At 43.3% G+C, this 144,179-nt stretch overlaps 10 protein-coding genes across 10 annotated transcripts in view; all 10 read left to right on the top strand.

Moving 5' to 3' along the window:
- Positions 1-10,391, top strand: part of LOC308286984 (putative chitinase 10) — a gene marked incomplete at its 3' end in the record, with an annotated part of 12,040 nt that extends 1,649 nt beyond the window's left edge. Inside the window, exons 4-19 of the mRNA XM_080728105.1 lie at positions 1-30; positions 225-375; positions 802-926; positions 1,059-1,179; positions 2,479-2,658; positions 3,539-3,658; positions 3,756-3,894; positions 4,036-4,275; positions 7,294-7,495; positions 7,845-7,995; positions 8,102-8,226; positions 8,544-8,664; positions 8,882-9,061; positions 9,531-9,650; positions 9,817-9,955; positions 10,084-10,391. The exon at positions 1-30 is cut by the window's left edge and continues 27 nt beyond it. Of these exons, the coding sequence (XP_080584231.1) occupies positions 1-30; positions 225-375; positions 802-926; positions 1,059-1,179; positions 2,479-2,658; positions 3,539-3,658; positions 3,756-3,894; positions 4,036-4,275; positions 7,294-7,495; positions 7,845-7,995; positions 8,102-8,226; positions 8,544-8,664; positions 8,882-9,061; positions 9,531-9,650; positions 9,817-9,955; positions 10,084-10,391 (2,452 nt within the window). The remainder of the gene's footprint in view (positions 31-224; positions 376-801; positions 927-1,058; positions 1,180-2,478; positions 2,659-3,538; positions 3,659-3,755; positions 3,895-4,035; positions 4,276-7,293; positions 7,496-7,844; positions 7,996-8,101; positions 8,227-8,543; positions 8,665-8,881; positions 9,062-9,530; positions 9,651-9,816; positions 9,956-10,083) is intronic.
- Positions 10,392-11,106: 715 nt separating this feature from the next.
- Positions 11,107-21,755, top strand: LOC308286982 (acidic mammalian chitinase-like; the record flags this gene model as incomplete). Its single annotated transcript, XM_080728103.1, has 9 exons — positions 11,107-11,131; positions 12,015-12,044; positions 12,143-12,344; positions 12,444-12,500; positions 12,587-12,737; positions 13,116-13,240; positions 13,375-13,495; positions 15,379-15,572; positions 21,584-21,755. The coding sequence occupies 9 exons, from the start codon at positions 11,107-11,109 to the stop codon at positions 21,753-21,755; spliced, it is 1,077 nt and encodes a 358-aa protein (XP_080584229.1).
- A 7,779-nt stretch (positions 21,756-29,534) lies between these two features.
- Positions 29,535-37,631, top strand: LOC308286981 (acidic mammalian chitinase-like; the record flags this gene model as incomplete). The annotated part of the gene is made up of 11 exons (XM_080728102.1): positions 29,535-29,568; positions 31,747-31,776; positions 31,868-32,072; positions 32,169-32,225; positions 32,308-32,458; positions 33,230-33,360; positions 33,487-33,607; positions 35,034-35,216; positions 36,851-36,976; positions 37,060-37,198; positions 37,327-37,631. Exons 1-11 carry the CDS (start codon positions 29,544-29,546, stop codon positions 37,629-37,631), a joined length of 1,473 nt encoding a protein of 490 aa, XP_080584228.1. The 5' UTR covers positions 29,535-29,543.
- A 4,381-nt stretch (positions 37,632-42,012) lies between these two features.
- On the top strand, positions 42,013-47,040 carry LOC308286980 (acidic mammalian chitinase-like; the record flags this gene model as incomplete). Its single annotated transcript, XM_080728101.1, has 10 exons — positions 42,013-42,037; positions 42,343-42,372; positions 42,463-42,664; positions 43,102-43,158; positions 43,253-43,403; positions 44,165-44,289; positions 45,138-45,201; positions 45,625-45,807; positions 46,226-46,351; positions 46,783-47,040. The coding sequence occupies 10 exons, from the start codon at positions 42,013-42,015 to the stop codon at positions 47,038-47,040; spliced, it is 1,221 nt and encodes a 406-aa protein (XP_080584227.1).
- A 5,099-nt stretch (positions 47,041-52,139) lies between these two features.
- Positions 52,140-58,584, top strand: LOC308286979 (acidic mammalian chitinase-like; the record flags this gene model as incomplete). Its single annotated transcript, XM_080728100.1, has 11 exons — positions 52,140-52,173; positions 52,841-52,870; positions 53,212-53,413; positions 53,539-53,595; positions 54,368-54,518; positions 55,222-55,346; positions 56,602-56,728; positions 56,834-57,016; positions 57,549-57,668; positions 58,058-58,196; positions 58,325-58,584. The coding sequence occupies exons 1-11, from the start codon at positions 52,149-52,151 to the stop codon at positions 58,582-58,584; spliced, it is 1,419 nt and encodes a 472-aa protein (XP_080584226.1). The 5' UTR covers positions 52,140-52,148.
- Positions 58,585-60,877: 2,293 nt separating this feature from the next.
- Positions 60,878-67,179, top strand: LOC308286548 (acidic mammalian chitinase-like). Its single transcript, XM_080727597.1, has 11 exons — positions 60,878-60,904; positions 61,250-61,279; positions 61,701-61,905; positions 64,073-64,129; positions 64,290-64,440; positions 64,534-64,658; positions 64,791-64,911; positions 65,033-65,215; positions 65,427-65,546; positions 66,471-66,612; positions 66,886-67,179. The coding sequence occupies exons 1-11, from the start codon at positions 60,880-60,882 to the stop codon at positions 67,155-67,157; spliced, it is 1,431 nt and encodes a 476-aa protein (XP_080583723.1). The 5' UTR covers positions 60,878-60,879; the 3' UTR covers positions 67,158-67,179.
- Positions 67,180-70,874: 3,695 nt separating this feature from the next.
- LOC308286977 (putative chitinase 10) lies at positions 70,875-93,511 on the top strand (the record flags this gene model as incomplete). Its single annotated transcript, XM_080728098.1, has 32 exons — positions 70,875-70,899; positions 71,947-71,976; positions 72,086-72,287; positions 72,376-72,432; positions 72,625-72,775; positions 73,612-73,736; positions 75,395-75,521; positions 75,636-75,818; positions 76,388-76,507; positions 76,870-77,008; positions 77,542-77,716; positions 79,359-79,390; positions 80,259-80,288; positions 80,375-80,576; positions 81,269-81,325; positions 81,938-82,088; positions 83,083-83,207; positions 83,290-83,416; positions 84,080-84,265; positions 84,603-84,722; positions 84,838-84,976; positions 85,908-86,153; positions 87,470-87,475; positions 89,160-89,189; positions 89,272-89,473; positions 90,353-90,503; positions 91,133-91,257; positions 91,400-91,526; positions 91,722-91,904; positions 92,288-92,407; positions 92,510-92,651; positions 93,300-93,511. 32 exons carry the CDS (start codon positions 70,875-70,877, stop codon positions 93,509-93,511), a joined length of 4,047 nt encoding a protein of 1,348 aa, XP_080584224.1.
- A 2,528-nt stretch (positions 93,512-96,039) lies between these two features.
- LOC308286976 (acidic mammalian chitinase-like) lies at positions 96,040-101,449 on the top strand (the record flags this gene model as incomplete). Its single annotated transcript, XM_080728097.1, has 11 exons — positions 96,040-96,061; positions 96,648-96,677; positions 96,769-96,970; positions 97,151-97,207; positions 97,996-98,146; positions 98,727-98,851; positions 98,989-99,115; positions 99,666-99,848; positions 100,256-100,375; positions 100,965-101,106; positions 101,235-101,449. 11 exons carry the CDS (start codon positions 96,040-96,042, stop codon positions 101,447-101,449), a joined length of 1,374 nt encoding a protein of 457 aa, XP_080584223.1.
- Positions 101,450-108,744: 7,295 nt separating this feature from the next.
- Positions 108,745-113,689, top strand: LOC308286975 (acidic mammalian chitinase-like; the record flags this gene model as incomplete). The annotated part of the gene is made up of 11 exons (XM_080728096.1): positions 108,745-108,766; positions 109,287-109,316; positions 109,417-109,618; positions 109,726-109,782; positions 110,171-110,321; positions 110,637-110,761; positions 111,171-111,297; positions 112,146-112,328; positions 112,747-112,866; positions 112,974-113,115; positions 113,475-113,689. 11 exons carry the CDS (start codon positions 108,745-108,747, stop codon positions 113,687-113,689), a joined length of 1,374 nt encoding a protein of 457 aa, XP_080584222.1.
- A 3,569-nt stretch (positions 113,690-117,258) lies between these two features.
- Positions 117,259-122,528, top strand: LOC308286558 (acidic mammalian chitinase-like; the record flags this gene model as incomplete). Its single annotated transcript, XM_080727608.1, has 11 exons — positions 117,259-117,292; positions 117,946-117,975; positions 118,060-118,261; positions 118,401-118,457; positions 118,571-118,736; positions 119,333-119,451; positions 119,649-119,772; positions 120,651-120,836; positions 121,250-121,369; positions 121,565-121,706; positions 122,290-122,528. Exons 1-11 carry the CDS (start codon positions 117,268-117,270, stop codon positions 122,526-122,528), a joined length of 1,410 nt encoding a protein of 469 aa, XP_080583734.1. The 5' UTR covers positions 117,259-117,267.
- Positions 122,529-144,179: the final 21,651 nt, after the last annotated feature.

The raw sequence follows: 144,179 nt of genomic DNA, 5'->3' as shown, positions 1-144,179 counted from the left end.
CATTGGTGGATGGGGCATGGGCACCTCACCGTGAGTATTAAACAGGAAGATCTGTTCTTGGGATTTATATACAGTAGTAGACTGATACCAGGTCATTGTTGACTTGGCATCCTATAGTGTCTATATCTTTGTATGACTCTCTCTCTCTCTCTCTCTCTCTCTCTCTCTCTCTCTCTCTCTCTCTCTCTCTCTCTCTCTCTCTCTCTCTCTGTCTCCGACTCCAGGTTCACAAACATGGTGGGCAGCGCTGCTACCCGTCAGACCTTCATCGACAGCGTGATCAAGTTCCTGCGTCAGTACGAGTTCGATGGTCTGGACATCGACTGGGAGTATCCATCTGGACCTACCAAGGAGCTCTTCACTGTCCTGTGTCAGGTCGGCCTTCTATCACGTTAAAAGCCTACAATAACTTGTCCCCTGCACAGCCTGGTATTCCGTATACAGTCAGACATTCCAACCGCGGGTGTCCGGGAGCGGACACTAATTCCCGGGAGACTCCCGGAACTTCCGGGATCGGTGCCATTAATACAAAATATTGTATTATTCTCTGAGGGATTTCCAGTACAGTATGCCTTACTGGGACTGTGCTGTATCTCAGATTCATCAATGCATCCAGATCCGTTTAGAACGTAACCGTATCCTAGACGTCTTGCTTGGTTGGAAATAAAAGTAGAAGCAACAAGAATGAAAGACCAAAGAATAGATGTTTCCAAATACAGTACACATTTCCTACTCCTTAGGAGTCTAATAAAGTGATGACACCCTCATCTTTCTCCATCACCACCTCCTCTCTCTCTGCAGGAGATGATGGCTGCCTTTGAGGCTGAAGGTAAGCAGACCAACCGTCCTCGTCTGATGCTCACCGCTGCTGTCGCCGGAGGAAAGCAAAACATTGACACGGCATACCAGATCCCCCAACTCGGAGCGTCAGTATATCTGCACACAAACATACATTAAACACCATGAAACACGTACAGGGAATAACATATACATGTATACAGGGGAGCACTTGAAATAGAGCACCAGAAACCTGACTCCTGATGTCCTTTCACCACCAGTATCCTGGACTACTTCCATGTGATGACCTACGACTACCAGAGTTCCACCACCAACACAGAGAACAGCCCTCTCTTCAAGAGCCCAGCTGATGTTGGTTGGATGCGTGAATACTACAATGTGGTGAGTGACGATATCCGATTTTCAATATCAGAAAATCAGATATCGTCAAAAAAGCCAATATCGAAACATCCCTAGTGATACCGTATAGCAAGGCGAGGCAGATTTATTTGTACAGTACATTTCAACAACATTTCAATGTGCTTTACACAGAACATCAAGCAAAGAAAACACAATTATACGATAAAATCACACCCAGTGCCTTTTATGAGTTTATTGCGACCGTCAGGTCACAGTTACTGTCAAAACCTCCACCAGCTGTGAGTCCGTCAGTCAGTCAGTCTGTCTGTCACACGTCACATGTCACACTTTTGCCCTGCTCATATCTCCGTAACCGTTAACCCGATCCATGCCAAATTTTGCACACATACTCCTTGCCTGCCAAATCACGACCTCCACCCATCAATTCACACATGACCCTCTTCTAGCGCCACCCTGAGGCCGATTCCTGCAAAACACATTTTTGGACACAGCACAGCTCCTACAATTTTTGGTCTAAAATCACGCAAATCGGTACACAGTATGTCTACACTCATGTCATCAACATGGATCTGTCCCATATAGCGCCACCTTCAGGACAATTTTTTAAAACACTTTTTTGGACACTGCTCCTACAGATTTTGCCCTAAAATCACGCAAATCGGTACACAGTATGTCTACACTCATGTCATCAACATGGATCTGTCTCATATAGCGCCACCATCAGGCCGATTTTTTCAAACACATTTTTGGACCCTGCTCCTAAACATTTTGCCTTAAAATCACGCGAATCGGTACACAGTGTGTCTACACTCATCTCATCAACATGGATCTGTCCCATATAGCGCCAACTTCAGGCCGATTTTTTCAAACACATTTTTGGACACTACTCCTACACATTTTGCCCTAAAATCACGCGAATCGGTACACAGTGTGTCTACACTCATCTCATCAATATGGATCTGTCCCATATAGTGCCACCAACAGGCCAATTTCTACTAACACATTTTTGGACACTACTCCTACACATTTTGCCCTAAAATCACGCTGCTATTAGGGAGTCTTACTGGTTTCATTAAGCACCAATGCCAAGCTCTGCGGCATGGACATACGCCATACGGGCATACATACCGGTACACACAAAGACAGATGTAGGATAACAGATTCTTTAGTTGTGTTTTAAAATAAATAAGCGTGGCAGCAGATCAGTAGTTTTCCGGGAGATACTGTATGTACTGCGTAAAAATCCTGTATGGATGAATGTCTGTAGCCTACTGCAAATAATCACTGTTGATGCCAGTATGTTTCCTTGTCCATATATAGGACTATGCTATGAACTACTGGAAGAGCTTGGGCGTCCCAGCTGAGAAGCTGCTGGTTGGCTTCGCCACCTACGGCCACAACTATTGGTCTGGCGGCCCCAGCACTATCGGTGCCTTCAACGGTGGAACTGGACCACCTGGACCCTACACTAAGCAGAGAGGATTCTGGTCCTACTATGAGGTAGGGTTGCGGGCCGTAGTGTGGACCTTTTGTCCACCAATTATTTAACTCCTAGCCTGACACTCAGCCTGAATTTACATTTCGTTTCACTCCATTATTCAGTCTGAAAGCCCTTCCAACTACTGTCGTTTCTGGGATGGGTGTTGCCAAAGATGCAGTCTTCTGTGATTGGTTCACCGCCTGACCAATCACAACAGTAGCAAAGCAGATGATGTAGTTGTTGGTGTTACGTGGCTGGCTGGCTAAACTGTTGCTACTTGCTAACCAAAGAAACAGGCAGAAGAGGAGCACTACGAACTAGTAATCAAACACAACAAAACATGTCTGCTACTGATGTTTCATAGCGAGATCGATACGATCGCATGTTACCGCGGCGGGCGACGCGATATTTATGTTTGGGAATGTACGGTGCGGCGCTGAGTTATTTGGAACCGCACATGAGTTCTGGGAAAAACCCCACCCACGCTGCTCACAAGCCCCGACTTCATCGAGTTGAAGCAACGCTGATTTGCCGTTTGGACTTTCAACTGAGCAAGCCTCTCCATTGAGAGTCACCAGACCCCTGAATCGCCTATTTTGAAAGGGGCGTGACTAGTGATTCAGGTGCTGGAACCAGGCTATTTAACTGCTGCATCTGATAAGTGATTGGTGCCTGCATACCACTTTATTTCACTTCGTGGGCCGTCTGATTTTAATAACCTTAATTAGCCTGTTGAAAGTCCAGACCCCGGATATTTGTTGCAAGTTTGGAGGCAGTTGGACCCCTGGTGCGCTGGAGGCAAATGCACACACGTACACACTACAGGCTGTATTGTAGGCTACACACATGTGACAGTAAAGCACCATGAACCTTGAATCTAAAATCTCTAACTTCTTTTAGATCTGTGACTTCATTACCAAGGGAGCCTCTCAGGGCTGGGACGCCCCCCAGGATGTGCCTTATGCTTACAACGGCCACTTATGGGTCGGATACGACAATCCCAAGAGCTACCAGATCAAGGTACAAAATTAATATCCATGACATATTGTTCAGATCTGTAGCCACTGTCTGCTATTTAAGTGTGTACTTAGAACTGTACCACTGGGTCCGTCTACAGGCCGAGTGGCTGAAGAAGAGTGGTTTCGGTGGAGGTTTTGTCTGGAGTCTGGACATGGATGACTTCAGCGGCACCTTCTGTAATGCTGGAAAATTCCCACTGATCAGCACCCTCAAGAAGGGCCTGGGAGCCGGAGCTGGTAACATGCACTCTAACCCACACATACACATACAGTACTACATACATATAAAACGACACACATGCTTTACAATTTATACACAGTACATCAGAGTTACATCTCTTGACATAGCCTACTCTTTGTCCTGTATCTCTAATGCAGGCTGCACATCTCGTCCACAACCTCTGCCACCATTTCCCAAGCCCCAGCCCCAGCCCCAGCCCCAGCCTCAGCCCCAGCCCCAGCCCAAACCCCAGCCGAAGCCCCAGCCCAAACCCCAGCCCCAGCCAAGTGGAGGTGGAGGTGGAAGCAATGGAGGATCTGGATTCTGCGCTGGCAAGACTAGCGGACTCTACCCAGACCCCACCAACAAGAACCACTACTACAACTGTGCCCAGGGACGTACCTACCAAGAGAGCTGCGCTGCTGGCCTCGTGTTCGATACCAGCTGCAACTGCTGTAACTGGGCTTGAACGAGGTCACGGTTTCTCACTTAATCTTTTCTTGTTCTTTAGGAGCATTAGAGCTGGATGTAAATAGCCTCTTTATCCTAGACGACCATGGTCTCTAGTGATCACTGATGGGAATAAAATCAAAACAACTGGGACTGTCTTATGTTATTTTTCCTATATGTCTTCCTCTCATCCTCTCAGTTACAGTATGTCTCCACACGAGTGTTAATCAATTCTGAAAAGAATCAAACTGTAAAACAAGTGTTTACTGTAGTAGAGCAGAATATCACAGATAGTAAATTATCATCATCATCCACATAATGATCTTACAATTTACAATTCAGGCCTTTAGCAGATGCTCTAAATCCAGAGCGATTAACAATAAGCAATGAAAGCATAATGTGATACATCAAATGTATATAAATAGCTAATCTAGGATCTTCGGTAAACCAAGAACCTATCATCAGTCTAACAGTAGAACAACAAAACACGCATAAACTCTATTGGCTGTGTATTCATCACAGCACATAGCGGAAGCATGTGGAGCTCAATGCTGAGCTTTTGATCAACAGGCCATTGTAAATAATGGTTTTCAGTGTGCAGCAGGGTTGTCATTCGTGCAAAAGGGCCATGAGAATATTCATCAGGAAATAAAGTAAGACTGTGTGTTACAAACAGCCTTCCATGGCTGCTGAGAAGAACCCCGTTATGAGAATGACCACATTATTCTGTGCTATTTTACTATGAAGTGCGGTTATTTTCTCAAAACTGATAATTGCAGTGTTGCTTAGGCCACAGCTACCTTGCAAAGTTTCTGCCAAAAAAACTATAAAACATATATTTGAATAGTCATCATGGTAATGTAGTTACATAGTTGCTTGGCATATATAGCCTAATTAGTGTGGTTGCCCCGCAGGACAAGAACACTATTGTTCTTGTCTATTTTACTCATCATCTGATATAACCCTTCACCCAATCAGACATCACGATACCTTGAAATCATGATGTCATCCTTTCCCCCCTCTCTGATTGGCTCCCCATTAGAGTCAACGGCAACCACACTTGCAATTTCCAATTGCATCTTTCTAGTTTAATTTGCTGTTATTTATTGTCTGTCAAAGTGTGGTTATCGTTGTGTTTATGTATTGATTTGAAAGGTCTGCATGGAAATAATCCCTGGATAAAAGAATCAATGTCCTCTCAACTGCTCAGTGGTGTTTAACCAATATTGATTCAATTATTCAGGTGAGATCAGTAACAGTAGGCTGAATTGTAGCCCATTTGTGGTGATATATGGTCCTCTAAGTTGAGTATACAGTAGGTATAACCTCACTCTAATGAGTGAAATGAAAATGACCGTAGGCTATTTTAAACACAGCCAAAAATGAATATAAATCACAGGTATAAATATGTAATTTCATATCATATTTATTAAGAAAAAGCCTTGTTTGATACATGAGAAACATCACACATCACATACGCTGCATGGAAGCAGGCAACTTCCTGGAGCAGATCTAGGGTCCTCTATTTACAGATTTAATTACGTATTTTGAAAGCCAACACACGCAACACTTAAAAGTTATCAACAGAATTAGCAAAGCCAGTGGAAAATATCATGTAACTCCTGACCAAGCAAATAAATTGGGTGACTGTTGATTTATCAGAATAATGAAGCATGGTCAAACATGGTTTACTGATATGGAGAGGAATGGACCGTATATAAGAGGCTCCTGACTTTCAGTTAGTTGTACAGAGGCAACATGGGCAAGCTTCTCATCTGCGTTGGTAAGCTGAATTATTGTTTTGTTGAGAGCAAGCATGATTGCATTCAAACAAATTGGTTAACAATAATGTGATGCCTAAAGACTAATGTGTACTTGATCAACATTTTGTGTACTGTATGTGTCGGAAAGATTCATACTTTAAGATCGTTAAAATAGTATTAAATCAAGATCATAATCTTATATCAAGATTACATCTAAAAAATGAACAGCGAAAACAAGTCAGTGTATTACTAACATAATAATTGAATCCTCATTAAGACCTTAATAAGGGTAGAGCCCGATCACAGATTTTATTTCATGGTTGAATTTATCAAAACAAACAAACACTACAGTACACAAAAACAATAACTTACGGCAACCTTTATTTGACTTTAATCATCGGCACAACATAACATTGAATTGCACTTGAAGTGCAACTCCTGAGTCCTGACCACGCAAATGAATAAGGTTACTGCTGATTTATCAGAATAACAAAGCCAGATCAAACATTGTTTACTGATATGGAGAGGAATGGACCGTATAAGAGGCTTAATTCTGGTCTTCAGTTAGTTGTACAGAGGCAACATGGGAAAGCTTCTCATCTGCGTTGGTAAGCTGAGAAACTGTAGAGAATAAATTCTCTTTGCAGAAGAAATCAACTTGATGCATAAACTTAAATAATACACATTTGTTTGTACATACGGTATATAAATCCTTCTTACACTCTAGGAACTTTTTTAATGCATAGAATATTGAAACAGTCGGTATGGTACAACATGTTAATACAACAATAAGTAGTACTGTACACATCCATCAACCAATTTGACAATGGTGTCATGGAAGAACACTTACTTGTTGATGGGTAGTATTGTCTGAAGCTTAAGAACAACAATATCTCCCTTTGGCCAAGCAGGGAATCCATCTTACCAGAGTGGCATCAATTTAGTCTCCCATGTGGTAGGGTTCAAATCCCGGTATGGACATGAAATGTACAGAATACAGCTTTTCCTTACTGAACCAACTGACCACCTTTTCCCCTCTTCCTCTCTCTCTCTCTCTCTCTCTCTTTCTACTTTATGACTCTGTGTCCAGGACTGGCTCTCCTGCTGCATGTGCAGCTAGGTAAGAATTTGTCCACTTGGTGTGATACTCTCAAACGGAAGAATACAACAACAAGCCCTAACTGTGTCTCTCGTACCTGGTAGGATCCTCCTACATCCTCTCCTGTTACTTCACCAACTGGGGACAGCACCGTCCCGGTGCTGGGAAGTTCATGCCCGCCAACATCGACCCGTGTCTCTGTGACCACCTCATCTATGCCTTCGCTGGAATGAAAGACAACATGATCACGACCACAGAGAAGGACGATGAGCAGTTCTTTGCAGAGTTCCAGGCTTTCAAGAACCAGTGAGCAGACACACATGCATGCAGCGCACACACACGCACACGCACACACACACACGCACGCGCACACGCACACACGCACACGCACACACACACACACACGCACACACACACACACACACACACACACACACACACACACACACACACACACACACACAGACACACATCACAGTGTTTCTTTTCTGTTCTGCAGGAACAGTAACTTGAAGACCCTGCTAGCCATTGGTGGATGGGGCATGGGCGGCTGGCCGTGAGTATTAAACAAGAAGATCAAATCCAGGAGATTAAGAAATGGGTAAAAAGCGCTCTTATGACTCTTCTCGGTCTCTCCCTCTCCATCTCTCTCCAGGTTCACAGCCATGGTGACCAGTCCTGCTAACCGCCAGACCTTCATCGGCAGCGTGATTAAGTTCCTGCGTCAGTACCAGTTTGATGGTCTGGACATCGACTGGGAGTACCCCGACGGACCAACCAAGGAGCTCTTCACTGTCCTGTGTCAGGTCAGGCTTCTTTCACGTTAAAGCCTAAAAAAATATATTACATCATGTTGTTATGTCCCTATCCAACCTCATCTTTCTCCATCACCACCTCCATGTCTCTCTGCAGGAGATGGTGGCTGCCTTCGAGGCTGAAGGTAAGCAGACCAGCCGTCCTCGTCTGATGCTCACCGCTGCCGTCGCTGGTGGGAAGGATACCATCGACAGGGCTTACCAGATCCCCCAGCTCGGAGCGTCAGTATAGATAAAACAATTTAAGAAGACACAGGGATTAACATACAAACATACCCATATAGGGGGACAACTCTTTTGAAATGAACCAGCAAAACACTGACTCAGAGGCGTCAATTGGGTATGGCAAGCTATGGCAGGTGCCATACCTTGGCTACAGGGGGAAATAATAAAATGTACTTTTCATTGTGCCTGTTGTTAAGGTATGGCAACATGACTGGTGTCTTGCACGCGCGCGAGGGCGCCAGTCATGTTGCCATACCTTAGCTTTTTCTGAACTGACGCCACTGCACTGACTCCATGACGTCCTTTTTATCCAGTGTCCTGGATTACTTCCACGTGATGACCTACGACTTCGAGGCTTTCAACACCCTTACAGAGAACAGCCCCCTGTTCAAGGACCCAGTTGATGAGATTTGGATGCGTAAATATTACAATGTGGTGCGTGAGGAGGTTCCATATTTGTACATCATCCTCTGCCTGATGACCCAAAAGTCTGATAGCTCCCCCAATCAAGGGGGAATTCCCCTTTAGGCTAGTGGTTAAGATGTTGGCTTTCCACACTAGGGACCTAGGTTCGAATCCCAGGCATTACACGTGTACCGGTATGTCTGTTTAAAGCGTGGCTGTTGATGCCTGTATGTTTCCTTGTCCACAGGATTATGCTATGAACTACTGGAAGAGCCAGGGTGCCCCAGCTGAGAAGCTGCTGGTTGGTTTCGCCACCTATGGCCACACCTATTTGGTGGGTGCTGAAACTGCTATTGGTTCTCCCAACAAGGGATATGGAGGTCCTGGTCCCTATACCAAACAGACTGGATTCTGGTCGTACTATGAGGTAGGGCTGCCGTGGTGTGGATATTTTTCTAACAATGAATGAACTCAACACAACACCGGTGTGTACAGTAGTATCAGATGCAAGCGTATTATAGGCTTTTTTGATTCATTGAATGCTTTATTATTACGTTTGTTGACGGTACAGATAAAGTCAAAGGAGAGAGAAGAAGGATGAAAAGAACGGGAAGTTATGACTTAATTGTCTGTGCAATGAATTGACCAATATTAATCCCTCAACATTTTTAAAATCCACACCTGTAGAATGACTGGCTTCGAACATTGCTGGCCCACAATAACTCGGAGACGGAGACCTGTGCTCCAAGGAGCAAAGTTTTCTAGTTTACCTTACTTTTATTGAGACTTATTGCATTTTTACTTTATTTCAGTTTTTTTCCCCCACAAGATTTTTGCTGCCTGTCATGTTGCTACAGCACCTTGAACCTTGAACCTGAATCTTTACCTTATTTCAGATCTGTGACTTCATCAATAAAGGAGCCACTCAGGCCTGGGATGCCATCCAGGATGTGCCTTATGCCTACAACACCCAGACCTGGGTTGGATACGATAACGTCAAGAGCTACCAGATCAAGGTGTGACATTCGTTTTTAACATTAATTTTGTTCAGACTTGTAGCCACTATCTATTGTCTCCTGTCACACTTCTTTTCTTCGCGGGACTCTTAATGAAATTAACTCATAAATAGCACCGCTCACTTCACATTAGGTGTGTTTTTTTCACCTCTTGGTCTGTCTACAGGTTGACTGGCTGAAGAAGAGTGGTTTTGGTGGAGGTTTTGTCTGGAGTCTGGACATGGATGACTTCAGCGGCACCTTCTGTCACGCGGGAAGATTCCCACTGATCAGCACCCTCAAGAGTGGCCTGGGAGCCGGAGCTGGTAACATGCGCTCTAATGCACGCACACACAATCAATACTCCACGCATTCTTTGACATTTCTACACAGACTCCCATCAGTGTTCCATCTTTTGACATATTCTCCTCTTTGTCCTCTGTCTTTCATGCAGAATGCAAAGCTCGCCCACAGCCTCTGCCCCCAGTCACCCCCACAAAGCAGCCAGCTCCCCAGCCACAGCCCAAACCCCAGCCCAAACCCCAGCCGAAGCCCCAGCCCAAACCCCAGCCCCAGCCAAGTGGAGGTGGTGGTGGAAGCAGTGGAGGATCTGGATTCTGCGCTGGCAAGACTAGCGGACTCTATCCAGACCCCACCAACAAAAACCACTACTACAGCTGTGCCCAGGGACGTACCTACCAAGAGAGCTGCGCTGCTGGCCTTGTGTTTGATACCAGCTGCAACTGCTGTAACTGGGCTTGAACGAGGTCATGATTCCTCTGTCTTGATGATGAAAATAAAATAAATTGGTGAAATGATATTATAAGCAGCCAGGGCTGTCATTTTTCATATATGCCTTTCTCGCATCCCGTGGTTATGTCTCCACTTGACTGTTAATAATTTATAAAAAAAAAAAAAGAACAATCTTAACAATACAAAGAAGTTGTTTGTTGCAATAGAACAAAGGATCACAGATAGGAATCATCATCTTCTTACATTCTCACGTACACATCATACAGCTATGGACAGCCGTTGACATTAGATTATACAAAATACATACTTTAAGATAGTTAAATTAGTATTAAATCCCTATCAAGATTACATCACAAAAATTAACAGACATGTGCATACATACTGTACATTGCATAACATCGTTTTTGAAGGCATGTTTATATGGGGAAATGTATCAAAACAAACAAACACTAAACTTGAACTAAAACTAAAACGTATGACAACCTTTATTTGACTTCTAATTGTCAGCATCATAATCATATCATTATTGAAATGGCACTTGAAAGTTATCAGTACATTATTAAAGCCAGTGCAGAATAGAAAGTGCAATTCCTGACCAAGCAAAATGTGGTGACTGCTGATTTATCAGAATAACAAAGCCAGATCAAACATGGTTTACTGATATGGAGAGGAATGGACCGTATATAATAGGCTTCTGGTCTTCAGTTAGTTGTACAGAGGCAACATGGGCAAGCTTTTCATCTGCGTTGGTAAGCTGAGAAATTGTTGTTGAGTATACATTCTCCCTTTGTTTTTGCAGAGGAAACTAACTCCATAATTTAATAGATAGTTTTTGTATATTATGTAATATATTAATCCTTCTTAAAGCTACAATCTGGATTATTTTTTCAATGAATAAAACATTAAAACAGTCTTTATGGTACAACATGTTAATAATTGACGTGGGTAGGTATACTGGTATTCCTGAGGAGCAGCGTTTGTGTGTTCTTTGTGACCTGGGATTTAGTTTTTCTCCGTCCATTGTACCGTGATTTAAAAAATTCCTTATTTGAAAAAAAGTGCAAGACAAGAATCCAGAGTTTTTGTTTTAGCAAAATTCATGGCATGCCAGTTGCATTATAGAATGTTGTATCCATAACTCACAGCCTGGACAATCAATTATGTTTCTTTTGTATTCTGTTTTGGTGTATCTTGGTGTATGTACATTTTAGGTATATTTTGTGAGTGTCTTGTAAGACTGTGCAGGCTAGGAATCATGTAGTGCAGGACACTATAATATAAAGAAATCTATCTATCTATCTATAACTAGTACATCTGCAGTGGTTGGAGGTGGTCTATACAATTCAATTAACCAATTTAGACAATGGTGCCATGGAAGCACACTTACTCGTTGATGAGTAGTATTGTCTGAAGCTTGTGAACACAATATCTCCCTTTGGCCAATGGCCATGCATCTACCAGAGCAGCATCAATTTAGTCTCCCATGCAGTAGGGTTCAAATCCCGGTATGGACATGAAATGTACAGATTACAGCTGCCAGTCTAACAGCTTGGTTGGTCCTTACCCAACCAACTGACCACCCTTTCCCTCTTCCTCTCTCTCTCTCTTTCTGCTTTATGACTCTTTCTCCAGGACTGGCTCTCCTGCTGCACGTGCAGCTAGGTAAGAATGTGTCCCCTTGGTGTCATACTCTCAAACCACATAATAAAACAACGACAGCAGCAACAACAAGCCCTAACTGTGTCTCTCGTACCTGGTAGGATCCTCCTACATCCTCTCCTGTTACTTCACCAACTGGGGACAGTACCGTCTCGGTAGAGGCAGTATGACGCCCAAGGACATTGACCCATGTCTCTGTGACCACCTCATCTATGCCTTCGCTGGAATGAAAGACAACATGATCACGACCACTGAGAAGGACGATGAGCAGTTCTTTGCAGAGTTCCAGGCTTTCAAGAACCAGTGAGCAGACCTATGGGGCAGACACACACACACACACGCACACACACCGACACGCACACTGAGCATGAACTCAAGAGTGTTTTCTTTTCTGTTCCGTAGGAACAGTAACTTGAAGACCCTGCTGGCCATTGGTGGATGGGGCATGGGCACCTGGCCGTGAGTATTAACCAATTCCAGGAGATTGATACATGGGTAAAAGCACTATTATGACTCTCTCTCTCTCTCTCTCTCTCTCTCTCCAGTTTCACACAAATGGTGTCCAGTCCTGCCAACCGCCAGACCTTCATTGGCAGCGTGATCAAGTTCCTGCGTCAGTACGAGTTTGATGGTCTGGACATCGACTGGGAGTACCCCAACGGACCAACCAAGGAGCTCTTCACTGTTTTGTGTCAGGTCAGACCTCTATACACGTTAATGAAATAACATAATACTCCATGTTGTCAATCTTATGGTGTACATAGAACATGTAATTATTCTCTCAGTTACATTACACTTAGTGGGACTGTGTCTCAGTTTAATAAATGCAGATTTACAGAACTGACATTCTTTTCAGAACTGCATTTATCTTGCTGGAAATTGCTTTCCTGCTGTACTTGAAAAAAAAGAAGAAAAAAAAGAAAGACAAGTCACATGAGAATAGATTGCTAAATAGATATCCGATCTGAAATATTGCAACAATATACATTGAATAGAAGTAAGAGATAGATCATACTGACCAAAAGGCCATATATGCCTTCTCCATCTCCATCTCCATCTCCTGTCTCTCTGCAGGAGATGATGGCTGCCTTCGAGGCTGAAGGTAAGCAGACCAACCGTCCTCGTCTGATGCTCACTGCTGCTGTCTCTGGTGGGAAGGATACCATCGACAAGGCTTACCAGATCCCCCAGCTCGGAGCGTCAGTATAGATAAAACACAGACATTAAGAACATATACTGTACAGGGATTAACATACACATAACACACACATAGCCTAGGGAACACGTCTTAATAAACCAGCTAAACCATGACTCCCGATGTCCTTTATACCAGTGTCCTGGACTACTTCCACGTGATGACCTACGACTACGAGGCTTCCAACACCCTTACAGAGAACAGCCCCCTGTTCAAGGACCCAGTTGACATGGTTTGGATGCGTAAATATTACAATGTGGTGAGTGAGGACTGGAGGTTCCTTTGCCCTTTTACACTGCCCTTTTAGGTTAGTGGTTTGGATGTTGGCTTTTTCCACACAGGAGACCCAGCAGGCTCTGTATGAATCTGTTTACGTTAAAGAGTGGCCGTTGATGCCCGTATGTTTCCTTGTCCATATATAGGATTGTAGTAGCAATTATGAACCCTACTCCAGTACAGAATTTGAATTTCCACAATGTAGAGTGAATATGAAACAACATATTTATTAACAGGCCAGTCCCTTATTGTCTCCACCAGCCGAAGGCAGGGGGAGAGTATGTTTTCGCCCCTGTCCGTGCGTGCGTCTGTCCGCGTGTCCGTCCTCCGAGTTTGTTAACAGCTAATCTCCGGCGCCGTTGGCCCGGTCGCTGCCAAAATGAGCACACACACTCCCTGGATGCCAATTCAGAACCTCTGCCCCACATTTTTCAAATGGCCCTGTTCTAGCGCCACCATGAGGCCGATGTTTGCAAAACACATTTCTGTCCAAATATCACGCAAATCGGTAGACAGCATCTCTACAGTCATGTGATCGACACGGATCTGTCTGATTGTCCATATTCCATCCTGATTGGCTGATATTGGCTTTCAAAGTTTGTAAGATTGGTCCATTTTGAACAAAATGCCTCAAATCACAAATGCAGAGTGCTATTAACATGAAATCGCACACACACGTTCCCACTAGGCCGAGGAAGAAATGCCACTTCAAATTTTTGAAAACAGCCTCAGGTTGGCGCTATAACAGGCCGATTTGTGGTTTTACCTATAACTCCACCAATCAAAACTCAATTCAAACTTTGTAAGCGCACTCCCTGGATGCCAATTCAGAACCTCTGCCCCACATTTGTCACATGGGCCTGTTCTAGCGCCACCAGGAGGCCAATTTGTGCAAAACTACCTTTTGGCCAGTACTCCTACAGATTTTTTCCAAATATCACGCAAATCGGTAGACAGTATCTCTACAGTCATGTGATCGACATGGATCTGTCTGATTGTCCATATTACACTACAAAATGTTCAAATCAGCCTCATGGTGGCGCCATGAAAGGTCTAAGATTGGTGAAGAACACATGCCACCCTTTTTACATTGGCCTAGTATAGCACCACCAGGACGCGTGGCTGGTGGAGAGACTGGAGACCTGTGCTCGGAAGAGTACTTCTTCTAGTTTATATAGAAGAGTTAGCTGCATGGGTCGTTTATGGCACTTCCGTGACCACAAGAGCAAAGGTCCGTTTCTCAATATATTTGTCATCTAGGAGGGTTATTAAACAATTGGTGTATTTTTTTAAATGGCGGGGAAAATGTTTGACAGCTAGGGTAATTTTCAGTCTCATTCACTTACTATACACTATACTATAAAGGAAAAAGTGGGATGTGAGGGGTCAAACTAGGGGTTTTGAATTATTCTGAATCCATTGCAAGCATTTGTTTTGCATGAAAAACATTCCTTGGGCTAAAAAACGGCCAACAAAACTATGGTTTAGTGATGAGTCAAGAATTTTCAGTCTTTTGGGATCCGTTTTTAGCCCAAGGAATGTTTTTCATGCAAAACAAATGCTTGCAATGGATTCAGAATAATTAAAAACCCCTAGTATCGGATTCGCCCCAACTAAGTGTAACCAAAATAGCAAGAGGTGTGCTTATAATGAAAAGAGTCATACAGTACATGGCTCTACTTAGAAAACAGTTATCCTGACAAGCTACGAACAGGTAAGAACATGACTTGCCTACTTTTGTGAGATCTGCAGATTGGATAAAATCCTTCTAATAGAAATCTCATTTAAAACCATCATCATGGTTAGAAAGTGTAGTATTGTGTCATAGAGCACATATAATGACAGTATAAATCCCTGCCACCACAGGATTACGCTATGAACTACTGGAAGAGCCAGGGTGCCCCAGCTGAGAAGCTGCTGGTTGGTTTCGCCACCTATGGCCACACCTTTGGGGTGGGTTCTGACACTGCTATTGGCGCTGCCAACAACGGACCTGGACCTGCTGGTCCCTATACCAAACAGACTGGATTCTGGTCCTACTATGAGGTATGGGTGCCATGGTGTGGAGATTTTACTAACAATTTATGATGTTCCTAACAATTAATAATTTTCCTAACAATTAATGATTTAATGATTGATTGATTGATTGATTGATTGGTTGATTGATTGATTGATTGATTGATTGATTGAATACTTTATCAGTATAGTTCAGATACAAGTTCTACTAAAAGGATTTACAACACGAAAGCACAATGGCTTGTTTACATTGTCTTTTTGTACTCATTTCATAAAAGTGAACACATTACAATACCGGTGTTACCGGTAATATGCAGATTTGCACCCTATTATAAGCTTTTTTGATTGATGGATTGATAGAGTGAATACTCTATTAGCAGTTTTTTTTTTTACGGTACAGATACAGGCAAACTAAAGATTATGCTAAAAGACACAAAAAGGGAGTAGAGATCCTTCATGTTTTTTGGTAGCTATACTTTGGTAGCTTTTGTAGCTATACTGTATTCGTATTGTACATGCATGTACAGCACATTGAACCTTGAACCTGAATCTTTACCTTATTTCAGATCTGTGACTTCATCAATAAAGGAGCCACTCAAGCCTGCACTGTAAAATAATTCGCTGTAAATTTACAGTAAATTACTGGATACTAATTGCATTACTTTCACAGTAATTTTCACAGTAAATATTGAGCAGTAAATTACTGTAATTTCACAGCTGTGAAATGTTAGTAATTTACTGTGATTTAGCAGTATGTATTGCAGTTATTTACTGTAATATTACAGTAGTTGCCTGTATTTTTTACACTATTACTGTGAATGTAAGGCTGCTCAGTAGCCAGTAATTTACTGTAAATTTACAGTAAATTGTATCTAATACAGTAAAATATAGTAAATTTGAATTCATAGGCCCATTCCCACTGGGCCAGATAACAGATTAAAAAAAGCTCTTTCTCCAGATATTTTTCCATTCAAAGTGGATGGTAGATACAGATAAAAAATATCTGCCACAGATATTTCTTTTATCTGTGACAGATATTTTTTATCTGTATCTATCATCCACTTTGAATGGAAAAAATATCTGAAGAAAGAGATTTTTTTTTATCTGTTATCTGGCTCAGTGGGAATGGGCCTTAACTGTGATTTTACCATACATACACAAACATGCTAAAACAAAAACAAAGAAAATACAACTTCATTCATTTAAACTTTTTATTGTACAATTCCAACACAAAGTGCAACATTTCAAATGGACAAAGAAGAACCACACCAGTCTCTCTTAAAGCCTTTTACTCAGTAGAAGTGTTAAGTCTACAAACACTCCTGGAGTTTGGTCTGGTGTCTGGAGGCACTCTTTTTTAACCAGTTTGAAAACTGGTTGTCATAGACTTTAGTTATTTAGGAGACTGCAACACAGTTTTCCTGTGAAACTCCAGGAGTGATTTTGTGGACTAAAAAACTTCACCTGACTTTGTATCAGCATGGTGGTGAGTAGATACAACATTTTCCCTTTTGGGTGAACTGTTCCTTTAACTGCAAAATAACAGAATGTTATAAACAGCATGTTTAATCTACTCACCCTCATGCCAGTTGGAACAGAGGTGAAATGTGTCCATATAACACAAATGGAGGTTGCCTTCACAACTTGGGGAGAAATGGAGACTGGTTCTCTCTGGCAACCCTCCTGTGTGTTATATGAACACACTTCAGCAGGCACGAAGTATGTGAAGTACACCTCAACATTGCACTCAGTCACATAAGTCCTGAAGGTATAAGGCAACACAGCAGTGTTAAAAACAAAGCTACCTAATGATTACAGTATGCACCTTGCTAACATGCAGGCCGAGACAGAAGAGACAAAAGTGAAAGGGCATCGGCAAAGAATATTGGCAATTTTACATATCCAGATAAGAATAATGGCTGGTGGAGTTGGACAAACAAGAGTAGGGCATCTGAAACACGTATGAGTGTGTCTCATATTGGAGTCCTGAATGCCATCGACCATTCAAAGTCCACAAGTTTTCTCAAATGCGTATGAGTGTGTCTCATATTGGAGTCCTGAATACCATCGACCATTCAAAGTCCACAAGTTGTCTCAAAAGTGTGCTCACGTGTGGGTTGATACCGCCACGCTTCTTCGATTTGGAGCCTCTCTCCCACGAAGCACCTGTAAACAATAAGACAAGACAACAACTTTTAGTTTCACATAGATATATATTGCATCGTTTATACAAGGCACATGCAGCGGTTCCCCTTTCCCTTAAGTAAACGCTACACCAGGGGTTCCCAAACTTTTTTGTCTCAGGGTACCCCATAAATATCTTTTTAATCCGAAGCACCCCTACATTATAATTTTCACTCCCAGCACCTTATATTTATAGCATATCTACGTTGTCGGGTGGAAACCTTGTCCAAAACCGTTAGTTTTGTATTTATCATCCATAAAATGTACTAAACTAGTGAAAAGTGATTATGTTGAGAGGATAACGTTGCGATAATAGCCATTTTGGTTAGAGCTGTACTTAAATGATACTAAATATTTGCCCAAATAAATACATTCCAAATATTATCAAATGATCTCGCGGCACCCCTGGACTGCCGTCGCAGCACCCCAGGGTGCCCCGTTACCCACTTTGAAAACCCCTGCCCTACACACCACAGAAAGAAAGTAGTACTGAGAGTAAGTAACATTCAAGTATCAATGTTGCAAGCAATCCAGTATAATGTTTCAGTACACACCATCCTCAGGAGCAGATTGAAGTTGTAGTAGATCGCGAAAACCACAGCTATCCAATAATGATCCCATCGTGTTGTCCCATCACCACTTGTTCTTCAATGGACAGCATCCAGGCCATAGACTTCATTAAATCACCTGAACAGAGATACCCATTATGTGATATTGTAGAGGTGAAATGCTAATTGAACAAGAGTAGAATTTCAATGATCAGCAACATCACAAACTGTGACACAACTCACTTTATTTTGATTTAACGGGCATTTAGGACAATTCTCAAATTAGGGTCAGATTCAGCAATGTTTTTTTGTCTGGGATTTTGAAGGGTTTTTGAAGGTAAGACAGAAATATAAGCCAGATTTAGTCACTTTACTTACACTATTTTTACAACCAGGTTGATGAATCGTCTGGGGACCCCCAGGGGTCCTTGAGGGAGTTCTAGGGGGTCCCCAGCTAAATGATAATTAGGAACTAAATGGACCCTTATTGGGTATGTAACTCAGAACCAAATGGACCCTAACATGTCAATTTTGTTCCCATTTGTACACTCAGAATTAAATTAACATAGATTTTACAATATACTGTAGATTGGGGTCTCAGAGATTGATATGCTATTAAATGGGGGGTCTGTAGCCTAATCTTCTCTTATGGGGGTCCCTGGCATTGCTTTTCAAATGGGGTCTACTGGCTTGTCAATTCGGGGGTCCTTGACACGAAAAGGTTTGAGAACCACTGCTGTAGATCAAGACACTGATCAGCTTATGTGAAAAGTAGCTTATGATCATGTAGATTATAATATAAAATCCAGATATCAACAGTACCTTGAACAATCAAGCAGGGGGTGCTTGGTAATTTCTCTGTCCTCTGCACATCGGCGGCTGCGGCACACGCCTGTAAAATAAATAAGACAAGACAACAACCACCTCAATGACCATGCCCAAGAGATATCAAGCTGACACCAAACTCTCTCCAGGACGTCTAAAACCTTATCTAGAACCTCAATCAATTTGTCAATCACATTAGATCTACTTTGTATTATTCTATGCCAAATTCTATTAACAATGTTAAATTCAGTATAATTAATTTTCATTAGCCTATAAGTATAATACCTTTGGATAAACTCCAGAGTGCACGTGCCATCCTCAGGATACTGCAGACATACTTGTTCTTCAATGGACAGCATCCTTCCAGGCCCAAGGTTTCATTGTATCACCTGAACAGAGATACCCATCGTGTGATATTGTTAAGAGGTGAAATGCTAAATGCATTCCACAATCCACACACACACACACACACACACACACACACACACACACACACACACACACACACACACACACACACACACACACACACACACACACACACACACACAATTTATGTATGCCCACAGAGTGGTGTATCACTCTGTGGCATGTACTGTTTTGGTACATTAAAAAAAAAATCTTTCCAAAATGTTCAGTTTATTATTATTTTACTTTAATATTATTTGATGAAGATAAAAAATAAAATCTCTATTCAGACACATTCCAGTATTTTCTGACTTACATTATTTTCTAGGTATGCTTACATTATGATATTAAGGGGGGAAAAATCACCCTATGTCACCCTAATGACCATAATGTCTCACATGTGGAGAAAAGGGGAGGGGCGAGGAGATTCCAACAAAGTCAAAACAAAGTTTTAATGTAGGCAATTAAATATATAGATGTAATCCATGCATAAGGATTTAAGGACATTATACTTATGATGGGATTTCTGACAGAAATTGAATTTATTCTCCTACTGCAGTGGACAGCACAACGTCAGGTATGCTAATAATCAATCATTAATCTGATGGTGTCACCCGTCGAATATAGACCAACTACAGCAGTGGTTCTCAAACTTTTTCACGTCAACAAACCCCAATTTAACACTTATCTGCCAGTGGACGTCCATTTGAAAAGATATACACGCCAGGGACCCCCATAAGAGAAGATTTTTAAGGCTCTGTAGTGATTCCATTTTAATTTCAAGGACCCCCAGGACACCCATTTAATGGCATTTCTATCTCTGAGATGACATATGTTAATTTAACTCTCAGAATGTACAAATAGAACAAATGGACCTGTTATCATTTAGCCAGGGACCCTCTGGAACTCCCTGAAGGACTCCTGAGGGGTCCCGGACCCCACTTTGAAAACCAATGATCTACAGACTCCTGTGTCGTGACGCTTGGCTTGTGTTGTGGATCGGTTGCTTTTACAACAGCAACTTTTAGCCACACTGGAGCATAAAACCTCCCCCGCGGTGCAAATATTATCATTGATATAGTTGAGAACCAAATGGACCCGGCGTAACGCGTAAGGATACAACAACTGACACAAGGATTGTCTGTGGTTCTCAAAGTGGTGTCCGGTCATTATCGCGTCTGGGTGATGAAGTTCCAGGTGGTCCACAGCTAAATGATAGGAACCAAATGGACCCGCATTCTTCCCCGCGCGTCGGCTGTATTGAACCGGCGGGGCGAACGTTCCCTACCGCTAGTAAGCAGCCAACATATGACACTAAGCCCCGCTGACGTGAGCATGTGTCCACACAGAAACCACACAATGGACCCGCGTAACTCGTGCGTCGCGGGAGAGCTCCCCGCGCGTCGGTCGGCGAACATTGCGTAGCCGACTTACATAACACTAAAGCCCCATGGACGTGAGCCTGTGAGCGGCACAAACCACACACACACCGGCTTGGCTTACAAGCTCACAGCGCGGCACCGAGTGCCGCCGCTGTGAGCTTGTATATCTGTTATTTAGTTACTTATAACGGTGTGTGAGGGAAACACACATTTAAAATGTTATTACAGACATGAAAAACTTCGGCGGCAGTGCTGCACACAATTTGCTGGAGCAAGACTGATAGCACAACTATAAGGTGGAGGAGAGAAAACTGACTTACCTTAGCAGAGCACTGTTATGAACTTCACACGACTTCTGAAAGCTCCTTTGAATTGAAAATAATTTCATAATTCCATCTTCACCATCAGTTCACTGCTTCTCCCTCTCACAATGGATGAAAATTTGAAATGAAATCCCACAATGCAGCGCGGTTCAAGTCATTTGTTGTGATATCACAATAACATTCTGAACACAATATTTTATTGTGAGATATATTGTAAAGTGTTGTGTAATCCTGATAACAATTTAGAGTACAGTCATTCGTTGTGTTATCACAGAGGATGGTGTGATTACACAGTAATATTCAGAATACAGTATTATATTGTGAAATAATAATGTAAAGTATTGTGAGATCCTGGTAATAATTAACAGTGTGGGACGCCATCCAGGATGTGCCGCAGTGGAGGATCTGGATGGTGCTCTGGCAAGAGTGACGGACTCTACCCAGACCCCACCAACAAGAACCACTACTACAACTGCGCCCAGGGACGTACCTACCTAGAGAGCTGCGCTGCCAGCCTCGTGTTCGATACCAGCTGCAACTGCTGCAACTGGGCTTGAAGGAGGTCACGGTTCCACTTTGGCTTAGTTGTTCTTTAGGGTGTATTGGAGTTTGGTGTAAATAGTCTGTTAATCAAAGACCACGGTAACTCATGAAAATGGAAATAAAATACATTATGGGATTCAAAACGTATAGGTTCCGAACGGAACCATGTTTATTTAATACCGGAGGACAAGGTCCCCCATTGGGATAACAGCGCCATCTGGCGCTGCAACAGAGTAAAACTCATAAGCTCCCGTACGAGAAATATCATTTGTCGGAAGGGCTGTCAATCACAAACGAGGGCACCGCCCCCGAGTGTATATAAGCCCTGCGGGCTATCATAACTTCCTCTAAAGCCGCACCTCTGCGCCCGCAACTAGCGAACCGAGGGGCTTTATTCTGGGGGACCTTGTCCTCCGGTATTAAATAAACATGGTTCCGTTCGGAACCTATACGTTTATTGTCATACCTCCAGACAAGGTCCCCCATTGGGACTCATACACTCCCCGAGAAGCCATGAACCGACAAGACTGTCGTTCACACCGACCACACCCGGAAGGAGGTCCCGTCAACCGACGTGACCCCTTTCAGGACTGATCCGACCCAGGCCCACAGGGCCTGGGCGTGTTTAGACAGAAAAGAGACCCTGACAGACCGAGGCCTGCCATATGCACTAAGGGCAGACACAGATCCGCCTTATAATACTACAGTAATATAAGGGAAAAGACTCAGGGTCCCCCCCCAGGTATCCTAGAGACAGTAGCAAGCTGTCCCAGGAAGGGGAGAGAGCCGCCCCACTACATAGTAGGCGGGGCAGCAGCACCTAGAACCGTATGCGCCATAGCAGAAGGCGCAACGTCCAGGTGACAGTAGGTCGCAAAGGTGGACGGCGAAGACCAATTCGCCGCTGCACAAATCTCCTCAATGGAGACACCTTTGGACAAAACCCTAGAGGTAGACACACCCCTAGTACTGTGGGCCTCAAGTGCTTCCGGCACTTCAGACCCAGCCCGGGTGTAAGCCAACCTAACAGCATCCACAATCCATCTCGACAGAGTGGGTTTGGACACCGCTTTTCGCTGACGGGCATTCATGACCACGAAAAGCTGAGAAGTAGACCTGCTGACCACCGTCTTGTCACAGTAGGCCTTCAGGCCCTAACTGGACAAAGACAAAGAAGACGCCTATCCTCTTCCGATGCAAACGGAGGAGGATGGAAAGCCGTCAAAACAACAGGTTCCTTCGGGACCACTCGGTTCTTAGGAATAAAACTCAATTGAGGTTTAAGAAGAACCTTGGAGTCATTATTGAGAAACCTCATACAATCAGGGCTCACAGAGAGCGCAAGAAGGTCGCTCACACGCTTAGCCGTAGACAAGGCAAGCAAAAGAGCTGTCTTGAAACTTAAATGTTTCAAAGAGGTCCTCCCAATCGGTTCAAAGGGTGCCTTGCAAAGGCCCTCAAGAACCACTTGTAGATCCCAAGCAGGGAACAAAAAACCAGTCACAGGTCTTAAACGGTCGACACCGTGTATGAACTTGACCACCTCAGGGAATTTAGAAAGGCCCATGCCTGACACCCCCAGGTGACAGGCATCAAAAGCCGCTAAATAACCCCTAAGCGTAGAGAACGCCAGACCAAGGTCCAGGCGGTCCCGCAAGAAAACTAACGCCTTCTGGGCTGGAGCCAAGTGAGCCACCACAGGTGGCTCCTGTAGCTCACACCAGTCCAAGAAAACATTCCACCTTCCATCATACACCACCCTAGTGGAGGGGGCTTTAGCACTCTGAAAAGTAGCTACAACCGCCATTGAGAAGCCTGCGACTAGCAGGTTCTCCCTCTCACAGGCCAAAACCACAGGTCTAGGGCCTGGGGGTCGGGATGGAAGATATCGTCCCCCGCCTGGCGCAGCAGGTCCCTATGCAAGGGGAGCTGCCAGGGGGACCGGTAGAGCAGTGGGGTGATCAGAGACCTCCACACTCCCCTGGACGGTGCCACGAGAAGAACCTCCAGGTTGGAACTCCTGATCCTCTCCAGTGTGGGAAGGATCAGTTCCAGCGGTTGGAAGGCATAGAGACGGCCTTCCGGCCACTCGTGTGCGAACGCATCCACCCCCAGAGGCGAAGGTCCCCTCACTGAGAAGTAGAGGGGGCACTTCGCGTTCTCCTGGGAAGCAAAGAGATCGAACCGAGGTTGACCGAACCTGGAGAAGATCTGTCTCACCACCGCATGGTGGAGAGACCAATCCTCGTAGCGAGGCTCCCCCCTGGACAACAGATCGGCGCCGCCGTTCTGAAGGCCTGGAACATGGGAGGCTCTAAAGGACCTCAGGCGCGGTACGCACCAGAGAGTCATCTCGCGTGCCAGCTGATCCAGCGTGCGCGAGGAGAGGCCGCCTTGCTTTGTTGAGAAAGTACAAGGCTGCCATGTCGTCCGTCCTGACCAGGACATGACAACCCCGGAGAAACGGTTCGAAATACTTGAGAGCCAAGTAGATCGCCATTAACTCCAGATAACTGAAGTGGTACTCCAACGTGGCCGGGGTCCACAGACCCCTGGCTGAGCGCCCCTCGTGGGTGGCGTCCCAGCCCGAGCGGCTGGCGTCTGTGGTGATCACCTTGCGTGACACCACCACGCCTATGGAGACTCCACTCACTAACAACGCCTGGTCCCGCCATGGGACCAGCGCGTCCATGCAGGCCTGGCTGACCACCACTTCCCTGCACCCTTGCAGGGGAGGAATCCTGAGCGTCAGTGTCCACCGCCAGAACGGTCTCATATGAAACCTGCCCAGGCGAAGAAGTTGCACCGCTGAAACCATCAGCCCTGCCAACTTCATACACTCCTTGTAACTGACCACTTGGTCCAATTTGAAAGGAGCGAAGACACGTCAGGAACCTGTCCACCCCCTCCAGAGAGAGGCGGGTAGACATCGTGGTCGAATCCAGAGGGACCCCAAGAAGGAGATCTGCTGGGAAGGCGTCAACATACTTTTGCCAAAAAGACGTTGAAAACCCAAGGCCTTCAGGTGGGCCAACACCAAGTTGGTGTGATATCCCTAATCCAGAAGGGATGCAGCCCCCCCCCCCTTTTTTCCCGAACCAGGAAAAATTCGAGTCCAGAAACCAAGCTGGTTCAGGTCTCGTAAGAGCTCTACTACAGCACCATTGCATAGTACCGAGCTTATTTCCTCACTCAGAGCCCCTGCTTACAAGCGCGAGCTCGAGTGTAATTACCCCAGCTGGAAGCGGGGGTGGTTCAAGAAATGCAATCTAAGGCCACGTGTTACTGACGTAACACCCATTGCTCGGATTGCACAGTCTCCAATGTTTATCAGAATACCAACAAGGGTATTAAATAAACAAGGGTTCCGTTCGGAACCTAACCGTTTCACACAACGTGCTAACGTGCTGTGAAACGAGGGAGAAACCGTTAGGTTGCACGGGGGAGAAGGAACGTTGGGGATTAGCACTTCCGTATCCGGGAAGCTCCCCTCCTTATCCGGTGACGGCCGCGCCAACGGACGTGACGTCAACATGTTGAACGGTGGTGGAAAGAGAAACAGAAAGAGCATTCTGCGAAATACGGTTCGTTACGTAAAAACATTTACCCCAGCACGGGGAAGAACGTGTAAACGTTTAAACCAGATCTGAGGCCTTTAATAGTTCCTTGCAGGGAAAATTAGGCCAACTCATAATCCCACACACCGATAGTGAAACACTTCCTGTCCTGCACTAGAATCGACACTACAGTGCCGTTTAGTGTAGGCAGAGGAAAAATGCACATAGGAGAAACCGCACCACTGTGAACCGCAGTTAACATGGGTGGGAACCTCAGCATGTCTGCAACCCATTCTGATTGTAACCTGTCTGCATGACTGCAAGACTGGGAAATCTGTTATCGTGAGTGAGTAGAAAGCCCTGCATGGGCTTCATTACACTGAGCGGTTGCAAGCGATAAGAGGTTGTCCGTGCAAGTGTAGGAGTGAGCAGGCCACGCTCGCTCAAAACACTTTTTTTTTTTTTTTTTTTTAAACTTGGGGACAAGGGAGGCAGTAACCATTTTCATTATCCCTGCATGGAATAAGGAAAATAAATATTAGCGCCTGGGGAAAGGAGGTCCCTGTGTAGTCAGGGACCCCTGTACCCACAGTCCAAGGTCATTTACGCCACCTCATCCCACAGGTTCTGTGGGAGGAGTCCGGCTCGGCGTCCCTGAAGAGTGTTAAGATGCTGTACATAACACTCCATACTCCTGTTCTGAACTGAACTCGGCACGACAGTGCCGCTCAGTGGAGACAGAGGAGAAATAGCACAGAAGAGAAGCTTTGTTATTGTGACTAATAGCAAAACAGTGGAGCCCATTGCAAACCAGGGAAAACCTTTTAATTGTCACCAGTCTGCAGGACTGGGACAATAAGTAATCCATTGAGTGAATAAAGAACCCTGCATGGGTCTCTATACACTGACTGGCTGTAAGCAGAGAGGAGGGTCCTTTGTGCTAGGGACTGAGAGGTAGGTAAACAAAAGTTTTGTTTCGACTACCATACTCTTACTGATGACATGGGAAAAAGCTACTGGGCAACAGAGATTTTCATTCTCCCCTGCGTGGGACAGAACTCAAACGTCTGCATTCGGGGGGAGGAGGACCGTGTGCCGTCACGGAACCCAGACCCCGTGGAGGGCTAGGCCCTCAACCCTATGTCATCTAACACACCCACTTCCCACAAGCCTTGTGGGGAGAGCTGTGTTCAGTGCGCTTGGGCGCAAGTAAGCGGTCTCCTTGAGCCCCACCATGTGGAAAAAACCACAGTCCGGGTGCCGCAGACCCAGGCCCCCTTCCACTGGTACAGTGGAGGGGAGAGCGGGATATACTGGGGCGCCGCCGACCCATTCCACTCCTTCTGCATGGAGGAGGGGAGAGAGGGGGTAGAGGCGGAGGTGGGCGGAAGGATGCAGGGTCCTCGTGGAACCGAGGACTTGCAAGACTCACTTGTAGGAGGAATACTGGGAGAAGAGCCTTCAACCCAATTCCTTGCTGAGCAACGGAGAAGCCTTGGGGTTGTACCGCCTGAGCGGAACTACTGGGCCGGGAGGGAAAGGTTCCATATCCGGGCACGTATCCGTATCCGCCAGACGCCGGGCCGGAAGGCGCGGAGTCACCGGCGGAAAGAGCGTTTCCGTTTCCGGTACGCTTATTTCCGTATCCGGTGGGGGACGAACACGTGACCTCTGGGCCGGAAGGCGCGGAGTCACCGGCGGAAAGAGCGTTTCCGTTTCCGGTACGCTTATTTCCGTATCCGGTGGGGGACCCAAGAAGCCTCGCTTGTAAATAATACATGCGACACACAACGTGGAGCCCGGGGGACAGGGTTCATCGCATAAGTAACATAATCCCCGGCTCGGGGAATTGTATTTACGTTTATAACCTGTGCTAAGGCCTTTATATGCTTCCTTGCGGGAAGACAAGGCCGACCCTGGGTGATATGTGTTGGCTTCTTCCCTGACGCTAAGACGTAGGGCACCAGCGGCGCGCTGGAGCCCCCAATAGGCGTCGTGGCTGCAGGCGGGAACCGGAGCCGCCGCTAGTCGCCCCCGGCGTGGGAGCGGCCGGGCGGACTAGCAGGCTCTCCTCCCTGGAACGGCGGAGCCGAACCGGCGGGAGAGAGGGCGAGGGCCGGCGTGTGGTCCCGTGAAGTTGCAGAACGCCAGCCGTAGGGCCCCAGCGGCGCGCTGGAGCCCCCGATAGGCGTAGTGGCTGCAGGTTGCAGCCCGGGGCGGGAAGCAGCGCTGTGGCGTACAGCGCCGCGAGCCCCGGAGGCAGAAACAACGTGGCGTCGTGGCTGCAGGCGGGAAAACACCACGCCGCTAGCCGCCCCCGGCATGGGAGCGGCCGGGCGGGCTAGCAGGTTCTCCTCCCTGGGACGGCGGCCAGCCGTACCGGCGGGAGAGAGGGCGAGAACCAGCGAGTAGTCCCGTGACGTTGCAGCCGTCCGCCGTAGGGCACCAGCGGCGCGCTGGAGCCCCCTATAGGCGTAGTGGCTGCAGGCTGCGGCCCGGGGCGAGAAGCAGCGCTGTGGCGTACAGCGCCGCGAGCCCCGGAGGCAGCAGAGTCCGGTGGAGGGAAACCAGGCAGGCCACAAGGCTAGTGGAGGCTAAGTGAAGGAAGCACAAACAGCGGGCACCGCTGCGTGCCCACAAAACCTGCCAGGAGAGGCCCGTAGCCCTGGTCGGCGAGACCAGGGCGGCGGGAACAACACGAGAAACCACCGGACAAACATTGGAAAGTCCTAGCTCTAGTTGCAGGCAAGCAGAGGTGCGGAAGAGGGAGTTATGATAGCCCGCAGGGCTTATATACACTCGGGGGCGGTGCCCTCGTTTGTGATTGACAGCCCTTCCGACAAATGATATTTCTCGTACGGGAGCTTATGAGTTTTACTCTGTTGCAGCGCCAGATGGCGCTGTTATCCCAATGGGGGACCTTGTCTGGAGGTATGACAATAAACAACCTTTCTAAGATCTTTTTTTTTTCATCTGCATTTTTCTAATTCAGCCATTTTGACTGCACTTGAGTATTATTCAATTTTGAAAAGATCCAAGCGAGTGATCTAGGATAGGGTCACATGTGCAGGCTATTCAGGACGTAGGCTGCAGCTAATGTTTCGGCCCCCACCAGACATGTTTTCAGCCAGTCAGGCATGTCTAAGACATATTATTACTTGACAATTATTATTAAGATCATGTGATCATGTGACTCACTATATCCTATAAAAGGAAGACAGTGACTAATGATTACCACCTGATGAAGGCCAGCTGATGGCCGAAACGTCATCAAACTTTATGTTTTAACTTAATAAACACTGTGGCGCATCAGCTGTTGTGCGGACTTCTATTCTTTTTTAATCCAATGCCCTATGGAGGCCACATCGACCACATACCACACTAACAGAATCCATATAAGACAGATGGCCAAGACAGCCTGTGTGGCTGGTTCTACAGACAGGGATCTCCATGTATGGGCATAAAAGGGATTGTATGTTTGATGTCAGATGTCATAGACGTCATAGGACTTTCACATAACGAATAATTGAGTAAGCATGTTTGGGCTCTCACAGCATATCTCCATATACAGTACATGGATCTCCATATATGGGTACCAGGGGTTTCCATATGGGTAACTGGTCCGATATACATCACTGACCAGATGGCCAAGACATGGCGCGACCTCGTCCTTTGGGGCAAGGTCACTTGTCACCCTGAGCCGTCTTACTAGTAATAGGAGATTGTCCTCTATGGACTGGAGAAAATGAGAATAGGTAAACAAGTAAAAAATATAATAAAGCCATTACTGATAATTACTTATAATGTGCAATACTGTACATGTCGGAAGCTGGGACTAGATAAGTATTAATGTATGGTTATTTGCGTCCAGTACGGTATTATCCTTTAACCTCGAAAAGGTTAAATTAAAACTTCCACAAATGTCGTTTTTGAAGGCATGCAAAAGTGTTATCTTGTGGAATGTGTAACAATTGTTGATAATGATAACTTTTATTTGACTTCTATTTGTCTGAAAATCATATCATTATTGAATGACAGTTGAAAGTTATCAGCACAAGTAATGTGCAGTAGCAAAGCCAGTGGAAAATAGAAAGGGCAACTCCTGACCAAGCACATGAATGTGGTGACTCACTGACTGCTGATCTGACATTATAAGGAAGCCAGATCAAACATGGTTACTGATATGGAGAGGAATGGACCCTATATAAGAGGCTTCTGGCCTTCAGTTAGTTGTACAGAGGCAACATGGGCAAGCTTCTCATCTGCGTTGGTAAGCTGAGAATTTGCTTAGAGGAAATTAATGCTAACTTGAAACAGAATCTATTCTTCTGATCCAATGCATTGTTCAACATTATGATTCATATGATACATAAAGGCTAATCTATATTTGATATTAATACATATCTTTGGAAATGATTCTAATGAGTAAGATGTTATTTATTTATTAGTACATTGTGAAAAGATCTAGCCACTCTTCTATTAACACATTTAAACTGGAAAAGCATCTTTGTCCTTTTAGATTTTACCTATATATATTGTCACAACAAAAGTTCTTAAAAAAACTTTTCAGATTTAGAACAGTGGTTCTCAAAAATAGCAGATACAGTATATCACAGCGCATCACTTCGTGCCACGCTGCGAGCTTGTACATCTGCTATTTCTTTAAGGAGTACTGCCCCACTAAAGCTCAGTCAGAATCTCCCCTGCAGGGTTAGTGGTGTAAAGCAACTAAGTACATTTACTCAAGTACTGTACATTGACTGCTTTCAGTCATTGTACAGTGGCAAATATTGTACTTTTACTCCACTCCAATTATTTGAAAACTTTAGTTATTGGTTACTTTGTAGTTATAGATTTTGATTGTTATTACAAAACATATAATTAACCACTTTAGCCAGCCCTATATACCTTTAGGCCGATCTACAAGCTCACAATGCATCGCAATGCAATGCATTGTCAGCTTGTAGATCTGCTATTTTCAAAAGATGTATTTGTAAAAATGTGTGAAATGTGACATTATGCATAACTAGAAGCTGGGCGGCCCAGCGTCTAGTCGGCGACCTGGCCAACTCGGAACAATGTAAATAGGGAATGAATGCCCCGCCCTTTAATGCAAACCCCATTATACCTGTTGTCATAGGACCCGTTTTGACCATCTGTTTGCCTGTGTCCATTTATGCCCATATATGGAGATATCTGTTATCTGTCTGTCTGTCAGCGTCCATTTTATGTCCATATATGGAGATCACTGCAGATATAGTTCTGGGTCCATTTTATGCCCATATATGCCCATATATGGAGATATCTGTCTATTTGCGTCCATTTCACGCCCATATATGGAGATCTCTGAATCTGTCTGTCTGTGTCCCTTTATGCCCGTATATGGAGATCTTTGTGATTCTGCGTAAATTTTATGCCCATATATGCCATTTGCGTCCATTTTATGCCCATTTATGGAGATCTCTGTATCCGTCTGTCTGTGTGTCTGTCTGTGTCCCTTTATGCCCGTATATGGAGATCTTTGTGATTCTGCGTAAATTTTATGCCCATATATGCCATTTGCGTCCATATGGGTCCATTTTATGCCCATATATGCCCATATATGGAGATATCTGTCTATTTGCGTCCATTTCACGCCCATATATGGAGATCTCTGAATCTGTCTGTCTGTGTCCCTTTATCCATTTTATGCCCATATATGGGGGCATTCATTTTATGCCCATATATGGAGAACGCGCGTGCCCGTGGGACGAACGGTTCTCATATGGGGGCATTCATTTTATGCCCATATATGGAGAACGCGCGTGCCCGTGGGACGAACGGTTCTCGAGATACGCGGATTACCTACATACATACACACTCACAGAGATTTTTTGTTGACTCATGTGGCGTAGGCTACGTGATGTCAGAGCCTTTTATGAAGTGATGTCACAATGAGTCAGAGCTTTCGCCGATTTCCTCAGAAACAGCCTGATGTCAACAATCAACCCCGCATAAGGAGATTCCGAACGTTTCGCGCCGGTTCGGGAAAACCGCGCGTCGGGTCGGGTCGAGACCCGGCACTGCACTCCGTGCCGCGGCGGGGAACGCGCGTGCCGAATCTGAAGCCGGTGGGACGAACGGTTCTCGAGATACGCGGATTACAGACACACACACACGCAGAGACTTCTCGCATTTATAGATAGATGAGTACTTTCTACTTTTGTTACTTTAAGTACATTTTGATACCAATGCTTTTGTACTTTTACTCAAGTAAATGTAGATTTACAGACTTTTACTTGTAATACAGTATGTCTACATTGCAATACAAAACCACCATGGCCGAACAGGGATTCCATCTGGAAAGAGCGATATTACTTTGTGTTCACATGCTGGGTATGATATGAAAGCTACGGACCCCCTCTCTCTCTCCTTTATTGACTCTCTGCTTTTATCTCGCTTTCTACAGGGCTGGCTCTCCTGCTGCACGTGCAGCTAGGTAAGACTTTGTCCACTTGGTGTGTGATACTACTCTGCTCTCAAAAGGCAGAATGAGAAAGTAACATCTCATAACTGTGTCTCTTGTATAGGATCCTCCTACATCCTCTCATGTTACTTCACCAACTGGGGACAGCACCGTCCCGGTAGAGGCAGTATGACGCCCAAGGACATTGACCCGTGTCTCTGTGACCACCTCATCTATGCCTTCGCTGGAATGACAGCAGATCACCAGATCACCACCATCGAGAAGAACGACGTGGAGTTCTTTCAAGAGTTCCAGGCTCTCAAGAACCAGTGAGATACGCATGCACGCATGCACACATGCACGCACGCACGAACGCACACACGAAGGTGTGAGAACTCAGAGTGTTTGTTCTTTGTTTTTTTCAGGAACAGTAACCTGAAGACCATCTATGCCATTGGTGGATGGGGCATGGGCACCACACCGTGAGTATACAACAAATCAATTACTTAGGAAGCCTCAGAAATGGGTAAAAAAGCACTCATATGATTATCTCTCTCTCTAAAGGTTCGTGAACATGGTGGGCAGTGCCGCTACCCGTCAGACCTTCATCAACAGCGTAATCAAGTTCTTGCGTCAGTACGACTTTGATGGTTTGGATATCGACTGGGAGTACCCATCTGGAAATACCGTGGAGCTCTTCACTGTCCTGTGTCAGGTCAGCCTTAAGTGGAAGCAACAATGATGCCCTCTGCTTTGTCACAACTGTATGATAGTTATGAAAATATTTCTCAATGCAAGAATACGCTTAAAGAAGACAATAATTGAATGAGTCTCCAGTAGGATACTCGAAGAGTTTCCATTGAGTCTCCTACTGACCGATGACCCGGTCATCAAATGATTGGCTGAGGAATGCGACAAAATAAATAAATCATGGATGAATTGATAGAAAATACGTAATTTTTGAGGGGGTGGACTAATCTTATGGTTTAACTTAATGCAAAATATGTAATGATTATTTCAGGAATATACGGTACAGTACATTCAGATGAGACTGTATTCATCCTGCAGGAAACTCTTGAACTCCCAAATCAGAGTTGGGAAACAAAAAGAAAAAGAAAATACACAACAAGATACAAGTAGAACTAGAATTAAGCGCTTCACAGGGCACATATTATCTCCATCAGGTTGGGTTGCCTTGTCTCGTGAAAGAAGTGTGAATGTGATTTTGGACGTTCACTGTGTGTCCACAGTCAGTTTCTATGAGTTAACTTCCTGCCTTACCTGTGGGAATTAAGGCCATCCACCGGCCTTACTGTCTGGAAGAGTAAAAAAAAAAAACATATCAGATGCATGAGAGAATCTATATTGCTAAATAGAAATCCCTAAAAATTTGCAACAATAATACATAGAAGTCAGAGTGAAATAAATAAAGCCATCCTTGAGGATAATACTGACACTGTCACCATCCCTGTGTCTCACTCTGCAGGAGATGATGGCTGCCTTTGAGGCTGAAGGCACGCAGACCAGCCGTCCTCGTCTGATGCTCACCGCTGCCGTCGCTGGTGGAAGGATGAACATCGACTCTGCATACCAGGACCAGATTCCCAAGCTCGGAGCGTCAGTATAGATGACACACAAAAACACATATTAATCACTGAGCACATGATATGGGATTAAAGCACTAGCGGGACACTTCTTTAGCAACCTTAAAAACTTTACTCCTGATGTCCTTTCACCATGCAGCATCCTGGACTACATGCATGTGATGACCTACGACTACCAGAGTGGTGACACCCTTACAGAGAACAGCCCCCTGTTCAAGGACCCAGTTGACAAAGGATGGTACCGTGAATACTACAATGTGGTGAGTTAAAGTGCGGGTGCCATGATTTATTCCCCCTAGTATAAAACATGATTATCAACTTTTATGATTATACTAGGAGGAAGATTTTTTCCAAAAAAGTGTACAGAAAGAGTTAAAATTATGTTTGTATGTGGCCACACCCCCAGTTCATTAAGTATGCCTGGTTGTCATGGTGGGTGGTGACCCAGCTGAAGTTAGCTACACCCCAGCTAAAAACCCAAATAAAAAGAGAACGCATAATTGCTCTTAAGAACCACACCAGGGGGTCTAATGAAGTACTGTCAACCTCCTAGACACATGAAAACCAGAAAAAGTACAAAACTATGGCACCACCTCTTTAAGTTGTTCCTCTATACCAGAGGTTCTAACTTTTTTTTTTGGCTCAAGTCACCATCCATGGCACCCCTGAATTACATTGATACTAGCACCTTACATTCATGTCATATTACGGTACGTTAATATGTAAATCTTTCCCCCTGAGATACAGTGTGTCGCGAGGAAAACCTGAGACAGTATCCATTTCCATTTAGGACAGGTTGAAAAATAACTTGGTGAGACACTCTCCATAAATAGCAGCTCTACAAGCTCACCGGATTGCAGGCTTGTAGATCGGCTATTTTTGGTGAAGAGCTATAAACTCTTTTTGACTATTTTGAGAAACAGTTTGAAATATTTCAAATAGCTGATCTACAAGCTCACAACGTGTGGATGCAGATCAGCTATTTTAAAATGTTTTTCAAAATAGTCAAAAAAAGGCAAAGAAGTTTGGGGAAGGCATGGACAAAATGTAGATTAAAAAAAAATGCGCCAAGGAAAGTGCAACTTAAGTCTGTTTTACTCTGTAGGGTCTGAGTAACTGAAGTGATATTGATAAAGTCCAAATTCAAGTATGGACTTGAGAAACCCTGGTCCATACATTTGTATGGTTGCGGATGAATATCTGTATTGTATAGATAGACCACTTCAGTGGTCCGGGGACCACCAGTGGTCCTTGAGGGGGTTCCAGGTGGTCCCCAGCTAAATGATGGAGAGTAACCAAATGGACCCTTATAGATCTTTAACTCTTAAGAGCATAAAATGAAACCAAATAGACCCTTACAGGTCTAATTACAATTCATTTTGCACTCTCAAGAGTTAAATTATTGTTTAACATCTGCATTACTTAATTTACAAGAAGTCTACACAATTAGAGAATGTGTAGACATTTTTGGTAAATGTTTGCCTGTTATCTCTTCAATGGTACCAACATCAATACAGAAAGGAATCATGGACAGAATCGTGTCCAACGATTAAACAATATTTTAGGTCTGAGAGGCTAAATCAAATGGTGGTCTGTGGCTCAAATGCCAGATAAATAATGGACCTTGATATGAAAAAAGGTTGAAACCCATTGTTATAGAATGTAAAGAATGGTTGCTGTCCATAGGACTGGACTATGAACTACTGGAAGAGCATGGGCGCCCCAGCTGAGAAACTGCTGGTTGGATTCGCCACCTATGGTCACAACTTTGGTATTTCCGGGGGCCAAACTGCTATTGGTTCTTACGATGCTGGTCCTGGACCCCGTGGACCCTACACCCTGAACACTGGATTCTGGTCCTACTATGAGGTACTTATTTTGGGCTGATGTTCACCTATTTTCACAGATGGTTCGCCAATTATGAGAATGCCCACAAATCAATGCTACAGTATAGGGTTCAAGTGGCTAAGTGGTGTGTACGTGCGTGCATCCATACATGCGTGCGTGTGTGTTTGTGAATAAATGAATGAGACCCATCCCTTACGGGATTTTCTAAAACGGCTAGTTCCATTCCTTGATTCTGATTGGCTGGTTGCTGTGGTATATGAGACTACCAGTAAGACTCCCTAATCGGGAGATAAGCGACCGTTGGTCGCTTATCTCCTGTCACACTGCTGACATCAGTATGACATCACACCGTACACAAATGACCCTTATATAAGACCGGCATTATCTACCGACAGATTAGTAACAAGATGTCAAAATCGTTGAAGGTTGAATCTCCAGATATGGAGATAACCAACACTCCATACTATATGGAGATAACCGACGAATCTCACTAAGTCTGACCTCACAAGCCCCATATTTGGACACGAACAACATATCAACAACAGTATGACATCACACCGTACACAAATGACCCTTATATAAGACCGGCATTATCTACCGACAGATTAGATGCAAGCAGGATCTTGACTCTGACACAACTCATCGGCTCATAAGCTGGTTCTCCCTCCATATATGGAGATAACCGACGAATCTCACTAAGTCTGACCTCACAAGCCCCATATTTGGACACGAACAACATATAACTCCATATATAGAGACATAGCTGCTGACATCAGTATGACATCACACTGCTGACATCAGTATGACATCACACCGTACACAAATGACCCTGACGGCACACACCAAGCTGTGTGATGTCATACTGATGCGGAGATATGAGCAGGGCAAAGGTGTGACGTGTGACATGTGACCGACGGACGGACGGACGGACGGACGGCCGGTGGAGGTTTTGATACTAAACTGCGACCTGACGGTCGCAATAACCCACACCTTGAATCAGTTTATATCAAACCCAGGTGCGTTATTTCTTTCCACAGTGTTCCACAGTGCACCAATTATCTGCACCTGTGTTGTTTCTGCTGCCTGGCCGGGAACTACTTTCTTGCAGAGCAGACCTTATAGTGTATTATTAGTGAAATAGAACAGTTTTAATTGGTACATGTCTATGATTTTCATGTTGACATATTGTGACCGTTTTAGAAAAGCAATAAGCCACGTGAGGCTTGTGGTTACCGGGGTAGTATACACCGGCTGAGAGGGTTGGAAACACTCGACTGCGCCTCGTGTTTCCCAACGCCTCTCAGCCGGTGTATACTACCCCGGTAACCACTCGCCTCTTGTGGCTTATTGCTTTATTAAGGCACCGAAAACATCAATATACAATATCACATCCACTTCTTGGAAGTAGAAAACTGCACAAATGAATGAATGTTTGTTTAATACAGAAATAAATACATCACGTACAGTATATGTTTTCTTTGTGTTTCTAAGTATTATTCATACGAACATCTGTGTATATGAAGGATCTTGTTGAATTTCCTTATTTATATTCTGACTTACCTTCATTTTCTTCCTCACTGTTGAGGAAGCTCAAAATTCTTGCATTGCTAGGCTGTATTGTGCATGCATGTGACGATAAATCTAAATCTCTTCAGATTTGCGACTTCATTAACACTGGAGCCACTCAGGCCTGGGATGCCGTCCAGGATGTGCCTTATGCCTACAACCTCCAAAGCAGTATCTGGGTTGGATATGACAACCCCAAGAGCTACCAGATCAAGGTGCAACATTAGTATTGTTCAGATTGGTAGCCACTATCTACTGTTTCCGCGCCTTTTTTTTTAACCACTTGATCCGTCTACAGGCTGACTGGCTGAAGAAGAGTGGTTTTGGTGGAGGTTTTGTCTGGAGTCTGGACATGGATGACTTCAGCGGCACCTTCTGCAAAGCTGGAAGATTCCCACTGATTAGCACCCTGAAGACTGGCTTGGGAGCCGGAGCTGGTAACATGCATCTCACACTCACACACCTACAAAACCAAATGCATGTTTAATATTTCTACACAGACTCCATCAGAATTACATCTCCTGACTTACAGTATTATCCACGTTGTCCTCTATCTCTAATACAGGCTGCACATCTCGCCCACAACCTCTGCCACCATTCCCCAAGCCCCAGCCCCAGCCCCAGCCACAGCCACAGCCCAAACCTCAGCCCAAACCTCAGCCCCAGCCCCAGCCAAAGCCCCAGCCTAGTGGAGGTGGTGGTGGAAGCAGTGGAGGATCTGGATTCTGCGCTGGCAAGACTAGCGGACTCTACCCAGACCCCACCAACAAGAACCACTACTACCAGTGCTCACAGGGACGGACCTACCAGCAGAACTGCGCTGCTGGCCTTGTGTTCGACGCCAGCTGCAACTGCTGCAACTGGGCTTGAACAAGGTCATAGTTCTACATTGTCTAAATGCTGGGCAATCCCAAGACCATGCTGTCTCACGATTGCTGATAGAAATAAAATAAATGGTGGGATTCAAAACAACCAGGAACTCCTATAAGTAAATGTCTTATCTGCCTTTCCAATCATTATGTCTCCACTTGATTGTTGATACAATCTGAAAACTTTCAAACAGACAATGTTTTTGGAGCGGTGTGCAGCACGAGCTCCCTGTACGTGGCTTTGTGTGTCCAAGAGTGAAAAATTGTGTTGGTCAGCACGGCGGGATCTGCGCATGCGCGCCTTTTACCATGCGCACGCACGCACGCACGCATGCACGCACGCACGCACGCACGCACGCACGCACGCACACACACACACACACACTCACTTAGTCAAGAGATAGAGCAGCAGCAGCTCCACACAGACGCACGCAGTGAAGCCTATGTGTCGGCAGCACGTTCTCTCCAAGCCTGCATTCCTCCCTGCCCTGCCCCCCCCCCCCACACACACACACACATGGCTCGAACGACCGAACGAACACATCAACACATTGAGAGGAGAACGTAGTACTTCTACAAGCTCACAATGAGTCGCATGATCGCATCCCGGCCGAAACTATAGCGACATGATCACATCACAAGTCATGACACTTTATCATGAATGTATTTAGGTTCCCAAATCAAAATGAAAAATGGTTTGGTTTGTTGCAACAATGTCTAGTTATCTAAAGTATGGTAATAGTGTCAAGTAGTGTGAGGATTTATTTATGTCAGAGTGTTTGTGTTGGAGTGTCAGTGCTGCTGCAGATTTCATGTGCAACCTCTTCCAGACAAACTGCTGGACTTCCCAAATAACAATAATTGTTACAATTATTGTATAATAATATAATATACAATTACATTGTATAATATCCCATCATCTATTTAGTAGTCATATGTCTACAAAATTAACAATGTCGGTATCCCAATATTATTGTTTCAGTCACAGTAGGCTATTATTAATACTGTTTAGTGAACTCCCAAAATGTTCACTGGATCGTACTGCAGGCTACTGTAGATGTTGTTGTCTAGAACACATAGAATGTAAAAAATCGAACCTCTGTTCGAAGTGGAGCTGTGTGTGTGTGTGTGTGTGTGTGTGTGTGTGTGTGTGTGTGTGTGTGTGTGTGTGTGTGTGTGTGTGTGTGTGTGTGTGTGTGTGTGTGCAACAGCGCCCCTCCCTTAACATGTGTGGCCAGAAAAGGTTACTGCAGGCTACATACCCGGAGACAGACAGACAGACAAACAGACAAACAGACAGACAGACAGACAGACAGACCCACACACACGGCCACGTATAGGGAGCTCCACACAGCTCCAAAAATATAGATATATAACACATAGAATCATTCTAAAATATAGAACTAGAACACATATATTTTATAGATCTAGAAAACATAGAATTTATAGCCTATATATATAGAACACATAGAATTCATAGATCTAGAATACATAGAATCAAAAACGTAGATCTGGAACTGCTCAAATTCACCGCTCCACTTCGAACCGAGGTTTGATTTTTTTATTGCAGACAGTTTAACAGAGTATCACAAATGTAGGTCAGCCAGTGTTGCGCTATAGGATTTTAAACTGCTGGTCCCAATGTCCGGAATAATCAAAAATTACCGGACGTCTGATAAAAATAACGGACATAATCATTTTTTTAATGCATGAATGACAAGCAGGTGCACATACTGTTAAAGCATGAAAACGAATTGAATGTAAAGGAGTAGTAGGCTATACAAAAAATGTACAGCTTCATCTTGCATAAGGGAATTCATTACATTGGTCTACAATCACACAGGTTGGGTCTGTGGCTGCGTAATGGTTTCACAACAAAAGGTGTTGTTGCATCATGTTTCATTTCAACACGTCTTCAGAATAATGACAAATAGTCTTAAAGTTGGGTCTGCACTGATGTTTCATAAGGTTGATAGATTCATCTGGCCAGCAATGAATGAATAATAAGTCAACTCACTGGTAGGGTCTTATGGTGAGTGGTAACATAATACAGGCTATGTCAGGATCGAGTGCGTCCATCAGGCCCGGCGGCACGGGGGTGCAATCAGGGACGGGCCTCCACCTTGCACCTCCCCCGCACATCCGTGAAATCGGCAAGTATTCGAAAACAAAGGCGAAACACACATTTGCATAGTTGTCACAACCTTAAAGGGGAAGACCACCCATTTTCAACATTGAACTATATGTCATTAATATACCTTAGAGGAGTTGTGTGGAAATAAATAAATAAAAGTTCCCCTTTAAGCTCACAGACGGCCCCCTAAGCCATTGAGTCCTGCCGCCGGGGCTGGCGTCCATGCATCTGTTATGCAACTTTGGGCAAGTTGAATAAGCTTTAGTGGTGATCTTGTACAGTCTCCACTCCATCTCCTCATAAAGAACTTCAATCAAGTGTATAATGTTTGTTTATGGGTTGGTAGTTGGAACCGTGAGTGCATTCCATAATTTCTGGCTTAAGACGACTAACATTAAAAGCAAGCAGCGCTGAGTATTTTCCAGATAAACCTACTTTGGTCAGCCCGCCATTTCGGAGGGGCTTTTTCCAGTTCACCAACGTGGGCTCGGAATTATCCGAACAGTGTGTACTGAGGAAAATGTGAATTTTGAGAAAACATTTAAACTAGCTGTTGCAGGTGTAAAATCATAAAGATTTTGCAATTTCATGGCATATATTTACTGCTAAAAAAATCCTTTCAAAACAAGCTGTCATTTATTGGCATCCAACGTATCATTTTCTCACTCCTGTCAGAATCTATCTTCTCCCCCACACAAGCACACACACCCAGAGTCCCAGACACATAAGCACACACCGACACACGCCAGAGTGTGCAGTGCACGCTACTCGACCTGACACTGAAATGGACTGCTTTTGTTTCTGATGCTCCATCTTCAAATGCGCTTACGTATAATTTCTTGATTTGTGGTAAGACAGCTTTGTGTATTAATTTAATTATCTATCGATTACTCACCCCATGGAGACTTGAATTGGAGGGATATTCTTTTGGTTTTGTCACATTCCTAAGCTAATAATTTGATGATCACCAGAGTCGATTTTGACAGCAAATTTGATTTAGTCTTAGTCATGGTCTTTTGCAAAAATTTAATTTAGTCACATTTTAGTCATCTGATAAGTTTTAGTTTTAGTCTAGTTTTAGTCTACTAAATATCAGAAGATTTTAGGCGACTAATTATACAGTTGATTTTGCGACAAATTATTTTGGCGGGCCTTGATGGCGTCACAATCTCTGATTTTACTCTTGCTTGCACACTGAAAATATTGCCGATCTACAAGTTCACAACATGTCGCAGCGCGACACATGCACGCACGCACGCACGCACGCACGCACGCACGCACGCACACACACATAACAGAAACATGAAGAGCTAGCCCTGAATTTACCTGGTTAATAAACCAGACCGCACAACACCACCACCTGGCGGTAGTGAAGTGTGTGATAGAGGCTGGCACTGCCAGGCTAGCCCTGAATGGCCATAACAGGTTTGCAACTCAGAGTATACAAATGGAACCAAATAGACCATAGTCCATCACCAGAGTTATGGGGTCTTTGCAATTAAAACGTTTGAGAACCACTTTCCTAGTGGACTCTTAATTAATGTGTCATAAATCATAGTAAATCTGGGTCATATATGCTGAAGAAAACAACTTGACATTTAGTAATTGGGTCTTATGATCAAAATAAGAACATTATAATGGTGTTTAGAAAATCAAAAATTTGCCACAGACAAGGAAGTGTCTTTGCCACGGACACATTTGTCCGTGTACGGGCATGTTGATTTTGATGACCCCTGACTGAGAGGGAGGGGAGAAGAGAAGCGAAGACACACGCACACACACGGACGCACGCACGCACGCACGCACGCACATACAGCTGGCAGGCAGGCATTCAAAGCACACTATGTGCTGTGCTGTGCTGTGCTGCGCTGCGCTGCGCTGTGCTGTGCAGGTCAAGATCAAGTTCATTATGTCCCAAACTGGGACAGCAGATGCAGATAATAAAAACTGTAAAACACAGTAAACATACATAAACAAGAACATAGACTGACAACCGTTATTTGAAATGTAATTGTCAGCAAATCATTAGTGAATGACACTTGAAAGTTATCAGCACAATTAATGTAGCAAAGCCACGTGGACAATAGAAAGAAAGTGCAGCCACTGACCAAGCAAATTATTGAAGTGACTGCTGAATTATCAGAACAATGAAGCCAGATCAAACATAGTTTACAGATATGGAGCTGAATAGAATGTATATAAGATGTTTCTGGCCTGCAGTTACTTACTGTAGCTGTACAAAGGCAACATGGGAAAGCTTCTCATCTGCGTTGGTAAGCTGAGAAACTGGTGCTGGGAACAAATTATGCATGCTTTTGTCTTTGCAGAGGAAATTAACTGTAAAAGAAAGGAATATATTTGTGTGTATTTTTTTTTACATCCTGATTTGTATCATTAGTATAGAGTCTATATGTCTAGCGTCTATATGTTTCATAACACAAAATAAAATACTAATAGAGTCTTGTTTATTCTTGAGTGAATAGTTTGAGTCTTATAAATTAGCCTTATTTTATAATAGAAGGATTTTCCTTATTTAACCAACCAATCTCTCTCTCTCTGCTTGTAACTCTGTCTGTAGGACTGGCTCTCCTGCTGCACGTGCAGCTAGGTAAGACTTTGTCCACTTGCTGTGATACTCTCAAATGCTAGAACAAAACAATTAAAAAAGTCCTAACTGAATATCTTACATCTCATATAGGATCCTCCTACATCCTCTCCTGTTACTTCACCAACTGGGGACAGCACCGTCCCGGTAGAGGCAGTATGACGCCCAAGGACATTGACCCGTGTCTCTGTGACCACCTCATCTATGCCTTCGCTAAAATGGAAAATAACATGATCACGACCACCGAGAAGAACGACGTGCAGTTCTATGCAGAGTTCCAGGCTCTCAAGAAACAGTGAGCAGACACACACACACACACACACACACACACACACACACACACACACACACACACACACACACACACACACACACACACACACACACACACACACACACACACATGTCGTACACACAACTCAACTGCTGACAAAAGACAAGAGAAACAAAATGCTACATAGTAAGGTACAGTCCACAGATACACACTTAATTTGACGGCCAAGGTAAAAAATGTTTTTTTAATAATGATTTAAAAGCCTGTTGTGACTAGGCACTACAAATCTGTAGGGGCGAGCTATTCCATAGCCTAGGGGCAGCCGCACAAAGGACAAATTATTATTTTTGGGATGGCGCGTAATAGCAGATGTAGGCTACCATGGAAAAGCACAAACGCACACACGCACGCATGTGTGTGAGAACTCACAGTGTATTCTTTTTTTATTTGTTCTGCAGGAACGGTAACCTAAAGACCATCTTAGCCATTGGTGGATGGGGCATGGGTCCCGGACCGTGAGTATTAAACTGAGCGTCAATTACTCCAGTGACAGGAGCACCAAGAACGGGTAGAGTGTGATTCTCTGTCTCTCTGTCTCTCTCTCTCCAGGTTCGTGGACATGGTTGGCAGCGCTGCTACCCGTCAGACCTTCATCGACAGTGTGATCAAGTTCCTGCGTCAGTACGGGTTCGATGGTCTGGACATCGACTGGGAGTACCCAGCTGGACCTACCAAGCAGCTCTTCACTGTCCTGTGTCAGGTCAGCCTTGTGTCATGTTAACACATTTACCACCATTGACGTATCATGTCATATTAGAACGCCTGACTGCCATTGGTGTATGTAGAGCTACGTCATTTCCGTGTTTTCAGTGATTCCAATAGAGGGCGCTCTCTCGCAAACTGGGTGCGATCCCAGGACTCCAGAAGAACACAATCGAAAATTACGTCCTCTGAAAAGAGATCCAGCCCGGCGTCCGCTGCAATAATCAAATTTAGAAAAATCTGATCTCTGATTTCTTTATCCAGATTGCGTTTTTTGGTCCATAACTTTAGAACGGAAGATTGTGGTCACAATGTTATTTTTCCGGTGGAAAGATGAGAGACGCATTGGGAAAAGAAATCAGTGGATCTCGAAAGATAAGGTAAAATCTGTAAAAACGCTGGCAAATGTAGCGGTTATTAATTAATGTGTTATACTGTAGGTCAAAACATAAAGCAGCCTGGTAGCTTCTCACCCTCCCACCCTTCCTTCCGGTCTGGAAGAGATCATGAAAGATATGTCAAAACATAATGTCACACGAATAGATATTCCTAAATAGAAATTCCCCCAAAGTTACAACAATACAACCTCGCATCACCAGACATTCCACAGCAGAGGAAAGCATGCCATTGGTCCTACAGTTGCTGTTGGCATCGCATCGTTTTTGTTCCACGTAATGCGAATCAATGAAATAAATTAATCCATCCTTGAGGATAATACCCTCTCATCTTTCTCCATCTCCACCTCCTCTCTCTCTGCAGGAGATGATGGCTGCCTTCGAGGCTGAAGGTAAGCAGACCAACCGTCCTCGTCTGATGCTCACCGCTGCTGTCGCTGGTGGAAAGGAAAACATCGACCCTGGATACCAGATCCCCCAACTCGGAGCGTATGCATATAGTGGTTCCCTAGCGTCCAGTGGTGCTGCAGAATTCTTTGATAATATTTGTGTTAATATTATATTTATAATGATATTTTATTTATCAATATCACTCACAACTTAGACGCTCTATAAGACAGACCACCAAAACTCCTCGCCAAAAATAGCCGACCTACAAGCTCACAACGCATCACAACGTGACGTGTTGTGAGCTTGTAGATCTGCTATTTGGTAATCGAAACTACTATTCTCTGAAGCTGTGCTCATGACTCGTGACACATACTGTATCATACTGTGTATGAGATTTACATATTTACGTAGTGTATTATGACATAATGTGAGGTTCTATGAAGTAACAATGTACAGTAATTCAGGGGTTCCTTGGATGGAAAAGGTATTTACAGGGTTGACATGAGACAAAAAAGGTTTAAGGACCATAACACACAAACACACACTAAAGATGCTGTAAGTGATTTGTTTTGTACTTTGTTAAAAGGTTAAAGCTCTACTCTGTCCTGTTTGTAATCACTAACAGTTGTTCAGTAACACTGGTCTCCCCGTCTCTCCTAGTCTTTAGTAAATAAAATATGCATTTTCAGGTTGGTTGCCAATTTAATCAGGAACGCATTGATCCAATTGATTTTTTTATAGTTTCAGTTCCAATTTCGTCTACTCATATCTTTGCTTCATCACTTCCAATTTAAAATGTCAGAATCAGTAACACTACCTTTTAGCACCAAGCACATAAATTAACCTACCAACATACACACACGGGGGGAAAACTCTGATGTCTTTTCACCAGTGTCCTAGACTACTTTCATGTGATGACCTACGACTAAGAGTGGCGACACCCTTAGAGAGAACAGCCCCCTGTACAAGGACCCAGTTGACCATGGTTGGATGCGTGAATACTTCAATGTGGTGAGTGAAGAGGTTCCTCTCACTCACTCACTCACTCACTCACTCACTCACTCACTCACTCACTCACTCACTCACTAGAGGGCGTATCACTCACTCACTCACTAGAGTGCGTAGCACAGTAGGGTTTGGAAGCTGCAGCCACGCAGTCCATTCCTTTATGTTGTCCATCCTCAACTTTCTCTGCCTGCCTCTTCCTCGCCTTCCATCTACTGTCCCCTGTAGGATGGTCTTATGGATAGGGACGTATGTCTTGTGACCTGACCATACCGGGCCAGTTTACAACGTTTTACTGTTGAGAGTAGAGGCTCCTGTTCTCCAGCACGGGTGGTAACTACAGTAGCTGTCTAACGTGGTTCCTGGTATGAATGAATGCTTGTACTGAAAAGAGTGACTGTTGATGCCAGTATGTGCCCTTGTCCATAGGACTGGACTATGAACTACTGGAAGAGCCAGGGCGCCCCAGCTGAGAAGCTGCTGGTTGGGTTCGCCTCCTATGGTCACAACTTTGGTATTAATGGTGGCCAAACTGCTGTTGGTTCTTACAACGCTGGACCCGGACCCCGTGGACCCTACACCATGAATACTGGATTCTGGTCCTACTATGAGGTATGGGCTGCTGTGGTGGGAAAGTGGGGAGACTTCATCATGGTCCTTCACATGTTTATTAAAAGGTTTTAACTGAAAAATCTTGTTTTGGTCTCAATCTAAAATTGTGGAGAACATGACTTTATGGTATAGAAAAAAAGTATTTTGTTAAAACCTATAGGGCAGTCATAATCATAACATTTTATTTGATGATTAATTGTCGTACAAATAATTGCAATTAATGCATTTGTTTGGGGCATTAAACAACATAAAAATATTTTTTTTTTGCCTTTAGGCTTTGTAAACAAAACATCCTTCGACAAATTTGACAGGATTTCTAGACATGGCATCGTCTCTCTGTGTTCTAAGGCCTTTTCACCTTTTCATTCGTTCATTCGTTCGTTCGTTCGTTCGTTCGTTCGTTCGTTCAATCATTCAGATCTGTGACTTCATTAATACTGGAGCCACTCAGGCCTGGGATGCCGTCCAGGATGTGCCTTATGCCTACAACCTCCAAAGCAGTATCTGGGTTGGATACGACAACCCCAAGAGCTACCAGATCAAGGTGCAAAATGTATATTTCACATTCAGATTTGTAGCCATAGTCTACTGTTTCCTGTGATAGTTTCCTTTTTGTTTTCTACTTCTTCTTATCTTTAACTGCTTGGTCCGTCTACAGGCCGAATGGCTGAAGAGTGAAGAAGAGTGGTTTTGGTGGAGGTTTTGTCTGGAGTCTGGACATGGATGACTTAAGTGGCACCTTCTGTCACGCGGGAAGATTCCCACTGATCAGCCCCCTGAAGACCGGCCTGGGAGCCGGAGCTGGTAACATGCACTCTCACACTCACACACGTACAAAACCAAATGCATGCTTTAATATTTTGACACTGATTCCATCAGATTTACATCTCCTGACAAACAGTATTATACACTTTGTCCTCTATCTCTAATGCAGGCTGCACATCTCATCCTCAACCTCTGCCACCATTTCCCAAGCCCCAGCCCCAGCCCAAACCTCAGCCCAAACCTCAGCCCCAGCCCCAGCCCCAGCCAAAGCCCCAGCCAAAGCCTAGTGGAGGTGGAGGTGGAAGCAGTGGCGGATCTGGGTTCTGTGCTGGCAAGAGTAACGGACTCTACCCAGACCCCACCAACAAGAACCACTACTACCAGTGCTCACAGGGACGGACCTACCAGCAGAGCTGCGCTTCTGGCCTTGTGTTCGACACCAGCTGTAACTGCTGCAACTGGGCTTGAACAAGGAGGTCATAGTTCCACATTGTCTAAAAAATGTTCTTTAGGTGTATTAGAGCTGGGAGATCCTAAGATTGCTGATGGAAATAAAATAAATAGTGGGATTCCAAACAACCGGGACTGACAAAGTGCATTTCTTATCTGCCTTTCTCTTTATCGTTATGCCGTCATCATCAATCAATCATCATAATCATCATATTCTCACATACACATCACACAGTATCATGAATTAAACAATTGAATGAGAGGTTAAAGATAGTAAAAAGTTGTATTATGTTTTTTTTCTTTTCTTGATTCAGTATTTAGATATTTGATATTCATTTTAACAGACACTCCCCTTCCTATAGACGATTTGTCTATACAAACCCGTCTTCATCAAACTCCATTTTAATCATGTTAGATTCATTGAAAACACCCTGGTTCTGGTGACTAAACGAAATATCCCTTTAAACCCCTAGAAAGATCACAGAGCAAAAACAACATATTCAATATTATGTTTGGAATATGTATCATCATACAATTATGCAGTAAGGCTAAGCCATGCTATTTATGAGTTAATTTCATCAAGCTTCCTGCAAAGCTTGGCCAATGTGGGATGGGTGGGACATAGGTCTACATACGGACACAGGACATACAGTACGTACATACCAGCCCATTCGGCTCCCGGGGCTCATTGGCGCCTGAGACAGCATAGCTCCGTCGTTTATAGTGGCGTGAACGGTAGCATTGGGTGGCTGGTAAACCCTTCATAGCGGTATCAAATCTCACTTCGGGAACGACTTTTTTTTTTCTTTCTTCTTAGACCACTGGCCATACCCAATGCGTCCAACACTTGACACAGTAGGCATACCCAAAGTGTCCCCTCGTCCGACGCAGTACGGTACTTGACAGGGTGTCAGTTGTCTGATGCTTTGAAGGTGAGAATATGTAGCACATACAGACATGTAGAGCTATTGAGGGGAAACACAAAAACCTATCATCAACTACAAATATTTCCTTCCTATACACAATTAAAGACAACAACAGGCAAAACTGACATGCCTGTTTGTTTGGAAACATGTGTCCAACATAATACTTTCCTCCTGAGGTGTCAACATTTATCTAACATATAATTTAGCGAATGTCTGAGTGTCTGTCCCAGCGTTTCTCCTCGGTGGCTGGACCAATTGATCTGAAATCGCATCACCATCAGCATATGAACACACCTGACATAACTGTGAAGGCCGATTGTCACTTTCACAAATCGTATGCTGTATATTCGCATTTTTATGGTGGATCTATATCTATTTAGCCGACAGTACCTTTTGTGACCACACATGTTAAGGGAGGGGCGCTGTTGTTCAGGCCATGCACAATCACACACAAACCCACACACACACACGGGGGGGGGGGGGGGGGGGGGGGGGAGTGTGTGTGTGTGTGCGGGCGGGCGGGCCCTGTTACAGATGTTGTCCAAAAATCATGCAGATCGGTACACAGTATCTCTGGAGCCGTTAAATGGAACGGGTATTTCTTACATTGATGCTCCTACATATTATCATGCAAGCACCAGTTAAAGTTACTTTCCATCCCTCATATACTGTGTGCACATCCCATAACCCACCCACTGCACATCATTTCAGAGCTCATATCTTTGAACGGGTAAGGGCTAGTTTAAATAATTCAGGGAATTTAGACCATCTTCTTTTTTTTTTACACCCATGACACAAACACGTGAATGACACCTGAAAGTTATCAGCACAATTAATGTACAGTAGCAAAGCCAGGTCTGACCAAGCAAAATGTGGTGACTGCTGATTTTATCATAATAACATAGCCAGATCAAACATGGTTTACTGATATGGAGAGGAATGGACCGTATATAAGAGGCTTCTGGCCTTCAGTTAGTTACAAATAACAATTTAGGCATTTTGGCAGAGCTGTACTGAGGAACTATGGTCAAGCTTCTCATCTGCGTTGGTAAGCTGTCGTCCTTTTACTGTAATTACGTAACTGTAAATGGAATGGAGTATATTCGTGTTCAAACAAATTGTTTAACATCCTGATTCATATGATGAATAAAGGCAAATGTATGCTTGATAATAATATACATATACTTTGTATGCCATATAAATTTGCCTTAAAGCTGCAATCCGGTGCATACCGGTACTCACTTTTACGGGTGTGGAGAAGAGAGAGAGAAAGAGAGAGAGAGAGAGAGAGAGAGAGAGAGAGAGAGAGAGAGAGAGAGAGAGAGAGAGATAGAGAGAGAAAGTGTATTTGTGTGTGTCCATCATTCATAGTTTTCAAGTGAAAAGGGGGTGGGAGGGCAAAGGTAGGGGTAACGAGGCGAAACATGTCAATTATGTTAATGAATAATACATATTTTAAACCGTCTATATGGTAGAGTATGTTAACACAACAGAACAGAATATTATATAATAGTGTTTTTCCTTACTTTTGTCTCTCTTCACTATAGGACTGGCTCTCCTGCTGCACATGCAGCTAGGTAAGACGTTGTCCACTTGCTGTGATTCTTTCTCAACTCAAACAGCAGTATACAAACCACTCCCAGTGTGAAGTGAGCGGTGCTATTTATGAGTTAATTTCATTAAGCTTCCCGCGAAGCTTGGCCAATGTGACCCTGCAGGGCGTACATACAGACAAAGCCAGATGTTGGAGCGCCACTCAAAAACAACAACAACAACAAGCCTCTAACTGTATATATCTCATATCTTGTACAGGATCCTCCTACATCCTCTCCCAGCCCCAGCCCCAGCCTCATATCCAGCCGGGTCAGCCCCAGCCTCTTCCCCCCAAGCCTCAGCTCAACGCCCAACCCCTGCCCAGTGGAGGCGGTGCTGGACCCAGTGGAGGACCTGGGAATTTCTGCAAGTGCAAGCCCAACGGCCTCTACCCAGACCTCAGCGACAAGAGCCACTACTACCAGTGCTACCAGGAACGTACCTACCAGCAGAACTGCGCCGGTGGCCTCGTGTTCGACACCAGCTGCAAGTGCTGCAACTGGGCTTGAACCAAGGTCATGGTTCATGGTTCCACGTTGTCTAAGTTGTTCTTTAGGTGTGTTGGAGATGGGTAATCCAAGACCATGTTGTCTAATAGCGATCACTGATGGACATAACAAATAAATGATGGGATTCAAAACTATGCCGGTGCTGTCGTAAGTAATTTTGTCCTATCACAATTATTAACTATGGAAGCCAAAATAACAATTATGTCATTGTCTTTACAACTCATACAGCTTCCCCACATATTAACCAAAGGAAACTATGAACTTGGCCTCTCATGGTCCAACAATATACAATCTATAATGGAGACTATAGAAAGAATTATGCTCCTTGTGTGAGTATGGTGTAGAAAGAGATTAAACACAGCTGGCCAGACGAATATAAGACGAGCTCGAATCAAGCTCTGTTTGGGACTAATGTATTGTATGATGCATCCTGTAAAGTGTCTTTTTCACTGTCCCTCACTGCACTATTACAGTATTGGGGTGCAGTCACATATCTGTGTGTGTCTGCTGAAGTTCATAGGCATACATTTCACATGTTTTGCGGATTGTGGGCAGTGCTGCCTATCACTCAGAGCGGGCTCTGGAGAGGGTTTCTGGTGTGACTTATTCAATATTTGCGAGGTCAGCTCTCTGGAAAAACGTGCGACGTGAAAATAAAAAGAATAAATACTTATTTCGTATTTTCCCCCTGCGTTTTATTTGTCTGTCATTCTATGTTAATTGCGCGTCTCCACAGAAAGCACAGTGGTAGCAGGCGATGTATAAATAAAAAAATAAACACTTATTTGGTATTTTCCCCTTTTTTCCTGCATAGTACTGCGTTTTATTTATTTTATTATTTTATTTTTCTATGTTAAATGCGTGTCTCCGCAGAAAGCACGGTGGAAGTGGGCGACGTGTAAATAAAAAATAAAAAATAAAATTAAAACTTTTTGGTATATTATGAAAATGTTACACTCAAAACTCAATGTTTCCTGCCATGAAGGGGGCACCGCCAACCTTATCCAAAACCTCAGCCGATTTAGCTCCTGGCGTGCCCACTACCACACAACCATAGGGATGTACTGAAGACCAGGGGTTCTCAAAGTGGGTGCCGTGGCGCCCTAGGGTGCCGTGACACAAGTCCAGGGGGCGGCCGAAATACAATTTGAAATGTATCAATATGACTTAAGTTTAACCACTTAAATTCTCTATAATCAGTATGACGGACCACCAAATCCACACCGCCCTCTATAGATCTTGTCAGGAAATAGATCAGATTTTGCCTTCCAGTTTCTGAGTTTATACACTCTGCAACACCAAACACTACATTGATCACACAGTAACATCCACACTGACATAAACCCATGAAACCTTACTGTATGTAAACATTTTACGTTATTTCTGTTAATAAAGTATTGTTCTTTTTTGCACTACCATTGTGTCCTCCTCAATTTGTCATGGCCCCACGGGCTGGGTTGTGATAAATGTGATACAATTAATCAATCACATTGTTACTTTGTAGCACCATATATTATGCTACGTATGCTAAAATATGTAAATATGTCCCCCCAAGACACAGTTCGTTGTATGTCAAAAGGAAAACGAGAATATCAGTTTCCATTGGGACAGATGAAAATGAATTTATACTTGACTTTTAACCACTTGAACCCCAGCATCCCTCCCTATTCTGGGGGGAACTTTGACCAAAAATATTTTCGTTGAAGAGTATAGATTGAAAAAGAAAACATCAAGTAGCTTACAGTGCAACTCAGGTCCGTTGTGTTACAGTAAGTATAAGAGGTCTAAGGGGTTAAACTGATATCAAAGTATATCATCAAACCTTTTGAATGTGTGGAATATGTTACATAAAGGAATAAAAACACATAATGACAACCTTTATTTGACATCTAATTTTCAGCAAATCATATCATATTATTGAATGACACTTGAAAGTTATCAGCACAATTAATGTAGCAAAGCCATGCCTGACCAAGCAAATGAGGTGCTGCTGATTCATCAGAATAACAAAGCCAGATCAAACATGGTTTACTGATATGGAGAGGAATGGACCGTATATAAGAGGCTTCTGGTCTTCAGTTAGTTGTACAGAGGCAACATGGGCAAGCTTCTCATCTGCGTTGGTAAGCTGAGAAATTGTTGAGAATAAATTCTCCCTTTGTCTTTGCAGAGGAAATTAACTGTGTGAAACGGATTATATTCATGTTCAAACTAATTGTTTAATGTCCTGATTCATATGATGCAAAAATAGGCTAATTCATTTGTTATAATAATGTTGTGTATATCAGAAATTAGCCTTAAAGCTACATTCTGGAACCTTTTTTTTCATAGTTTTCAGCGGGTAAAGTGGTGTCCATTATGTTAAGGAAAACAACATGATTTGTTGTTTTCTATATCAGTGGTTTTCAACACTTTTCATATCAATGTCCATTATTTATTAATTTTTTGAGCCACGGACCAACATTTGTTGACATTTAGTTCTCAGACCCAAGACTTAGGATATTTTGTTATCAATGGATGGGATTTGCTGTATTGGTGCCTTAGGAGAGATAACGCTACAGGCAAACGTTGATCAAAAATAAAAATAAATATTCTGCATTCCCTAATTGTGTAGACTTCACATTGACTCCAATGAGTCGGTCGGTGTCAGCTTGCCACTGGTGTGTGAATGTGGGAAGTGAGGACGCTGGCATCTAACTCTAAAGCTACTAACTCTCTCTCTCTCTCTCTCTCTCTCTCTCTCTCTCTCTCTCTCTCTCTCTCTCTCTCTCTCTCTCTTTCTCTTTCTAGGACTGGCTCTCCTGCTGCACGTGCAGCTAGGTAAGACGTTGTCCTCTTTAGTGTGATACTCTCAACTCAAACAGCAGTAAAAAAAATCAAACTCAGTTTGAAGTGGAGCGTCGCATTTGAGCAGTTAATTTCATTAAGCTAAGCTACCTGTGTGTGTGTGTGTGTGTGTGTGTGTGCGTGTGCGTGTGCGTGTGCGTGTGTGTGTGTGTGTGTGCGCGTGTGCGTGTTTGCGTGCATGCGTGCGTGTGTGTGAGTGTGCAAGGCCTGCCACTGGTCACCCAGTGGTAAGTCAAACGTGGGAAGCGGTTAGCACCGCTCCAAAAATAACAAGTCCTAACTCACTGCATCTCTCATATCTCGAATACGTATAGGATCCTCCTTCATCCTCTCATGTTATTTCACCAACTGGGGACAGTACCGTCCCGGTCCGGCGAAGTACATGGTCAGCGACATCGACCCGTGCCTCTGTGACCACATCATCTACGCCTTCGCCACCATGGACAACAACATGATCAAGACCTACGAGTGGGACGACGTGAAGCTCTATGGAGAGGTCCAGGCTCTCAAGAAGCAGTGAGCGCGCACACACACACACACACACACGCAGCACACACGCACACACACACACACACACACACACACACACATGCTCACTCGCACACATAACAGCGTGTGAACTCTTATTTTCTGTTCATCAGGAACAGCAACCTGAAGACCATCCTGGCCATTGGAGGATGGAACTTTGGCACCGCAAAGTGAGTATTAAACATGATGCTCAATTCCGCTCATTCACGTGACGTCACTTCTCTTCTGGGTTGCACGTTAGTGGGGATGCGTGGATTTTCTCCATCAACTTAAAGGTGATACACCATGAAATTTCACTTTTCGGGAAAAAAAAAAACAGGATTTTTTTTTTGGGGGGGGGGGGGGGGGGGGGGGGTGGCGCAGTTCAGGCCAAAGGTGGTACTGCAGCTGAAATGCTCTGAGAGCCATTCAAAAATGAGAGATGCTCTCTATTCAGGAGTGGTAATTTAGCCTCAAACCTTTTGAAAAACTTTTTGGGACATAAACAATATGACATAAATACTTTTTAAATGCATGGTGTATCACCTTTAAAGGAGTAGTTCACCCCAAAAAGTTTTGTTTTTATCGCATTCCTAAGACAATCATTTGATTATAATAAATGTACTCCCATTGATTCCAGATGGTGACCCAAATGCATTTGGAATCAATGGGGCAACAAAGAGTCTCCTCAAACTATTGGCTTAGGAATGCGACAAAAACAAAATATTATTGAACTCTAGTCTCCATGGGGTGAGTAATCGATAGGAAAAAAAAGTCATTTGGGGGTGAACTACTCCTTTAACACAAGACAACAACAAAAATTCTGCGACCCATGAATGTGACGTTCCGACTTGGGCACTCTATTGCTCCAGCGACACGAAACCTTGGGAACATATAAACTCTTATAATTATTTTCTCTCTCTCCCTCCCCCTCTCTCTCTCTCTCTCTCTCTCTCTCTCCAGGTTCAATACTATGGTGTCCACCGCTGGTAACCGTCAGACCTTCATCAGCAGTGTGATCACGTTCCTGCGTCAGTACGGGTTTGATGGCCTGGACATCGACTGGGAGTACCCATCCGGTCCTAGCAAGGAGCTCTTCACCACCTTTAGTCAGGTCAGCCTTCTGTTATTAAAGCCACTTCTGAATGTCACTGCTGCCATATCTGTGTTTATTCTGTATATGCCAGGATATTTTTGCTTTGGCGTAGCCTATGATCAGGATGGAATTTGCACTGTTGTTTTTAAACAATTTTACTGTGCTGTACATGATGAAATGGACAGCATTCTCTTTTAGCTGGCTACAGAGGTGTAAAACAAAAAAAAGGTTCTTCTATTTCGCTCACACAAATCTGTACTCATTATATCTGATGTCACATTTCCAATAGTCTGTAACTGCCTTCCAAAATGTGTGGGCTCTGGGCAGACAACCCAGCCTGGCGGAGAACTTTTCTAGTTGAATCTGTGTCCATAGTTAAAATGTATAATTAGTGTAAGTAGCGTATGTTAAATTGCAATATTTAATTATTCTCTCAGGAATATACAGTATCAACTACTGGGTCTGTTCCTGATTTTAATAAATGCAGCTCTACTGTACTGATAGATTCAGATTTAAAGTGTAGGAAATTGCTTTACAAACACAAGAATGTATTGCTAAATAGATACCCCAGTTGCAACAACATACAGTACGTTGAATGGAAATAGACATACAGTATGATTCATACTGTATGAATAATAATGAAATGTATAAGATAAGGCCATCCTGGAGGATAATACTGACACCATCTCTCCATCACCTCCTCTTGTATCTCTCTATGCAGGAGGCCGTGGCTGCCTTCGAGGCTGAAGGGAAGCAGACCAACCGTCCTCGTCTGATGCTCACTGCTGCTGTGTCCGCTGGACAGGGAATCATTGAACCTGGATACCAGGTTCCTCAGCTTGGAGCGTCAGTATCTTACATTAAATGCGAGAAGTCTCTGCGTGCGTGTGTGTGTGTGTGTATGTAATCCACGTATCTTGAGAACCGTTCGTCCCACCGGCTTCAGATTCGGCACGCGCGTTCCCCGCCGCAGCGCGGAGCGGAGCGCAGTGCCGGGCCTCGACCCGACCCGATGCGCGGTTTTCCCGAAATGGCGCGAAACGTTCGGAATCTCCGTATGCGGAACTGATTGTTGACATCAGGCTGTTCTGGAGGAAATCGGCTCTGACATCACGTACGCCACATGAGTCAACAAAAAATTCCATGGTTACGTATTGAATGTCATCAGTATGATGTGTTCTGATGTTCATATACTGTATGGGCATAAATGGACACAGGCAAACATATGGTCAAAAGGGGTCTTATGACAACAGGTATAATAGGGTTTGCATTAAAGGGTAGGCCCGTAGGGCATTCACAGAGATCTCCATATATGGGCATAACATGGACGCCCGTATGCGGAGCTGATGTCTGACATCAGAGTTTTCCGGAACCGGCACTGTGTCTGCAGAGATCTCCATATATGGGCATAAGTGGACACAGGCAAACAGATGGTCAAAACGGGTCCTATGACAACAGGTATAATGGGGTTTGCATTAAAGGTCGGGGCATTCATTCCCTATTTCAAATTCGGCATGTGCGTTCCCCGCCGCAGCAGGTAGTGCAGTGCCCGTCCTCGACCAGACCCTATACGCAATTGTCCCGGAACCGGCACGAAAGTTTCGGATTCTGATGTCTGACATTAGGGTTTTCCGGAAACTGCACTGTGTCTGCAGAAATCTCCATATATGGGCATAAAATGGACGCAGACAGACAGATACAGATATCTCCATATATGGGCATAAAATGGACGCAGACAGACAGATAACTCCATATATGGGCATAAATGGACACAGGCAAACAGATGGTAAAAACGGGTCATACAGATATCTCCATATATGGGCATAAATGGACACAGTCAAACAGATGGTCAAAACGGATCCTATGACAACAGGTATAATGGGGTTTGCATTAAAGGGCGGGACATTCATTCCCTATTTACATCGTTCCCGAGTTGGCCAGGTTGCCGACTAGAAGGGCTGCCGAGCTTCTAGTATAGATAACACACAAACACACAATATGAACCATATGGGGATTAACTTACAAACATACAGTACACACACACAGGTGAGCATGTTAGGGGGAAAAAAACAGCAAAAACCCTGATTTATTTCCCCTGCAGTACCCTGGACTATTTCCATGTGATGACCTATGACTACCACGGTTCCTTCTCCAACGCACTGGGAGAGAACAGCCCCCTGTACAAGGGTCCTGCTGACACCAAATTCTGGCAGCAACAATTCAACGTGGTAAGTGAAATGGCTCCTCATTTCTACAATTGTGATACTTAAGGAACAAGGTCTGTGCTATAACAATGTGGCAGTTGATGCTATAGTATGTTTCAATGTTTATAGGACTGGACTATGAACTACTGGAAGAGCCAGGGTGCCCCAGCTGAGAAGCTGCTGGTTGGATTTGCCACCTACGGCCACACCTTCGTTCTGGCTTCTTCAGACACATCTGTTGGTGCCCCAGAAAGTGGACCTGGAGCTGCTGGGCCCTACACCCGTCAGGCTGGGACTCTGGCCTACTATGAGGTAGGGCAGGGTTTCTCAAAGTGGGTGCCTATGAGGTAGAAAGTGGGTGCCAGTTCGGGCGATTGCCACAGAATGCTTTGATTATATTTGGAATGTATCAATATCACTTCAGTTTAAAACACTTAAGACGCTATGTACTTACTACTTACACTGTTCTTTTTCAATCTACACCAATAAATCGCCAAAAATCACGAATGTTCTTCCCAGAATAGGAATGCTGGGGTTGAAGAGGTTAAACGTATAAAGTATAAAGTTATTTCCTAATGGAAACAGATTCTTCCCCTCATGGCATACTGTATTTTAGGGGGAAAGATGTACTGTACAGATGACATAAATGTATGTCTGTTTTACTATTTTTACTATTTTATTCCTATTAAATTCTGACCCATTGCATTTTATTTGTTTAACTTATAACACACTGGTTAGGGATCTGGGAGTACAACCAATTCACTGCCATGTTGCTATGGGCTGTATCGTACATGGATGATGTGACAATAAAGCATCTTGAACCTAAATCTCTACCTTCATTCAGATCTGTGACTTCCTGAAGCAAGGAGGCACTGAGGGCTGGGACGCCCCCCAGGAGGTGCCTTATGCCTACAACAGCAAGGAATGGATTGGGTACGACAACGCCAAGAGCTTCGCAATCAAGGTGCAAAATACATAGTATTTAACATCATTTGTTCAGATTTGTAGCCACTCTCTATAGAGTGACAATATAGACAAATATAATTTAAAATTATGTTTGTAAAGGTACAGGTGAGATGGTAATGGTAAAAATGGTAATTAATGCTATTCCGACGTGCATGCACTCACACTCATGCATATATACGTACGTATGTGGGACAGGTGCAAAAAGTATTGCAACTTGACCATTGGGAAAGAGATTTGAAGGCCCATGCTTTATATTGATTTTGCAGATAAGAAAATTGAGCTTACAGTAGCTGTTCCACTTTGATATCCCATATAACCTCCCTACTTGGGGGGACGAGACATAAAAGGTGTCCCCCTAAAGGTGTTTACCACTCTTTCCGTCTACAGGCTGACTGGCTGAAGAAGAGTGGTTTTGGTGGAGCTTTTGTCTGGACTATTGACATGGACGACTTCAGTGGCCAGTTCTGCGGCCAGGGAAGATACCCACTGATCGGCACCCTCAAGACTCACCTGGGAACCGGAGCTGGTAACGTGCACTCTAACATGACACACGCACACACATACAAAACCACTCGCACGCCTTTAATTTTTCTGCACAGACTCCACTAGATTTCCATGCTTGATGTCCTCTTTATCCTCTTATCTCTCACACAGGCTGCAAAGCTAGCCCACAGCCTCTTCCCCCAGCACCCCAGCCCCAACCCAAACCCCAACCCAAACCCCAGCCTAGTGGAGGAGGAGGTGGAAGCAGCAGTGGAGGATCTGGATTCTGCGCTGGCAAGACTAACGGATTCTTCCCAGACCCCACCAACAAGAACCACTACTACCAGTGCTCACAGGGACGGACCTACCAGCAGAGCTGCCCTGCTAGCCTTGTGTTCGATACCAGCTGCAACTGCTGCAACTGGGCTTGAAGGAGGCCATGGACGGTTCCACTTTGCCTTATAGATTTTCTTTAGCTTTATTGGAGCTAAAGCTTGGTGTAAATAGTATGTTAATCCAAGACGAGGGTGTCTAGCGATTACTGATGGAAATTAAATAAATGAGGGTATTCACAGCTGTCTTAAGTTATTTTTCTCCTCTGCCTTTTGCTCATCCATTATGTCGTTATGTCTCAACTTGAGTATTATTCAATTCTCAAAAGATCCAAATGGTTCAAAGACGTTGATTATTTCAGTGGAATACTGAGTGTCACAGATAGGGAACAGAGGAATCATCAGCAATGTCATCATCTCTAACGTCAGGGAGAAATTAGGACCCATTCGACTTAAGCCCTATTTACATTTTGACCATTTTAAAAGAGCTTGTAGATCTGCTATTTTCAAAAGATATTTTATTCATTTGAAAACTTGAAATGGGACATTCTGTATAAAACATTCTTTATAATACTTTTGTACTTTTATTTGAGTGCATTTTGAATTCTGGACTTTTACTTGTAACAGATTATTTCTATATTGCAATATTGATACTTTTACTTAAGTAAAAAATGTGAGTACTTTTTCCACCACTAGCGTTATAAGGTGCCTATTGTGGCACTCCAATGTAAAAAAAAAAGGTACGTTTCCGCAGAAAGATTAAATATCTTTCTAGTCGCTTGAATTTCTCTACTTAGGCTTGCTCTTTGATACAACAAACTTTTTATGCAACTCAAGTCATACAAACAAAAGAAAAAACGGCATTCCTGGATGTCAGCACTGGCCACGGTCCCTTACGACAACATGTGAAATAGGCGCAGGCTTGCATGTTGGGGGCCCTCTGCCCCACAAATGCAAGAAGTTGCAGCCTGTTTAATTGTACAAACTATTTCTGATCACATCCTGACAGCTGTACCCCACGACTGATAGCCCTTGGTAAGGAAACCCTGCCTGGTGGAGAAGGGACAGACTTTTTTTTTTTTTTAAATCATTTCAGATTCATTTAATTATAGTAACATTACATTACTCTTCTTTTGTCTTGAAGTATCTGCAGATAACACCTTGAAAATCAAATAGCTACTATACTGTGAACAGCAGGCCATATAATAACTGCAATAGTTTGAAAAGAACCATTGCTGTACCCTGAATAAAAACCTAATTGTGAGGAAAATGTGTTGTTCTAACCAGACCACCTGGACTGGTGTACAATTACAATATCAAACACACAAAGTGAGAGAGAGAGTTTATCTCTTATTCTCAACAACAGAAATAAAAATAAATAAATTATTGTTCATTTTAGTAACATCCTGTTTCATAAAGAAGTAATACTCTGGGGCGCCCGCTGGCCTGCATGGTGGTCAAGGCGCATACCACATACTAGGCTATTATGCCTGCTGGCGTCGCCGGTTCGATTCCCGATCTGGACGACCTTTGCCACATGTCATTCCCCATCTCTCTCCCCATTTCCTGTCAGTCTACTGTCCTATCAATAAAGGCATAAAAAGCCAGCAAAAAAAACAAATCTTAGAAGTAATACTCTCCTTTTGTTAACCAACTGATGATGAAATGAAACGTGTCAAGCAAAAGGGATGAACATAATGTTAAAGGACGACTGAATCTTCATATCATCGGTCCTCACTAACTAAGGTTTTCTATTCCTGGAAAGTTATCATGGTATAATATATGGCATTGTTCTCGCCTCAATAAAAAAATATATACATACAAAAAAATATAAATCTTGTCGGTGTAAAAATAAAAACACCCTGCCTAATGATGTCGTATTATCATGAGCATTAGCGAGGACCTATATGAAGATTATATGTGAAATCGGGCGAAGTCGTCCTTTAAAGGACAACTTTGTTTTTTACAACAAGGGTTCATATTTTAGAGAGTCATTAGAGGTACAAGGTACAATATGTGCACAGTCTACTCTGTGAACTCTCTACACATTCAGCCATGATTCAGTAACAGTATTATCATTTAACCCCTAAACAGTGAAATGTTTAGGGGTTAAACATTTTGATAGCTCTCATGATTGTGGTGGAAAGTGTAAACGTCAATCAAGTACTGTATAGCAGTATAGTCATAGCATTATTATTGAAAGACACTTCAAAGTTATCAGCGCAATTAGCAAAGCCAGTTCAGAATATAAAGTGCAACTCCTGACCAAACAAATGCATGCAGTGACTGCTGATTTAGCAAAAACAAGAGCCAGGTCAAACATGGTTTACTGATATGGAGAGGAATGGACCGTATAAGAGGCTTCTGGCCTTCAGTTAGTTGTACAGAGGCAACATGGGCAAGCTTCTCATCTGCGTTGGTAAGCTAAGGAATTGAAAACAACTTAGTATAGCTCCCTTTCTTTTTGTAGAGGAAATTAACTGTAGCTTTTGATTAACTTGAAATGTATGAAGGCTAATTTATGTATTTTGAGTGTATGTCATATAATTTAGATACTGGTTTTGACATAATTATGCTTGTTAATGGGGACAGGAGATCCTGTATGGGAGACCATATTATAGAGCAATAGTCCAGACAAGGGTTACCAAAACCAAACCATTCAGGCCACAGACGCCCAACATAACCATATTTGAACTGGGGACCTCCACCCTGACAAGCACTTGTCTCAATCTCTCCCTCTCCGCTTGTGTCTCTCTGTCTGCAGGACTGGCTCTCCTGCTGCACGTGCAGCTAGGTAAGATTTTGTCCACTTGCTGTGATACTGCAGATTGAGGCTCCTAATACTATTAAGTGCTTGAGAAGCAAAAGAGAGTCACGCACACACTCTTCACTTGCAGTAAAACAATGTATTTTTCATATTTTTATAGTATTGCATGGCCACATGATTAAAAAGGTTCCCACATTTACATGATATACAGAAATTATTTCACACATTGTAGTTAATAGTGCAAATGAATTAAGCTATGCACTTTTTAGACACAAATTAATTAAAAGTTGCAAATGAGTTACAGTGTATCTTTTGGCCATAGAATAGTACATGAATAGTACTTTTGAGCACTCAAACGTGGCCTCAATATAGTTTCTTTCTTTCTCTCCGGAGCTCTCTGTATGATACTGGTATAAAAATAACAACCAGCCTAAACTATTACTCGTAGGATCCTCCTACATCCTCTCCTGTTACTTCACCAACTGGGGACAGCACCGTCCCGGTAGAGGCAGTATGACGCCCAAGGACATTGACCCGTGTCTCTGTGACCACCTCATCTATGCCTTCGCTGGAATGACTGAAGATCACCAGATCACCACCACCGAGAAGAACGACGTGCAGTTCTTTCAAGAGTTCCAGGCTCTCAAGAACCAGTGAGCGGACAAACACAATTGCTTACGCACGGACATGCACTCACGCGCATATATTTTAGGTGAATGAATAGAATAGAACTTTATTGTCACATCACATGAATTACACGTAAAACAGTGGGTGAAAAACATTGCAGTGCAGCTTAAAACAACAGCAGCAGTTAGAAGTGATAAGTGAAAAATCTCGAGGAACGTTAATTTAAAATCGTAAAAATATAAAAGATATAAAAACTAAAATATACAATAATCAATAATCAAGTCCAGTGTGCCCAAAGAGTAAAACAAGTCCTTCACAACTGCTTATTTAGCAGTCTCACTACTGTGGGGAAAAAAATGTTGAGCATCCAGTTGGTGGTGCTTGGGATGCTTTTGTATTGTTTTCCGGGACGAGGGTTTCTACAGGCATTGAATATGTTATGGCTGGGGTGGTTAATGTCTTTTAAAATCCCTTTCGCTTTGGCTGCACAGCGTTTCTCAAACAGCCCTTGCAGGGATGGAAGTTCGCCACCTATAATGCGCTGGGCTGTTTTCACCACCCTCTGCAGGGCAGCCCGGTCCAGTACAGTGCAACTGCCATACCAGGCAGTGCAGCAGTACAGCAGGATGCTCTCCACTGTGCTGTACCCTGTAGTCCACGACCAGCTCCTTGGTCTTATTTGCGTTGAGGGTGAGATTGTCCTCCTGGCATCGCAGTGCCAGTTGGCTGATCTCCTCCCTGTAGGCAGTGTCATCATCGTTGACAATCATGCCTATGACTGTCGTGTCATCTGCGTACTTGATGATGATGTTGGAGCTGAGCTTGGCCTCGCAGTCGTGTGTGTACAGAGAATAGAGGAGGGGGCTCAGCACACAGCCCTGGGGGGCTCCAGTGTTCAGGGTCAGGGGGTCAGATGTAATATCACCATTCTCACCACTTGGCGGCGGTTGGTCCCGTATCCAGGTGCACAGTGCCGGATGCACTCCCAAGAGTTTGAGCTTTGCATCAAGCCTGGCAGGAACGATGGTGTTGAAGGCTGAAGAATAGACCACAAACAACATTCTAACACACCTGCTGCCCTTGTTCTTCACGTCCAGATGTTTTAGAACGGAGTGGAGAGCCAGTGCAATTGCATCGTCCGTCGATCTATTCTGACGATATGCAAATTGCCAGGGGTCCAGAGTAGGGGGCAGCCTCGCACAGATGTGGTCTCTCACCAGCCTCTCAAAACATTTGCATGCGATGGAGGTTAGTGCGACTGGTCTCCAGTCATTCAGCACTGCCGTCTTAGACTGCTTTGGGACCGGGACAATGTTGGACATCTTAAAGCTGTCAGGCACCACTCCCTGGGAAAGGGAGAGGTTAAAGATGTCCGTGTAAACGTCCGCTAGCTGGTCCGCACAAGACTTGAGGACACGGCCTGGTATGTTGTCCGGGCCCAAAGCCTTGCGGATATTCAGCCCTTTAAATGCCCTCCGCACGTCATGGACAGAGATGGTCAACTGGCAGTCGACTTGGGACGGGGGCGGTGCAGGTTGTGCAGTGTCCGTAGCCTCCAGCTCGAACCGGGTGAAAAAAGTGTTCAGCTCGTTGGGAAGGGAGGCAGGGGGATTCTCGATGTGCTTGGTTCCGCCCTTGTAGTTTGTGATGTTCTGTAGGTGTAGTAAAGGTACCGTAACATTCACAAACTCAAGCTATGTCCTCATGATACAACACACACATGTCACTCAGCACTCCATGGGCACAAGTATCGGCAGCAGAAACAGCACAATACAGCCATTCTGCCTCGTCTTTGGGCATCCCGAGTTGTCGAAACCCTCCCAACAACCAGTCTGTGGGTATGTCCTATAGGCCGGATCACCAGAGGAAACACAGTTCTTAGTCTTGCACTGCTGCTTGGTGCATGTTAAAGCGCTCTCTGTAGTTGTTCTCGTGGGCCTGGAAGGCCTATTGCCTTCCAGGTCTAGTGCCTCTCTTCCCGGTAGTTGTTCAAGGGAGGGGCCGTCAGGTAGCGTTGGCCGTTGGTAGATTCCACCGGTGAATAGTGCCTTCTTGTATGCAAGCTACATAGTAGTACACAGAAGTTGCAGGTGCATCCACTGCACCTACTACACTTATGATGGTAGTTACAACGCACAGACGCACACGTACAGTACACACACATGAACTCAAAGTGTACTTTTTGATCTGCAGGAACAGCAACCTGAAGACCATTATGGCCATTGGTGGATGGGGCATGGGCACCACACCGTGAGTATTAAACAAGACATCAATTACTCAGGAAGTCTCAGGAATGGGTGAAACTGCTGAAACACCCTCTCTCTATATATCTCCCTCTCTCTCTCTCTCTCTCTCTCTCTCTCTCTCTCTCTCTCTCTCTCTCTCTCTCTCTCTCTCTGTCTGTCTCCAGGTTCACAAACATGGTGGCCAGTGCTGCTAACCGCCAGATCTTCATCGGCAGCGTGATCAAGTTTCTGCGTCAGTACGAGTTTGATGGTCTGGACATCGACTGGGAGTACCCGATCGGAGAGTACAAGGAGCTCTTCACTGTCCTGTGTCAGGTCAGCCTTCTGTCATGATCAGCCTTCTTGTCACAGTCACAGTTGTACTGTATTATGATCTTTCTTCATCACCACCTCCATGTCTCTCTGCAGGAACTGATGGCTGCCTTTGTGGCTGAAGGTAAGCAGACCAACCGTCCTCGTCTGATGCTCACCGCTGCCGTCGCTGGTGGAAAGGAAAACATTGGCCCCGCGTACCAGATTCCCCAACTCGGAGCGTCAGTATCTGCACACAAATAGGCTACACATTAAACACTGAACATGCATTTGGATTAACATACAAACATACACAGGAACACTTCTTTAGAAATAAACCAGCAACATACTGACCCCTGATGTCTTTTCACCAGCATCCTGGACTACTTCCATGTGATGACCTACGACTACCAGAGTGGCGACACCCTCACAGAGAACAGCCCCCTGTACAAGATCTCCACGGACCACGGATGGGATCGTGAATACTACAATGTGGTGAGTGAGGAGGTTCCTCTCTACATTTGTATATTGTGATTCTGTCTGAATTCAATGGCAGTACTGTAAAGAGTGGCTGATGATGCCAGTATATGTATATATGTATGATCCTTATCCATAGGATTATGCTATGAACTTCTGGAAGAGCCAGGGTGCCCCAGCTGAGAAGCTGCTGGTTGGTTTCCCCAGCTACGGCCACACATTCCTTCCGTCCACTTCAGACACAAATGTTTGTGCTCCACAAGTTGGACCCGGACCCCCTGGACCGTATACACAGTATACAGGATTCTGGGCCTACTATGAGGTGGGGTTTCCGTGTGCTCCTATTTCAATAAAATGTAAAGTTGTTTATTTTGGGTGGCATATACACAGTTATACCTGACTGAAACAATTAGTTAATGAATTATTATACAATTTAGTTTACAACGCTATAACTAAGCTTTTGTTTTGTACATGCATGCAACATTAAAACACCTTGAACCTTGAACATAATGTAAATCTTCCATTTCTTTCAGATCTGCGACTTCATTAAGAAAGGAGCCACCCAGGCCTGGGACGCCCCCCAGGATGTGCCTTATGCCTACAACAGCCATGTCTGGGTCGGATACGACAATCCCAAGAGCTTCGGAATCAAGGTGCAAGATAACTATTCAACATGCTGTAGCCTTATATGTGATCAGTCAGTGGTCTTTCCAGTGGGCCCCAGTGCAGGCTATTTAACTCTCCTACTGCCAGATTATTTATTTATTTATTGGGTCTGGCGCCATCAAAAAGCGGCTTACCTTTGCGACGTTATAGTAGATAGACAGACAGACATTTATTTATTTATTTTTATTTTTTTTGGTTGTGCAATAGTGCACTTTGGTCTGCCAGGCAGCAGAGGGCGGCGTCATGCGAGAATGAATGTGAATTGTCCTGCTATGTGTTGCCGTACATTCAGAGCAGTCACTGGCTACAGAGCCTCCGGGCCAGAGGAAATCAACAAGGAAGTGAATTGTTCTCCGTTGATGTAACACATAATGGATTTTTTACACCATCACCGCGGAAAATGTGTTTACAGTAGACGGCCGCGCGACCCCTCATCAGCTTACAGTCATCAGACGAACGAACCGAACGAGCGCCGTATTGGCATCGACGTTCTGTAAAAAATGGGGCGAGCGTTAACGTTCAAAGCGTGGGGAGAGTTAAGATGCACATGTGGACTTCAGGACTTCACAAAATGCCTTCACAATAAGCTATTTAAAACCTTGTCACTTGCCACACACAAACATACTGGCAGTGGAGGAAAAGGTACACAATTTTTTACTTAAGTAAAAGTATCAATACTGTACTACAATGCAGACATACTCTTACAAGTAGAAGTCCTGAATTAAAAAACATGAATTGAGTAAAAGTACAAAAATATTGGTATCAAATGTACTTAAAGTACCAAAAGTAAAAGTACTCATTATGCAGAGTGTCCCATTTCAAGTTTTCAAAATGTAAAAATATCTTTTGAAAATAGCCGATCTACAAGCTCACCATGCGTTGCATTGCGTTTGTTAAACCATTCTCTACAGACCGAGTGGCTGAAGCAGAGTGGTTTTGGAGGAGGTTTCGTCTGGAGTCTGGACATGGATGACTTCAGCGGCACCTTCTGTGGCCAGGGGAAATTCCCTCTGATCAGCACCATCAAGACTGGCCTGCATGGAGCAGGATCTGGTAACATGAACTCTGCACGCTCACACACAACACATGCATTCTACCCAGATTCCATCAGAGTTCCAACTCTTCACACATATCCTTTTTGTCCTCTCTACAGCACTGTTTCCCAATACAGTGGGTTGCGATTGAATATCCCTTCATTGTTTATTGTCATTATTGTTATTTTAAAAGATTTTCTAAAGATTTAGATCTAGAGAATCTAGGCCCTGCCTCTCTAACATTGTGTCACAATGCACATGGAAGTATACATCTGGCATATCTGTCACACAGGCTGCTCCGCTCGGCCACAACCTCTGCCCCCGGTCACCCCAGCACCCCAGCCCAAGCCCAAGCCCCAGCCTAGTGGAGGAGGTGGAGGAAGCAGCAGTGGAGGTGGAAGCAGTGGAGTTTGGCAAGGATGCGCTGGCAAGAGTGACGGACTCTACCCAGACCCCACCAACAAGAACCATTACTATAACTGTGCCGGGGGACGTACCTACCAAGAGAGCTGCGCTGCTGGCCTCGTGTTTGATACCAGCTGCAACTGTTGCAACTGGCCTTGAATGAGGTCACGGTTCCACTTTGTCTTTAGGTTGTATTGGAGCTGGGTGTAAATATAGTCTGTTAATCCAATGCTGTTTAGCGATCACCGATGGAAATAAAAGTTAATTATGTCATTCAATGCAGCTGCAACTGTCTTAATTTATTTTTCTAATCCCAACCAGTTGTTATGTCTCCACTTGAGTGTGTTAATCGATTCTGAAAAGTTCCAAACAGTACAAAGACGTTGTTTATTGCAGTACTATCACAGATGCATGGGGCAGAGTCTGACGTTCCTACTTACCTTGCAGGGCAAATCCTTCTCAAATAACTTAACTTGCTCCACCTTTGTACGTGCCCTGCCTATAGGGGGTGCCATTGCATGCCTCTAAACTAAAACCTATTGCCTGATGAATTTAGGTAAATACTGCAGAACACAAGTTTCTTCAAATAATAGTTTTTATCTACAGTATATTACATCAATCAAACATACTTTTATTGTAGATACTAGATGAAAATTGGTTACAAATGGCAAATAACTTATTTGAGGCATTGGACAGGTAAAGGCAATATGGCAGAAACTGAACCTAACAAATCAATCAGTATGTGTGTGTGTGTGTGTGTGTGTGTGTGTGTGTGTGTGTGTGTGTGTGTGTGTGTGTGTGTGTGTGTGTGTGTGTGTGTGTGTGTGTGTGTGAGAGTGTTTATTTTGCAGCTATACACACTTACAACCATACCAAATTGAATGTAGCGAAAGCAAGGCAATGCGGCTAAACTTTCAAACTGTATCAGACAATGAATACTGTTTGTGTCTGTGTGTGCATCAGTGATTTGAAATGGTATGAGTCTTAGTCACTTTGAAGATAATTTCATCGTCACACGCGAGAGAAAGGCTCCAAGGTTTGGGGAATTATTGTCCAGTGTCCACTTCTATGGAGAGCTGGGTGTATGGCTTTATGTAAGACCTGGGTCTTCTTGATGTTTAAGGCCAGCCACAGGGCACTCTGCTTGACAAAGACATTCAGGGGCTTCTGCACCACAGTGTACATGCTGTGAGATAGCGTTGTTGTCTCTTAATTGAAGCTCCATGATAGTGTACAGTATACAGATTCATTTGAGGCATGTGATTTATTGTATTGGTGGTGGTATCGTCCCAACTCATTCAGTGCCAATGACGTCTCTTGACGTCTTTTTTTCATCTCAGAGAGATGCTTTTCTCTGTTTGTGTGTTGGCTCCCTCGTTTAGCTGATTGAGAAAATGTGTGAAAATGTGTGTCCATTTAAGTGGATGGACACTTTTTTTCATTCAAACAGCTCTATCTCTGGAACCATTTGTCCGATTGACAAAATTCTTTTTGCCACTGAATCACAACAACTGTTTTTTAAAAAAAAACTTTTTTTTTGATTGCGCAATAAAGAAAAACATACAAAACCGTGGCACAGCTACCTTGGAGCCATTTTGGCCCTTGGCACAGAATGAGTTAAGCCCAGTAGGAATTACGATATCCTTTTTTAACTTTCCAAATCTAAACAGTCTATGCAAAGAAAATATTCACACATACCGGTGCACTTAGTTCAGATGCAGGTCAGGTCAATCTGTTTTATATAAACAGACGTGACGTTTTTGGTTCCAGAGAGGGACCTAAACGTCATGATAATGTCATAAATGATGCAGTGGTCAAATTCACACTTTGTGCCCGCGTTGTCTAGATACAGGTGTGTCATTCGAGGTACTAGGGGATGACAATGGCCACCCACTAGCTTTCACATTTAACCAAAAATGCATATTTCCTTTGTGCCTTTGAAGATTTTTTGCAGATTAATCAGATTTTTAGTTGGACACTTATAGACACTTGTTTTCTTTCTGCACCCATACATTCATTAATCACTGTTAAACTTGCCTACCTATTATCAGCATGAGGTTGAGGTTACAGGCAAAATACATAAAATAAATAGGTTGTTGATCTATTCTTTTAGAAATTGAAGTGGTAATGTTTTTGCTACCCTTTAGTTATTATTAAATGACGCCTCTGTCTAGATACCGAATGTTCTTGTGCTGATTTAAGATCACAATGCTTAGCAGTGCGACACATTGTGAGCTTATAGACAATAAGACAATAAGACAATAAGATGAAACAACAGAGCTTCTGGCACCACACAGAGACAGACACACAGAGACACACAGACGTAGCATTTCATGTGAGAGTCAGTCAGCGACGTGCCATAGACCCATTATTGTGACCTGCCTTCATGGATGGAAGAGGAAGGAACTGAAGTTGATAACACATAATGTTGTATTAGTATGACACGCTCACTCTCTGACGGACTTGAGGTGGACTTTGATACTAACTGTGACCTGACGGTCACAATTATTTTCAGTGCAGTTCTATGGCAGCAGTTGCCCAACTGAGTATAATGAATGTCTTTCCACTCCAGGGACATGCTGGGCCCCTGATTCAGCCCGGGAAAAAGAGTTGGAGAGGCCCTCATTGCGCGCTATAGAGAGATCTCTCTCTATAGCGCTGCTGCTACTCAAAGATTTGCCATTTCATGACAAGTGACAAGCCAATTACATGAGTTATATTTTGTCGTTGTCAGGTGGAAACCTTGTACGTTCAAAACCGTTTGTTTTGTATTTATCATTTTAAAAATGATTTAAACTAGTGAAAACAGACGATCTACAAGCACACAACGCCTCGCACTGCAAGGCGTTGTGTGCTTGTAGATCTGCTGTTTTCACTACTTTTGTGCAACGGCCTTGTATGATGAAGCAGGGCTTTGCTTTGCAAAAATAATAATACATTTGAAACTTGGAGATACGAGGTTTCTGTCCGACAGTGACGATTTACTTTGTTGGCCGCCCAGCCCCCAAAATGGAATGAAGGCCAACATTTTATTAAAATTTTTTTGGACCGTCCGGGAATGAACCGGCCGTTCGGGAGTTGTCCCGCTTTTCCCAATGGCCAGCACGTCCCTGTTCCACTCATGCGCATTTTGGATAGCTCTATGAGAGACATCGATGCAGCTGATGTACCAAGATATCACAGATGTCTGTTAGACACATGAGACATTGATTCTGAACATGCACCGAGTTAGGACACCTCGTTTCAATGTTTCGGTGAGAATGCTGCTCCCGTAGATTTTAAGCTTGCATGCTTTCACTTCATGCACATTGGTTTTTTGGTCGCTATAAAGGTGCTCTCTGTGTGTCTCCAGTTCTGATCTCTCCACCACTTGAATATTGCCGCCTCATGCCGTAACCCAAGTTATGGCGGCCACCATTCTGATGGTGGTTTAGTCCTGCCCAAAACACACCCATGACTAATTCAGGGTGGTCCCACGTGAATGTGCTCTGTAGATTGTTAAATTTGGCATGGACATACCCCCAAGGTGCAAGTTGGCACCATGTAAAATACAGCTGTTAAAATAGGGCCCTAAATATTTCACAAATGTTGTTTGGGAAGACATGGTTATGTGGTGGAATGTGTAGTAAACGTTTAATGATTGACAACCTTTACTTGACTTCTAATTGTCAACAGATCATATCATTATTGAATGACACTTGAAAGTTATCTGCAAAAATATGGAAAGTGCAACTCCTGACCAAGCAAATGAAATGAATGAGGTGACTGCTGATTTATCAGAATAACAAAGCCAGATCAAACATGGTTTACTGATATGGAGAGGAATGGACCGTATATAAGAGGCTTCTGGTCTTCAGTTGGTTGTACAGAGACAACATGGGCAAGCTTCTCATCTGCGTTGGTAAGCTGAGAAATTGTTAATAACTTGTGATTAATATCAGAAGAATAATACAGTGCTTAAACATAAAAAGGGTTATGGTGAAGTATTGCAAAGCATTTGCAACAACCTCTGATCTAGTGATAAATTAAAACGGGACCGAAAAATATTTTAAACTTTCTGCGATTCTGCCAACACTCATATTATTTGAGTTTTTACTGGGCCAAACAAGGGAATCATGTGACATTGATCCCCTTCCCCTATTCGCCCATATTAGGACATGACCTATGTGTAGGCAGAAGAATGATCGATTGTACATCTGCAGTGGTTGGGGGTGGTGTCCCTCCCTACTCTTCCTTGATGTTGGGTATAGCACACCCCACTGGTTGACAAGTAGCCAATTGACCATATTCACACAGCCATAGACATAGAAAGGTAGACGCCTCCTTCGACTCTGATGCATGTGCATCGAGGGACTAAGGGAATCACGTGTGCATTGCTTCCACGTGCGTCACACATAGGGAAGTTGCTAGGCCAATCAGAGGTAGGTGGGGGCGGGTCTTTACGTACGCAGCCTGTAAGAACAGCTGAGCCGCGCAACAAGGGAACTGGCTCTGTTGAATTGAAATGTAGTCCTTGGATAAGTCCCGGAAAAGTCACGCTGTGATTAGCCAGTAGTCACTTTGACTGACAGCGTTCCCTTAGTTTTTCCAGGATGTCCGGACTACAACTGTTGCACGTCGCTCCAATGAACTGCAGAGGCGAACGAGGCATCTAGCTCTTTATATCTGTGCACACAGCAGCCATCTTGCCATTAAGTCAATGAATTTCCACCCGGTGTACAGTAGGTACAGTTTTCAATGCAAAGTTCAAACATGGCCGCCAAGTGAAAATGGTCAATTGCCTGAAGGTCTTAAGAGCAGTATGTCCCCTGGCCAAGCAGGGATTTGGGGACCTTGTGTGGGACCTACCGGTAGGTTTTAAATCCCAGCTAGGAAATGAAAGTTAATGCATTAAGTCTGAGTGTGTTTCCTTACTGAACCCCTTCCCCTCGTGTCTCTCTGTCTACAGGACTGGCTCTCCTGCTGCATGTGCAGCTAGGTAAGACTTTGTCCACTTGGTGTGATACTGTCCCATTGTGGAATAAACAACAGCAACAGCAATTAAGACCTATAACTGCATCTCTTGCTCGACTTACTGTCTTGTACAGGATCCTCCTACATCCTCTCCTGTTATTTCACCAACTGGGGACAGTACCGTCCCGGTGCTGGGAAGTACCTTCCCACCGACATCGACCCATGTCTCTGTGACCACATTATCTATGCTTTCGCCACGATGGAAAACAACTGTATCACCACCTTCGAGTGGGACGATCTGAAGCTCTATGGACAGCTCCAGGCTCTCAAGAACCAGTGAGGGCATGCACGCATGCACGCACGCACGCACGCACGCACGCACGCACGCACGTGAGTATTCATTTTCCGTTTGTTTGTTATTCAGGAACAGCAACCTGAAGACACTGCTGGCCCTTGGTGGATGGAACTTTGGCACCGCAAAGTGAGTATTAAACAAAAGGATTAATGACTCAGAAACAGGTAAAAGCACTTGTACGACTCTTCTGTGTGTGTGTGTGTGTGTGTGTGTGTGTGTGTGTGTGTGTGTGTGTGTGTGTGTGTGTGTGTGTGTGTGTGTGTGTGTGTGTGTGTGCGTGCGTGCGTGTGTTCGTGTCTCTCTCTCCTCTCCCCCCAGGTTCTCAACCATGACGTCCACTGCTGCTAACCGCAAGACCTTCATCGACAGCGTGATCTTTTTCCTGCGTGGATACGAGTTTGATGGTCTGGACATCGACTGGGAGTACCCAATCGGACCTACCAAGGAGGCCTTCACCGTCCTGTGTCAGGTCAGTCTTCTCTCATGTTACAATATATACTACAATATATACTTCATATCATTATGTTCCTGCACAGTCACTTCTCTGTGGCCTCTTTTCCACCAAAATAACTTTGGTCCTAGAACTGGTTCAGTTCTAGATTTGTGGATCTTCTGCGCTTTCACGGAACTGGCCATGAACTAGCTTGTGTTTCCACCAGTTTTAAGCAGAACCATTGTAATTGGGGCTGCATATTTGAATAGAGAGCCTGGTTACAGAGCCCACCTGGGGAGAAGGAGTCCTCAGTGGCCCCAGGTTCACTTCAAGGCCCAGACAAAAAATTGTTGTGTTGATGTGTTAACATGCTATCGTAAATGACAGTTTCCCTTTTCTTTTTTTTTTTAATGATAATATTTTGCTTGCTTTTTTTATTTATATCACATCCGCATCTTCCAACCTGTAGAACAGTGACATGCCCTCTTTGGTTCCCGGTTCAAGAAAAAAACAAGTTCTTTTTTTGGTTCAAGTAAAAAAAAAAAAGGGTTCTGAACCAATTCATTTTAGTGGATAAACTAAATTAGGCGGGGGAAAAAGAACGGAACAGGTTCAACCATGGTGGAAAAGGGTCTGATTAATGTGAGTGTTCTGAAAATGTATCGTACAACCTAACTGTTCAAGAGTTATAGGCCAAAACATAAGCTCTGTCTCCAGGCCTGGCGGAGATAATGAGTAATGAGTAATGAATTATAAATAGATGCAGTATCTGTCAAAAGTTCCAACAATGCACATTAAATAGAGTCAAATATATAAGACAAAGCTATGCCCCCATTTTTCTCCCATCACCACCTTCCTGTCTCTCTCTGCAGGAGATGGTGGCTGCCTTTGAGGCTGAAGCGACGAAGACCAACCGTCCTCGTCTGATGCTCACCGCTGCTGTCGGTGCTGGACAGGGAACCATTGATCCTGGATACCAGGTTCCCCAGCTCGGAGCGTCAGTACAAATAACCAACACACTCGCACTCCCCAAACGGGACATAATGGGACAAATGTGTCAACAAAACATCAAACGTTTGACTGGAAAGGGGTTCCCTGCATGGGAGTAATCTGGTGCCGTACCAGGCACTTAACTCATTAACTCATTAAAAGCCAACCCCGCGATGTCGCGGGAAAAGTAATAGAGTATCTATAGTGCCATCCACGCGATGTCGCGGGAAAAGTAATATATTACTGTAACGGCGAGTAAAAATACCTAGTACAATGGCCGACGCTCCGGAGACGAAATCCGCGCTGATTTGTCATCATCACGGCTCCACGAGCACACAATAGTCATCCCATAACATTGAGGTGGACGGGCCGCCTCATCTTTAATGTCCATTATCTCAAAACTACACTTTAGAAGCGAAGATGGAGGCAGATGCTCGCTTATAAAACACATGTATAAACGCTACGAGCCGATCCAGCATGGCTCCACATAAACAATGATCGGTTCAGTCGAAGGATCCGATGACGTCAGACCGGAAGTACTTCCGGTGGCCTTCAAAATAAGACAAAATAAGAGAACGGCCGTGAATGGGGGGGGGTGGGAGGCACTCTGGATATTATAATCCGTTAATGTCTGAGGCTTTTAATGAGTTAAAAGCCAACCGCGAGATGTCTCGCGAAAAGTACTCGAGTACTTGTAGTGCTGATTGCGAGATGTCTCGCGAAAAGTAATCTATTACTGTAACGGCGAGTACAATACCGAGTAGAATGGCCGAATGTCCGGAGACGAAATCCGTCGCTGATTCATCATCATCACGGCTCCACGGGCACAAAATAGTCATCCCATAACATTGAGGTGGACGGGGGATCTCATCTTTAATGTCCATTATCTCAAAACTACACTTTAGAAGCGAAGATGGAGGCAGATGCTCGCTTATATAACACATGTATAAATACTGCGATGCAATCCAGCATGGCACCACATAACAACAATCGGTTCCGTCGCAGGATGCGATGACGTCAGACCGGAAGTAATCAGCGCGTGCACTTCTGGCCTTCAAAATAAGATAACGGGAGTGAATGGGAGCCTGAAGGTGGCGTCGTGGACTTTATAATCCGTTAAAGTCAGAGGCTTTTAATGAGTTAAGACTATAGGACCCCAAACCCAAGATGTAATAGGGTGCCGGCAAAAAAGAAAAAAGCAGACTTGAGCCACGAGAAGCACCGCCACAGGCGAGCGAGTTGCCGTGGCGAGCGTTTCAAAGTACTTTAAAGTACTTTGCTTTTCCATTCCACAAACCCCTCAAAGGGGTTCAAAAAGGCACCACTTCAATCACAGCCAAAGACGATAATTAATATGTCTCTGTGGGAACTGAACAGAATTACAAATTCTGCATGTACTCAACCAAACTATTCGCTATGAATAACATTAGCCTATACTCCTAATAACTACATAGGTCATACCATTTTGCTGAACTCAAAATAATATATATCAAAGACAGAAACAGTTTGCACGCTATACAGCTCCCTTCTATGACTTTATTGTGGTATCCAGCAGAACAAGTGACATTTCAAGTAATAATGCTCTTCTTCAGTTATTGGCAAGACAAAGATGTTGTTGTTGTTTTCTTTATAAACATAATACACCCTGACTCCTTTCACCACCAGTGTCCTGGATTATTTCCATGTGATGACCTATGACTTCCACGGCTCCTGGAACAACAAGGTTGGAGAGAACAGCCCTCTGTTCAAGGGCCCAGCTGACCTGGCAGCCTGGCAGCAACAGTTCAATGTGGTGAGTGAGGAGGTTTCTCTCTACATTCGTACGTTATAATAAAGTATGAATGAATGACTTTGCTGTTAAAGAGCTGCTGTTGATACTAGTATGTTTCTTTTCATGTCCATATAGGCTTGGACTATGAACTACTGGAAGAGCAAGGGTGCCCCAGCTGAGAAGCTGCTGGTTGGATTCGCCACCTACGGCCACAGCTTTGTTCTGTCTTCCTCCGACACCGCTGTTGGTGCTCCAGATGGTGGTGGTGCACCTGCTGGACCCTACACCAAACAGACTGGAGTCTTGTCCTACTATGAGGTAGGTAATGGTTGACATGGTGCAGTGATATTTCCAGTTTCCACCAATTAATAAACTCTATTCTGACGTCAGATCAGATACACTGTAGAAGCTACAGATACATCACAGTTAGCTTCACAGTTAAAGCTTCTTAAAAACTACCTACGGAAAAAATGCAGCTTATTATGTTAATGCTAAGGATCCAACTTGTAGAATATGAAAAAAAGGCTTACAATGGAGATCATGCCCCAGAGAAGGGGACATTTGCCGGTGTGATACAGAGATGTTCCGATTTTCGATTGTGTTAAACCGCTGGTCCAACCACATTTTCACTCAAGACAGCACGCCCTTGTATCAACTTTGAAGTCAATCTGTGCTTGAGTTATGCATCAAGCAAGTGTCAATTCTACTCCTTCCCACAATTTATTTTTTAAACTTATTTTAGAATTTTAGACCTGTGATTAGTCTGACTCATTATTTTATTAGCTCAGAATACAAGAATTTCACAATGCCATGTTGCTACAGGCTGCATTGTAAATGAATGTGACAATACAATAAAGCATCTTGAACCCATTGTAAATCTCATTCAGATCTGCGACTTCCTGAAGAAAGGAGGCACTGAGGCTTGGGATGCCCCCCAGGACGTACCTTATGCCTACAACAGCAACACATGGGTTGGATACGACAACATGAAGAGCTTTGGGATCAAGGTGTAACATTGTTCAGATTCGTATAGCCACTGAATGCTGTTTACTGTGGTAGGCCTACTTCTTTTTTTGAGCTGTGCATGCTCCTGGAAGGAGCTTAGCTCAAACATTTGGCTTTGTCCAGTTCCCAAAGGATGTCCGGGCCCTAAAGTAAACTGAAGTGTGGCCTACATCTGGCCTAGATATGGCCTACATCTTGGCAAAAACGTCTCAAAGTTTGTTGTACACCCAAGGGTCCCATTGGCCAAGCTTCGCAGGACGCACTGTGATTGGCTAGCGGGACGCTTGATGAAATTGATTCATAAATAGCACTGCTCACTTCACACTAGGGGTGATTTTTATTAAACCACTGGGTCCGTATACAGGCTGACTGGCTGAAGCAGAATGGTTTCGGTGGAGGTTTCGTCTGGACTCTGGACATGGATGACTTCAGCGGCACCTTCTGTGGCCAGGGGAAATACCCACTGATCAGCACCCTGAAGACTGGCCTGGGAACCGGAGCTGGTAACATGCACTCTCACACCCTTGCACATAAAAATAATAATAATGTAATACTTCTACCCAGACCAGTGTTGATTGTGACAGCAAATGTTTGATTTTGTTTTAGTCATAGTCTTTTGAAAGAAACTTTATTTAGTTTGAGTCATATTTTAGTCGTCTGAAATGTTTTAGTTTTAGTCTAGTATTAGTCGACAAAATACCATAAGCAACACCGAGCGCAAACACCGAGCGCAACCACCGAGCGCAACCAAACATAAAATGACTTGTCTTTTAGCTCTACTGGATCTCTTCTCCACTAGTCCCTCCCTAACATTTTAGTCTAGTTTTTATTTGTTGACCAAAATGTCAATATACTTACCGGTAGTCTTAGTTATATTAGTTATCATAGCTTAGTTTTTATTTCATTTTGTCAGTGAAAAAACATAGTCGACTAATATTTTTCGTCATAGTTTTAGTCAACGAAATCAACACTGACCCAGACTCCATCAAAGTTCCATCTTCTGAAACATCTCACATCCTCTCCATCTCTCCTGCAGCCTGCACACCTCGTGCAGTTCCTCTGCCCCCAGTCACCCAGGCCCCACCACCTCCCGGAGCCCCGTTCTGCACGGGCAGGGCTGATGGACTCTACCCAGACCCCAAGAGCAAGTCCCAGTACTACCACTGCAACCAGGGGCAGACCATAGTGCAGCAGTGCCCGTCAAGCCTTGTGTACGACACGAGCTGCACCTGCTGCAACTGGGCTTGAACGAGTTCATAGCAATTCTAGTGTCTAGTGATCACTGGTGGAAATAAAATAAATGATGACATTCAAAGCAGTTGTTTAAGTTCTTTATTTCTTATCTGCCTTTCTCTCATCCAGCACTCCACTTGAGTGTTAATCAATTCTAAAAGAAAATAATCCAAACAATACAAAGAATTTGTTTTTGATTGATTGATTGATTGATTGACTGACTGACTGACTGACTGACTGATTATTTATAAATGAAAAATGTCCCGTAAGTTTACACTTAAACACAAGACCAGGTTTTACCTTACCTCCAATCCATATTTTGCAAGTACAAAACTATACACATCCTTTCAAGGTCCTCATAGTTTACAAAGCACTGAACAGCCAAGACCCTGCATTCAGATTCATCTAAAGAAGGAAGGCACACGTCACAGATTTGACTTATCGTTTACAGTTCAGTAATAAACCAGCAATTTAATTTTTGTAGGCATGCAAAAGAGTCAAGTGGCAGGTATAAGTGTAAAGAAAATAACCTTACATTGATTGCCTTCATTAGGGGGTCAAGCATGGCAGGTGTGTAAGGCACCCTATTTTATCTGTTCATTTTATTCTTCGTCTGCTGTTTTTCACAGTTCTGGCATAACAACCCAGTCAGTCGTTTTTTATAAATCTTTGCACACTGGTCGAGAGTCAAGAGTCATATCAAATGGGCACGAAATAAATCTTCTGATTGTCCAAAAGGGGGAGCCATAGCAATCGATTGAAAATGCCATTAAACCCAAGAAACTACTGTCCTAGCATGGCATGGCCAGCCAGACTAGTAATAACTCGAATCCAGGTAAGGGTTCTTTTACCTACCTAGGAGCCACACAGTGGAACAAACTAGAAGCGAATGTTAAATTGACAACCAATGTAAGGGTTTTTAAACGGACGATAAAAGCAGGTCTTTTAGAAAGGGTATCACTATAGTCTAAGGAAGACAAGGGAGTATGCGTTTATGTTTTTATTATTTGTTTGTACTGTATATGTATGTCTGTACTGTAATTTGTTTTGTTTTTAGACTTATTAACTGTTAATTGTATGAGGACCTCAGCGGAAATAAGTCTCGCGACTTTTCTGCGTAATCCTCGATTTGCTGTATTGCTGTATTGTATTTAGGGCCTACTGCTTTTCAAATAAAATCAATCAATCAATCAATCCTATCTTAAAATAGACACATTGACATACAGTAAGACATAAGCAGTGGCTGGCCATTTTTAGTTCAGGCCAAACGACCATGTAAATGTTTTCCCAAACGTCTTAGTGGTATTAAGACCACTATAGAAATATGAAGCCGATTGACCAAATGCCGTCGCGATGGCATTTTCTTGATGGCTCGTTATCGATTCTTGCATCTATATATTTTTTACTTCTAAATGTCAGCAAATTATATCATTATTCAATGAGACTTGAAAGTTATCAGCACAATTAACAAAGCCAGTGCAATACAAAGTTCAACTCCTGACAAAGCAAAATGAGGTGACTGCATGGTTTATCAGAATAATCAAACATAGTTTATAGATATGGAGAGGAATAGGGCTGTAGCTTATATAAGAGGTTTCTGGCTTTCAGTTAGTTGTACAGAGGCAACATGGGCAAGCTTCTCACCTGCGTTGGTAAGCTGACAAATTGTTATTGAGAACAAAATATAGTTTTTGATGAGGAAATTAACTGTAAGGCTAGGTTAACTTTGGAATGTATTCTAGTTTTCAAATCAATTATACATAATTATGATTCATACAAGACTCATTTATACTTCTTCTTTATATTGCAGTCCAATTGAATAAAACATTATAGGTCTGTATGTTAATAAGATATAGCAGTACATCTGCAGTGGTTGGAGGTGGTCTAATTTCTCTTCCACTGACACATTTACACTGGGTAGGAGTACGACGACTACTGTAACGGTTATTATGTAGGCCTAATATGTTGCCTGAAGATCACAACCACAATATGTCCCCTATATGGATTCCATCTTGGTAGAGAAGGTGCACTTGACTTTTTACAGGGCCAGTTCTGAATGGCAGCCACCTGTAAGTGGTTTTGTGACAGTTCTTTATGACAGTTTGTACAGTAGGCCATTCCGCTTTTTTGTGGCATAAGGAGAACAAATTTAACCCCTTGTTTGAGCCAAACCTGGGTTGAACGTGATTTGTGGCGCTCCCTCTGGTGTTTGTGGCCGTCTTTGACGTTTTTGAAGTAGTTTGACAGGTTATGGGTGTCTCTGTGGTGTAGTGTATCTAGTAGACCAGGCCCATTGCAAGAAGCTGTACTCTGTTCTCTACCCTGAGCCATTCCACCATAGTAAAATGGGCAGGGGTAAAATGAATTTAATCATAAATCCTGGACTTGTACGAAATGAAACAGCTTTAAGTCTGTGCTTATGTTACTGAACAAATCAATCCCCCTTTTTTCTCTCTTTCTCCTTCTCTCTCTCTCTCTCTCTCTCTCTCTCTCTCTCTCTCTCTCTCTCTGTGTCTACAGGATTGGCTCTCCTGCTGCACGTGCAGCTAGGTAAGACTTTGTCAAATAGTTACAACGATACTCACAAACGGCAGAATACATAACAGCAAGGCCAAAATTGCTTCTCTCATACACAGGATCCTCCTACATCCTCTCATGTTATTTCACCAGCTGGGGGCAGTATCGTCCCGGTGCGGCCAAGTACGAGGTCAAAGACCTCGACCCTTGTCTCTGTGACATCATCATCTACGCCTTCGCCTCGATGAAAGACAACAAGATCACCACCTTCGACTGGGACGATCTGAAGCTCTACGGACAGGTCCAGGCTCTCAAGAACCAGTGAGCAGACAAACGCATGCAATCACAGACACGCACACATTAAGGGCGACAGTGGGCTCAGGAGGTAGAGCGGGCGTCTTGGAATATGAAGGTTTCAAGTGTCTATCCCCGGCACATCCTGGCTACGTGTCGAAGTGTCCTGGAGACACTGAACCCCCAAATTGCTCCCAATGAGCAGGTTATTGGTTAAATGGTTAATGGTTAATTCCAACATTTGTGTGTGAATGGGTGAATGAGAAATGCATAAGGCACTTTGGAGAAAAGCACTATATCAATACAGTCCATTTACCATTTACACACACACACACACACACACACACACACACACACACACACACACACACACACACACACACACACACACACACACACACACACACACACACACACACACACACACACACACACACACACACACACTTAAGTTGTATCTGGTTTTTGACCAGCAAAGTGAACCTGCTTTTTGCAAGTTTTATTATCTGGGTGTTATCTGGGTTGTAATGCTAGACATCTTGGACAATGATGATGTCCAAACAGACAGGATTGGTCATGCTTCACTTGGCATCACAATATACAATATAAATGGTAAGACGAAATCCAGTTCAAAGTGGATTCCTTTTGACTCGCGTCAGACGTCAGTACACACTTGCAATTTCCCAGAATTGCAAACCTCTTTTATGTTTGTTCTTCAGGAACAGCAACCTGAGGACCATCCTGTCCATTGGTGGATGGAACTTTGGCACCGCAAGGTGAGTATTAAACATGAGAAGTTATGTTAATTTGTTCTCCTCCAGCGACAGGAACCTCAGGGAGAAAGGGAAAGAGCACTGTGACAGGGCCCTATCTTGCATGTCGCCTTGCAATTATAATTACAATTTAGGCATTTAGCAGACGCTCTTAATCCAGAACAATTTACAATAAGTAAGGCACAAGGTAATTTATACATCAAGTGCATGGTAATAATCTAGGATCGTAGGTAAACTAAGAATTGTCTAACAGAATTACCTAAGGAAATAATCAGTTCGTTGAAACTATACACATGATGGCAAGGTCAACAATTACCTGACAACAGCCTTATACAACAGCCTTATACTTACCGACATTATAAGCCTTTTTTACGATTTTGAAAAAATCATTTGTAAATTGTTCAAATAGCCGATCTACAAGCTCACATACAACATAACGGTGTAGAACGGCTAATTGACCATTTTTTAAATGCTTTCAAAGATAGTAAAACAATTACTAAAACATTTAGCATAAGGACTAAGGTGGCATGCAAGGCAATATTTATGAGTCTCCTTCTCTCTATATCTGTCTCTCTCTCTCTCTCTCTCTCTCTCTCTCTCTCTCTCTCTCTCCAGGTTCACAACCATGGTGTCCTCTGCTGCTAACCGCAAGACCTTCATCGACAGCGTGATCAAGTTCCTGCGTGGGTACGAGTTTGATGGTCTGGACATCGACTGGGAGTACCCTGTCGGACCTACCAAGCAGCTCTTCACCATCTTTGCTCAGGTCAGCCTTCTTTCATGTAAAATTCTACAATAACTTATCATATACTGTATACTTCACATCATTAAAAGGCTCATGGCTCTGATGAAGGCTCATAGCCGAAACACGCAAGCGTTTGTTTGTTGGTGTGTGCCAACAAAAAAGTGGAAATGTGAGTACTTTGTCCTCCATTGATTTGAAGTTTTGGAAGTGCTACCTTTTTGGGATGTTTCTTTTTAATTCCTTGTTTTTTTTATTTATACTGAACTTTGGGTTTAGCACTGAGAAACCCCGTGCAACCTCTCTTTCTTATATACCTCATGTAATTATGTCCCTGCCCAGCCTAAATCTGTGTGTGTTTTGTATGTCTTTGAATTATATTAACATGAAATATTTAATTATTCCCTCAGGGACATACAATACAGTAGGCCTATCACTTACTAGGACTGTGTCTTGGTTTAATTGCGACCGTCAGGTCACAGTTACTATCAAAACCCCCACCGGCTGTCTGTCAGTCTGTCAGTCACACTTCACACCCGATCCATGCCAAAATTTGTACACACACTCCTTGCCTGCCAAACCACTACCTCCACCCCTCGATTCTCACATGCCCCACTCCCACTTCACCATGAGACCGATTCTTGCAAAACACAGTTTTTGGGCACTGCTCCTACACATTTTGCCCTAAAATCACGCAAATCGGTACAGAGTAATTTGTGTATACATGCAACCTGACGGTCGTTTATCTCCTGATTAGGGAGTCTTACTGGCATTCAGATGCAGATAGAAATGTATTCATCATGCAGGAAATTGCTGTCTTGCAGTTGCCAAAAAAACTAAGTTGGGAAAGGAAGAAAAATACACAGGAAAATAGATATTGCTAAATAGATATCCTAAAAGGTTTGCAACAATGCATACAAATTAGTAGAAGTGACACAAATAAGATGAAGCCATCCTTGGGTTAAATACTGCTACCCTCACCTCTCTCCATCACCACCACCTCCATGTCTCTCTGCAGGAGGCAGTGGCTGCCTTCGAGGCTGAAGGGAAGCAGACCAACCGTCCTCGTCTGTTGCTCACCGCTGCCGTGTCCGCTGGACAGGGAAACATCGACCCTGGTTATGAGGTTCCCCAGCTCGGAGCGTCAGTACAGATAACACACCAACACACACACACATACACACACTTCTTTGAACAAACCAGACAAACTCCTTTTACCCTGCAGTACCCTGGACTATTTCAACGTGATGACCTATGACTACCACGGCTCCTTCTCCAACGCGCTGGGAGAGAACAGCCCCCTGTACCAGGGCCCGGCTGACACCAAATTCTGGCAGCAACAATTCAACGTGGTGAGTGATGACGAGGTTCAACTTTTTCACTCAAGAGTGAGTTTTGTATTCTCCATGTCTTTAAAGATGGGGTGCCATGATTTTGTCCCCCTTAAAACATGATGATCAGGTATTATGAATAAACTAGGCGGAAGTGTACAGAATGTGTTAAAATTATGTTTTTATGTGGCCACACCCACCAGTTCATTAAGTATGCCTGGTTATCAGGTGTGTGGTGACCCAGCTGAAGGTAGCCACGCCCACAGTGTTGGGTGTATGGTAAAAGGGGAGGGGATGAGTTTATGACGTCATTAATTCAATGTTTTCGGGTCTTTTGACTCAGAGGCTTTCAGCTTTCAGCAAGTAACCAACAATACACAGGGAAGACATATTTGTACGTATATTGTAACCACACCTGGGGGTCTATTAGAGTAATGTTAACTCCATAGACACATACAAAACAGAAAAAGTACAAAACTATGGCACCACCTCTTTAAAGGACAAACGTTCCGTGCTTCCGGCTATCCAGCCTTTGTCAGTAGGCTGGATAGCCGAAACGTTTGTCCTTTGTAAAGTCATTCTCTAAATGTCTACATTGTGATACTTTGACAATGAATGTCTCTCCCCTAAACCTAAAGAATGGCTGTTGATGCAAGTAAATATGATTCCTTGTCCACATAATAGAACTGGACTATGCACTACTGGAAGAGCATGGGTGCCCCAGCTGAGAAGCTGCTTGCAGGATTCGGCACCTACGGCCATACCTTTCTCCTGGCTAATCCTTCCGACACAGCTGTCGGAGGCCCCGAACGGGGACCCGCACCCGCTGGACCCTACACCCGTATGATTGGATTCTTGGCCTACTTTGAGGTATGGGTTGTTTGCGGCGATTGTGGAGATTTTCCCACAAATTAACAAACCGACTACATTACTTCAATTGGTGTGCCGTTTGATTTAAATAGCTTCATTACCGCTGTCAACCAGTAGGTGCCCTACCTGACACACAGGTATTCGGAAGTAGACAGACAGATCTGTCTTCCGACATAGTATTGATAATGATAACACTCCAAATATTCTACAAGAACATCTGTGCTACACAAAAAAAAAAGTTTTATTTAATTAATTAATAAATAAAACAAAATAATAAGGCTGTATTGCACAAATATGAGACAATAAAGCACATTGAACCATCTCTACCTTCATTCAGATCTGCACCTTCCTGAAGCAAGGAGGCACTGAGGTCTGGAATGCCCCTCAGCAGGTGCCTTATGCCTACAACAGCAAGGAATGGATTGGATACGACAACGTCAGGAGCTTCCAAGTCAAGGTGCAAAAAAATCAGCTGCAGGATTTTACATGATTAGTTCAGATTTGTAGCCGATTTTTACTGTTTTCTGTTGTACTTTATATTTTGTTATACCTCTCTGACCTCTCGTCTGCAGACTGACTGGATTAAGAACAATGGTTTTGGTGGAGCTTTCGTCTGGACGTTGGCCATGGATGACTTCAGCGGCACCTTCTGTGGCCAGGGGAAATACCCACTGATCAGCGTGCTGAAGAATGGTCTGGGAGCCGGAGCTGGTAAAAAGCACTCTCTTGTGCACACACACACACACACACACACACACACACACACACACACACACACACACACACACACACACACACACAAACACACACACACACACACACACACACACACACACACACACACACACACACACACACACACACACACACTATACAACCACAAACGCAAGCGTTAATTTCTACACAGACTCCCATCAGAGCAGTGGTGGAAAGAGTACTTCAATTTTTTTCACAATGCGAGCTTGTAGATCGCCTATTTCCAAATGCCCGATATGTATATAGGGCTGAAATATTCTAAATTGTAATCAATCAAAATCTACAAAGTAACTAGTAACTTTTCGCGTGGAGTTAAAGTACAATACATGTTTGCCTCTGAGATGTAGTGGAGTAGAAGTAAAAGTACTGAAAACTGGAAATACTCCTTGAGTAAATGTATGTACTTATTTACTTTCCACCTCTGCATCACAATAGGGTCTGAATGCAGACCACAGAAACCCAAGTGGCGGATTCTCGGAGGTGGACTGCTCGCTTTCTATTGACCATGACGGAGGCGCACCGTCTCAGGCGACCGTGATCCCTGTGAGACACTGGCGAGCGAGCAAGTCGCTGTGTCGAGCGTTGCGAAAGTCGCATGAGCCAACTCAGCGCCGTTAGAATGTGTAAACCAGGGGGAACAGAAGTAAATCTTCATCCCCCCGACTTTTGGCACCTCTGTGCGGTCCAAGTGAACACAACGGAGCGCTCCCTACCTGGAGCGTGCACGTGACATTAGTGCCATGATTCTATTGGGTAGTATGAACCTTCAGAATCCACCTCCGCTTCAAAATCCAGCCCTATGAGCCTTCAAAGTCCGCCCCATGAGACTTTAAAATCCACCTTATAGGAATCTGTGGTCTGCATTCAGACCCCTCTCCTGCATCAGGTGTTCCATCTTTTGACTGCCGCCTCTCTAACTCTCACACTGCAGGCTGCACACCTCGCACCCATCCCCTGCCCCCGGTCACCCAGGCCCCTCCGCCCCTGGGATCTGGACCGTGTGCCGCCGCGGGCGACGGCTCCATCCTGCCGGACCCCAGCAACAAGCACAGCTACTTCAACTGCAACGGAGGGAAGGCCATCGTGATGCAGTGCCCCGGCTCCCTCGTGTTCGACGCCAGCTGCAAGTGCTGTAACTGGGCTTGAACAAAGGAGGTCATGGTTCCACTATGTCTTGGTTGGTTCTTTTAAACTAAAGTGTATTGGAGTTGGGCATAATATAGTTTGTGTAAAAAACATGCAAACCATGCTTCTATGGCCCGAGTGAGAACTCTGCTCCATAACAATTCTGTCTAAAGATCACTGATGGAAATAAAATAAACATTTGTCATTCAAAGTATTCAAAGTTTTTATTTTTTATTTTTCAATTTTACGCATCCATGTTAATGAATTCTCATTAGATCAATCCATCTTACAGTATAGACATGTGTTTCTCACCCTGGGGTGCCTCAGTCAGAATACTTTGATAATATTTGGAATTGATCAGTTTAACCGCTTAGATGCTCTATACTTAATAAAACATAACACATTGCATTATGTACACAATACATCATTTATAGTCTTTTTTTACACCCCTTGGCTAAACTATAAAGGTGTTACAGGATACATTATCCGTTATGTTAATTTATGAAATTATTTGTAAAGAAATTAAAGAAACCATCTTAGACAACAATTTTTTCATCATCATTATCTCCACTAGGCTGTCAGCCGGAGATCCTATACTATATGATATATGTGTTCACCCCTGTCTGTGTGCGTAGATAATTACTTTTTGTATGAATGGAAAATATATTTGTCTCATCTGTAAACAACACGTCTGTTTCCATGAAGCTGGAAGGTGAAGTTAATGCGACCACTGCAGCCTATAACGTGTGTCACATTCTCGCCAAACCCAAGATAGGGGATGGAAACATTCCACACACCTTCCATAAAACAGACTTAAGACATGTTAAATTGTGCTAGCATCTTTATCCAAAGCACTGAGGAAACCATGCAAGCCAGTGCCGCCCCAAGACCACACAGTAGAGCAAGCTCATATAGAAGCTCACAAACTGATGCAGTGTTTTGGGTAGTAACTAGTTACTAGTAATTTATTACTAATAGTACGTTAGTAACGAGTAGTGTAAGGGTTGCCAAAACAGTAATATTATACCATATTACTTTACTTAAAATTGCCTAGCTACTTACTACTCTGGTTTTGTCGGTAGTCTTTTCAGAACATTTCGTTTAAAAGAGAGAATGCTGCTATATTTTACAGCCATTTTGGCTGATTATCCAGTGCCACTTATGTCATAAGTGCCAAACATTAGAAAAGTCATCCATTGTTCGTAATTTAATGAGAATGTTTGGCACAGTACCGGATTCATCGGGATGCTGTGCTGGTATTTCTGCATTTATTTTAATTCATTAGAGCAAAAAGGAAATCCTGTACACTGTCTTCACCTACAGCCGTCGGTAAGGGAACTCAGTGTGCAGGATAAATATTTTCCTGTCTCAAGCAGTGACTGCCTAACCCCTTACGCACCTGTCCTGCCTAACCCTACTCACACCTGTCTGTGAAGTAGTTGTGTTAAAGAGGAACTTTTTAACTACTCATTTATTAGTGAATTCCATTTTACAATCTAATTTCTCATTTTCTTGTCTCAAGTAATGTGATAGATGCCATTCAAGTATTTTTCTCTCAGAAAGAGTAAAAGTGACAGTTACCAGTTAAAGTTGCAAGCCTGCAACTTAAGTGCTGACATTTTTACCATTGAGCTAACAGAGCCTGCCTCCTGCTTCGTGAGGGGATAAATGTCTTGACCATTGGTTTAAATTCTTGTCAGCTCCTGCGTCTAAATGAGACATGACCTTTGACACGATTTAAATGTCTCAATAGAAGAACAACATACAACCATCCCAAAAGTCCTTGTATCATGATGAATTCCCCATTTCTGTCAAATTATATTTTCCGCTATTTCGAATTTCTGTCTGTTAATCATATCATTAACTGAATGACACTTGAAAGTTATCAGCACGATTATCAAACAGGAAAATAGAAAGGGCAACTCCTGACCAAATAAATTAATGAGGTGACTGTTGATTTATCAGAATAATGAAACCAAATCAAACATGCTTTACTGATATGGAGAGGAATGGACCGTATATAAGAGGCTTCTGGTCTTCAGTTAGTTGTACAGAGGCAACATGGGCAAGCTTCTCATCTGCGTTGGTAAGCTGAGAAATGTTTTGTGATTATGAACAAATGTTTACTTTGTTTTTATAGATAAAATCAACCGTAACTTTGAAATGGAATCTATTCTTGTGTTCAACTAAATTGTTTTATCCTGATTATTAATATGATGCATAAAAGGCTCTTACTTGATAATAATAATGATAATAATAACCATAATACTTCTTTTTATTGTATACATTTGATCAGCCGTAAAGCTGCAAACTTTGTGACTTTGTGACAGGTAGGATATACAGTACCTACCTACTGGTTAGGTGCCCTACACAGCCAAGTGCAGTAACTAGAAAAACTGATAAATGGGTTTAACAGTGTTTTCAACTGGTCAGCCAAATGAGATATCGGCATATAAGTGATATTACCCTAATTGTATATTTGTTCTTAAGCTAATTGTTTATCCCTCAAAATCACAAAGACTAAAGGTCTTTGCACACTGCTGCGTTTTTCGGGACGAATATCGGAGTGAATTTCGGAACACGTAAATAAAAAAATCTACCTCACGTTATGTCAATCACGTTTGCACACTGCCGCCCGTTTCGTATTTATTTTCAGACCAGGGTTGATTTTTTTCGATTTTCGCAACTGTTGCCACTAAGTCCCTTGCTCTCTCTCTCTTTCCTCTCTCTCTCCTGCATGGCCTCCGGATTTAGGATTTCCAAAACACAACGAAAACACGCAGTGCAGTGTGCAACCAGCTTTATTTGACCTTTGCGGATTACACAAATAAGTCGGTGTGTCCAAAAAGTAGTTACCGCACTTAGGCTTTGTAACTGTAGGCTTGATGATTTGGTCTAAGGCTCAAATGGCAGGTAAGAAATTAAACGTATAGATTGCAGCTTTAAGTTTAAGTGATTTTCCTCACTGAACCAACCCCTCTCTCTCTCTCTCTCTGTATCTCTCTTTCTCCAGGACTGGCTCTCCTGCTGCACGTGCAGCTAGGTAAGACTTTGTCCACTTGGTGTGATAAACGGGAAAATAAAACAACAAGAAGCTCAAACTGCATCTCTCGTATCTTGTCCAGGATCCTCCTACATCCTCTCCTGTTATTTCACCAGCTGGGGACAGTACCGTCCCGGTGCTGGGAAGTACTTGGTCAGCGATGTTGACCCGTGTCTCTGTGACCACATCGTATACGCCTTCGCTTCAATGAAGGACAACAAGATCACCACCTTCGACTGGGACGATCTGAAGCTCTATGGACAGGTCCAGGCTCTCAAGAACCAGTGAGCAGACACTCACACGAGTGATCAATTTGAAAAGCCATAATTAATGTCTTTACATGCAAAATAATACAGTCAGACTAATACCACAATTCCTCAGCATTCTGCCAAGCATTCTTTCCAATGCTCATCTGTTGCATTACATTTTGGGGATTTGCTCAGATTGTCCTTCTGTAAATCACAACGTCCCCGGTTTGAACCTCTGCTAATTTCAATTGCAACACATGGCCATGCATCAAGCAGATGTGACTTATAGGCATTGGAATGTGTACTGAAGGCAGCATTCATCTGCATATACAGCAATACATGGTGCATTTTTTTTTTAAAGACATTGTGATGTGTGTGAGTATTGTGATGTTTTTTCCTAGTGAAAACAGCATGCAATTCACTCACTCACTCACTCACTCACTCACTCACTCACTCACTCACTCACTCACTCACTCAATCAATCAATCAATCAATCAATCAATCAATCAATTCATTCATGCATTCATTCATTCATTCTTTCATTCATTCATTCATTACAGGAACAGTAACCTGAAGACCATCCTTTCCCTTGGTGGATGGAACTTTGGAACCGCAAAGTGAGTATCAAACATGAGCATCAATAATGGGACGCCCGCTGGCCTAGCGGTCCCGGTGAGTACCACATACTAGGTTCCAATGCAGCCTGACGGGGTGTCGTGGGTTCAAATCCCGATCTCGACGACCTTTGCTGCATGTCATTCCCCGTCTCTCTCTACTGTGTCCTGTCTACTTTCACTGAGTATATAGAGTATTATCAATTAAAAAAGGCAAAATAGTTAGAAAAGATTATAACTCCTCCGACAGGATCCTCAGGAAGACATGTGTCTGTGTGTGTGTGTGTCTCTCTCTCTCCAGGTTCGTTGCCATGACGTCCTCTGCCGCTAACCGCCAGACCTTCATCGACAGCGTGATCAGGTTCCTGCGTGGATACGAGTTTGATGGTCTGGACATTGACTGGGAGTACCCAACCGGACCTAGCAAGCAGGCCTTCACCGTCTTCGCTCAGGTCGGTCTTCTATCACGTTATTTCCTATTATACAATTACATTTAATGTCATTATTTACGTCCATTCCCAGCGTCAATGATTCTCTGTTTATTCTGTACTTATTTGAATCATTTGCCTTAAAAGCTTAGACTAAAAATGTTATTTGAATGTATGTATGAATACACAGTAGGCTGCATTACTAAAGCACTGTGTTTAATACATGCAGCTCTACTGTACTGACATTCAGAGTCAGATAGAACTTAATTCATCCTGTAGGAAATTGCTTTCTTGCTGAAGTATTAGTGTGGTTGCTATAGGCAACACACTATTAATTGTATTCGGTCTAAGACGTTTTTGCCAGCAAAGTGAACCTGTGTTCACTTTCTGAGTAATGATATCAATGTTGATGCACAACAGAAAAGAGAAGCTTTTGACATCACAATATCTAATATAAACGGTAAGACAGAATTAATTTCCCAGTGGATTCCTCGCGACTCGGGTCAGTGCAACCACAGATATGCACATTACTAGTTGGTATATAAAAAGTACCAACAATAATGAAAAAAGATCACACCCAAAGTGCCTTTTATGAATTAATTTCATGAAGTGTCCCACAACGCTTGGCCAATGCCATGTGTCTCTCTCTACAGGAAGCGATGGCTGCCTTCGAGGCTGAAGCGACGAAGACCAACCGTCCTCGTCTGATGCTCACGGCTGCTGTCGGTGCTGGACAGGGTATCATTGACCCTGGATATGAAGTTCCCCAGCTCGGAGCGTCAGTACAGATAGAATAACTCACAAACACACATTATATGCACCAAGTATACATAGCAGGGATTCATGGCAGAAAACATACAAACAGAACCCCTTTTGTTCATTAGAAACAAACCAGTTAAACCCGAATTCCCCTTTTCCAGTGTCTTGGACTATTTCCATGTGATGACCTATGACTACCACGGTGGCTTCTCTGCTGAGACTGGAGAGAACAGCCCTCTGTACAAGGGCCCCTCTGACAAGAAGTTCTGGCAGCAACAGTTCAACGTGGTGAGTGATGGAGGTCTCTCTACATTTGTGCATTGCGTTTGCTTTCTACCCAGGTCAGCGTTTTCCCCCCTCCATTCTGAATTCCCATAGACGTGTTTAATATTGTGGCATATAAGAACTGCGTTCCATAAATAAATACATAAATAAATGTATAAATAAGTAGGCCTAAATATATAAATGTTTCCTTGTCCATAGGACTGGACCATGAACTACTGGAAGAGCAAGGGAGCCCCGGCTGAGAAGCTGCTGGTTGGTTTCGCCACCTACGGCCACAGCTTCAAACTGACTACTTCTGACAATTCTTGCGGCGCGCCAAGCGGTGGACCTGCAGCCGAAGCACCCTTCACCCGTATGGCTGGATTCATGGCCTATTATGAGGTACCAGGTATCAATATGTCTGCATACACGGACGAAAGACTTGATCTTGTCCGTGGTTCTTTTTCTTTTTTACACACCATTATAATGTTCTTATTTTGACCATGAGACCTAATTAGTGAGTGTGAGTCTCCAGGTTTTCCTCCAAATATGTATGACACTGATGCCCAGCGTCAGAACCAAATGGACCCATAAGGGTCCATTTGGTTCCATTTGATACGGGTCCATTTGGTTCCATACATGTATGTACACAGCCAGCATGGCTGTGAGGTATCAATGCTGTGGTGTGCACCTGTGCATGAAATTAAATGAACGCTTCATTCCCTTAATGTTTTGTTTTATTCAATTATGTACTGTATAATACCTTCTAAATCTCCTTCATTCAGATCTGCACCTTCCTGAAGGAAGGAGGCATTGAGGTCTGGAACGCCCCCCAGGATGTGCCTTACGCCTACAAGGACAGCGTCTGGCTTGGATACGACAACGTCAAGAGCTTCAATGTCAAGGTGCAACATTTGTATTTTTAATGCATGTTTTGTAGGCAATTGTCCACCCTTTCCTGAGGTACTTTCTCCCATCTATTTTAACCACTCGGCACGGACATACAGGTGGACTGGTTGAAGCAGAGTGGCTTTGGTGGAGCTTTCGTCTGGACTCTGGACATGGATGACTTCAGCGGGACCTTCTGTGGCCAGGGGAAATACCCACTGATCGGCGCCCTCAAGACTGGCCTGCACGGATCTGGAACTGGTAACATGCACTCTCTCACGCACATACCTACACATAGTACGCACGTGCAAAACCACACGCTAGGGCATTCACCAAATATCAGAATATTCAAATATTCGAATATCAAAGTCACTATTCGACATTGTTCACCGAAGTCGAATATTCGCTTTTTATTTTTTTCTCTTAAAGAAATCTATAGTTTATAAAGCTTGGCTAGATAGGAACTCATAATAATGAGTTGCCCCTGGTGGATGAATTTGTTAATGCTCTTTGCCAGGGGTTCTCAAACCTTTTTAGGCCGTGACCCCCAAAATAAACATATTTGAACTGGGGACCCCCACCCTGACAAGCACTTGGAATTGTAGGTATTACATTTAATGTGACTCAGTTCCGCTTTGCGAGGCGTTGTGAGCATGTAGATCGGCTATTTTCACAATGTTCGCCTCTTGCTTACTTAATATTTGAAAGTGTGGCCAGTCCTGTCGAATATTCCACTATTCGAATACTTTGAGGTCGAATAATTCGAATACTAAAAATCACTATTCGTGAATGCCCCATAGAGAAGAAGGAATGCCCTCACACGCATGCTTTATTTCCACACAGACTCACATCAAATTTGCATCTTTTGCCACACATCCTCTTTGTCCTCTTTTTTTATCTCTCCTGCAGCCTGCACGCCTCGCTCAGTTCCTCTGCCCCCAGTCACCCCCATCCCACCACCTCCAGGATCTCCATTCTGTACCGGCCGGGCCGACGGACTCTACCCAGACCCCGCCGCCAAGACCGAGTACTACCAGTGCGACTCCGGGAACACCATCGTGCAGCAGTGCCCCGCTGGCACCGTGTTCCAGAGCAGCTGCTCATGCTGCAACTGGGCTTGAACGCTCAGAGGTCACTTTGATTTTCTTGTTCTGTATTCAGTCTCTGCTGCTACTGTAGCCCATGTGAGAACTGCTCCGATAACAAATCTGTCTAGCGATCACTGAAGGAAATAAAATAAAAGCTATGGGACTGTTGTTTTTTTCTTTTGTTTTTTTCTTCTAATCTTGCTCTTCTCTCATCCCATCGTTAATGTCTTCACTAGAGTGTTAATCGATTTTCAAAAGAAACAAACAGTACAATTAAGATGTTCCTTATCACAGAGAGGAAGGAACAGATGAATCATCTTCGTCATCATTTTACATATTCTCCTGTACACATGCATACAGCATGAACAGCTGTCAGGAAGACATTGCATTGTACAAAATATTTGGAAATTAATAGTGCCAATGACGTCTCTTGACGTCTTTTTTTCAAAGGTCCTGGGTGCCAATGACGTCTTTGACGTCTTGTGTTTTTTGTATAGATTTTTTTTTTTTTTTTAAGATGTCAAAATGACCTGAGATCAGAGAGATGGTTTTCTCTGTTTGTGTGTTGGCTCCCTCGTTTAGCTGATTGAGAAAATGTGTGTCCATTCTAGTGGATGGACACTTTTTTTCATTCAAACAGCTCTATCTCTGGAACCATTTGTCTGATTGACAAAATTCTTTTGCCACTGAATCACAACAACTGTGTCTGTTTCTGTGGGGGAACAATTTAAAAAAAAAAAAAAAAATTTTTTTTCATTGCATAGTAAAGAAAAACATACAAAATCGTGGCACATCTACCTTGGAGCCATTTTGGCACTTGGCATTGGGTGAGTTTTTAAGTAGGCTATCAAAGTGCAGTGTGTCTTACACACTTTGACTAAACTAAAGTTACTCAAGCTACTGGTGTCACATTTTACATATACGATATAAGATAAAGGTATGTGATTACATTTTTACGTATAGATTAATCAAAAACATGAATCAAAATGCGGAAATCATCATCATCATCATCTCCACCTGATTATAGACAAAGTTCAATAGTTTTACTTCTACTCCACTAGTAGAAGTAGAGTCAAATATTGTACTTTTACTCCACTACAATTATTTGAAAACTTTAGTCACTAGTTACTTTGTGGATTTCCATTATCATAGTATTAATCACCTCATCCTACATTTTGAGTACATTTAGCTAAGGGGCTTCTAATTGTAACAGAGTATTTCATTTTCTACATTACAGTATTGATACCTTTACTTAAGTTAACACATCTTCCCACCACTGCTGACTGCAAGCTAATCTTCTGATCAGCTCACATAGCGTTTCCACCTGACAGTCAATTATAGAGACACATGATGCAACAGTGTGACAGTTAAACATTTGCACGGAAAAAACATTAAGACCTGAAAAATACCTAAAAATGTCTTCTAAATCCTAATGGCAGCTCCCACTGCCTGTGATCTAGTCAATTTGAAGAAATAATCCAGAGTTCACTTTGAGGTGACGACAATGAAAAAGCACAGGACTATGTTTTCAATCACAACTGCTTAACTGAAGATCCATTCTATAGCCTTGTCATGTTATAGAAGGTTTGCATCCTGCTCGTGCCACTTTTTTCCCGCGGACACATTTTATTTGTGGCGATAAAGTCTAAATTATTATCCATGACGGAGGCGCACTGTCTCAGGCGACCTTGAGCCCCATGAGGCCCCGCCGAGCGAGCGGTATCGAGCGAGTCGCTGGGCCGAAAGGTGCGAAGGTCGCATGAGCCGACTCAGCACCGTTACCGAGTTATGTGCCGTTATGGACAGAATAGTCAATATTGACCAGGTGACTGCTTCTGCGTCCGAATGCGTCTCAAAGGGACTTCAGCCAATCACACGCTGGCAGGTTGGGGTTTGGAATAATGCGGTTGCCTTTCACTCTCATGCACGGTCGTGTACTCTTTGGCTCCGCCCTCTAGGCTGCCTCATGAAAGAGTACACCGACCGTATGTCACTGATCACATGACCCAACAATCAATTCCAGTTCTAGGCTACAGAGAAGGGGTGGGGGGACTTTTCTTTTCTTATTTCAGCTCTAGGTGTATTATGACATGGTTCAATGTTGAAAATAGGTGGTTTATAGTATAAAATAGTTCCCATGAATTCTCATTAAAAAAGAAGAAAAAAAATGGTTCCCCTGAAAAAAAGTTTGGGAACCTCTGGTGTATATTGTATACTTACAATATACTCCACTGACATCTCAGAGCAAATATTGTACTTTTTAAGGCTGACCTTTATTTGACTTCGGATTGTCAGCATATGTGACTTTGGATTGTCAGCAAATCATATCATTACTGAATGGCACTTGAAAGTTATCAGCACAATTGATGTAGCAAAGCCAGCGGAAAATAAGAAATGCAATCCTGACCAATTAAATGAATGAGGTGACTGCAGGTTTATCAGAATAACGAAGCCAGATCAAACATGCTTTTACAGATATGGAGAAGAATGAACCGCACAGTAGGCATATATAAAAGAGGCTTCTGGAAGTTCTGGCCTTCAGTTAGTTTTACTCAGGCAACATGGGCAAGCTTCTCTTCGTTGGTAAGATGAGAAATTGTTATTGGAAACCTATACTACCTTTGTTTTTGTTCTTGGAGGAAATTGTTGTTTAACACTATTTTGAACAGTCCTTCAAGTATGTTAATGCAATATAACGGACACGGTGGTTGGAGGTGGGCTAGCTATTACAGTCTACTCTTCTACTGACAAATATATACCCTGGTTGGCCTGGTATCAGTCTTGTTAGAGCTGTACATGAATTTGGTCTCTCAAAGAAACGTGGGTGACAAAAGTCAACTTGGACACTAAATTGAACGTATGGATCGTAGCTTTAAGTTTGAGTTCTTTACCAAATCAAAGGAACTGTTTGAATTAACGTGTTCCTTCCACGCGTTATATCCAACCAGGGAAACTCCCCCTGTTAGGTGAAAAGAAGTGGCTTGGACTCCTCATGCATGGAAGGAAGCATGAGGTCAGTCCGATGCTCTCTCTAGGTTGGCAGAGGGAGTGTAGCGCCCAGGATTACATTAGACAATTGAAATTGGGTGGAAAAAAATGGGTTACAAAAAAGAAAGAAAATAATAAACTAAACCAATCTCTCTCTCTCGCTCTCTCTCTCTCTCTACAGGACTGGCTCTCCTGCTGCACGCGCAGCTAGGTAAGACTTTGACCACTTTGGTGTGATACTTTGGAACTAAAAAAATAACGACAACAAGAAGCTCAAACTGCATCTCTCATATCTTGTACAGGATCCTCCTACATCCTCTCATGTTATTTCACCAGCTGGGCTCAGTACCGTCCCGGTGCTGGGAAATACTTGGTCACAGACGTGGACCCATGTATGTGTGACCTCATTGTCTATGCCTTCGCTACAATGAAGGACAACAAGATCACCACCTTCGACTGGGACGATCTGAAGATGTATGGACAGGTCCAGGCCCTCAAGAACCAGTAAGCAGTCACACACACGCACGCACGCACACACACACACACACACACACACACACACACACACACACACACACACACACACACACACACACACACACACACACACACGCAGACCTCAATACCTAATAACTTAATGTAGTATAAATATATTTTTTTACTTTTTTACTTTTTTCCCTTCAGGAACAGCAACCTGAGGACCATCCTGTCCATTGGTGGATGGAACTTTGGCAACGCTAGGTGAGTATTCAGACTCCCTGATCGGGAGATAAGCAACCGTCATGTCGCATACACAAACTTTAGAAGGCAAACGTAGCCAATCAGGAGGGAATATGGGAAATGGGACAGATCCATGTTGATGACATGAATTTAGAGATACTGTGTACGCTTCGCGTGATTTTAGGCCAAAATCTGTAGGAGCAGTGTCCAAAAATGTGTTTTGCAAAAATCTGCTAGATACCGGTATCTAGAAGCGCTCTGCGATTTCTTCCCGAGCATTTCTAGCTATAATCGCGGCCAGATCTTCTCGCAGTGCTTTTCACACACCACAAGCAAAACCTCGGCAAGCAAAGCCAGATCTTGCAGCAGATCGACGTTTTTGTTTGGCGAGCGCCGAAAATGGTCGGCGACAGCAGCACAATCGGCTCAAAAAGTCGGACAGTGTGTTCGAGCCCTAACCCTGGCCTAGCCTCGTACCCGCCCTCTTCCAGAAACCATTTCGAATCCTCCTGGATAACGGAAGTTGGTCGTTTACTAGGCTAACCCTGGCCTATCTCTAACCCTAACCCTATCTCTAACCCTAACCACACACGTAGCCACATAGAGTCTCATTACTCATTATGAAACATCCATGACGTGGTCTAGGCGTATACCTACCTACAGTATACAGTATAGTCTCTAATGCGTGTCATGCAGGGTTCGACACTGGTAGGCCAGTGTCAAGTCAATTCAAAAGGAACTTCAGGAACCTATAAAAACACTTGTATGTGTTGTGATCATCTCTCTCTCTCTCTCTTCTCTTCCTTCAGGTTCGTAACCATGACGTCCACTGCTGCTAATCGCAAGACCTTCATTGACAGCGTGATCAGGTTCCTGCGTGGTTACGAGTTTGATGGTCTGGATGTCGACTGGGAGTACCCATATGGACCTAGCAAGCAGGCCTTCACCATCTTTGCTCAGGTAAGCCTTCTATTGTGCCTATACAATAAATACTTAATGTTGTAATTATGTGTTCTGTAACCATTTGCCTTTAGCTTACAGTGTATTTTAACTAGAACTGCACTCTGTCGAGGTGCCGACTTGCGCCTAGCCGTGTATGGCCTATTTGTGCGCCAGCAGAGTACGCCATGAGGTTCGCTCACCACTGGCATCACCACTGGCATCACCACTGGCGATGCCAGTGACATCACCAGGAATGCTGGTCCCTCATTGGCTGTTGATGACATTGACAGAACTGCTGGTCCCTGATTGGGCTACGGGCTTAAACAAACACAGACACCGACATACGTACATACGCAGCAGAACGCAGTACTTGCGCGCTCTGCTGGATCTTGGAATGCCCACATATGGATATATGACTGACGCATAAGGTCTATGGCGTCAGACAAGTACATTTTTTGCATTTTCCCATTCAAGACAGAAAATTTATTCATGAATAAAAATGTAACTATGTATACAATAGACAATAAAGTCATTGTTTAGCACAATGCTGACACCCTTATCTTTTTCCATCGCCACCTCCATGTCTCTCTCTATGCAGGAGACAGTGGCTGCCTTCGAGGCTGAAAGCAAGAAGACCGGCCGAACTCGTCTGTTGCTCACCGCTGCCGTGTCCGCTGGACAGGGAAACATCGATCCTGGTTATGAGGTTCCCCAGCTCGGAGCGTCAGTACAGATAACACAAGCACACACTTTTGGATAAACCTATACAAACATACAGTACAAACACACCAAATGAAACACCTATAAATAAGCCAATAATAACCCAAAAAAACAGACTCCCTTTTGCTTTTACCATGCAGTACCCTGGACTATTTCCATGTGATGACCTATGACTACCACGGTGGCTTCTCTGATGCGACTGGAGAAAACAGCCCTCTGTACAAGGGCCCGTCTGACAAGAAGTTCTGGCAGCAACAGTTCAATGTGGTGAGTGATGAGGTTCCTCCATAGACTAAAAAATAATGGACAAAGTTACGCCATTGGTTTCTACAGACCCGTTTTAAAGCCTGTTTCTCAGCTATTTCAAATCCGCCATCTTTCTATATCCGGTCCACAATTTACAATTTAGGCAGACACTCTTAATTCTAACCCTTACAACAAGCAAGGCAATACATGTACAGTATGGTCGTTGAGGGTAGGTAAGTGCTATGGTAAGTGCTATGGGCCGAGGTGGAGTCTGAAGAGGTGAGTCTTCAGACCACGGCGGAAGTTAAGGAGTGAGTCTGCCGTTCTACAGTAAGTGAAACTTAGAATTCCGAAATGCTACCGAAAAAGACTGCTATTGGTGCGAGTCTTCACTCAGTACAACCAGTAGAAACCCTATAAACATATACACTAATTTATCAGTGGGACCATAATTTATGATGATGATTGAAAAGAAGACTGGACATACATTTTGATACTGTACGGATGAATGAATATCTGTACCGTAAAGCTTGACTGTTTATGCCAGTATATGTCCTTCCCTTGTACATAGAACTGGACTATGAACTACTGGAGGACCAAGGGAGCCCCGGCTGAGAAGCTGCTGGTTGGTTTTGCCACCTACGGTCACAGCTTCAACCTGACTACTTCTGACCATTCTTGCGGCGCGCCAAGCGGTGGACCTGCACCTGAGGCACCCTTCACCCGTATGGCTGGATTCATGGCCTATTATGAGGTATCAGGGGTGATAGTGCATGCACAAATCCACTCTAGCCCAGGTGCTGGACAAACGGCAATTCAAGAAAAGGATAGAGTCCGCAACACTGGTAATACTCAGCTCTGCTTTATTGCTTGAAGCAATAAAGCAGAGCTGAGTATTACCAGTGTTGCGGACTCTATCCTTTTCTTCTATTATGAGGTATCCCTGCTGAGCATTTTTCAAGCTATTAGACATCTAAAATACGTCTAAACAACTAGGCTTAAATCAGGTTATAACTTATAACTGCTCTAAAAGTGAATGTTTTCTAGCTTAGATGTTGAAACAACATAATTTCAACGGCTATGTACAGACCGTCTTTATATAGTCGACTATGGCTCACAGGGATCTATTCTAGTCTAATCTAAATCTCTACCTTCATTCAGATCTGCACCTTCCTGAAGGAAGGGGGCATTGAGGTCTGGAATGCCCCCCAGCAGGTGCCTTATGCCTACAAGGGCAGCGTCTGGCTTGGATACGACAACGTCAAGAGCTTCCAGATCAAGGTGAAAAATGTATTTCTTGAGCGGCGCAAACCACTCCTACGTTTAACTTAGTGTGTAGGTCCCTATGTTTGTTTCCCTATGTATGCACTACCAACGTTTCAGAGCCTAATGGCCGGAACTCCATGTATGGAGATAACTAAGGTACACGTGTCAGGACTCCCTAGATCCCATCTGGTCACACGGTGCAAACCGCTCTGTTTGACTTAGTGTGTTGGTCCCTATGTCCCTTGGGGTTCAGACACTAACCCTATACCTAACCCTAACCTCAATGGAAGTGTTGCCACTCAGACAATTAGAAGTCAATGTCTGAATGGCAACATGTCTGAATGGAGAGCGTATACCGTCCCTCGGTATGCAGCACCAACAGCTGCGGTCACACAAGACTAACATAGAAGAAGACCGACATCACCACAGCTGTAGTCATGGACAGAACGGCCCATACAAGGAGATATACTCATGTGTTGTGTTTGATACCGTGTGAAGAGAGCATCGCTCACTTTGCATTATGTGCTATTTCACATTACACAGCCATTGTCTGTCTCCTGTGGTGTTCACTGTTTTTAAACCACTCTGCCTGTCTACACTGCAGACTGACTGGTTGAAGAAGAGTGGTTTTGGTGGAGCTTTTGTCTGGACTTTGGCCATGGATGACTTCAGCGGCACCTTCTGTGGCCAGGGGAAATACCCACTGATGAGCACCCTGAAGAATGGACTGCATGGACCCGGAGCTGGTAACATGCACTCTCTTGTGCCCACACATACAAAACAAAACCACAGGCATGCTCAAATATTTTCACAAAGACTCCATCAAAGCTCCATATTTTGACACCTCTTTGTCCTCTGTCTATTGTTCCTGCAGCCTGCACACCTCGCTCAGTTCCTCTGCCTCCAGTCACCCCCATGCCACCACCTCCAGGATCTCCGTTCTGCGACGGCAGGGCTGACGGACTCTACCCAGATCCCCATGCCAAGAACAAGTACTGGCAGTGCGACTCTGGAAACACCATCACCGGAACATGCCCCGCCACCACTGTGTTTGACAGTTCCTGCACATGCTGTAACTATGAGCACTGAAAGAGGTCGTGGTTCCACTTTGACTTAGTTGTTCTTTAGCTGTTTTGGAGCTGGGTGTCTATTAATGCAAAACCACACTACTGCTGCTGCTGCTGCTGCTGCTGCTATGGCCCATGTGAGAACTGCTCCTTAACTGTATCTGTCCAGTGATTACTGATTGAAATAAAATAAAGTATGACTTTCAAAGCAACTGGGAATGTACGTTATTTTTCTCTCATCCAGTCGTTATGTCTCCACTTGAGTGTTAATCAATTCTCAAATTATCCAAACAGTAAAAAGACCAAGGAGAAGAAGAAGAAGAATAACCTTCCTCTTCTTCTTCATCATTGCAGGTGCGGTTTTGTTAGATTTCAGTGCCGCATTTGATGTTATTGATTATGACATTCTACTTGATAAACTTATGTGTTATGGTTTTAACCAAACTGCGATTACTCTTATGAAGAGTTATCTATCTTCTAGAACACAAAAGGTCTTTTATAATGGGAGCTTATCTGAAGGTAGTATGTTATCATGCGGGATTCCTCAGGGAAGTTGTCTAGGACCTCTCCTGTTTTCAATTTTTACAAATGACTTGCCCTCTGCCCTCAATAATGCAGGTATAACGATGTACGCAGATGATTCCACTGTACATTATACTGCAAGTTCATGCCTAGAATTAAATCAAGTTTTGTCTAGTGAATTGAAAATAGTACATGATTGGATAAGTACAAACAAATTAGTCTTAAATATATCCAAAACTAAAAGTATTGTCTTTGGGACACGACACAAATTGGCAGATACACCCAAACTTAATTTATCAATATCTGGTGAGCCCATACAACAGGTAAACAGCACTAAATTGCTGGGCGTTGTCCTGGACAGTCAATTATCGTGGACTGAGCACATAAATACAGTAGTTGGTAAAATGGGGAGAGGTATTGCAGTCACTAGAAAGTGTTCATCTTATGTACCTTCTAGTATCCTGGGACAAGTTTCAAAATCTTTAATCTTGTGTCACTTAGATTATTGTTCAACAGTATGGTCATGTGCATCTAAGACAAATCTCGCTAAATTACAGGTTGCACAAAACAGGGCGGCTAGGCTTGTCCTGGGTTGTTCTATGAGAACTAGTATTGAAAAGATGCACATCAGCCTCTCATGGCTCACTATTGAACAAAGGATTTCTTCGGGCTTGGCTACGTTTCTCTGTTGTATTGTTAATTCAAAGACTCCCTTGTTTCTGTTTGACCAGGTGGATTATTGTAATAACAGACATTCTTACAATACTAGATATGCTGTTAATGGTCATATTAATGTTTGGCACCTAGTTCAAACATTAATTAAAAAACTGTAATTTATAGAGCCATTGACTATTGGAACATTTTACCACTTAACATTCGTCTAACTCAAAATAAATCAGCTTTTAAGAAAAAAGTGCTGAGGTATTTACTGGGAACCAGTTATAAATAACTTCAGGAGAAATTAATTTGTAAAAGTTATTTCCTGCTAGTATTTATTTAAGCTATATCATATTAATGTGCAAATGTGAATTAATGCAATGTAATGTTGTTGTAGTTTTATTGTATTGCTTTTTTTTTATGTATTTGTAATATGACTTGTATGGACCCCATGACTAGCTGATTGCTACGGCATCAGCTAATGGGGATCCTTTTCAAATAAACAAATAAATAAATAAACAATCATAATCATCATTAACAGACAGTCATCATGACCAAGTTCATGTGTTCCCTAATAATAATAACTAGAAAGAATGCAATTGCATCAACGTTTATCCAGTGAAAATTACGTTTATCTAGTGAAAAGAAAGTTTCCCCAGAACTGCAGTGTGTTGTTGCCCTTCGGGAAACCACACTAATAATTATAACTAGAAAGATGCAATTGGAAATTGCAAGTGTGGTTGCCAACGTGACTATACTGTCATGTGAAGCTCGACCAATTGATTCCCTATTGATTCCCACTCCCATTGATTCCCTATTGATTCCCACCCCCATTGATTCCCTATCCCTTTGATTCCCTATTGATTCCCTATCCCATTGATTCCCTATTGATTCCCATTCCCATTGATTCCATCAATTTCCAATGGCAGAAAGAAAGTTTCCCCAGAACTAGTGTGTTGCCCTCTCGCCCCCCTAGTGGCGAAAAAAAGAACCTCTGGGAACTCAGATTGCCCTTTGGGCAACCACACTAACTAGATGCAAATGGAAATTGCAAGTGTGTGGTTGCCTATTGTCTGGATAGCCAAATTGTCATGTGAAGCTTGACAATAATTAGCTTGAATCCTCAAGATACATTCTGTAATAAAACACACAAAGTGAAACGGTTTGCACCGCTCAGAAACGTTCACAGACTATAGAGCATCGCAGCGGAAGTGGATGCCTGGGGTCACTTTCACTTTCACCATTCATTTTCGCCATAGACTTTTACAAAAACATTTATAACAATTATGTTAAGCCTCGAACCAAGCCATCCAGGATGGAGGTGAATCATGATCATATAACCTTTTTTTCTATGAAAATAACATTTTGAAAATCGCTAAACAAAGGGTAGTTATTAAATGTAGTATATCAAATAATGTAGTATTAAAATATGTTTTCACATAGCATCAAAGGTTATATGATCATGATTCACCTCCATCCTGGATGGCTTGGTTCGAGGCTTAACATAATTGTTATAAATATTTTTGTAAAAGTCTATGGCGAAAATGAATGGTGAAAGTGAAAGTGACCCCAGGCATCGACTTCCGCTGCGATGCTCTATGGACAAGCGCCCTCTATCATAAACCACACAAATAAGGCTTTGAAGAGTGACTCGTCTTTTGGGCTGTATACCTCCGACGGTTTGACGAATATACATGTACGTCTTTGGCAGTAAAATAATGATCTCCATTTCCCTCCACCTTAGCTGTCTTATTTATTTTTTCTTCATCATGGTTTACTTCCCCTAACTCATTTATATATTTAAATAACAAAATTACATTAGTCCAATACACAAGTCCTGACCTACAGACAGCCAGCTGTTCAAACTGAAATACAAAGTTAAATAAATGACACCCTGTGATCAAGGAACATAGGTGAGATTGTTCATCAAAGCACAGGACATTCATCTGACAGTAAGCAAAAGGACCATTGGTCTACAATCAACATCACGCAGACAGAGGATATGACACCTATAGTCACAGCTGGTGTAGGACCTCTAGTGTAGATTTTAGAAGACTGCATATTAATATAAACGAAATACAACCATGCTTAAAAAACATATCTATCAGTATACTGTAGGTGTCCCCCTACAGCCAATGAGGGACCAGCATTCCTGGTGATGATGTCAGCTGAGTTTGGTATACGAGCGCTCTTGGTAATGTCTGCATTAATGGGTGAAGACATTAGGGACATGAGGCCAGCAGCGCACACCTCGTGGTGTGCTCTGTTGGCACACAAGTAGGCCATGTGTGGCACCTCGACAGAGTACAGTTTATAGTTTTTTTGTTCTATGGGGGAAGAACTCAACAAGGGTCCTCAGAATTGTTTCATCTACCAAAACAATTGCAACTAGAAGTACTGTTACTACGAAACAGTGTGGGCTCGCTCGTAAAGAAATAATGTAAAAAAAAAAAAACACACCCAATGTGAAGTGAGCGGTGGTCGTGCTTGCATAACGTCTTCAATTGGTAATTGGTGATGTAATACAGGCTACACACACACATTGCTATGGCAAAACGCTGAGGGAAAAGACTAGGATATAGGTCTAGGATGTAATTGGTGATGTAATATGGCTACACACACACACACACACACACACATATTGCTATGGCAAAACGCTGAGGAAAACACATTGCTATGGCAAAACGCTGAGGAAAAGTGGCTACAGACAGGTCTAGGATGTAATTGGTGATGTAATATGGCTACACACACTCATATTGCTATGGCAAAACGCTGAGGAAAACACATTGCTATGTCAAAACGCTGAGGAAAAGTGGCTACAGACACACGCACAGCCACTCTATGGAGCGGTTTACCACGGCTCAAAAAAACACAACTAAAAAAAAAACACGTAATTAATCATTTCTTATGTTTGCCAACGTGACTATATTCTGCAGCGTGCTAACTGTCTTGTGCTCAACTAGTCTCTCAAGAACAGCCTCAGAGAACGCTACGCTACTGAGTCTGTCACACACCAAACTCACGGAAGGGATTTTGGGCGGTACCCAAGTCTGGTGACAGGCAGCGCTTTTGACCAATCAAACATAGTGGGCGGTATCTAATGTGTGCGTTGACTATGCATTCCCCCTCACGGGTGGAAACAAACCATCTTTCAACTGTACATTCTTTGTGCAGCTAAATAAATCCCTCTGTAGTCTATATAGACAAGCGAATTGCTCCATTTAAATATTCATTGACCCACCCGGTTTTCCACACAATGTATGGGTTTCACATTGCCACTATTTGCACAATCAAATAATGCTTTTGGAAATCGTTGTGCATAACAATAGAATTAAATGGAAGGAAGAATGGCCTACATTACAATAACGAACTACATTTGTTAGTCTACACAGTAAAGTGCAGCAATATGCCTATATGAATTTAGATTTTAGGGTATTATTATTAGTATAGAGTAAATGTAAACGTTGCAACTTCTAGTCTAAAAGACTCATGTATTAAATTATTATATTATAAAACATACATTAATCAACTAGCCCTATTTTAATCCTAGACAGGCTATTTAAAAATAGCTGATCTACAAGCTCACAACAACGTCGCATTGTGGTTACATTCTGCACAATGGGTACTTTGAGTACTACTTTCTGCTTTTGCAATACTTTTATACTTTTACTCAAGGGCTACATTTTGAATACAAGACTTGTGCATGATACTTAAGTAAAGAATGCGAGTACTTTTCCCACTACATTGCCTAAGCACGCCAGTATTAGTAAAAGCACACATCACAGATAGATTTATAGAGTAATATAAGGCAACTGTAAATGTTTAAAAAGACGACCTGAAAAGTGAAAACCTGACGGCCGTATGCTAACACGCTAGCTTACTGCAGTTAGCCAGCCGGGAGAAAGCCTGGTAGGCGAGGTTAAAGCAGTTACATTATCATAACATCCCATATTGATTTAAAACATCAATCCACTGTATTGCAACACACCATGACATCCGAGGCTATATAAACGTTTGCTTATTGTGGGTAAATTCGTTGTGTCTTGGTCACTGGTCTGCAGCAGATCCATCATTCATATAAATAAGTGAACCATTTCAATCTAAATGGGTTTCATATTGAAAGTGGCATTCTTTGATTTCACAAGCCATTGTTGACAGTTTGACACATTCCAACACAGCTTATTTAAATGCAGATTGCTTGTATGCTAATAGAGTCACAACTTCTCATTAGCTTTTCAGTCCATCATCATTCATGTAAGCTTTATAATTAGCTTCATACTAACATTAACATTAAATATTAACAGTACCATAGGCATACACATTAAGCAACATTATCTGTGCATAGAACGATACATTTGTTAATCAAACCAAATGTTTATTATACAGATAATCATACACATTGTAAACGTAGTATACAGTAGGCCTACATAAATGCAACATAACTTTAGGGTTTATTCTATAAACAATACGGCTAACCATCATCAAATAAAAGGGAAAAAATAGTCTGTTATTGAGAGATTATTCTATAAATAAAAACGAACTGTTTCATAGCATAACATCATCTTTTGTGAGACAGGACAAGATATTGAAATAGCGTACAATCTACACTTATTTAAACACCTTGGTTACATTCTGCACAATGGGTACTTTGAGTACTACTTTCTGCTTTTGGTACATTTTGATACCAATGCTTTTATACTTTTTTACTCAAGGGCTACATTTTGAATACAAGACTTGTGCATGATACTTAAGTAAAGAATGCGAGTACTTTTCCCACTACATTGCCTAAGCACGCCAGTATTAGTAAAAGCACACATCACAGATAGATTTATAGAGTAATATAAGGCAACTGTAAATGTTTAAAAAGACGAGCTGAAAACATGACGGCCGTATGCTAACACGCTAGCTTACTGCAGTTAGCCAGCCGGGAGAAAGCCTGGTAGGCGAGGTTAAAGCAGTTATACATTATCATAACATCCCATATTGATTTAAAACATCAATCCACTGTATTGCAACACACCATGACATCCAAGGCTATATAAACGTTTGCTTATTGTGGGTAAATTCGTTGTGTCTTGGTCACTGGTCTGCAGCAGATCATCAGCAGATCATCCAGCTTCATTCAGCGCAGCATATGGGGTAAAAACGATGGGGTCCTTGTTCCTTCTCTCTGGGAAAGCAGGATAACAGGATCCAGGCGGCCAAACATCTCGCCGTCGTCGCCGATATATCAAGTACTTAAAACAAATGGGCTGAAGAGGTTTTAATTGTTCAATATTGTGTAACTGAGAAACACTTGTAAGCACGCTAGAAAACAGTTCCTCGTCCACAGTAGCATCTATGTTGCGTCGTCGTTGTTGTGGTTGTCTGTTGTGTAACTTGTGTTCCGTGTGTAGAGTAGCAGTTCCGCTATAGTAGTTTCGGGAGGGAACCAAACCAAGGGGCGGACCAGGCTTCAAAGCGGAACTAGTTTTAAAATTCGTTCTCAACCGGGGAATTCCATGTATCCCCGCCCCTTTCTATGTTGGTCCCAGAGTCAAAGGAAGAGAGGCCGACCGATAGGTGTCGCCCTTTCTTCTTTGACGATGGGTTCCCAGATTGGTGCTCAACCAATACTCCAGCTAACACCACTCCCAGATGTTTTCCCGCCAATTACACCTCATTGGCTAGGGGCCCTGCCTTTGTACTGTCTGCGGCGGAACTCACTATATATAAATAATGAAGATAACATAGTGTTCTCGCCTTTCAGGCGAGCCCACAACTAGAACTGCATTCTTTCTGACGAGGTGCCAACTGGGAAGATAGCAAAACACATCCTGTTTTCCGCATATAAGAGAACTTCTGCAGGCTCCATATTTTTTAGAATAACCTTTATTTGACTTCTGATTAACATATTTGACTTGTGATTGTCAGCAAATGATATCATTACTTGAAAGTTATCAGCACTGAGAGCACGATTAGCAAAGCCTGTGGAAAATAAGAAAGGGCAACTCCTGACCAAATAAATGAATGAGGTGACTGCAGGTTTATCAGAATAATGAAGCCAGATCACATGTTTTACTGATATGGAGAGGAATGGACCGTATATAAGAGGCTTCTGGAAGTGCTGGCCTTCAGTTAGTTTTACTCATAGGCAACATGGGCAAGCTTCTCTTCGTTGGTAAGCTAAGAAATTGTTGTTGGAAACAAATACTCCCTTTGGGTTTTTTTTGTTAGTTTTTTGTTTTGTTTTTCAGAAGAAATTTGCAATAACTTAGATTAACTGTGGAATTAAATCTACTCTTGTGTTCAAATGATTTGTTTAACATAATGATACACATACCATAAATATTACTTGAAGTCGCAATCCAATAAAACACTATTTTGAACAGTCCTTCAAGTATGTTAATGCAATATAACGGACACAGTGGTTGGAGGTGGGCTAGCTATTATAGCAAATATATACCCTGGTATCAGGTAGCACCGCTACTGATTGAGTCTTGTTGGAGCTGTACATGAATTTGGTCTCTCAAAGGCACGTGGGCAACTTAAGTCAACTTGGGTAGGAAATTAAACATATGGATCGTAGCTTGAAGCCTAAGTGCTGAGTTCTTACTAAACCAACCTATCCTTCTCTCTCTCTCTCTCTCTCTCTCTCTCTCTCTCTCTCTCTCTCTCTCTGCTTGTCTCTCTTTCTACAGGACTGGCATTCCTGCTGCATGCGCAGCTAGGTAAGACTTTGACCACTTGGTGTGATGCTGTGCAGTTGGTAAAATGAGAAATAACGACAAAAACAACAACCTCTAACTGCATATCTCATGTCTTGTACAGGATCCTCCTACATCCTCTCATGTTATTTCACCAGCTGGGCTCAGTACCGTCCCGGTGCTGGGAAGTACTTGGTCACGGACATGGACCCATGTCTCTGTGACATGATCGTCTATGCCTTCGCTTCAATGAAGGACAACGAGATCACCACCTTCGACTGGGACGATCTGAAGATGTATGGACAGGTCCAGGCCCTCAAGAACCAGTAAGCAGTCACACACATACACACGGACACACACATAAAGGCATGAGAACTCAATGTATAATTTATATTTATAAATATAATTTGTATTTTTACTTTTTTACTTTCAGGAACAGCAACCTGAGGACCATCCTGTCCATTGGTGGATGGAACTTTGGCACCGCAAAGTGAGTATTAATAAAGAAAGAGTATCAAAGGCTCGAATCCACCGTGCAACCGGCTTTGTCCCAGGCAGGGAGTGGGGGGGATATTGGTCTTTGCATGTACTCCTTCAGGCTGGGGTTGGAATATGTCAGCGGGGAGTGTTGGGCTGGAGGATGAAGTTCCTAGTTCACCCCAGTGGGGGTTGAGTCAATAGGATACAACAGCAGTGACAACACAGAAATGTGAGTGGGGAGGAATTCATTGGCATAATGACTAAATTGGACAGAAAAGGGGGGGTAAAAAATTATTGGCTATTCTAAGTAACATTTTAAAATATCAATAATGTCAGGAACTTCAGAACAGATAAAAGCACTTGTATGTGTTGTGTCATCCCTCTCTCTCTCTCTCCAGGTTCGTAACCATGACGTCCTCTGCTGCCAACCGCCAGACCTTCATCGACAGCGTGATCAGGTTCCTGCGTGGGTACGAGTTTGATGGTCTGGACATTGACTGGGAGTACCCAACCGGACCTAGCAAGGAGGCCTTCACCGTCTTTGCTCAGGTCATATAACTTATACTGTATATATTTCATGTTGTCATGTCCCTGTTCAACCATTTGCCTTAAACTTATGGTGTATGAAATATATACATTTTATCTGAGTGATAATGTACTGTACATTATCACTTACTGGAACTTGGGTCTTGGTTTAATTAATACTGGAAATTGCTGTCTTGCTTTTTAAAACTATCATACAATAGTTGCTAATTAGATCACTGTACGGTTGCAACAATATAAAGTCATCCTTTAGCATATACTAAGACCCTCATCTCTCTCCATCACCACCACCACCACCACCACCTCCATGTCCCTATGCAGGAGGCAGTGGCTGCCTTCGAGGCTGAAAGCCAGAAGACCGGCCGTCCTCGTCTGTTGCTCACTGCTGCCGTGTCCGCTGGACAGGGAAACATCGACCCTGGTTATGAGGTTCCCCAGCTCGGCGCGTCAGTACAGATAACACACACAATCACACTTTTGGATAAACCTATACAAACATCAGGGACGTGCAGAGCATTTTAGAGAAGCAGGGGCTGAAATCTCTAAAAGGGCACTTTTGGTGAAAATATCGAAAATAGCCGATCTCCAAGTTCACGCTGTGAGCTTGGATGCTCTCTTAACTGCTGCATTCAGGTATGGCATGGAAAGGGGGCATTTTAATTTCTTTCACCATAGTATATCTGCATTCATAGTCTGGGGAGGGCACATTTTACAGCCGGGTAAAAGGGCAGGGGCTCAAGCCCCCTTTGATGTCTATGTGTGCATGTGCCTGACGAACATACAGTACATACACATACACAAGGAAACACCTATAAAAATAAACCAGTAAAACCCTGACTCCCTTTTACCATGCAGTACCCTGGACTTCTTCCATGTGATGACCTATGACTACCATGGCGGCTTCTCTGCTGAGACTGGAGAGAACAGCCCCCTGTTCAAGGGCCCATCTGACAAGAAGTTCTGGCAGCAACAGTTCAATGTGGTGAGTGACGAGTTTCCTCCATAGAATGAACAAAGTTACGGCATTGGTTTCTAAAGACCCGTTTCGAAGCCTGTTTCTCAGCGATTTCAAATCCGCCATCTTTCTATATCCCGTCCGAAATGCTACCGGAAATGATTGCTATTGGCTGCAACCACAGCGAGGGTTGGGTCTTCACTCGATTGAACCATAGAAACCATAGAAACATATTTATCATTCATTTGAAAATTAATGGTACCTTAATTTACTAAAGGCATATCATGATGATTTAAAACTAGACCAGGTCACCTGGTCGTGCCAGACCCGCAATGAAAACTAGTATGGCACTGAACTAACACATGAACACACAGGATTTTATAGTCTCAGCAACAAAGCGTAGTGAGCTTGTAGATCGGCTGTTTTCACTAGTATGGCACTGAACTAACACATGAACACACAGGATTGTATAGGCTGAGCAGCTGGAAATGTTTGTGAGCTTGTAGATGGGCTGAGGAATTTATAGTGTCAGCAGCTCGTCAGCCAACTCAACTCAGCTGGTCCTGTACAGGTGACGGCACTCAAGGCAATCAGCCCAGCAAGGGAAGGGAGGGGCAGATGAGCAGGCACACTGAGGAAAAGAGGGACAGGCACACTGAGGAAAAGAGGGACCGACAGACCGACAGACCGACAGACCGACCGACCGACCGACAAAGCCTTATGTAGGCCGACCCCCTGGGTCTGGCAAAAAAAAAACAAGGAAATAAAATCAAGTGGGCTTAACGAGAACCCGGAACAAGCTTCAATTCCAATACCCGTACCGTAAAGCTTGACTGTTGATGCCAGTATAATATGTCCTTCCCTTGTCCATATAGGACTGGACCATGAACTACTGGAAGAGCAAGGGAGCCCCAGCTGAGAAGCTGCTGGTTGGTTTCGCCACCTATGGCCACAGCTTCAAACTGACTACTTCCGACCATTCTTGCGGTGCCCCAAGCGGTGGCCCTGCGGCTGAAGCACCCTTCACCCGTATGGCTGGATTCATGGCCTATTATGAGGTATGGATGTTGTACTTCACTTTGTATGCCCATCTGATCCATCCATCTTTCTGAAAATGATTTCGTAACCCATTTTCCACCCAGTTGCCAGTTGCCTAAGCTGTAATCCTGGGCGCTATTCTCCATCTGCCAACTTGGGGAGGGCCCCCGAACTGAGCTCATGCTGCCTTCAATGCATGCAGAGAGCAGGCCGCTTCTTATCACCTGACTAGGGGGAGTTTCCCCAGTAGGATATAGCGCATGGAAGAAACACGTTATTCCAACCAGTTCCTTTCCCCTCCATCAGGCTGGCCAGGGGGAGGCAGTATAGTGAACAGGATTTCTGCATGTTTTTTGTGAGGGTACCTACCCTAGGGGACACGGGGAGAACATGCCATGTATCTATTCTAATCTAAACTAAATCTCTACCTTCATTCAGATCTGCACCTTCCTGAAGGAAGGAGGCATTGAGGTCTGGAATGCCCCACAGCAGGTGCCTTATGCCTACAAGGGTAGCGTCTGGCTTGGATACGACAACGTCAAGAGCTTCCAGATCAAGGTGCAAAAATTGTTCGTTTTTTTTACATCATGTTTACATTTGTAGCCATTGTCTGTCTCCTGTGGTATACTCTGTTTTTAAATCCACTCATCCCGTCTACACTGCAGACTGACTGGTTGAAGACGAGCGGTTTTGGTGGAGCTTTTGTCTGGACAGTGGCCATGGATGACTTCAGCGGCACCTTCTGTGGCCAAGGGAAATACCCTCTGATCAGCGCCCTGAAGAATGGACTGCATGGAGCAGGAGCTGGTAACATGCACTCTCTTGTGCCCACAAATACAAAACAAAACCACACGCATGCTCAAATATTTCCACACACAAGAAGAAGTGGCTCAAGAGGTAGAGCGGCCGCTTGGGAACCGGAAGGTTCCCAGTACGATCCCATACTCTCCCAGAGTTAGTGTCGAAGTGTCCTTGAGCAAGACACTGAACCCCTAATTGCTCACGATGAGCAGGTTGGTGCCTTGCATGGTTTCCTCTGCCATCGGTGTATGAATGTGTGTGTGTGTGTGTGTGAATGTAATGCACGATCTATGTAAAGCGCCTTGGATAAAGGCGCCGTATAAATGCACCATTTATATCTTTGTCCTCTGCTATCTTTCCTGCAGCCTGCACACCTCGCTCAGTTCCTCTGCCCCCAGTCACCCCCATCCCACCACCTCCAGGGTCTCCATTCTGCATGGGCAGGGCTGACGGACTCTACCCAGATCCCCAGGACAAGAACAAGTACTGGCAGTGCGACTCTGGAAACACCATCACACAAACATGCCCCGGCGGCACCGTGTTCGACACTTCCTGCACATGCTGTAACTGGGCTCACTGAGAGAGGCCGTAGTTCCACTTTGACTTAGTCGTTCTTTAGGTATTTTGGAGCTGGGTGTAAAATAGTCTGTTAATGCAAAACCAAGTTGCTGCTGCTATGGCCCATGTGAGAACTGCTCCATAACTGTTTCTGTCTAGTGATCACTGATGGAAATGAAATAAAGTATGACTTTCAAAGCAACTGGGAATGTACGTTATTTGTCATCTGCCTTTTCTCTCATCAAGTCAGTCGTTAATGTCTCCACTTGAGTGTTAATCAGTGTTCAAAATATCCAAACAGTACACAGAGGAAGATGAAGAGAGTGATTATCATCATCGTCATCATAATCATTATCTTACACACAGTATTGACAGCCGTCATGGCCTTCAAGTTCACTTTCCCCCCATGTTGTTGTTGGTTCTTAAGTCTGGTGACACCTGTCCAGGACAGGCCTCAGACGCGCCTCCTCATGAGACTTGGTTCAGAGATCCCTCATGATGTAATAGAAAAACAATGTTCACATATTCTACATTTAATACACATGAAGTGAAATATTTCAAGCCTTTTCTTTTGTAATCTTGATGATTATGGCATACAGCACATGCAAATAAAAATATTAGAATATAAGACCAATGAAAAAGGGGGGGGGGGGATGTATAATACAGAATTAAGCCCAGATTGCTTTGATAGCTGCCTTCAGACTGTCTGTACTGTTGGGTCTGGTGTCTCTCATTTTCCTCTTGACACCCCATATCCCATGATGATAGATTCAGGGTTCAGACCAGGTGAGTTGGCTGGTAAATCAAGCACAGTAATACCATGATCAGCACCAGTTACTATTCATTGGTTGCATTTGTAGTCCTACACCGGCCATGTTGAGGACCAACACAGGTGTTCTGATTGGCGTAGAACATTAGTTCTATGCCAATCAGACACATTTAAACACCTGTGTTGGTCCTCAACATGGTCGTTTAGGACTACAAATGCAACCCATGAATAGTTGTAGTTTTAGCACAGTGGGCAGGTGACAAGGTCCTGCTGGAAAATGAAATCAGCATCTCCATAAAACTTGTCAGCAGACAGAAGCATGAAGTGCTCTAAATATCCTGGTTGATGGCTGATTTGACTCAGTGTCTTCTATGGGTGGCATAGCTCATGGGTAGAGAAACTGTTATTAGAGCACGAAGGGTTCCCGAAGGGTTCCCAGTTTGAATCCAGGCTCCCCCTGAGTTAATGTCGAAGAGTCCTTGAGCAAGACTCTGAACCCCTAAATGCTCCCAGTGAGCAGGTTGGTGCCTTGCATGGTTTCCTCTGCCACCGGTGTGTGAATGTAAAGCGCCTTGGATAAAAGCGCTATATAAATGCACCATTTACCATTTTCTAAATGCCTAAATTGTAAATACAGTATACCGGTACTTCAGATGAGTGTTCCCTATGATACTAGGGGATGTACCCCCCAACTTTCTCTCTCTCTCTACACACACACACACTCCCATGTTTGATGATCATCATTTTTTTTTTCAACATACCATGTGCTTGTCGCCTACCACGGGTTGACTATTGCATAAAGCACTACAGTAAGTCTGTCATGAGGAAATAACCCTGTCATGGTGTTGCTTTATCATTATTACCACCCTGAAGTGAATTATTTTCACATAACAGTGCATAATCCTACTCAAATGAAAAGTCCGACTCAAATGAAGAGTCAAGTTCGAGTATTCTTGTACTCTTGTGGTTAGAGTCCGCCATGAGACGGGGAGGTCGGGGATTCGATTCCCCGGTCGGGTCATACCAAAGACTGTAAAGATGGGACCCAATTCCTTCCTGCTTGGCACTCAGCATCAAGGGTTGAATTGGATATATGCATATACGCCATTTTGTTCTACTTCCGGGTGTCTTTCGACTTCCTTCACAGGTGTTACTGATGATACTAATTAAGGCTCTGTTTGATTTATTGTACAGTGGTTCTTTAATTTCAAGGACCGCCATAAACTCTGTACAAATGGAATCAACAAATGGAAGCAAATGGACCCTTGCAGGTCCATTTGCTTCCATTTGTACACTCTCAGAGTTACACACCTGTATGGGGACATTTGGAACCCACTCAAGGACACTTTGAGACCCACTGGTGTAGCAGAGTGTTTCCAGTGAGCCAACATGCACAATATCAGCACCCTGACTCTGTTTGACCAGAATGGAACAGACCCTTGATTAGTATCATCAGAAACACCTGTGAAGGAAGTCGAAAGACACCCGGAAGTAGAACAAAATAGCTATGTGCATATACCCTATTGGGGGGGTTGATCAGTATTAGGGCGAAGCCACACATTGGACGACTGCTGCGACCTACGGCTCTTCCTTCAGCGACCAAACCGATGATGTATAGACATCCGCCGGGGTAATGGGAAAGTCAACATGGCGCTGGTCAGACGGACGTGTAGTTATTTTACTAGCACGATTTGCAGCAGTGGACAGATCAAGGAATGTAGCCTTAGCCTACCTACACTACTCAACATGAAAAAATAAAACATATGCACGGGCAATAATAAGCCCCATTCCTTTGTAAATGATCTCCTATTTCACTTTTATTTTTTATCCCCTTGTTTTATGACTGCTTTTTTTCTCCCCTTTTGTTAATGACAATTCTCTATGGAAAGTACTGTGTTGTATCGTCTGTCTTTCAATGTTAGACTATATGAGATACATAAAGTGGTTCTTGTGTAGGCTAAATAAGACAAAAAGCTTACTAGGATCTCCTTTTAGTTGACCTTGTACCAGTGATATAACTGTACTTTTTCCTATGCAAACTTCTAATAAATTCGTCAATCAATATAAAGGAATGTACACTACAAATAACCACATGAACCCCAGCTATGCATATTCTGGGGGGGAAAAGCCAAAAAATAGCCAATCTACCCCTCATCAAAAAACACTACTGAATCACTACTCATCACTACTACTAAATGTCTACACAAACACTACCATTTCACTACTTGATTACTATTGCAATGTGTAGTGATTCAGTAGTGTTTTTTGATGAGGGCACAAGCTCATAACGTGTCGCGCTGCAACAAGTATTGAGCTTGGAGAGGACGTGATTTCACAGCTGCCTGTGGGCTCTTCGATCGCAGATGAAAGGAGTCTTCCTGTCTATTCATTTAACATTGAAGTGGACTGCGACTTTTTCTACGCATGTGTGGACGCAGCCTTACTGATTCCCGAGCGCGGCACGGCTGCAGCTAAACGCTCCAAGAGATGTGTCAAAGGCGGAGAACAAATTTCAATTACAGTACATGTATCTGAACATGTATCTTATTATTATTGGAGTGGTTAGCGCCGCTCAAAAATCTTTATAACCTTTATTTGACTTCTAATTGTCAGCAAATCATAATCATTGTTGAATAACACTTGAAAGTTATCAGCGCAATTAGCAAAGCCAGTGGAAAACTGAAAGGGCAACTCCTGACCAAACAAATATAATGAGGTGGCTGCTGATTTATCAGAATAATGAAGCCAGATCAAACATGGTTTACTGATATGGAGAGGAATGGAACCTATATAAGAGGTTTCTGGCCTTCAGTTAGCTGTACAGAGGCAACATGGGCAAGCTTCTCATCTGCGTTGGTAAGCTGAGAAACTGTTGTTGAGAAAGAAATTCTCCCTTTTTCCTTGCAGAGGACATTAACTGTATCTTTAGATTTACTTTGAAATTGATCTACACAGTACTTGTCTGTTCAAAAAAGTTGTTTAACATTATGAAACAATAACTCACAACAACTATATTAAAGTTATATACGTAACTAATGATTATAATAAGTAGTAGGATATAGTACATACATACTATACACATACAGTACATGTGTCATGAGATTATAATGAGATTATGTTGATTATGTATTTTACAGTCTGAGCAAAATTTTAGAGCAATAATTGAGCATCATTTAAGCAATGTTTTATAGATAATCAGAGGTTCCATCTGAGACATGCTGGTCTATATTTCTCAACAGAGAAATATTATTTTTTATTATTTTTTAACAGAAAACATAAAATCTCCTTTTTGTATCACATTGATCTAATTTATGGCTAGAGAAACAAAGGAGTAATAAACGAAATCTCAAAAATGTATTATTTTCCTCTGGGATGCCGCAGTATAAGTGCGTTTCCTTACTGACCCAACAATCACTCCTTTTCCTCTCTCTCTCTCTCTCTCTCTCTCTCTCTCTCTCTCTCTCTCACTCTCTCTCTCTCTCTCTCTCTGCTTGTATCTCTGTCTGCAGGACTGGCTCTCCTGCTGCACGTGCAGCTAGGTAAGATGCACTCTTTGACCATTTGGTGTGAACAACAACAACATCATCAACAAGCCCTATAATCTTGCGTCTCATATTTCACAGGATCCTCCTACATCCTCTCCTGCTATTTCACCAACTGGGGACAGTACCGTCCCGGCGCTGGAAAGTACTTCCCCACCAACGTGGACCCATGTCTCTGTGACCACCTCATCTACGCCTTCGCCGGAATGAGCGGAAACGAGATCAAGACCTACGAGTGGGACGACGTCAAGCTCTACGGAGAGTTCCAGGCTCTCAAGCAACAGTGAGCAGACATTTTAACACACTTTTATACTGCGCATAATCTATTATGCACACATCAACATGCACCAGCGCATATCGTCCTAACAGACTTAAGTTAAGGTTTGAGAACTTATTTCTTTCTGTTATGTTTTGCTTTTCAGGAACAGCAATCTGAAGACCCTGCTAGCCATTGGTGGATGGAACTTTGGCACCGCAAAGTGAGTGTTAAACAAGAGTATCAAAATAACTCTGTCTACAGGATACTTAGGGTTGGGTAAAAGCACTAGTATGACCCTTTATAATCTCTCTCTCTATCCCTCCCTCTCTCCAGGTTCACAGCCATGGTGTCCAGTCCCGCTACCCGTCAGACCTTCATCCAGAGCGTGATCCAGTTCCTGCGTCAGTACGGGTTTGATGGTCTGGACCTCGACTGGGAGTACCCAGGCTCTCGTGGCTCCCCACCTGAGGACAAGGCTCGCTACACCGTCCTGTGTCAGGTCAGCCTGCTGTCTTTCTGTATGTCTTTGAATCATTTGGCTTAAGCTTACTGTGTATATGTTAATATGAAATATTAGGGATATACACTACAGTACAGCAGTGGTTGGCAACGGGTGGCAACATTGGCACAGGGTAGGGTGATCACTTGCACACTGGCATAAGTGTGAGAGAGAGGATTTCTGGTTTAAACACAATATAAAACTGTTAATTAAATGAAGTCCCCTATATATGTATGCAAATTACAATATCCTGCACATAATTCTACATTCATTCAAACTACAAACTACTACAGGGGGGTCCTCCAAATCTTTGTGATAGAGTTGTTTCTCCTTTTTACATTCACCACTTGAACCCTATAGTGTCCATATTCTCAGAACTTTAGACAAAAATAGCAGATCTGCTGTTGTGATCTTGTAATCAGCTATTTTCTGCAAAGATATTTGGTGTAGAGGGGAAAAAGAGCAGACTAAGTACAGAGTGAAAGGTCAAGTTTATTAAGTATTGACGGTTCAAGTGGTTAAATATCTGAAAACACAAATTGACATGAATCAAAAAATACTCTCTCCATCCCCACCTCCCTCCGGTGTCTCTGCAGGAGCTGATGGCTGCCTTTGAGGCTGAGGGTGGAAGCCAACCCCGTCTGATGCTCACCGCTGCCGTCTCTGCCGGAAAGGGAACCATCGACACCGGATACCAGATCTCCGAGATCGGAGCGTCAGTACACATAACACGCAAACACACATTGTTAAGCACCAAGCACATACAGGGATTGAAATAGTAAAAGCCTGTGTTTGACGGTAGCAGCTCTGTTTAGGTCTATAGCGGTATACTCAGTCGGTATACAGATGCAGGAAACTCATTGATGCCCACTGGAAACTACACTGACCTCTAATGTCCTTTCACGTCAACAGTATCCTGGACTACTTCCATGTGATGACCTATGACTTCCACGGCTCCTGGGAGCACATCGTTGGAGAGAACAGCCCTCTGTACAGGGGCCCATCTGACCAGGGCAGCTTGATCTACTTCAACATGGTGAGTAAGGAGGTCCCTTTCTACATGTGTACACTGTGTTACTACACAGTGCCCACTTTTTTGGGAAATAGTGTGTCTTCATCTCATTCTGTATGGTATGGAAGTGGTAGGTTTTCAGATTCTTTGTAATGCTACTGACTCAAAGCATTGCATTGTGGAGTTTCCACTTTGGAGCTGACAGTCCCTTCTTGATGTCAATCAGTCAAGTCACCTTAATTCAAGTGACAGATATCATCAAATATCTTTATATGTTATTGTGACCATCACATCGCAAGTTACTATGAAAACCTCCACCGTCTGTCTGTCTGTCTGTCTGTCTGTCTGTCTGTCTGTCTGTCTGTCTGTCTGTCTGTCTGTCTGTCAGTCAGTCAGTCAGTCTGTCTGTCTGTCCATCACGTCACGTCACACTTTTGGCCCTACTCTTATCTCCGGCACCGTTGCCCCTATCCATGCCAAACTTTGCACACACACACACTCCTTGGCTGGCAAACCACAACCTCCGCCCCTGATTTCTCACATGCCCCTGTTCTTGCGCCACCATGAGGCTGCGTGTATACATGCGACCTGACGGTCGCTTATCTCCCGATTGGGGAGTCTTTACTGGTATATATGTTTAGGGGCATATACCGGTATGAAATACATTTAAATAAGCCATGCGCTTTCTTGGGCGTATCCTTTTAGTTGACCTTGTACCAGTGAACTGTACTGTCATGAAACTGTACCTACAGTAATCAATCAATCAATCAATGTCATGTGGTCTACCTGCACAGCCTTTTTGATCTACTGTTGATCACAATCTAACTTTTGGGCACCCCTGTAGGCTACTACAGTATATGGATGAATGTTGATGACACCAGTATGTTTCCTCGTCCATATAGGATTACGCTATGAACTACTGGAAGAGCAACGGCGCCCCAGTTGAGAAGCTGCTGGTTGGATTCCCCACCTACGGCCATACCTTCCGTCTGGCTTCTTCCTCTAACACCGCTGTCGGTGCTCCAAACAGTGGAGCTGGACCTGCCGGTCCCTTCACCCGTCAGGCTGGATTCTGGGCCTACTATGAGGTAAACGTGTCAACCAGTAGTAGTCCTATACTCAACCACTGGAGCTAGTGTTCTCAGTAGAAGAATAGGGAGACCACCACCTCCAAGCACTGCATTCATGTTATGTGTTATTTTGTATCATGTACACTTTGCTATTACTTATTGCAATTTGACTTTATTTCAGTTTTACCTCACACTGTTTAGGAAGCTCAGAGTACAATGATTTCTCTAAGAACAATTAAGTCTGCATCATGCTCCAATGTTTAAAAATGTATTAGTTCCTTTTACACCATCATTGGATGTGACTTTATTTTGAGCATTACCGGCTCTTCATTAGACAAAGATTTCTCTGCCTGCCATAATGTTTCTACAGGCCTTACATGCATGTGAGGATAAAGCACCTTGAACCTTTTTACATCTCTACCTTCCTTCAGATCTGCACCTTCCTGAAGCAAGGAGCCACTCAGGCCTGGGACGTCCCCCAGATGGTGCCTTATGCCTACAACACCCAGACCTGGGTTGGATACGACAACATCAAGAGCTTCAACATCAAGGTGCAAAATTAGTAGTCAACATATTCTAATGTTTCACACACCCAGCTGGAATCGAAACCTGGTCTCCAGCTCGGGAGATCGGCAGGTAACAGGCTAAGAGAGCTAGCTCAGGAGGAGCAGTTACGGCCTGATCTTTTGTGGGGTCGCTACAATATTGTTCACATTTTTTAAACTATACTCCGTCCATCTCCTCAGATTGACTGGCTGAAGAAGAGTGGTTTCGGTGGAGCCATGGTCTGGAGTCTGGACCTGGATGACTTCAGCGGCACCTTCTGTGGAGAGGGACCCTACCCTCTGATCAACACCATCAAGACTGGCCTGGGAACCGGATCTGCTGGTAAACATGCCAGTGTTCATTTTGACAGCTCAGTTGTGATGTAGTTTTATGGTCATAGTCTTTTGAAATATAATTCCATTTAGTCTTAGTCATTATTTTACTCATCTGAAATGTTTTAGCTTTTGAAACGTTTTAGTTTTAGCCTAGTTTTAATCGGCTAAATCTGCAGTTCGATTTAGTTGACTGAAATGTATTTTGGAAGGCCTTGGTGGTGTTGTAATGCACTAGACTAGTGCGTTCAAGTGCAGGGAAAAAAAGCTTTTCGGGGCACAACACCCACTCGCAAGCATAAAAAGACTTAAAAAAAACTCTTTTAGTTCTACTGAATCTCTTATCCACTAGTTTGTCCCTCACATTTTAGTCTAGTTTTTATTACTGTTTTATTACAGTATACTTAGTCAGAGTTTGTCACCAGAAATGTTTTTATTTCGTTTTTGTCCTACATGTTTTGTCATAGCTTTAGTCAACAGAATTAGCACTGTAACAACATACATGTAGCCTACTCCCCTGTTTGTCGCGCATTCACTCACTTATAAAACCACATTGCCATGACACATATCCTCATCTTCCTCCTGTCATTCAGGCTGCAATTACACCCCACCAGCACCACCAAAGCCCCAGCCTAGCGGCGGTGGTGGGGGAAGCAGCGGAGGTGGAAGCAGCAGTGGAGGAACTGGATGGTGTGCCGGCAAGACCGGACTCTACCCAGACCCCACCAACAAGAACCACTACTACAACTGTGCCCAGGGCCGTACCTACCAAGAGAGCTGCGCTGCTGGCCTTGTGTTCGACAAGAGCTGCAGCTGCTGCAACTGGGCTTGAACGAGGAGGTTGTGATGATTCCACTTTGTCACAAGAAGTTCTTTAGGAAGTATTGGAGCTGGGTGTAAATAGTCTGTTAATGCGAACCCACGCTGCTATGGCCCATGCATGTGAGAACTGCGCCTTGACATTTCTGCTTAGCGATCACTGATGGAAATAAAATAAATGATGTCATTCAAAACAGCTGGTACTGTCTTGGTGATTTTCTTTCTTATGCCTATCCAGTTGTCATGTCTCCACTTGATTTGCAAGCAATTACTCTGCGACGCGTAATTGAAAATACTAAACACAGTGTGTGTGTGTGTGTGTGTGTGTGTGTGTGTGTGTGTGTGTGTGTGTGTGTGTGTGTGTGTGTGTGTGTGAGTGTGTGTGTGTGTTAGTGTGCACGCGTGCGCGTGCGTGTCACTTCGAACTCACCAAATTGTCATGGTTCATGCTGCGGACCCAAATGAAGAACTCAACTTCAAAGTAATGGAGGAAATCAAGGAGTGTGATTTACGGGACTTTACTGAACTTAAACCGTTTAACACAAGCACACACAGAAAACAAACACAACAGAATCAACACATACAGAAAACCATAAGAACTGACAAAAAAGCATTTGCATGTGCAATAGTTATAATATACAGGGTTCCCACACATTTTTACCAATTAATTTCCAAACCTTTTCCAGAATATTTAACCCAATTTCCAGGACTATATAACAATAATTCAGCTCAATAACAAGTCACTTACTCCTATGCGCAAAGCCCAAAGACAGGTAGTGTACGCCAGTGATTCTCAACCTTTCCAGGCTGTGACCCTTGAAATAATCATATTTTAACTGGGGAACCCGGCACCCTGACGAGCACTAAGAGTTGGGGAATTTTGTATAACACGTTTCTATTGTGAAAACAGCAGATCTACATGCTCAATGTTGTGAACAAGTAGATCGGCTATTTTCACAATTTCTGCCTCTAATATTTGACAATTTGGCCAATGTTTAATTTGTCATTTCAGAGGTATTAACAAAATCAATAACCAAAGACAATGCATTGCTATCTTTTGAAGGACCTTCCAAAACGTTTCCAGTACTGGATTTTTTTTTTTCTAATTTCAAAATATTTCCAGGAATTTCATGACCGTGGGAACCCTGAATATATCTACAAACAAACACGGGTTGTGTGTGTGCGTGTGAGCAGTCTGAGCACAGCTGCAGTCTTAAAAACTTGATGAACTAGTGTGGATTTATCACGGCATGTATTATTATTTGTGTATAGCGTGGAAGCAAGTGCACAACTGGTAGAAGAAGGCACATTGATAAACCGTGTACTCCTTCTCATTTAGGGTGGCTGGATGTCTAATCATATTGTAGGAATCTTTATCAACAAATTAAAAGAAAAGGTATAATACACTTGATGTTGCATCACCCATAAGTCTTTTGAGCCGAGTGTGTGTGTGTGTGTGTGTGTGTGTGTGTGTGTGTGTGTGTGTGTGTGTGTGTGTGTGTGTGTGTGTGTGTGTGTGTGTGTGTGTGTTTGTGTGTGGGGTAGAGCATTTTACCACACAGGAAAAGGACTGTTCATCCGTCTAGCAGCAGAGGGTCTGCATATGAAACCACAGCTCTGCACTCAGTCACTGTCAGTCAGTCAGTTTGGCATCATGACATTTACATCATCCTGTATAATATCATGTAGTACTTTATTTAAATCTAGTTTACTCTAGCTGCTTCCTCCGCTTTGCACTAATTTTCATTTGCATGTACTTGCCTTTAATGAGACAGAAATCCCCATTTTGTCATCAAAAGATCGTATTAAAGTGCTGAAAGGATGGTTTAGACTGAGTATCTATCAGAGCAAATGGGAAGGCTAGGCTGCAAACTACAAATGGCCGGTTCTGAGGTTTAGATTTAACATTTATAGATAAACTGATCTCAGTAGTAATCTGCTCTCTGTGTTTACATTTTAAAAGAAGTGGTTGCAATACATCTTTGTTCAACTGAGGTGGCCGAATTTGCAAATGATAAATGGTGCTTTTATATAGCACTTTTATCCAAGGTGCTTTACAATAATTGGCGTTTGCATCACACACACACACACACACACACACACACACACACACACACACACACACACACACACACACACACATACACACACACACACACACACACACACACACCGATTGATGGTGGAGGAAACCATGCAAGGCACCAACCAACATATCGGGAGCAATTAGGGGTTCAGAGTCTTGCTTAAGGACACTACAACACTATCTCTGTGGGGGACCTATAGTACCTCTGAGCAACTGCATGCCGCCCCTTAAATGGTGTCCCACTCCCATCAAACGAGCATTTAAATGGTGTCTCTTTAGTAAGGAACATGTATTTAAATGGTTTCTCTTTAGTAAAGAACATGCATTTTTGGGACGAGCAGACAGTAAATGTTCTCTGCCACATCTTATTGCTGTTTTGAGCTTCCAACCCAATGTTCCCTCCAAGGTAGCATGAACCTTTCGTTTTGTTTATTTAACAAAACACACTTCTTGATTATTCCAATAATTTAAAACAGTAATCGATACCATATGTCCATGTCCACTGAACTGAAAGTGTTTTATGAGCTTTGTACATCATGTCCATAACGCTCACATGCACGTGTTTATCGCTGCTGCCACAACGTTCAACGAACTGTTCAACCATTGATGTGCCTGAATGTCCTGATCTGTGTTATTAGCACAACTAGCTCAGCTGAAACAATGCTGAACAATGGACTTCTTGTAGCTGTGGTAACAATTCAACGTCAGGTCATAATGATCAGGTTGTCAGACACAGTCAAAAGGATAAAAGAACAGAGCTCCTCTCCAGAAGTTTCCAGCTTTCCAAGCTACCGGGTTCAACGGCAAAAAACGCTGACCTGATACACGATGATCGGTGCAGGAAACTGCAGCATACCAGTGTGTTTGTAGCATAAAAATATTAAAGTCAGGGTGTCTTTAACATAGAAATACATGACACTGTCTTTACCATAGAAATACATGACACTGATGTCTTTACTAGAAATACATGACACTGTCTTTACCATAGAAATACATGGCAGGGTGGCGCTGCCAGCTGAAAAGACATTCTCTATGGGCAACCCTCAGTCAATAGTTAATCAAAAGTTTCAGTCCTATTTTTGACTTTTGACTTATATTTTGACTGTCATCAGCACAGATGAGTCTCCAGTATTAAGTCAGACTTGAGTGATGTCACCTGGGTGATCCACCTCATACACATGGACTCCTGCTGCTACACTGGGTCCATCTTCGGAACCTCCTGGTAGATCTATCTCTTCATACTGGTGGTATTCTTCTTCTTCTTCACTGGGTCCAGCAGCTTCAGCATCAGAACGAGCAACGTTATAATAAACTATGTCAACGTTCTCTCGTCCAACGTTATAATAAACCAGCTCAACGTTCTCCGCTCCTGATCTCTGCCCTCTGGCGGCCTGGAGAAACACAGCAGCATCCAACTTTAATTTACTGGATCAGATCAGGTTCTCTTACAGTGTAACTACTTAATTTACATTCCATAACTACTTCATTTACTTATCTACTTTCTACAATTGAAGTCTTGTATTAAAGATTAATGAAGAAGTGTAAACATTACCTTCCAGGCACGATAGAGGGCACATATTAATATCACCAGCAGCACCATTATGACTGTAACCTTGACGAGGTTAGATGTCAGATGAGAAGCTGTGAGAGAAATATGTTACAACATATTACATGATACAATACATAGGCCTACACCATTAAAAATAAATGTATTTATTTGTAATTCAGTCATATAATTGATTAAATTCTCTCTGAATTCATGTCATTTCAAGTATGCTTTTTAATTGAGTTTCATATTGTGATTTGAAAAGTTAATTCATTCAGATTACCTGTGACAGAGAGAGGGAGGATCTCGCTCTCAGAGGAGAAGTTATGAGATTCTTTATATTCGTGATTTATAACAACATTGACGTGATAAACACAGCTGTAGTTTCCTTGGTGGGTGTGGTTTGCTTCAGGAAACAGGAAGTTGGCAAACAGGAAGTTGGCAGAATGATTGATGGGTGGCTGGGTGTGGTTGTATGTTGTGTTGAGACTGCCGTCGTTCCCTTGGTGGGTGTGGTCTGCTTCCGGTAACAGGAAGTGGTCAGAGTGATTGACAGCTGGCTGGATGTAGGTGTGTGCTGTGTTGGGTCCAGTGAAGGTGAGGTGGAAGGAGCCTCCTGGGTACTGTGGCTGGATGGAGCATCTGATGGAGAAGATGAAACCCTCCATCACCTGCTGCCCCTGCTGCTGGCCCTGGGAAACCCCCTTTATGGAGGGGAAGAGGCTGATGATTGGCTTATACAGTAGATCTGTAAAAAGACAGAGGTGAATGGTGATTGGCTTAAACAGCAGATCTGTAAAACAGAGGTAATTGCAGTAATGTAAGCAGAGTAGCCAATGGGGGGGGGGGGGGGGGGGGGGGGGGTTAATACAATGTCTACTACTGAATTAATACAGAAAGCCTATTTGGGAAATTGCTATATTGCTTCATTGCTTCATGCAATAGCTCTTGTTAACCAGGTGTTCTACCTGACCACAGGATTAACATTTCTCAATAGACTTCAGACTTCAGAGAAAGAGATAAATGCTCTCTGTTCTCAAAAGATAGCCAGCTAGCTATCTAGCTTCTAGATAGATAGATAGACAGTGTTGGGTGTAACGGCGTTATAACTAACGGCGTTACGTAACGACGTTAGTTTGGCAGTAGCGGAGTAACCTAACGAGTTACATTCATCAATATAATGGTTAGTTACTTGGTTACATTTTCAAAAAAAGTAATCCTGTTATTTTTTTTTAAAGTGTCCCATTTTCACTGTTTTTTTGTTGCCACCGATTAAAAAAGAAGCCCCAAGTCACATTTCCTCCTGTCTTATTCTGTCAACAAATACACTTGCGAAAGGGGTGTGTAGCTGTCTGTCTGCTTGTCTGTCTGCCTGTCTGCCTCCCTCTGAAGGCGGTCCGCCCCCTGATACAACATAATTCTCCTGTCACTTCATTCACAAAACGTATGTCAGCCAATCGCATTCATTTCATCTCTCCAGCTCTGCAACGCGCGTCATCTTGAAACCAGGAAATTAAATCACTCACTGTTGTTGACTGTTGACTTCTGGTGCTCCATGTCCCACGAAACAACGACAGAAGCTGCTGCGTCCGTCTGTAATATAGCCTACGTGTGGATCCTTCCTCACCACGGGGAGACGGCCATTTAACTCCGGTATAGAGCCTCCATAACAGCGCCACGGCACCGAGGTACTGTACAGTTTAATGCTGGGGAGCGTTCGTCTTTTGAAGAGGACGCATGAGCTAAAAGGAGGCTGCTCTCTTGTCTTTTTTATGTTTACCAAACTTCCACGCCGGTGGGTTTTAATGGTCGGTAACGGAAAAAGTAGCTTGTTAAGTTACAATTGTCATTGGGTAGTGGAGTAACATAACGGATTCGTTTTTCAAGTCAGTAACTAAAGTAACCTAACGAGTTACTTCAAAAAGTAACGATACCCAACACTGTAGATAGATAGATAGATAGATAGATAGAATTAGAGACTGTATAGATTAATAGATTATTACTGTCATTGTTGAAGTCTTTGTTACCTGAACAGATCACATCCATCCTGGCAGTAGAAGACGCCTTCATTCCACACTCCCTCATTGAAGACTCACAGGAAGATCTAATCCTCCATATAGGTTGAACTGTAGAACCATAAATCTCTTCTGTAGAAACAGCAGAGCCACAGTCCAGCTGTCTACACACTACAGATGTCTCCATGTCCCGCCCATAATAAACCACTGGTATCCACTCTCCCTGGTGTTTCATCTCCAGTATACCAGCACACTTACTGGCTCTTCCCGCCAACCTGACATCAGGCTCTGTACAGAGACGAGATTGTAAGAAATATTACTTTAATACACATAAAAATAAATCAAAACAAAAAAGTGTTATTTTTATTTATTTATTTATTTGTCCAATGGAAAAACTGTCAGTGTTAATTTAACACTGAGCATGTAAAAAATTTAACCAAATGGACCACAATCTTATAAGCAGCAGAACATTCAATGTTTGACAAAAGCCACGGTGGCACAGATTTATACAAAAGAAATCTAAAAGGATAACCCATAATCTCATCATTACTATTACCTGAATTAATTAATTAATTAATTAATTAATTAATTAATTAATTAGCTAATTAATTAGCTAATTAATTAGCTAATTCATAAATAATTACCTGAACAGGTGAGTCCAACAGTCTTGTCAGGTGAACAGGTGTTTCTAGTTGAGTTTGAGGTTCTACAGTCCACAAGAACAGACTCACTGCCTTCACACTGGAACTCTTTGGTCCACATTGAAGCCTTGACTTCTCCATAGGGCGCCCCCTGGAGGACTGAAGGAGGCCCACAGCCAAGCTGCCTACAGACCACCTCTGCATCCTGCTGGTCAAAGTCACCTTCACACACTGAGAGCCACGACTGATCAGACTTCACCTCCACTCTGCCTGAACACTCACTAGTCCCATTCACCAACCTCACTGACGCTGGTGAGAGAGAGAGAGAGAGAGAGAGAGAGAGAGAGAGAGAGAGAGAGAGAGAGAGAGAGAGAGAGAGATGTATTCTGATCTGTAATTAAATTGACTAGAAGCTCGGCCACCCTAGTCAAGGGCCGGCCAACTCGGGAACGATGTAAATAGGGAAGGAATGCTTAGCCCTTTAATTATGCTAGAAAGTATGATCGGTTAGAAAATTGGTTAGAAAATTGAACAATAACATGTAATCATAACGCATCTTAGCCTGGCAACCACTGCTGTATTGGTGTCGTGTCACTTCACACCAGCCTGCATTAACATTGGAATGCTGTATGTATATTAACTCTTATCCTGCCAGATTATTTATTTATTTATTGGGTCTGGTGCCATCAAAAAGCGGCTTACCTTTGCAATGTTATAGTAGATTGATAGACTTTTTTTTTTTTTTTTTGCCTTTCATGCCTGCCTGGTCTGCACTTTCACAGAACAGGCAGCAGTGGGCGGCGTAATGCCATTAATGTGAATTTGGCCGTTCAGTCTTGCCATAGATTGGGAACAGACATTGTACACAAAGCCCCAGGGCCAGAGAAAATCAACACGGAAGAGAATTGGTCTCCGTTGATGTTAACGCATAATGGATTTTTAAGACCATCACTGCTCGCCATGTGATTACAGTACACATCAGCTTAAGGACATCAACAAGGTAAACGAACGAACAGCCGTATTGGCGCGCCTCACTCGCTAGAATTGGGGCGAACAGGAACGTCCAAAGCAGTATAAGAGTTAACTCCAGTAGGTGTTAGCGACATGCGTGTGAAATCATTAACATAATGACCCCCAAAAAATCACCAATACAACACTGCTTTGTAATGTTTTGTATCAAACAAAGGATGGAAGGAAGTTAAATGAACTAAATGATTGAGTTCACTCGCTTATGGAAAGACAAGTTTCACTCGACTCTAGTACTCTGGACTCTGGACTGCCTTCACAGCACCCACTTTGAAAACCCTTGTTCTAATGTGTATTAACATTTCAATGCCACTCAAACCTCACATGATCTGGCGGTAGCACTTTACAACAATGACCTGTTATAAATCATTTATAAACATTTATAAGCAGTTTGTAGATGAGTAATAAACATGAACAAACTGTTTATTGACATTTGTAAATGTTTACTTAAAGGGATCCCTGGCTAATATGACAAATTCACAAATATGCCTTAATACATTATAATTGTCCTCTATAAATACAATGTAAAATTAAAAACACAGTAATTATTTTAGTTCTTCTAGAAATAGCTTATCTTTTACTCAATAGGGGAAATGCCCGTCGCAAGTTGATGATGTCATAAATGTAATTTGTGATCTATCCCTATGGAATTTATGGCATGCATGTGCAAATAAAAACAAACAAAATACTTCCTATGGTTAATATGAGCATCAAGTCAATATTTCAAATGTGTTTGTGTTTTGTTTTTTTGCACATGCATGCCATAAAAATTACACATGACATTTATGACATCATCAACTTGCGACAGGCATTTCCTCTATTGAGTGAAAGATTGGCTATTTCTAGAAGAAATAAAATGATTTAGGTGTTTTTAATTTTACATTGTAGTTATAGAGGGCATATTTGTCATATTAGCCAGGGATCCTTTTAAGTATTTATTAACTGTTTAAACATCATTTACATGTTATTAGTAAGGTATTACTAAGTAGTAAACTAATCATGAATAAACCATTTATATACATTCGTAATTGATTAATAAATCATTAGTAGATCATTATCAAGAGCCCTAATGTAAAGTGAAGACTATTCATTCCGACCGTCAGGTCGCAAGTTACTATGAAAACCTCCACCGGCTGTCTGTCAGTCTGTCCGTTACGTCACGTAAAGGCCACGCCACGTCACACTTTTGCCCCTACTCTTATCTCCGGCACCGTTGCCCCTATCCATGGCAAACTTTGCACACACACTCCTTGGGTGCCAAACCACAACCTCCGCCCCTGATTTCTCACATGCCCCTCTTCTAGCACCTCCATGAGGTTGCTTATCTCCCAATTAGGGAGTCTTACTGGTTATTTACATCTGTCTGTTAATGTGGCCTCCTTGTTTGTTCATGTTTTGTAAAACATTCCTTAAATATCTATAAATCATTATTAGATAGATAGATAGATAGATAGATAGATAGATAGATAGATAGATACCTTTATTATCCCACGGGGGAAATTCAGTTGCCCAGAGGCAGCACAGCAGTTACAAAGAAGTAAGAAAAAGAAAAAGAGTACTGTAGTGTACAGTCCAAGAGCAAGCACAAAAAAGAAGAATATAAACATAGTGTCGAAAAGCTATTGCAAAAAAAAAGAAGAATATAAAGTGACCACGAAACGCACATAAGTGACACGTCACACACACACACACAAAAAGCTATACTCAAAGCACAACTTAACACATGGGTGACTAACAGGCCATTTTGGCCGATTTTGAGATTGCAAAGTGCAATAACTCTCCCCGTGAAGGTCTCAGAAATTTCCCCTTCCATGACTTTTCCTAAATACTCAAGATATATGTTCTCGTTTTTCCCCTTCTGAAACATTTCCTAAGTATGAAATAATATACATTTATACCACTCTGACTGCATTTATAGGTCAAATTGACAGGTAAATTATTTCAATTTTTTGCCCAGGAGAGCAACACCTCCTCCCCCTGCTGCCAGCGGGGGTTCTATTGTCAATAGAACAACAGACAATAGAACCCCCGCTGGCAGCAGGGGAGGAGGGTGTTGCTCTCCTGGGCAAAAAGGGAGAGAATACCTGTCAATTTGACCTATAAATGCAGTCAGAGTGGTAGTATTTTTATTTTCAGTCACCCGAGTGTTAACAGACAGTGCCACACAAAAAAGTGCACATAACAGTCAATGCTAGTCCATGCAACACAAGTATCACACCGCCATATCAACACAGCAATTATAGTACACAGTACAACCAACACAACCCAATAGTGCAGGGCCAGAAAAAAGTGACCAAAGTCAGTGCAAATAAATCAAGAATATATATATATTTCCCTTTTAAGCAATAAAGGGAGCTACAGCAAGACGCCACAGCAACCCTCACAGGGAAAAGTACGTTAGAGGTCAGAGTCAGTACAACTTTTGTTCCAGCAGTGCAAGGTAACAGTTGTCCTAAGTTATCCTATTAGGCCGTGGCAAGCGACCATCATGAGTCTCGTTGTATTGCTTGAGAGCGACCGGCTCAAAGGACTTTCCAAGTCTCTCGCACCTCCGTCCTGCATAGCGGAAACGGTTGTTTCCTCTCTTACTCCAGTAACCGAAGATCTCAGGGTAGAGGGGATGGGAGGAGTTCTCCAAGATGGCGACCAGCTTCCTAGATGTACGCACCTTGGCTATTTCCTCCACCCCCTGTAAGGAGAACCCAATGACAAGAGCCCTAAAGCCTCTATCAGAGTCCAGGGTGAAGAGCTATTCACTTCACCGCGGTGTAGTTTTCTAGCTATCACCTAAAAATACATAACAAAGCCTAGGTGATAGCTAGGAAACTACAACGAGGTGAAGTGAATAGCCCTTCACTCTGTTAGAGCCTTAATAGTCCGGCTGCCAACTTAGCATTTATGGCATAGGTATGTTATTTGGTATATAGTTTTTTTTATTGGCCTAAAATATTGTCTATATATACATTCATGAAACCACCTGCTGACCACCTGTCAGCATTGAGCAATTTTATTTATAGGGGGTAAAAGTTTGTCCCATTCCATTACTAAACACTATACTATAAAGGAAACAAAATTCCCCCAAAAAATCTGCTTATAAGTAGCATGTGAGGGGTCAAACTAGGGGTTTATAATTATTCTGAATCCATTGCAAGCATTTGTTTTTCATGAAAAACCTTCCTTGGGCTTAAAAAGCCCCCCACAAAATTGTGAAAAGTGATGACTCATCACTAAACCATATTTTTGTTTGTCTGTTTTTAGGACCCCTACCAAATAACATACCTATGCCATAAATGCTAAGTTGGCAGCCGGACTATAATGTAAAGTGAAGACTATTCATTATTTTCAACTGTCTGTTAATGTGGCCTCCATGTTTGTTCATGTTTAACAGTTTGGCAAGTTTGGCATGGATAGGGGCAACGGAGCCAGAGATAAGAGTAGGGTCAAAAGTGTGACATGACGTGACATGGCGGACAGACTGACGGAGGGACTGACAGACAGCCGGTGGAAGTTTTCATAGTAACTTGCGACCTTACAGTCGCAATGAATAGTCTTTGCTTTACATTAGGGCTCTTGATAACATCTACAAAGCGTATATTAAACATGAACAAACATGGAGGTCACCTTAACAGACATTCGTAAATGAATTCCTACACATTATATGTGATTTTTAGCATTGGTTATACATGATTTAGTAAACCTTTATGAATGTATATACATTATTTTATTCATGATTAGTTTACTAATACCTTACTAATAACATGTAAATGATGTTTAAACAGTTATAAATGTTTAGGTAAACATTTACAAATGTCAATAAACAGTTTGTTCATGTTTATTACTCATCTACAAACTGTTTATAAATATTTATAAATAATTGAGGATTTTACTTCTGTTCTTATATGGGATTAAGGGCCTTACCCTTATCCCTAAAACCTTTTGCCTAATATTTAGAAAAACATTTTTAAATATTTAAAATAGCTGATCGACAAGCTCACAATTGGCTATTTGAAGAATGTTTTTTTTTAGAGCAAAGAATTTTAGGGATAATATATAGCATTACATGTCAAATCCCACTCACATCTTCATTTGGCTTAAACAATATCTAATATATAACTGAACTTTTCAAAGTTCTGAGTTCTATATGCCTAGTTTGCCTGCTGTCTGCGCACTCCGTGTTCAGACGCTCTCTCTTTGAAGAACACCTGTCCATGTGAGTGAGTGAGTGAGCAAGCGAGAGAGAGAGAGAGAGGTAGCAGTTTATGTTTTTATCTTTCTGACTGACACAAACTCAGAATTATGACAATACCCCTCCAATTGTTGTCTTTATACGCGCAGGTGCTTAGTTTTGAGACATGCAGAACATCAGATGTGGATGGTGCTTTAAAGCTATACTGTGTAAGTTGCTCAACTTGTGGTCAGTAGCTCTATAGCAAACCGCGGTCGCGTCCGCGTCTTTCGTCCGTTTTTCGCCGCGGACCGGGCCTCACACCCCCGCGTCTGCCTCCACCTCGCCGAGATCTATCTTTAGAGGGGTCGCTGGTTCCTGTGCGTTCAGGCATTCCGGAGAAACGGACTCCTTCACCCGAGTATATGCTGTTGTTTGTTGAGGCAAGCTACTTCCTGAGAAGTCAGCAAGATGCGCTGTGATTGGCCGGCAGCGTATAACCCTCGCTGTGATTGGCTGGTAGTGTATGATGACTTAATTTTTCCGCGAAAACCGGACCCCGGCGAGGATCACAGAAAACATATAAAGAGAAGGCTTTAGAAGCTGAAATTAACGGAGTGGGTGTTATAAAACTTTAGCGATTTAACAGTTAGGGCAATTTTAAGATTTGTTTTATAAAAAAAGTTACATGGTATAACTTTAATTCACATTTAGAAAACGTTTCAGATGGGTGAAAAAAAGAACTAGAACATTCAGCTCAAATATTTAGTAAAAGTCATGGAAGGGGACATTTCTGAGAGCTTCATGAGCAGAGATAATCCACTTAAAAATCTCAAAATCGGTCAGAGTGACCGCTTAGACACTGTGTGTGAAGTGTTTAACTGAGATAAAATCATAGCGGAGCATAAGATACTGAACCAGGAAAACACACACACACACGCACGCATGCACACACACACGCACACACACACACACACGGGAAAATCACGCTCTTTCGAGCGACCATCATTTCGACCGGAGGGTTAGCGACTCACTCCACGGAGGTTAGGGTTAGGGTGAGGGTTAGAGTCGGGTGTCGAAAAGATGACATGTAGTAACAGCGACACGCTCATGGTTTCCTCCGCCATTGGTGTATGAATATGTGAATGTAATTGCGACCGTAGGTCGCATTTACTATCAAACCCTGCACAAAGTGTAAGTCCGTCCGTCAGTCTGTCTGTCACACCTCACACGTCACACTCTTGCCCTGCTCATATCTCCGCAACCGTTGCCCCGATCCATGCCAAATTTTGCACACACACTCCTTACCTGCCAAACTACAACCTCCAAGGACCCCCGGAGCTCCAGGGACCCCCAGGTCCCTGGGGGACCCCCAGATGTAAAAAATGACCAAATGTGCTAAACTGACCAAATGACCACCCCAACGGGGCTGCTCACGGGGAATTCCCGGGGACCACCGACTCCTGGTGCTCCAGAACGGATGCAAAAGTGGTGGCGCCCCCAGTGGAGGACCCCCTACACTGCAGCTCACATAAAATGCCGTAACTCCGGCTAGGAGCGACCGGGACAGCCGGGGCCGGTACCTATTCGTCCGCCTTGCCGGCGCGGAGACCCCACCCCTCATTTCTCACATGGCCCTCTTCTAGCGCCACCATGAGGCCGATTCTTGCAAAACACATTTTTGGACACTGCTCCTACAATTTTTGCCCTAAAATCACGCAAATCGGTACACAGTATGTCTACACTCATCCCATCAACATGAATCTCTCCCATATAGCGCCATCTCCAGGCCAATTTTTAAAAACACATTTTTGGACACTGCTCCTACAGATTTTGCCCTAAAATCACGAAAATCACTACACAGTATGTCTACACTCATGTCATCAACATGGATCAGGAAGATTTTGGCAAAACAAATTTTTGCCCTATTTGTGGAGATAAGTGACCTACGGTCGCTTATCTCCCGATTAGGGAGTCTTACTGGTACACAATCTCTGTGAAGCGCTTTAGAGAGAAAATGCTATATAAATGCAGCATTTACCATGCAAGCATGTACACGCACGCACGCACGCACGCACGCACGCACGCACGCACGCACGCACGCACACACACACACACACACACACACACACAGCAAGTAAAGTAGAAAGACAGACAGACAGATTACTGTCATTGTTAGTTCATTGTTTGTTACCTGAACAGACCAGCTCCAGTCTGCGGGCCTTCTCCCATCTGGAGTCAGAGTCAGGCCCCAATGTTCCACACTCGCTCAGTGAAGACTCAGAACCAACACAAGAAGATCTAATCCTCCATACTGGTTGATCTGTAGAACCAGAACTTCTTCCTGTAGAAACAACAGAGCCACAGTCCAGCTGTCTACACACTACAGATGATGAGTTCAGGTTCCAGGGAGACGTATGACCTGAGCCTGTATAACCTTCATCCACTGGTCTCCACTCTCCCTGGTGTTTCATCTCCAGTATACCAGTACAGTTACTGGTTCCTCCCACCAACCTGACATCATCAGGCTCTGTACAGATGAGAGAGTAAGAAGTAAAAACTTTAATATTATTTTCATTATAGCCTATAGGAATCCAAATGTAAATGTGTAGCTTGTCTTTCCCCTGTTATTATTAAGGACTTTTTGTATATTTTCCTGTAATATTCATTTAACTTGTGTAGTCTTTAAGTTTATTTTCTTTATGATATTTCTTAAAAAAAGGAAAGGTTGGAGTGAGAGGGTCAGATTTTAAACAGGTTCAGCTGTGAGAAGAATCTTAATTACAAGTGTGTTCTCACTTTGTCATCCACCAGGGAATCCTCACAAAGATTTATTTTAAAAGCACTGTACACCAGGGTTTCCGTTGTGCATTTTTGGGGCCCTTGGACCTTGGCCGGCAGGATTATATTTTACCGGCCAATGTATTTATTTATCGGCCATATTATAATGAACGTCACATGCGTGTTTGCAGATACTGTATGTGCAGATTGTGCACCCAACTGATATTTACACCATTTTATGTTAGCACTGGGCTTCTTTCCTCTTCATCACAGATGCATTCTGTTCCTGTTTTTATAGTTAACTAAATGATATCTATTGATTGATTGAAGACTTTATTAGAAGTTTGCATAGGAAAAGGTACAGTTTCATGACGGTACAGTTCACTGGTACAAGGTCTACTAAAAGGAGATCCATGAAAAGACTAAGCTTATTTCCACTGGAAACCATTTAAGTATCTCATATAACATTGAATGACAGACAGATAGAACACAGTACTATGCAGTAGATATGTAAAGAAAAACAAAACAAAGACAGTAATTCTTAAACAAACAGTATATACAAAGAAGGGGCAGGGGAGGGTAGGGTTGGGGCTAGGTTCATTATTACCAGTTGCGAACGGCTGCTGCCTGTAAGTGGCTTTTCAGGGCAATTTTAAAGGATGCAAGTGATCCACACTCCTTTATGGCCTTCGGTAAGGCTTTCCACATTTTGGTGGTATAGCAGAAAAAAGAGTTTGACCCTTTGTTGGTTTTGACTCTGGGTTGAAAGTGATCTGTGGCGCTGCCTCTGGTGTTGTAATTATGGACATCCTTAATGTTTATAAAGTATTTTGACAGGTACTTGGGTATCATAGTGGTGTAGTGTATCTTGTACACCAGGCCCATTGCAAGCTGCTGTACTCTGTCATCTACTCTGAGCCACCCCACTCTTAATTGGTGAGTAGCGGTGAGGTGAGTCTGATAGGGAAGGCTAAGCAGGACCCTAATTAGTTTATTTTGGGCTGTTTGGAGTTTAGTTTTCAGGGCTTGTGGGGCGTCACGATACCATACGTGGACTCCGTAGTCAAAGAGGGGCTGGATTATTGCACCAGCTATGGTCTTCAGTGTGTTAAAATTGACCATCGGGGCTATCCTCTGTAGGAAACGAGTTCGTTGGTTGATTTTATTTATTACTTTAGAAGTCATCTTTTCACTGGAAAGATTAGCTTCCAGGATACATCCTAAGTAAGAGATTTCGTTTTTTCGTGTTATGACCTTGTCACCCACTTTGATTGTGAAGTTATCGACCTTTTTGAGGTTATGATTTGTTCCAAAGAGGATGGACTCCGTTTTTCCCAGGTGAATTGATAATTTGTTGTCGTTAAGCCATGTGCAGATCTTACTTAGTTCAGAGTTAAGTGTCTTCTCAACCTGCAAGTGGTCCTTGCCCGAGACTAGGAGAGCCGAGTCATCCGCGAACAGGAACAGGTTGCAGTCACAAGCAGATGCCATGTCGTTCACGTATATTAGGAACAACAGAGGCCCCAGTATGCTACCTTGAGGAACACCACAGCTTACTGGGAGGGGGGGGGACATGGTACCGTTAATCTCCACCACCTGTTCCCTCCCCACCAGGTAAGATTGCATCCAACTCACTGCTGCGCTGTCAAGACCGATGGCTTTTAGTTTCTCAATCAGAATAGAATGATTTACGGTATCAAATGCCTTCTGGAGGTCCATCATGACCATGCCGCTATATTTGCCGTCATCCGCTTCGCGTTTGATTTGGTCAGTCAAATAGAGAAGGCATGTGTCGGTGGAATGAGATTTTCTGAATCCAGATTGGAACTCGTAAATCAGATTATTCTCATCGAGATATCTTGCAATCTGTTCGTAGACTATTTTCTCCATGACTTTGGATATGGAGCTGAGAATGGAAACGGGACGGTAGTTTCCAGGGTCTAGTTTGCTACCTTTTTTATGCAGGGGGGTTACTTTTGCTAGTTTGAAGTCCTGTGGGACATGACCCTGTTCGATGGAAAGGTTAATTATGTGGGTAATGATTGGAGCAATGGTGGCGGCTGAATCTCTGAGAAATCTAGCTGGAATTTTATCAAGGCCAGTGGCCTTGTGCTGAGGTAGGGCGCTCAGTTTTTTAAACACTTCATCAGTTGTCACTGTGGCAAGTTTAAAACTGTCTTTTATGACACCCAGTTTATTGTAGTATTTCTTAACAAAATTTATACCATACCGCCCAGATGGGGCGACCAGTCTTTCAACCAGTGAATGGGCCATGGTGGTAAAGGTTTTGTTAAGATGGGTAGCTACTTCACATTTGTCAGAAATGAGAGCGGCGTCCGTTTTGATGTTTATGCTGTGGCATATGTTTTTAGATTTTAAGCCTAATTGGTTGTTAAGCAACTTCCATAGGTCTCGTGGTTTATTTTTGTATTCGTCGATTTTGGTGTCGATGTAGTCTTTTTGGGCGGATCTACATAGTGCGATCGTCTGGTTTCTGAGTTTCTTGCACTGAGCAGTAAGATGTTTGATTTGGATCTTGAGGTCAGGGTTGAATTTTTTCCTAAGCTTTTTGCAACACTTACGTTTTTCATCGTACTTTTTGTCTCTGAGTTTAGCTGATTCGGCTATATCTGAGTTATACCATGGCTCTTGGCGGGCTTTAACCCTGGTGGTTTGCAAGGGGGCCACGTCGTCTAGAGCATTGGTCAATTTGGTTTTAAAACCACACCATGCTCCTTCGACATTTGTACAATTCAGTTCAGAAGAAAAGTCAGTATTCGCTAGTGTGTGATTTAATGCCTCACTGGAGTAGTTTTTGAGGCTTCTAGCTACCACTGTTTTGTGACCACTAGCCTTGGGTTTGTGTATTTTACGCGTACAGTAGATCATGTAATGATCACTAAGACCGCATACAATAGCCCCGCTAGCGGTGACTTTGGATTTGTCTGTGGTTACGATGAGATCTATGAGGGTTTGGGAGTGCTCCGTCACCCTGGTAGGTACGGTAACGAGCTGAGTGAGACCATATTGATTACATAACCCATTAAAGGACTTGAACAGGGGTGCTTCTTTACGCAAAGCACAAACATTCCAGTCGCCCAAAGCATAATACTCAATACCGTCCACCTTTGCTAAGCTCTCCTCAAACAGCTCAAAGAAGTCATTCTGGTCAGGGGGTCTATAGACTGCGCATATTAGTATATTTTTAGCATGTTCAAAAATTATCTCGACCCATACAGTTTCAAGAGAGCTGTGGTGTAGGTCAGGGCGAATGATAAAATTTAAATCATTGTGAATATACATGCAAACACCGCCTCCCTTCCTGTTCCTATCATTCCTAATGACAGTGTAATTGGCTATTTCAATGCTAGTATCTGAGAATGAGTCATCGAGTTTAGTCTCTGAGAAGGTTAAAATGTGTACCTTACCATCAAGAAACATAGCTTTGATTTGTTCCAGTTTGGGTTTCAAACTGTTGATGTTGAGATGAATCATTTTCAGTCCTCTTTTCACAAAAGTACCTTTCATGTCTGAGGTGTTCAAATAGCCATTATCAGGGCTGGGGGAGGGGGTTTCCCCTGTGTGTGAGTCCACATCCGTGTGTATTGGGGGTAGGGGGGCGCTGGGGGTGGGGGGGAGGTCATGTCCCGTTGATGTCTGAGAACCTAGACAATGGGATATCCAGCTTCTTTCATCGGCGCGAGGTGTCGAGGTGGCGGCGCCGGCGCAGATTGTATCAAAGCCGAGGTACGCCAACAGCCATGATTGGTTTCGATCCCTGGGGGGTGGCGGGGCCAGCGGGGGGACATCCTGCTCGGTGGTACTGGTAATCTCCGGGGATCCGACTGCCGCGAACTGGGCACCAACAGCCACGATGTCGGGTGGTGGAGCCGGCGCGGGGGTGGACACACCGACGTCCGAGGTGCTCCGTGGGTCGGGTGGTCCCTCGTGGATCCGTGGTTCCTCCGAGTTGGCCGTGTTGGTAACCTCACTGGTCGACAATGGCGATGAGTCGACCGTGGAAAGACCATCCGCGGCTGCGAGAACGGCGGCGAGTCTGCGAGTCATCTGTCGGGTTGCAACCGGGCCAGGGTGGGTCTCTATATCTCCACAGAGTAGCAGCAAAAAGTAAATACAGGACCTTCTGTCCATACTACTGCCAACTGGGGGTTTGTTCTTTGTTGAGATCAGCGCACCAAAGACAGTCATTCTCCCGTAGCCAAGGTGTTTGGATTCCGACCCACCGTGGAGATAAAAATCACTGTGTGATTCCTCTCTGTCCTGCACATAATCCATCGTATCCAAGTTATGTGGGATCCACGGTGAACTCAAGCATGAGTCGGTAAACCATACGAGAAACGTTAGAAAAGATAAAAATATCCATCCCTTTGTCCCTGGTGAGTAGTTTACTGGCGCGCGGCGGCGGCTCCGGCGAGAAGTTGAGGAGCGAGAAAAAACGCGTCCGACCTGCATGGCTGCTGGCTCATTGATGAGCCAGCAGCCATCTACTTATGCAGAACTATTGCTTACGAAAAAATAAGTGAATAAAGTGGGCGCAAGTGAACTGATTGAGCGCCACCGCCGCCACAAAATACTAATAGCCTACGAATTAATCTACGTATGATTGGGTCTTTACATCTCATTAAACCTTAATATGCAAACATACAACCTTTGTTTTGTTTTGTTAATGTTATTATGATGGTGCAAGGAAGGTTGACTTCTCTCAGTTGCCTGAAATCAACGAGTCACCCACTGCACACCACCACATCCATTTCTGCATCAGAACGTCTTGTATAATATCCACGTGGTTCCACAGAGTTCGGGTTCCTTTTTTATAATCGTCAACTGGGGTCCGGCTTGGTTCAGATTACCACGGAATCCGCACGGTTCTGGGTTCTGTTTATCATGTAACAGTAAACCCCGACTCCAGCGAACAAGACAGCTGCACTGATTTGGGACAAGCGCTGGAGCTGCAGCTGTGAAGCTTGATGTATGCTTCACTGTATGGCCGTGTTGCGTATCTATAGCAGACATACAAGCTCATAGCGCAGTGAATTGCGACGTGTTGTGAGCTTGTAGCTCTGATATTTTCAATGCGCGTCACCATCGTACGACAAATAGGCTGATTTTAACAGCGCACAGCACAGAAGAAGCAGCCGCAGCAAGCTCACCCTTTGGGATTTAAACCACGCTGACAGATCATGATACAAAAATTATGATGATGTTTTAATGGTTGTAGCCTACTACTTTAACCAAATAATAATAAGAATAATATTCTTAAATGATAAAATAGCCTAAAGGGAGCCAAATGATAAATAGCCTATAAGGGAGACATTTTCCGGTCGGTGGACTTTATAATTACCGGCCAATTAAACATTTTAACGGTCAATGGCCGGTAAATACCGGCTAACGGAAACTCTGCTGTACACATGAAGTTCATTATTATTACCAGAGTTGGGTGCTCACATTCTACTTAAGCAGATTTTTTATTTTGTATTATTTCATGAACACCTTTATGAACACATTTGTGAAGAAAGCTATTGGTGAGCTACTAAGTACTTGACGTGAGATCTGATCCTACCCTATGCCAACGTCAAAGTCACGATGCAATGATAAATGCAGACACTTTCGGCGTACGCCAAAAATGTGATCTGCACCACGTTGATAAATGAGGGCTGGCGTGCCCTGTGCCATCTCAGTCTCACACAAACACACACATTATACACACAAGCGAGCACACACCCCCAGGGTCCTAGTGGCACTTTCATACAGCACACAAACACACAGGCAGGGAGACGGAAGCACTGTCTACCTGGCGTACGCACATAAACAATTTAATTTATGCACACAGACTGCAATGCATCAGCGTAACAACATCACTGTATTAGTGTCGCACTAGGCACTCTGGAAATTAGCCTTAGCTAACTCCGGCTGGTTTGCACTGAGATCACATGCATATATTCTTGTGCAATATGTCAATATCTCTGTCTTCATGAACTGGTACTGTCCTGTCTAAATAAACAAATAAAGTAAAGTAAAGTAAAAGAAAAAAAAAACTGTCCTGTCCTGTCCTGTCCTGTCCTGTCCTGTCCTGTCTAAATAAACAAATAAAGTAAAGAAAGTATTATATTAGATTTATTAGATATTTATTAAGTGTGCCTGCCATGCAAAGCAATGGCAAAACACTTATTGTAATCCGCCATACTTAAGTAAATAAGTAAGTAATGTCGCCACAAAATTTCAGCACGTAATAAGTGCCGCACGATTTACGCCACCGCCGCAATATATACATCAAAACGTGCGGCTCGGCCGGGAATGGGGTGCTATTACTTTTCTTTCCGATCCGCGTTACCATTGCGACGTAATTCGCAAAAAACGACGCCAGAAAACCCCATTGACTTAGAATGGGGGAAACTTCGGCACGTAATAACTGCCGCACGATTTACGCCACCCCCGCAATATATACATCAAAATGTGCGGCTCGGCCGGGAATGGTGTGCTATTACTTTTCTTTCCGATCCGCGATACGATTGCGATGTAATTCGCAAAAAACGATGCCCAAAAACCCCATTGACTTAGAATGGGGGACTCCGAAAAAAACCCAGAAACTTTGGCGCCACATAACTCTGCCATACTTTTGCCTAGCAACGTGATTTAAACTTTAAAATGCACACACAACTTTGGTCTTTTTCCAGCCAATAGGGATGAGCTGTAATTGATTAAGCCCCGCCACCTCTATAACAGGAAGTGCCCTTCACCAAACAGGAAGTGCCTCTATAACTCATGAACCGTTTGTCGTACAGACTCGCGGCTGGTGTCATATTTCTTTTTTCTCAAAAAAAATTTTTTTCTCAAAATTTTTTTTTTCACAAAAAAAATTTTTTCTCAATTTTTTTTTTCTCAAAAAATCTTTTTTCTCAAAATTTTTTTTTCTCAAATTTTTTTTATTCTCAATTTTTTTTTCTCAAATTTTTTTTTTCTCAAAATGTTTTTTTTTCTCAAAATGTTTTTTTCTCAAAAAAAACTGTTGTTAAAGTGTGACCCGTGATAACGGCCAAAAATGCGCCAAAACGCCACTAATTAGTCGAAATGGCTGACTTCCTGTTTGGTTTCTGATTGGCTGCTGGCCTTGTGACGTGGGTAGAGCTGCGAGGGCCCGGTCATCGCTGCTTGCAGCTTTAATTCATTAATCCTGGCCTATTTCGCCAAACAGGAAGTGCCCCTCACCAAACAGGAAGTGACCATTTTTCTCGTGAACCGTTTGTCGTACAGACATGTGGGTGGTGTCATATGAAGAACAGTAATGTTAAAGCTTATGCAAAAAATGCTAATGTTAAAAAATATAACGCTAATGCTAACACCAACCGCTACACAAGGTTGCACAGACTTAGCGAGCTGCAGGCA

Source organism: Nannobrachium achirus (assembly GCF_963921795.1).
Source record: "Nannobrachium achirus genome assembly, chromosome: 6".
Taxonomy (NCBI): domain Eukaryota; kingdom Metazoa; phylum Chordata; class Actinopteri; order Myctophiformes; family Myctophidae; genus Nannobrachium; species Nannobrachium achirus.
This window is presented reverse-complemented; position numbering and strand designations above follow the sequence as displayed.

Excerpts from the sequence above, each read along its gene's own strand:
- LOC308286548 (XM_080727597.1), top strand. The coding sequence starts at position 60,880 with ATGGGCAAGCTTCTCATCTGCGTTG. Across the intron at positions 61,280-61,700 it reads CCTGCTGCACGTGCAGCTAG|GATCCTCCTACATCCTCTCC; the intron begins GTAAGATTTTGT and ends TATTACTCGTAG. Across the intron at positions 64,659-64,790 it reads CAGATTCCCCAACTCGGAGC|CATCCTGGACTACTTCCATG; the intron begins GTCAGTATCTGC and ends TCTTTTCACCAG.